The sequence below is a fragment of the Musca autumnalis genome, unplaced genomic scaffold, assembly GCF_047663935.1.
Source record: "Musca autumnalis isolate F117 unplaced genomic scaffold, ASM4766393v1 scaffold_1, whole genome shotgun sequence".
Classification (NCBI taxonomy): domain Eukaryota; kingdom Metazoa; phylum Arthropoda; class Insecta; order Diptera; family Muscidae; genus Musca; species Musca autumnalis.
The window spans coordinates 292,770,734-292,914,912 of NW_027411644.1; the positions used below are offsets into that span (position 1 = coordinate 292,770,734).

The 144,179-nt window shown below is 35.0% G+C and overlaps 1 protein-coding gene across 1 annotated transcript; it reads left to right on the forward strand.

The window, feature by feature from the left end:
• Window positions 1–30,229: 30,229 nt before the first annotated feature.
• Window positions 30,230–119,806, forward strand: Scp2 (Sarcoplasmic calcium-binding protein 2). The gene is made up of 5 exons (XM_073961636.1): window positions 30,230–30,391; window positions 72,880–72,989; window positions 88,796–88,848; window positions 90,715–90,834; window positions 119,302–119,806. The coding sequence occupies exons 2-5, from the start codon at window positions 72,932–72,934 to the stop codon at window positions 119,623–119,625; spliced, it is 555 nt and encodes a 184-aa protein (XP_073817737.1). The 5' UTR covers window positions 30,230–30,391; window positions 72,880–72,931; the 3' UTR covers window positions 119,626–119,806.
• Window positions 119,807–144,179: the final 24,373 nt, after the last annotated feature.

A 144,179-nucleotide genomic window follows, 5' to 3' on the forward strand; every position in this document is an offset into this window, starting at 1 on the left:
ATTTCGAAGAATTTTTCTCTCAAAAACACCAAGCAATGCCACGTCTGCTTGCTCAAGTACCCAGGCTTCGGAGCCATACATCAGCACGGGTAGTACCAGTGTTTTGTAGAGCGTTATTTTTGTTTGACGAGATGTGGCTTTGTTTATGAAGTGCTTACTTAAGCCAAAGTAGCATCTGTTGGCCAATAGAATTCTTCTTTTTATTTCACAACTGATGTCGTTTGTTGTGTTTACGGAGGTGCCGAGGTAGACCAAGTCTTTTACTACCTCAAAATTATAGGAACCAACTTCCACAGTTGGTCCGATCTCAATGGACGCATGGCGCGTCGACACCATTAACTTGGTCTTCACACCGTTTACCGCCAGACCCACTTTAGCAGATTCTCCTTCGACCTTCATAAAGGAATCGGTTACTTCTTTTACTGATCGTCCCATGATGTCTATATCATCAGCATAAGCAAGTAACATGTGGATATTGGTGTAGATTGTGTCACTTTTTTTGACGTTTGCCTCTCGTATAACCTTTTCCAGCAGGATGTTGAAGAGATCACACGAGAGGCTGTCTCCTTGTCGGAAACCTCTTTTGGTACAAAAATCTTCGGAGAGGTTCTTTCCTATTTTAACTGAGGACCTCGTGTCAGTTAAAGTCATTTTACAAAGCCGGATGAGCTTTGCGGGGATACCAAATTCAGACATGGCTTGGAATACCTTTGATCGGAGGGGACTGTCGAATGCTGCTTTATAATCGACAAAAAGGTGATATGTGTCGTTCTGGCCAATACAATTCTTCTTTTTATTTCACAACTGATGTCGTTTGTTGTGTTTACGGAGGTGCCGAGGTAGACGAAGTATTTTACTACCACAAACTTATAGGAACCAACTTCCACAGTTGGTCCGAGCTCATGGACGCATTTAGCAGATTCTCCTTCGACCTTCATAAGGGTATCAGTTACTTCTTTTACTGATCGTCCCATGATGTCTATATCATCAGCATAGGCAAGTAACGTGTGGCTATTGGTGTAGATTGTGCCACTTCTATTGACGTTTGCCTCTCGTATAACCTTTTCCAGTAGGATGTTGAAGAGATCACACGAAAGGCTGTATCCTTGTCTGAAACCTCTTTTGGTACAAAACTCTTCGGCTCTTTGGAGAGGTTCTTTCCTATTTTAGCTGAGGACCTCGTGTCAGTTAAAGTCATTTTACAAAGCCGGATGAGCTTTGCGGGGATACCAAATTCAGGCATGGGCTGTCGAAAGGTTGCTTTATAATCGACAAAAAGGTGATAGGTGTCGATCAGCATCTCTTGGGTCTTCTCCAGGATTTGCCGCAGGGTAAATATCTGGTCAATGGTGGATTTTCCAGGTCTAAAGTCGCAATTATTTAGTTGACCATAGACTTTAGTCGTTCGCACAATATCCCTGACACGATCTTGTAGGCAATAGGGAGTATACAATTGTCCCCATAGTTAGAGCATAGTCGTATCTCCCTTCTTGTGGACGGGGCACAGGATACTCAGGTTCCAATCGTCGGGTACTCGTTCTTCCTGCCAGATGGTGCTAACTAGCTGGTTAATACACCTTATCAGCGTGTCGCCTCCGGTTTTGAACAGCTCGGCTGGTTAGTCATCTCCAGCTGCCTTATTATTCTTCAGCCGATTTATTGATGTCTTTACCTCATCCTGGCTGGGCGGTATACATTCAATAATATCTTCTGGGATTGGATCTTCGTCGTCTTCGCTGCTATTGGATACCAACAGTTTTCAAAAATGTTATTTCCATATCCTGAGCACACTATCTGTATCAGTTACCGAATTACCTTGCTGGTCTCTACAGAAGGATGTGCCTGTACCAAGGCCAGCAGTTTGATGCTTGACTCTTTGGTAGAATTTTCGGACTTTATTCTGGTTCCTGTACATCTCGATTTTTTCACACTCCCGCTTTTCCATCTCCCTCTTTTTCCTGCGAAAAGACGTTTCTCCTCACTCCTTTTCTCCCGATATCTCTGTCGTGCGCTACGCGTTGCTACGGATTGTAAAGTAGCCCTATATGCCGCCTTTTTTCTCTTCGGTAGCAGCACGACACTCCTGATCATACCTTGGATTCCATGGTGGAGGTCTCTGGTATCCAAGTATGGATTTTGCGGCAGTTTGCATGGAGTGGCCAATACTTTGCCATTGCGCTGATATTTTATCGGGGTGAGGAGTGCTTTGATTAAGCAGTTGGGCCAGTTGAGTGGAATATGCTGTGGCTATCTGTTGTGATTGCAGCTTACCGATGTCTAACTTTCGTGTTGTGTATGTTCGTACTTTGTTTGCTACGTTTAACCGGGTGCGTACCTTTGTGCAACAAGGTAGTGGTCCGAATCTATGTTTGCTCCTCGAAACGAACGCACATCCAACACGCTCAATGAATGTCTTCCATCTATCACAACGTGATCAATTTGATTTCTTGTTTTCTGATCTGGAGACAGCCAGATGCCCTCATGGATGTCGAGATGTTGAAATCTGGCGCTGCTAACTACCATGTTTTTGCCGCTGCGAACTCTATCAGCCTCATAACATTGTCAGATGTTTTACTGTGGAGACTGAATTTCCCGACCGTTGCGCCAAAGATATTCTCCTTTCAAATTTTTGCATTAAAGTCGCCTAGAATATTTTTAATGTCATGGGCAGGAAAACGGTCATATGTTTCTTCTAAGCGCTCATAAAATATATCTTTGATCAGTTCGTCCTTGTCTTCAGTGGGAGCATGAGCGCAAAAAAAGCTGATGTTGAAGAATTTTGCTTTTTTCGATTTGTAGCAAGTCTTTCATTCACTGGTGTGAAGCTGGAGACCAGGTGTTTTAACCTCCGACCAACTACAAATCCGCAACCAAACTCATGTTTTATGTCATGGCAGCTATAATACAGGGCGTCACCTGTAGGTGTTGTTGTGACGCCTTTCCCATTCCATCGTATTTCCTGTATGTCAGTAATGTCGGCTTAGTACTTTTTAAGTACATCTGCCAATGCGTAAACAGGACCTTCTTATTATTTGTTTGCTGACAAGTACATGCTTCCTGACATAACGACCCGGAAGCTCTAAAAAGTCCTGCGGTGACTAACTAAAATGACTGATGGACACGATAACTATCGAAAGTAGTGATAAGTTTCTCTCAGACATCAGCAACTCATTCGGTTATCTCTCCCACAAATGTTCAACGTTTTCGAGCAGTTTCAGGGTTTTTAAATTGTTTACCGCAAGTAGTCCTTGCGGTTCTGTTTACAACTATATACCGTTTAGTCCACGCTTCCTCACATAGTGGCCCGAAAGCTTAAAAAATCAGAAGGTGATCAACTGTCTAGTGGACACGATAAGAGTGAAAGAGGGACTACCTAAACCAAACCTGTTTTAGGTCCACTACCCTGTTATTTTGTTTTTGTACAGTCATAGGCTAAGGATATTTAGCCGGAGACCTTCTATGACACTATGGGCCATTATTACATGTGTTCTCTTACTATCTGATGGATTTGAAAAGGCAAAATAATCGAATTTTGAGGCATTAAAAATGTAATTTTTATATTGAAATTTAATTCTAAGAAGCTCCTCCTTGAAAATCAATCATCACTTTTAACTTTAAGTTAACCGGAACGTTATAAATCTGTTCGGTAAATCCAAACATAAAAAAAGAATACTTATAATAATGGGGGTATGTATTACAAGTTAATATAATTCTCCAACGTTGTCAAATTTTCCATATTTTTATTTTTTACCTTTCACTTAATCCGCCCTCAAAACAATATTCAATTTTCAGCATAATTTTCCTTTTACCCTCCAAATGAAATTTATGAAATTATCTGCAGCACTATAACACTATGTCATCATCATGTGACATTTACACTACTTTCATAAGCCGGTCACATGGACGTAAACATAACCCGACACACATCTCCCACCCCCAATACAATGCAGGAGAAATCATAGCCATTCATATCATTATTATCTTTGTTGACTACCCCCAACAAAAGCTGCAAATAACTGAAACATAACAACGTTGCCGCTCTAACTTCATCAGCTGTAACAAAGTAAACTTCGTAATGGCGTTTATGTTGCCAACATTGCTTCTCTAAATCGTTTGCAGTTAATGGAAGCAAAATGGAATGAAACGAATTGTCATCTAAACAAAGTCGACAGCAGCAACAGACAGTGGTAGTGGCAGCATCAATGCCATCAACAATTGCAATTTGCAGCAGCATTGACCACCATCACAACAATGCACCGAAGAGGGAACATTACTCACACCACAGAAGTAGATGCAGAAGAAGTAGAAGACACATGTGATGCTGCCGGACAATTAATGACTTTTTAGCCAAAACAACAAAGGACAAATAAATCGGAGTAAAAATGTAAGTGGTTGGTGGTCATTTCTTTTTACATTTTTATGGTTAGTTTTTCCGTATTTTTTATCGTTTTCTTTTTCTCTCTTGCAATTTTGGTGAAAAGTAATATTTTTAATTAAAAGAAGAAGATAGTGGACACTGGTAGGGGTTGACTTCTGAAACCATTCGAATGAAGTGTAAAAACACAATGAATGAGTTTGCAAAGATATAGTATTGTAGATGTTTAAAGAACATCATTAAATTAAGCTTCATAATCTGTAATTTGCAATCTTTTTAAAGAATATCTGTTCCTTGGAGATTTAAAGTCCTTCAGTCCTTCATACTTCGAAATTTAAAGATATTTTCATAGATCTCGATTATAGCTTAATCGTGGTTTGTTTAGGCATATTTGCATGAAACTTCAAGCCTACATGTCGCTCATTTACTCAAAGAGTGACTTAACTCAAAATATGATCTTCTGAGTTTTTCTACGACTTCTACTTTGTCTTGTGTCAAATTTTCATGATGATATCTCGAAAACTCAACGAGTTACAGCTCATTTACTACGAGCTTCGCATAATTAAACACAACAGTTTTTTGAGTTTATAAAGCACTTAAACACTTCAAATCATGCTTGATCATGCACAGAAATTTAGTAGTTATTTTAGTTTTAGTGTAATAATCTTTTTAAGTTGGGAAGTCAAATTTCAATCGCAAACTTAAAACGCGTTTTTCTCGAAACTTGATTTTTCGAGATGTGTCACTCTTTGAGTAAATGAGCGTTGTATGGACGTTTTGTAAATATGTTCAAGGATATTTAGAGGTATTTGCAAGGATTTTTACATGTTGTTGAATCAAATTCAGAGTTATATTTGTAGAGTTAACTCTTGTTCAAAGCCATTCAGAGTTATAGTCGAGGATTTGTCGATATTCAAAAACTTTCAGAATATTGAATTTCTTGGTATTTTCATGGGTTTCTAAATATACATATCGCTTATTCTCAGAGCCTCAAAATACGCAAAATCGGAAGGTAACGTTATATAAGGGCTATACCAAAGCATCGTCATAGGGGAGAAGTTTTGTTATCACTGCACAGTGCCCCAGTTTATGAAAAATCTGGCCAAAACTCTAAAAATAAATGGATTTTGACCTAACCTTGGGTTCTTATGTTGTTCGTGTCCCTGGTTTCATTATACCCTCAGCCTTTAGGCTAGAAAGGGTATATACACTTTCAAACGTGCAAAATGTGCCTCATCGAAATAATGGTTTTAGACCCCAAGTATGTTTGGACGAAATGTGTTTCAGACAATTTGGAGTCGATTGAGCAATGTCCATCCGTCTGTCTGTCTGTGTGTCTGGCTGGCTGGCTGGCGCGCACGATAAATCTCGAACGGATGAACCGATTCGATTAAAATTTTGGCTTTCGTAATATTTTGTCCAAACTTAGTTTAAGTTCGAAGATGAGCTATATCAGCCCACTCCTTCCGGTACCTCCCCCACAAGAGTTCCAAATGTTCGGAAATTTTGTGGGCATGATAACTCTTGAAGGGAGCAACCGATTTGGTCCATACTTTGCACATCGTGAAATTTCTACCAGACTTAGATGAGGTTCCAATATGGACTCAATCGGCCCACTCCTTCAGGTACCTCCCACACAAAATTTCGGATAAGTTCAGATTAGGACCTGCTCTCGAATCGCTTTGATTTTTGTTGCAACAACTTGTATTCACTTCCCCCCATACGACGGTACAAGTTTCATCAGGGGCAAGTCCATACTTCCTGAGAAAATGACCGGAAAGGTGCAAAAGCCCCTATGACACCTTGTGTAGTGGTTGGAGCGCAAGATAACTCTCGAACGGATATGTCGATTTGGTCCAAAATTTAGCCTTCGTTATATTTGATCAAAACATAGTTTAAATTCGAAGATGGGTTACATCGGTCCACTCCTTCAGGTACCTCCCACACAAAACTTCAAAAATGTTCGGAAAAATTTTGCGCACGATAACTCTTGAAGGGAGTGACCGATGTAATCTATACTTTGCACATCCTAATATATCTACCAGATATAGATCAAGTTCGAATATGGACTATATTTGTCTACTCCTTCTGGTACCTCTCACACAAAATTTCAGATAAGTTCACTTTAAGACCTGCTCTCGAATCACTTTGATTTTTGTTGAAGCGATTTGCATTCGCTACCTCCATTACGACGGTAAAAGTTTTTTCAGGGGCAAGTCCATATTTCTTGGGAAAACAGCCTAAAAGGTGTCACCATATGTGGCGGTCGGAGAGCACGATAACTCTCGAACTGTTCAACCGATTTGGTCAAACATTTGGTCTTGGTCATATTATATCCAAACTTAGTTTCATGGGCAATACCGGTCCACAACTTTCGGTACTTCTCCCCAATATTTAAAAAATTTCACTAAAATGGGGCAACCAATTTGGTCCAAACTTTAGATCTCCTAATATTTTATCAAAATTTAGTTTAACTTCTAAAATGGCCCATATCGGTCCTCCCTAAGGGTACCTGCCCCACAAAATTTCAAAATTTGTGTCTTAGTGCAGTTAACTCCTAATCCACATTTTTGTCGGTAAGTTCAAATGTCCAAAAAGGGCCACAAAATTCTGAAGAGAACTTAAATACATTCGATCTGTCCGGAGGTAAAAGTTTCGTTTCACATTGGCTGAGGGTATATATCTGTCGGCAAAGCCGACTGACACTTTTTTACTTGTTTTTTATATTATTTAACCCTCAAACGATCAATAAAGGGGTCTCCTATAAAATGTGATCGTGTCAGATCAAAATATTCTACAAATTTTGTTTGCCATAAATTTTTACTAGAATACACCAAAACTAAGCTCCAGAAATATGCAAAAAAAACAAAACTCCTTGGTTGCAGTCTGGAAACTTTTCCCAAGATGACCTTTTAGCATCCAGCCAGGAGCTGGTAGTGTTGTCATTTCTGACACACTTCATCAGACAACCATAAAAACAGCAACTCTGACCTGAGGATGGTAAAACTACACAATCCAGCAAGAAAAAGAAAAGTCCGGTCGACGTGCGAAAGTGCCTATACCAGAAGGAAAAATTCATTCTCGGCAAGATCGCCAAGAATGCTTCAAATGGTACGGTCCATGAACGGGATGAGTTCGACAAGATTAAGTACAGAAAAATCGTCGAGGAATACGAGGAAGTTAAAACCTTTAAAAGAGACGATCGCCCAACTTGAGCGCTCCCGAACTGAGGACAATAAGCTCGCCAAGAGGAAAAAACATAACACTTCTGCCTCTTCAACAATAAAACGCCCCTTTAATGAAGTAGTTAAGGACGACCTGATGGTTGCCGTGGCTAACGAGAAGAAGGGAAAGCTGTCCCCTATCACCCTTGCGGAATGGGACATGGTAGAAACTAAATTGTCAGAACAAGTTTTGGAACATGTTTTCACAAATGAAGATTCTCCTGTGCCTCATTTCGACTCAAGCGAGGTTCATCGTGGCTACAGGGTAATCAAATGTATGGACGAGTTCTCAAAGGGATTCTTGGAAAAATGCATGGCTAAGATCAGCGATGCAGGGGAAGACATCAGCGTGCGGTTGATCCCAGCCCAAGACCTCGTTCAGGGTTTGCCTGCCCAAGATAAATTATGACGGCCCGAAACTGCTGGCGAAGATGAACAAGCATGTTCTAATGGACGATTGGTCCGTAATCGCCACTGAGCTCCCGAACAATAACAGCATGAGTTTGGTTCTCTCTATAACAGAGGCCGGAGTGGAGGCACTAGAGAGACTCGGCAACAAACTGTTCTTTGGCGTAAGGGAAGCCAAAGTAAAGATACGAAGATGGCATGTCCCAAACGGAGAAGACGATGCAGATGACATCGACGATGCCGAAAAGCTGATAGATAACATGCAGCTAGAGGGGCCATCAACATCATCCCCACAAGCCTAAGATCAATCTTAGGCACTCTAGAGTCTCCTAAGATAACCTGTGGATCCTTCTAGTAGAGGAGGATCTTGATATAGGCATCCTCCAAGAACCCTAAGTTTACGAAAACGAAGTAAAGCGTCTAAATAGCAGAGGATATAAAACATTATACATGAAGGATAACGTTAAGCCTAGATCATGTCTAATTGTTAAAAATAAAATAAACACATTTCTATGTCCAGAGTATAGTACAGCGGACTTCAACGTGGCAAGAGTAGAACTTGACAATGGGAAGCAGTTCTTTATTGCCTCTTGGCCCACTTAAGGGAAGCTCCACCAAGCGAGGTCTGGAGCACCATGGAGGCCATAGACCCACTCAACACTTAATATTAACAATATTACCATATGTAATAGAGGTACTAACCCAACTTTTGTATTTCCAAGCTCGGATAACTTTAGTAGGTGGGAGGAGGTCATTGACCTTTTGACCATCGACCTCATTGGTATCCGATAAACGTTATCTCGAAATAGCTAACTGGATAGTATCCGATAAAAATTCGTTCTCAGATCACAATTGGATACTATTCAATATATCTAAAAAAGCAATGCCAATTAAATGCTTTCGCAACCGTAAAAGAACGAACTGGGAGAAGTTCAATAGGGCTTTGGAAGACAAACTACCCACCATTCCACACAAAGGCGATACCACGGCGTGTATAGCTAAAGCTGTATCCATTTTGGAGAAATCTCTAGATACAGCTTTTAAAGTATCATGTCCAATGACGCGCTCGAAAAAACACTATCCACCATGGTGGACATCCGAGCTCTCTAAACTGCGTAAACAGTCACGGAAAGCTTTCAACGACAGCTACCAAAGCGGATCCTGGCAGCCATACAAGGATAAGCTAAAGGAGTACAGAAAGGCCATAGCCAGAGCAAAAAAGCAATCATGGATTGAATTTTTCGGATCGCTAGACAGCACCAAAGATACAGCAAAGTTATGGCAAACGGGCACTCGAATCCCACATATATAAAGAGAAACAACGGAACATGATCTGATAACTCAGCCGAATGTCTTGAAATTCTTCTTACGACGCACTTCCCTGGCTACTCTGATAGAACCAGCGAAGAGCAATCCAATACTAATACAGATATAAACAATACTGAAGTCGATAAGATAATAAGTCCGAGTAAAGTCACATGGGTTATAAACAGCTTCTTTCCCTACATATCTCCGGGGCCAGATGGTATCATACCAAAAATGCTGCAAAGTACGGAGACCCTATTGAATCCTTGGCTAGTGTACATTTATAGTAGATGCATATCCCTTAACTACGTTGCAGCGAGGTGGAGACAAGTCAGAGTTGTCTTCATACGGGAAAGCGTAGTCATGGAAATGCTAAAGACTTCGGACACATAAGCCTTTCAGACCCATAATGGAGCACCACTGACAGGTCATGACATCAAGGTATACACAGATGGCTCGAAGATGAAATGTGGTGTCGGCTCTGGTGTCTTCTCAGATGATAAAAACATATCTACTAGAATTGGGCAATCTCGTTCAATTGAACGATCCGGATCACTAACTCGTTCAATGGCCACCGGTAATTTCTTTGACAAACTGCGTATACTTAATTTCACACGTTGGTTTTTATGATGTTACTCATTCGTCTTTGAACGAGGACAGTGATCCGGATCGTTCATTTGAACTAGCTTGCCCAAATCTAATATCTACATCCGTAAAGCTACCTGACGACTGCAGTGTTTTTCAGGCGGAGATACTGGCCATAGAGAAAGCTTGTGTTATTCTCTTACAAATCCACACAAAAAACTCAACAGGAATTTTTGTCGACAGTCAAGCGGCTCTCCTTGCACTAAAATCAAACTCTGCCACATCGAAGCTGGTGAAAGATTGTAAAGAAGAACTTGCTTAACTAGGGCGTCTGTCAAGAGTAAATCTCACCTGGATCCCAGGCCATAAGCGACTTGATGGGAACGAAAAAGCGGACGAACTAGCCAGAGCAGGACCCGCCACTAACGAACTCCCAAAGCCGTCAGTCGCAACACCAATGGGAGTAGTTAAAGGGGATATCTTCAAATACTATCTATCATTGGCCGCGAGTAGATGGGACAAAACGGAAACATGCCGAATATCAAAATCTACATGGCTTCAATACAACGCACAAAGGTCCTAATCAGCCAAAATCGACGGAACCTGGCAAGACTTATTGCAGTGTTAACCGGTCAAAGCCGTCAGTCGCAACACCAATGGGAGTAGTTAAAGGGGATATCTTCAAATACTATCTATCATTGGCCGCGAGTAGATGGGACAAAACGGAAACATGCCGAATATCAAAATCTACATGGCTTCAATACAACGCACAAAGGTCCTAATCAGCCAAAATCGACGGAACCTGGCAAGACTTATTGCAGTGTTAACCGGTCACTGGGTTATTGTTAACCATGCAAAGCGCTTAACACACAACGACCACTGTCGCAGCTGCGGAGATGAAAAAGTGAAGGAAACTGTGGAGCACCTCCTCTGTTCCTGCCCTGCACTAATGCAACGACGACTTAAAGCTATAGGACGACAGTTCCTTCATAATATCGCCGAGATAGCCGAAGTAGGTCCGGGAGACCTTCTGCGACTTCTCAACCCATCAGGTTGGATTTAACTGCCAATTTAATACTACGAAATAACAAACCTGGAACGAGTGGTGTGGTTTTCAAAACGGTATTCCTTACATACTAATTGAGGCTATAAAGTATAGCCACCACGTGAACCAACCAACCATCAAATTCTTCTTTACCAGAGCAGTTTCCTTAGAAAGCCTTGTGAATTCCTGACTGACATGGTACTGGAATATCAATGCCCTCAGCGGAAAGCTATCGTGCTTTGTGGGACGACAGCTTTGAGCTTATAGCAAAACATCATGCAATGCCTGTATGGTAAGCTTCTTTTCGCTCGTAGATGCTGCGTTGTCAACCCCCCAAAAACTAGCTGTACTGCTGTCGCGTGAGTGCGTGCTACTTTCGAAACAATCAGATATCACTGAGCTGCCAAGTATGGATACATTCGCTTCATTGTCCTCTTTCGTGGGTGGATGGTATTGGCACCAGTAGGTTTGCCGATGGAGTAACCAATGCGGCCTTTGCTCTCAATTTGCAGTTTCTAGTGGTTCTGTTCCTCTATGCACTTTTTCAAAAGTTTTGTTATTTTTGCACAAATTGGTTAATCAGATATATTCGGCAAGTTCAATGTTTTGCTCCATAGGACTTATAACAATGACATTTATAAATGTGGTTTATTTAAAAATCATCCCTAATGGCAGCCAACGCAAAGCACACATAACCCCCCCTCAAATTGTTGCAGAATGCTCAACACTCACCAAGTTTCCAGAAAAGGCGTCATCCTAAACTTGATGCTAATCAATGAACAAGTTTCCCAACGTCTCTTCCGAACGTAGCTGCAACGTCGCTTCGAATCTCTATCAGCCGCGATTCCGAACTACATCAAATCGTCGTTGTTGATTATCAACCCACAATACGATCAACAATCAACACAGCTCCCGATCAACTTGAAGTTGTCAGCCTGCAGTTAGATCATTCAGCAAGTTCTGTTAGCCAACTCATCTACGGTACAATCATTATCTTTGGACGAGAATATACTAGTATTCATATCAATAAACATACGATTTATTCTCTAAAGGGAGAAAACTAGTCTTTCATTGAGAACCTGGAGGTGACTGGAGAAAACTACGTTTTCCCTTACCCTTATGAAATACCATTCGTATGTCGAAGCGTTAAAAACTGTTTAAGTTAAAGCACTTTATAAACAACACCGCATACATATTATGCGATTTGCTAAATCTCCTCGACCACAGTGTTGTGAACTGGAGTTTGAAATAGCTTGTATTATTGTTGAATGAATGTTTTATTTCCTTAGTGTTGTATTTGTTATTGTTCTTCTCTCGAAAAAGTGTTTTAACTTTAGAAATCCTTAGTTTCCTTTTTTGTCTCCTAGTGTACGTACGCAAATTCAATGCCTTTAACCGTTATTTCTCTTTGTTGTTGTTGCTGTCGTTGTTGTTGTTCGTGCTGCTCTTTTGGCTTAATGCTTTCACACAGGCTTTTGTACTTTATAATGTTGTCACTTGTTTTTGGTTGGTTGTTTGTTTACAAAAATGTTAAAGCTTTAACATTGAAAATTGAGTTCTGTGCTGTGCTACATAAATATTTAGACAAGGTCAATGAGCACGCACACACTCACACGTATTGCTAATACTTAACCGCGAATTCGTACATAAACACGCATACACATTCGCTCAAATGCGTTGTTTTAACCACATATAAATGTTTACACTTACACTGTAACGCCACACTACACGTTTTATAGCGACTTAGTTTTAACATCTGTCAATGATTTATTGTCATATGCAATGCCATGTAAGTGTGCAGGAAGAAGTTTGTGCACTGTGGCAAACTATATAAGTGTGCATATCCTGTGAACATTGTTGCAACGCCATAAAAAGGAAGTGTATTTTATTTAAGGAAATTTACATTTTGCTATCAAACCTGAATTTTTATTAAAGAAATGACAACCTTAAGAAGGTGAAATTTTTTTACTTGTCGGGAGTTCTCTCACATCGTGTTTCTGAGTATAAAACAGTATTATTAACGAAGTAAAGCCCTCTCTTTTATTGTCAGTTTATTTTGAACGCTTTATTTATGACAATTTGTGTAACTTATGACCCTATTATTTAAAAGTATTTTAGATGAAATCAATGAACGGGCTAATAGTGGAGTATTAAGCAAAACTCAAAGAGGATAATTATTGTGGTTCCTTAAAGATCTTAAAAAAGTTGACAACCGAGGATAACCTACTAAGGTGCCAATAACACAGCATTATTCTTGCAACGAAACTCAAAATAGACTTCCCATTAAGTAGGGTTGCCATGCAACTCGGACATGTCCTTGATATGAAGAAAGCTTCCCCAGGTGCCTCTGTAGTTCACAGTTCACAACTTATACTGCCTGCCTGAGTGTACTGGACCATGTTTATGTTCCTGTCCGGACACTTTACATAGTAGGTGCAGTTTGAGCACTGGAAGATGCACTTGGTGTCCCGTCCGAAGAGAACGATAAACAGACCAAGTATGTATTCTACGAGCGCCTAGAGGAAGCATATAACCGCTGCCTTGGCCACGACTTTAAGAATGTTCTGGGAGATTTTTATACTAAAATTACAATTTTATACAAAGTACACAAGGCCACGTGGATTTCTCCAGATGGGAAAACCAGAAACCAGATCGATCAAGTTGTGATAGACGGATGCCACTCTTCCAGTGTGTTAGATTTCGGGTCGATTCGAGGAGTGAACATCGATTCGCACCTTGTAGCAGCCATATTAATGTTGCGGAAAAAGTGCGATCCAACATATGGCGGAACTGAATTCCGGTAAACCGATCCACATGCTGAAAGACGGCACTCCTTCTCCCGATAATGTAGGAAGAGCAATGGCAAGAAATAACCCACTCTTTTTAAACTGGCGCAAAATCTATACTTGGATACCGAAAACCACCTCCTAAAAACCCATGGCACGATGAAAGAAAACAATCTGTAGATGAGGAGAAGCGTATTTTGAGGAAAAAGAAGAAAGAGCAAGAAAAACGAGCGAAGAAACTCGATATGTTTAGGAATCAGGATGAAGTCCGAAAATCTTAACAGAGTGTAAAACACCAGACGGAGGGTTATGGTGCATGTACATTTTCCTGCAAAAATGATGAAGGGAACCTGCACGGAAGAAAAAAAGCCTCTCTAACATATGTCCCAAACATTTTTTGCAGCAAACATATATATGTTTGCAACAGTCCCAAACATAATATATGTTTGGGTACTGAAAACAAACAAATATTTGTTTGGGTGCAAACAGTCCTTATCCAGGAGTATGCATGAGTTGATTAGGAAAATAGGGTTTGGAACCTCAGTTTTCTGTGCCCCGTGCACAAGACAGGAGACAAGACGGCAAAGGTGCTGTCTACTACTTTTTGCATATAAATCGCTGCCGAGCATATTATGTGAAAGGTTAAGACCCATGGTCAATGGGACAATCAGGACATACCAATGCGGTTTTAGACCTGTGAAATCTACAGTAGACCAAATCGTCACTCTACGATTTGTCATAGAGAAGACCCATGAATAACAGATCGATTGGTCGACAGCCTAATAAGGCAAAAGATGTTCCAATCGATTTCTGAGTTTGGTATTCCTGCAAAATTAAAAAGATTACGCAGAATAACATTAAGAAAATAGGAAAGAACCTTTCAATACCAAACGAGGTTTCAGACAAGGTGATAGTGTATCGAGTGACATATTTAACATCTTGCTGGAAAAGGTCATGCGAGATGTTAATGTACATATACACCATACATGATAAAAATACAATTATATTTTTTTCCTGTTACTCCTATTGGGAGCATAGGACTTCCACAAAGCATTGTTCGTCGCCGGGTGTTTCTTGGACGACCTCGCTTTCGTGATCCTTGGGGATTCCATTCAAGTGCCATCCTGGTTATGCTATGAACATTTTTTCTTAAGGTGTGGCCAATCCACCTCCATTTCCTACGTCTAATCAGCTTTTGTATGGGTTCCTGGTTTGTTAAGTTCTATGTTACTTATGGTGTTGGGTCAGAATATCCTGCATATGATCCTGAGGCATTTGTTTATGAATACCTGTAGCTTTTTCGTGATGGTGTTAGATACAAGCAAGGTTTCACTGCCGTATAGTAGAATCGTTTTTATACAAGCTTCGAAGCTTCCTGGATATAAATGCTGCACCGTTTCTGCATCGCCATTCGTTGTTACAGTGTTTCCTAGATAGCAGAAACTATCGACATATTCAATTGCTTGGCCTTGTAACATGATGTGTTCTGTACTGGTGTTGTTTACTCTCATGGCCTTTGTTTTCTTGATGTTAATCTCAAGTCCAACATTACGAGCAAGTCTCTACAGGTCCTCTAATTTGGATATCTTGTGAGAGAGAATGCATTTATCATCCGCATAGTCTAAGTCTTAGAGTTGTCGTGAGAGACTCCATGTTATGCCCCTTCTCTGAGAGCAGACTTCATCCAGTATTATTGTGAATAGTAGCGGTGACAGAGGGCATCCTTGCTTTACTCCCGGGTTTGTGAGGAATGGTTGGGTTATGTTTCCGTTGTGAAGAACTGAGAGTTTTGCATTCTCGTACATCGCTTTTATTATTCGGAATATTTTCTGGGATACTACCTTTTTGCTCAATGTTTCCCATATGACAGTTCGTCTGATGGTTTCGAAGGCTTTCTTGAAATCAATGAAAAGTAGAAACAGGCGCACCTCATTCTATTGATTAGTCTATTATGACTAGTAGGGTGCTGGCCTGGTCTACACAGTTTCTATTTGGTCTGAAGCCAGCTTGTTCATCTCTCAGAATGTTTTCTACTGGCCTTTGAATTCTTTAATGTGCTATAACTGCCAGATACTGTATTTGGTGTTGAGCAGGGTTATTCCTCTCCAGTTGTTACAGTCATTCAAGTCTCCATTTTTGGGTAACATTACAATGGTAACTTTACTCTATTACTTCCTGCTGATTTGTTACTTTTTAGTTGTTCTATTGCCTCTTTTATTTCATTTAAGCTGGGAGGGCTTCAGGTTATACAGGAAAGACCAAGATTATAGTATCAACAGGCAACGATTTTAATAGACTTGGACCAACTTTTAATGTGTTAATGGTTTTATTTACATCGGCACCGCCATAAATAAAACAAAAATTATCACTTTTGAAATAAAGCAAATACTAATATTGGCCAACTGACTCTAATTTGGTTTAAAGCAGAACCACCTCTTGTCAGACAAAAAATACACTCTAACAGACACTGATGTTACCCGTACTTATGTATTGATCCGAAGCATGGGACTTGCGAAAGCAGATGAGGCAGAACTTGGTGTGTTTGAGAGAAGTTGTTTTCGAATGTACAAATATGTGCTGAAGGTGAATACCGACGCCGCATGAACCGAGAATTGTACCAGCCGACCGATATCGATAAATTAAAATGTATCGAGCTAAAAGGATTGCGTTGGCTGCGTCATGCCAGTAGGATGGATAAATATGCCCCCGCCATAAATGCATTAATAAAACAAGTGAGCAAAGGCTATAGTCGGGACGGGGCCGACCATGTGATACCCTACACCACTACCCCTGTGCATAAGCTTTTCACTGGTAAACATTTCTTTTAGGGAATATAAACCGACTACCATCAAAAATAATATGCCTCTTTGTCCCTGGGACCCCCATAAGCAACCAAAAAATTTCGTGACCATCCGATCAAAATTACGACCTGTAGATTGCAAAAAAATGGAAGAATTGGATGCATTACCGACTATTGTGGTATCTCCCTTGTTTGACCACCTTCGCCAACCTGCTTTACACCAATGTAAAGGTAATATTTTCTTCTTCCATTGACAGGCTTTGTCGTTGGAATACCCCTACTAGAAGCCAATATATACACAAAGAATAAAACGTTGAATTTGTCTCCAAATGAGTTTTTCCCCATTCCGACCCCTAAATATTATCCGGCTATCACCAAAATCAATAGGCTTCTTCCTATGTGGGACCCGCATCAACTCCCAAAAAATTCGTGACGATCCGATTAAAATTGCGACCTGTAGCGTGATTACAAACAAATCGGAAAATGGGATGCATTACCGACTATTGCGATCTCTCTGTTGTTTGAGCAGCTACGACAACCTACTTTGCATCGTTGTAAAGGTGATATTTTCTACTTTCGTTGCCACGTTGCTTTTAATATACCTCTTAAAGAAACAGAGATATTGGCTTTGAAATAAAACGTAGACCTTTTCTCCAAATAAATTTTTGCCCATTCTGACCCTTGAATATTATCCGACCATCATTAAAATCAGTAGGCTTCTTCCTCTGTGGGACCCCCATTAACCCCTAAACTTTCGTGACGATCCGATCAAAATTGCGACCTGTAGCGTGATTACAAAAAAATCGGAAATGGGATGCATGATCGACTATTGCCATATCTCTGCTATTTGACCACCTTTGACAACCTAATTTACATCGTTGTAAAGGTGATATTTTCTACTTTCCTTGCCAGATTTTGCTTCTGATATACCTCTTAAAGAAACAGAGATATTGGCTTTGAAATAAAACGTTGACCTTTCTCCAAATAAGTGTTTGCCCATTCCTACCCCTGAATATTATCCGACCATCATCAAAATCAATAGGCTTCTTGCTTTTTGGGACCCCCATTAACCCCCAAAATTTCGTGACCATCCGATCAAAATTGCGACCTGTAGCGTGATTACAAAAAAATCGGAAAATGGGATGCATTATCGGCTATTGCCATATCTTTGCTATTTGACCACCTACGACAACCCGCTTTACACCGTTGTAAAGGAGATATTTTCTACTTTCCTTGATATACCTCTTGATATACCTCTTAAAGAAACAGAGATATTGGCTTTGAAATAAAATGTTGACTTTTCTCCAAATAAGTGTTTGCCCATTCCGACCCCTAAATATTATCCGACCATCACCAAAATTAATATGCTTCTTAATCTGTGAGACCCCCATTAACCCTGAAATTTTCGTGACGATCCGGTCAATATTGCGACCTGTAGCGTGATTTCCAAAAAAATAGAAAAATGGAATGTATTACCGACTATTGCTATATCTCCGTTATTTGGTTACCTACGCCGACCTAGTTTGCATCATTGTAAAGACGGGATCTTCTACTTTCATAGTCAGGCTTTGCTTTTGGAAAATTTTCAACCAAAGCTGTGATATTTGTCAATATAATTAAAATCGCAAAAATGAAAATTGGGGTTTTATTTGCTACTATTTCGATATCTTCGTTGTTTGATCACCTACGGGCACCTACTTTACATCATTAAAAAGGTGATACTTTCTGCTTTCATTGTCAGGTTTTGCTTTTGGTATATTTCATATAGAAGCTGAGATATTGGCTTTGGAAAAAAACGTTGTCTTTTTATCCACCTAAGTTTTTTGCCCTTTCCGACCCCTAAATATTATCCGACCATCACCAAAATCAATAGGCTTCTTCCCCTCCTGAACCCCCATCAACATCCAAAATTTCGTGACGATCCGATCAAAATTGCGGCCTGTAGCGTGATTACAAGGTTTAGATGGACAGACGGACAGACGGACGGACGGACGGACTGACGGACGGACACACATAGCCAGATCGACTCAGCTCGTCGAGACATTAATTTTGATATATATAAGTATGGGTCTACGACCATTATTTCGATGCGTTACAAACTTTTTGGCCAAAACCAACTTATAATACCCTCCCCACATAGTGGTGTAGGGTATAACGAGCCTCATGAAAGTATACGTTGTAAGGTAAATCCAAAACTCCAATAGAAAGAAGATGAATTCACAGAACATGGCATCCAAAATTGGTAAAGTAAAATATCGGTGCGTTTGGAAATCTATTCTTAGCACGTTCTGTTTGCAATAATGTCCATATATGTAAGTAGTACGTACGTAAGCAATAAACATTTGCTTTCCTCAGGCAAGTATTGGGAACAAATTTCTCACAATTCAAAATTTTTTGACGATTTCACTCCATCGAACATATTGCACCATATCAGCTTCTCCGTTAAGTTTTTCTCAATAAGTTCCTTAGAAAAAAAAAAAAAAAACATTCGTTTGACTAAAGTATACAACAAAAGATGAAAAAAGCTTAGGTTCTCGGGTATATTGTTACTACAATCAATGCACCGCGAGCGATTTTTAGAAAAACCTAATGGGTGTTAAATACTTTTGATAATAGTCCACTGTGCAATGTTATGAAAAAACAAGTAAGAAAGTATCAGTCAGCTGTGTTGACGGACAGCCACTGATCAAAAAAACAACAACAAAACCAAACACAATAATTATGCCGTATATAAAATTATTGATTTTGTATCACGAGTTCGCTTTAAAATCTGTATATACCAATCATTTTTAGTAACCAAACTTCTTCATAAAGAGGTTTGGAAGAAATTGTTGAAAAAGTTTTAGAGTTACCTTACACAATAGCCATTTCAGTATGTGCCGGCTAGGTTACTGAAAAAAGAGTCAAAACTATGCGAGAGGAGCTCTTAAAATTCACTTTTTCCGAATTTTGTGTGGGAGGTACCCGAAGGAGTGGACCGATATAGCCCATATTCCAACCTGATACATGACTGGATGAAATAATACGATGTGCAAAGTCTGCCCCAATCGGAAACTCCCTGCGAGAATTATCTTACGTATTTGCCATTTTGGTTGGTGATGTCAGGGTTTCTTGGAGCTTGAAGGCCAATATCTCAGAAAGTATGGACTTGCGCAAGAAAAAAATGTACCGTCGTAAAGAGTGGCGCAAGAACAACCTACTGAAAAAATTTCAAAACGATCCGAGAGGAGTTCTTAAACTTCACTTAATCCGAATGTTGTGTGCCAGGTACCCGAAGGAGTGGACCGATATAGTCCATATTCGAATCCCATCTATATCTAGAAGGAATAATTCGATGTGCATCGTTTGGACTAAATCGATTGCTATCGTTTACACCATTTTACAGAAAATGTTTGAACTTTTGTGGGGGAGGTACCCGTAGGAGTGGACCGATATGGCCTATCTTCGAACTTGAACTAAGTTTGGACAAAATATTACGATACCCAAAATTTGGTTGGAATCCGTTCGAGAGTTATCGTGCGCACCAGCCAGACAGACGAACATGGCTAAATCGACTCAAAATTGTCTGAAAAAAAAAACCGTTATTTCGTTGAGGCACATTTTTGGCACCCTTTCTAGCCTAAAGTCTGAGGGTATAAAAAATGTTCAGTTATTTTGTATGATAGCAGATCAAAGTTAATTTCGTTACAAATTTACTCGCCACCATTCGCAATCTCAAATTTTAGTCGTTTATAAAACAATTATAATATCCAAAAAACCAAACCAGTTTTTAAATATTCGTTTTTGATATTTGTAATGAAAGGTAATTGAAACGTGTTTATTAAGTTCATTGTCGCTAATCAAGTGTGCTTTGTTTAATCATTGATTTCAAATATAGCTGTACAAGATGATTTTTTTCGTATTCCATTTTTGCAAGGGCTCAAGTATAAATGTGACTGGTGAATTAATTTAAATGGAAATTCAACAGAAAACATTTAACACTATTTTGATGGTTTGCCGAAATACCAACAACAACCAATCATCGACAGTCCATAATTTCTTCTTGGTTCGGATCGTCATAAAACTGGAGAAGAGTTTTTTGTTTCAATACAAAGAACTGATGAGGTCAAGTGGCGTTGACCAAAAATAGAATCTTCTCTGCCTTTCGAGAAAGCATTTCAATTTTAACAACATCCCACTGATATATAGAGCTACACCACAACGTGGACCTAGATCCACAATTTTTGGAAAAGAAATGTTTAACCACTGGGAACCACAGGAACAATGCCAAAGGACATCCAAACTTGCCCGAAAATGTAGATAAAACTAAAAAAAATTAAATCCTTGGTATGTTTTATGGGTTCATAACAATGTGGACGTATGTTCACAATTTTTGGTGAGCCTCAAATGTCAAATTACTGGTAGTTCGGTAAAAAATGTTACTAACATCATCAATATACCTAAAATCGGGAGGTACCGTTATATGGGGGCTTCCCAAATTGTTTTTTTACCTCCAAAATATAGCTAATTCGGTCTGAAAATCGAACGTACCGTTATATGGGGTTATAACAAAACGTGGACGTATAAAACCCATCTTCGAACTTGATCTGCCTATGGAAAAAACATAAATATAGCATTTTAGCTTATATATTGCGGATGCTAAAGCGATTACAACATAAAAGAACAAATATCATGGTGGAGGGTTTAAAACAAACAATGTGAAATTAAGCTGATTAACTGTTCAAATAAAATTCCACAAATTGGGATAGTTAAGCATTTTTATACACTCAGCATTTATGCTAACGAGGTATATACACTTTCATACGGCCAAAATGTGCCTCATCGAAATAATTGTTTTAGACTCCAAGTATGTTTGGACGAAATGTGTTTCAGACAATTTGGAGTCGATTTAGCAATGTCCGTCCGTCTGGCTGGCTGGTGCGCACGATAACTCTCGAACGGATACGCCGATTTGGTCCAAATTTGGCTTTCGTAATATTTTGTCCAAACTTAGTTTATATCGATTATATCGATCCACTACTTCCGTTACCTCCTCCACAAAACTTCGGAAATGTTCGGAAAATTTGTGCGCACGATAACTCTTGAAGGAGGTAACAGATTTGGTCTATACTTTGCACATCGCGAAATTTCTACCAGACTTAGAAGAGGTTCCAATATGGACTCAATCGGTCCACTCCTTCGGGTACCTCCCACACAAAATTTCGGATAAGTTCAGTTTAGGAGCTGCTCTGCACTTCCTGAGAAAATAGCATGAAATTTGCAAGAAACTCCTATGACACCGTGTGTAGTGGTTGGAGCGCGAGATAACTCTGTAACGGATCAGCCGATTCGGTCCAAAATGTGGCCTTCGTAATATTTTGTACAAACTTAGTTTAAGTTCGAAGATGGGTTATATCGATCCACTACTTCCGGTACCTCCACCAGAAAAGTTCGAAATTGTTCGGAAAATTTATGCGCACGATAACTCTTGAAGGGAGTAACAGATTTGGTCCATACTTTGCACATCGCGAAATTTCTACCAGACTTAGATGAGGTTCCAATATGGACTCAATCTGTCCGCTCCTTCATGTACCTCCCTAAAAAAGTTCACAAATGTTCGGAAAATGGGAGAGACCGAAATGATGGGAGACCGAATTGATGGGAGAGACCCATTTGGTCCATACTTTACACATCCTAATATATCTACCAGATATAGATCAGGTTCGAATATAGGCTATATTTGTTCACTCCTTCGGGTACTTCCCACACAAAATTTTGGATAAATCCACTTTAAGACCTGCCTTCCGAATCACTTGGTATTTTGCAACTTGTATTCGCTGCATCAATTAATTACGTCAGTTAAAGGTCCATACTTCTTGAGAAAATAGCCCGAAAGTTGTAAAAAGCCATTATGGTACCATATGTAGTGACTGGAGAGGTCGAACCGAATACTGCGTTTGTCCACACTTTGGATATCGTAATAGTTTTTCGAATATTAGATGAAATTCGAAGGAGGTGCTAAGGTGGATCTCTAAATATTGTCAAAACTTAGTGTATGTTCAAATTTGAGCCCTATTTGTCCAATCGTTGGGGTACCACCCACACAAATGTTCAACATTTTTGTGTGGTTAAGGGTATGTTCGAGGATCCTTTGGACATTATTATCGAATGTTTCCTAGTGGCCCTGTTTACAGGTAAAAAACCCTATCTATATATATCCCGGAAAATCCTAAACATATTTTTGTTGGTTCATACGCCTAAAATTTTGAAAACCCCCCTAAATATATAAGTTTTTTTTTTTGGAAAAAAGTATTTCAATCCACACAGGCTGAGGGTATATCTCAGTCGGCCGACTGATATTTTTACTTGTTTTTCTATATCTTAAAAATTTCACCACTTTCTGTAATACAATTGGTACAAATTCAAAGCTCAGAAGGTCAATCGGTCACTTTTGCCGAACAGCTGCGATATTCATCATTACAATATAAATCCAAAAATAATGAAAATGGGATGTATCAGCTACTATTTCGACATCACATTTGTTTTTTGAACACCAACTACCTTGCGTCATTGTACATGTAAAGATCTTCTACCTACATTGGCAGGCTTTGCTTTTGGAATGACCCTACTAGAAGTGGAGATATCTGCATGAGAATAAATCGTTAAATTTTTTACATAAGTTGTTTGCCCATTTCGACCACTAATTATAATCTGGGACCACTATCTCGACCAAAAATTTCATGATGAACCGATTAAACTTGAGACCTGTTGAGTAATTACACTATTTATACGAACAGAGGAAAGATGGACGGACGGGCGAAGGTGTATGAAGCGGTAGCTCTAATTAGTGAGTAACCTCGTTGCCCTTATATCGGGAAATAATATATAATAATAATTTCAACACGATCCGAGTAGTGGCTTTAAACTAAATTTAAGAGCAAAAGTGTTGTTGTTCCCTCTTTGATTAATTTTGGAAGTCACACTTTTCGTTAGCTATCGTGACTTCCAGCAATTTAGGTTGGTTAAGGTAGGATTTTTTAGATATTTCGGGTCGTTATGTCAGGAAGCATGGACTGGACACCACAAAAATTTATATCCTGGTAATTAGGATCACAAGGACTATATTCATCCTCGAACGGCTTTTAAACTTACATACATACTAGGGTTATGACTTTTTACAAACTCATGTCCATGTATTATAGCGTGATGAGTTTCTACATAAGATTACATAAAATCTTAATTATAAAGTGATTCGATAAAAAAAGCTTCCGCACAAAACGCTTTTAAAATTTTTGTTTTTCAGAACTTTTGACCATTTTTTGAAGTCACTAAAAGCAGATATTTGACTGAAAACAAGGTATAGAGGGGTACACGACATAACCGAAATGACATAACCGTTGGTTTCTCACTATTTTATCGTCGTATTATTGCATATACATATATAATTTTATATTATATATAACATTATTTCATATATCATAAAAATTAAAAGTGGTTTGTGCGGGACCTTTTTCATCATTTATGTAAAATAAAAGTTATTTTAGTCATTAATAGGCATAAGGTCATTCATTCGTGAAACAGAAAATAATTTTTTTGAGAAAACAATTTTTCTCAAAGTGGTTTGTGCGGAACCTTTTTTAAAAAAATTTAATGAATGTTATTTTAGGCATTAGTAGTTAGTAGTTCATTCATTCTCTACAGGGAATCATTTTTGAGAAAATGTTTCAAAAAGTCATAATCCTATTACATACACTCCACGTCAGTAGAATAGAACACCTAAATTTCTCTTAATGTTAGCTTATTTATAACGAAGCGAATGAATCAGCGATTTTAATCTTGTAGGGATTTAAAGTCTATGTTGTTCCGTATCAAACACAGAAAAAATTATGCTTCTAGCTCTTCGCGAAATGATTTTCTGATCAATTTTCCGATAGTACTATGAAAAATAGGCATTTATTTTTGGTCATCAGGATAGAACAGTCACTTTATTTTCGCAAATTTTTTCGCGGAAAAACCATTTTATTGAACAAAACATCAAGGTTTTTATAAGAAATTTTGTCGTTTTTCATAATTATTTTGAAAATGTTCCATCTTATCAGCATCCGAAGCACTCGATTGCATCCGTCGAGGTTGTCTGTGTCATATTGTATCTTATTGTGAAGAAATATGACATAAATGCGCGACTCCTATTGATATTCCGAGATGTTTCAAATATCTGTCAATTTAAACCCTTTAACGCTGTTATTTCAGTGTCCGCGGAATAATTTATAGGTTTTCTTTAGTGAAAAATGATTAGAAAGCCTTGCTTTATCATCTGAAAGAAAATTCGGCGTTAATATCTCAAAAATTCGCGATAAGAAAATGACTGTTATATCCTGATGACCAAAAATAAATGCCTATTTTTCATTGTACTATCGGAAAATTGATCAGAAAATCATTTCGCGAAAAGCTGGAAACATATTTTTTTCTGTGTTGGATACGAAACATCATAGACTTTAAATCCCCACAAGATTAAAAACGCAGATTCATTCGTTTTGGGATAAATAAGCTAACATTAACAAAAATTTAGGTGTTCTATTCTACTGACGTGGAGTGTATGTGGCTTATATTCTGAACAGAACTTTTTGCTTCATAAACCAAACTAAGAATAAATTTCCAAAAGCACTCGAATCGATCGGACTTCTAACACACTACAAGAGTGTGTTCCGTCTATCACAACGGGATCTATTTGGTATGTGGTTTTTCCATCTGGGGACATCCATGGGACGTTGTGTATGTGCAATGACAGCACCAAGATCCAAGGTCCTGTTCACTACCATGTGAACATGTATAAGGAAAAGAGATAGACCCATGGCTCCTTTTGGGGATGTACATAGAATCACTTTCTGAGTCGCGCCGTCCGTTCGAAGGTTGCATTTATTGTCCGACTCAGCTGACAATTGGGAAATATCATTTTTTTAGACATAGGAAAAACGCTATTGCTTTTAATGAAAATCGGTTCAGATTTGGATATAGCTACCGATTTCATTTATATGCTGCACCAAACACGCTGTATATGTCTGATTTCGATGAAACGTGGAATGTGTGACTGAATTCGGTCTTGGAATAAAAGTGAAAAATTATATGGAATTCGCTCCAGATTTGGAAAGAGCTTCCATATATATTTTCGACCGATTTCATGCATTTGCTAGACGATTATTATGAAATTTGGAATGAAAGACTGAATTTGGTCTAGAAATAAATGTGCCAAATTATATCGAATTTGGTCAAGAGTTAGATATAGCTCCTATATATTTGCGGGTGATTTCAGGTTTTTGCTACACCAAACACGCTATATATAACCGATTTCGATGAAATTTGGAATGTATGAGTGAATTCGGTCAAGAAATAAATGTGCCAAATTGTATCGAAATCGGTTATGATTTGGATTTCTTTTCTTTGGTTGTTGCACAACTTTAAATGTAATCCGACTTTTTCTGAAAACATAGGTACATTTATCACTCAAAATTACAAAAAAAAAAAAAAAATAGTTCTAAATAAAAACTTCACGGGGAATCAAATAAGACCAAAATTATAATCATCAGGATAATAGTTTGGTTGTTATAGGCAAAATAAGCACACATTTGGATAACAAAAAATAAATTTTGCTTTGGAAACAAAATAGTTTTCACTTGCATTCTAGAGTTGAAAGTATAGGAAAAAATCTATAGGAGTACTTATTTTATTTTCTTGCAACTCTTAAGAAAATGAGCGGATTTTGCTTAATCTACATTCACATAGAAGGTTTCTTATTGAAGAAAATTATTGGGTTGTTGAGACAACTCATTAGGCTTCTTAAACGGAAATAGAGTTCAATTGAACTATTTTAATTTATATGCATTTTTAAAATATGTGTAAAATATCAAATTATCGTAATTATCAAAATCATTTTGTCCGCATGAGATTTTCATGTACAGCAAGACCATATCTTTTAATGTGTATATATTTTTCGAAATATAATTTGGACGCTAAGGTGTAGCATCGTCTGCATCTTAGCATTAAAGAACATATAAAACATCGCTAATTTGCGCAAAGTGCATACAATTTTGTTCCGCATCCAATTTCAGTGTCATTATCAAAACCTACATCGATATATATCTATTTCAAGGTATTTAATCAAGAACAGTGGATGTAGCGTCACACACTATTTTTTCGGATAAAATGAATATAGCTCCCTTAGCAGTAAGGTTTTTAAATCTCTGTTTCCGCAAAAACGAAGATGCTACACTAGTATTTTCATTGCAGTGGAAACGAAACAATTTTAGGTGATTTTCCTACCTTGGAATTTCTCGTATCTCGAATTTTAGTAGATGGATTTTCACTAGTAATGATTTATTAGATCCGCAACGTAAAAATTTGCAACCAAATACGAGGAAATCGAATGACAACTGTAAAAATTATTCCCGAAAGATATGATATTTAGAAAAATGTTCGCACAAAATGTTCGTATTTGGATTCAAAATCAAATAACTCAGAATCGCGAGTTCTACAATCATATACATGATTTTTTGAAAAATTAGTGTGCGGAACAAAATTAGAAGAAATTTTCAAAAAACTCTTAAAATCTGGCTTCACAATGTCAGCATCATTTAATGGTAGACGCAGATCAAATTTTGAAAAGTTATTCATTGGTGAGATGATCCTTATTAAATTGGCTTCTATTTTTAACTTGACAGGAAAAACATGAAGAGTGTGGTTTAATCACAAATCGAGAGAAAACCAAAAAATACACGTTGGCTTCAACCCATTTGTACCCATTTTTATACCCTCAGCCTTTAGGCTAATGAGGGTATATACACTTTGATACGATGAAAATGTACCTCATCGAAATAATGGTTTTAGACCCCAGGATAACGCACGATAACTCTTGAAGGGAGTGACCGATTTGGTCCATACTTTGTATAGCGTAAACTTTCTACCAGAGTAATATGAGGTTCAAATATGGATTCCATCGGTCCACCCCTTCGGGTACCTTCCACACAAAATTTCGGAAAAGTTCAGTTTAGGACCTGCTGTCGAATCGCTTTGTTTTTTGTTGTAGCAACTTGTATTCACTGCCCCCCATACGACGCTACAAGTTTCATCAGGGGCAAGTCCACACTTCCTGAGAAAACAGCCCGAAAGTTGTAAAAAAAAAATATTAGATGAAATTCGATTGTAGTGCTTATAGGTCCACTGCTTCCGATACCCTTCCCACAAATGTTTAAAAATATTTGCTAAAATGATAAGCGCAATATCTCACAAACGTAGCAACCGATTTGGTCCAAATTTTCGATCTCGAGTTATAAACGGGTAAACCTTGGCTTCAACTATGTTAAATTTTCAAAAATAATGCCCATATATGTCCGGCCGATTTGAGGTATTTGATGCACAAAACACCCTATATCTGTCAGATTTTGATGAAATTTGCAATGTGTGACGGAATTTGGTCTAGAAATAAGTGTGCCATATTATATTGAAATCAGTTCAGATATAGATATAGCTCCCATGTATATTTTAGATATCCACAGTGGTGTATGGTATCATAAAGTCAGCCTCAAACGACTTTGGTATACTTCTTACTCGTTTTCCACTGCAAAATCTAGAAGCCTAATTTCGTTGTCGGATGTTACATCATGAAGACTGAACTTGCCGATAGTGGGGCCAATTCTAGCATTAAAATCTCCTAGAACAATCTTAAAGTCATGGCCATAGCAGTGGTCATATGCTTTCTCTCTAGACGCTCTTAGAATATATCCTGGTCTGATCATTCTTCTCTTCGGTAGGGGCATAGGCGCAGATGAGAACTTTGTTTTTTTACGGATTGTGGCAATTCTCTCATCAACCGGAGTGAATCTGGAGACTGTGGGCCAACGTGGTGCAATAGTTAGCACATTGCGGTAAAAATACCCTAGACTGTTGACGACATTTCCCGAGTTATTCAGTCATGTAAAACATCTTTACATTTGGTGTCGTAAAACGCGACAGTCGGATAAATTAGGCACCATATCATTGAGCTGAATGAGGGTGCACTCATTGGGAGAAGTCTACCTTGTCCCTATTCGGGCATGTTTGTGGAAACATATTTGTGTCGTTGAAGGCGTTTAAGAAAAATAATGAAAATTCGATTTCAGTATTTCATAAAATTTGGTAACATGTCCTCCTTATTTGTATCGTGATGTCCTCTTTGTGTTATTGTGTTTTGGGTCGCCATAACGACCACAATTCATGTTAATTTTTTATGATGACAGATCTCTTAGTTCAATATAAAAGCAGGGAATATGAAAAGCGCTCTATTTTCCCAGTCTGAGAGATTGCTCTCTATATCTATCTTCAGAACCACTATTCACTACTACGGTATTGCAATTCTGTACATTTTTTTAAGCCTCCTCCTGCACTGAACTTTCCCAATCCAAAATTGAGCGCAAAAAAGTATGGGAATTTCAAGCCTTTAAACAGTCTCTGAATAAATACAAGACACAGCGCATTTTCGCACTATTAATCGGTTTAATCAATAAAACTGTTCAAGATGTCTTTTTACTGTTAAACACAGACGGATTATTGTTAGTCTTTGTTTTGTTTTCGGATCGAAATTCCCTGAGTGTAATAAAACCGAAAATGAAAAAAAATGGCACAATAACAGAGACACACATACAAAGAGCAAGAACAACAACCAGCAACAACGACTATATTCAATACAAGCACTAAGGAAAAGCCAAAACAGTGTTAAATGCCGCAAAGCTGAAAATGCACGTGGTTTTTTCACCAGCTATGGTTGGCCAGAAGAGAGGTGGTCGGTTGGTCGGTCGATATTGCACAGGCATAAACACTTATCAATGCAAAGAGAAGCACATTTACAAAAGAGATAACAACTACATTAATGTATGAACGACTAAACTAACGAATGGACGAACTAACTGACAGATATACAAACAAACATTCCAACAGAACAACGATGGGTGACATGTGTAAAAGGAAAGGGAATGAAATGACAATAAAGGTAAAGAACCATGTATGCCACCATCACACACACACAGAAACATACATCTGCACACCCCCAATGCAATGCATTGGAGCACGTGAACATAATATTGGGGACTGATTACTCAGACATAACATTTACCCGTGTCCATTGAGATGACTGTAAAGTCCAGCCAGACAGTAGAACATTTCTGCATTACAGATAACAGAGAGATAAACCGAGTAAAGCAATGCAGAGCAATACAATTGCAGGGGGTGGGTGCTAGGATGGAATAGGTGGGTAGCGAAAATGTATTGGCTCTTGTCGTAGTTATGTTTGATAATCAGAATTAAAGAACAAACACACGCCATCGAAACTACTAACATCTTGTCTCACTCGGCAACACGAGTTATGATAACTACATCAGCTGTTGTTGCTGCTGTTGCAGCGTATGTTAAAGTTGACGCAGACGCAAACCTTAACAGAGTCTGCCGGCTTCGCTGTTCGCTTCTACACGATGTGTGAAAACCAGATGATAAGAACACTTTCGTTTACAGCGTTTGTTCTAAAAGGTTGGTTGCAGCATCGCTGTCAACTGCTCCAGGTCTCAAAGTGTTTCAGGCGCAGCAGCAGAGCAGAGACGAGACGAGACAATTTCGTTTGTTTCGTTTTGTTACCAAAAACCATCTGACTGAGGCCAAATGATACCAAAAGTATAAAAGGCCTGTGCTGGACGACAAAGAACATCACTGTTATTTCAAACGTGTGCTCAAACCAAACGGCTCGTCGTTAGACATCTCTCCAAGCTAACTAACAAAATATTCAAAAAAACCAACACAACTACACCAAGTTTGTTGTTTTTCCGTTACTTTTTCTGAATTTAAACGAAAAGTAAAAGCCAAGCGGTAAGTGTTTTTTTCTAGACAGACAAATAAATTAAAGGAAAATAAAGAAAAAAAGTGAAAACAATCTGTAACAAAATTAAATTAACAATTTATAACAAAAAGTATTGAAAGGAAGTGTTCAAAAATTTATAAATTGAGTTCATTAAAAAAAAACTTGAAGAAATCTTCAGGAAACAAAAAGTAACAACATAATATTTAATGGCATCGAAATTACAATCACCATTATCATAATTTATGACGAAAATTTGAAAATGTTTTGCGAACATCCTGTGGCCAAATAAAGTGGTTTTCCAATTAACTTTTCTCTCGCTTAAGGCAAAATAATGTTGTGCAAAGTCGTGCATCTTCCCATTAACACAAAAATAACAAACAGAACAATAACGAAATAAACTTTCATTTTCTGGATGAACTTGAGGAGCAACATTTCAATGAAAAATATTAAATAAGAAATTTTAAATCAGAAAATTTCTGTGAGAGAATAAAAACGGAAACATGGATTTTTATGGTTCGATGCGAATTTTAATTATATTCGAACGGAGGGGAAATGTGAATAATATAAAAAAATTGGACAGTTTAAAAGGATTTTAAAACTAATAAAACATTTTTCAAATTTTGATGAAAGTGAAAAATATATAAGGACCATAGAAGTGGATGTATAAAATTATAAAGAAAAAAATTATAATGGTTAATATTCCTTCAAAGACTGTGGAAAAAATACAAGAAATATTGAAATTAGAAAATGTGGATTAAATATTTTTATTAGAACTTCAATCTTAGGAATTAGTCGCAAATCGAATACACATACTTTGTATTTTGATGTTAAAAAATATTAAAAAAATAATCTAGAAATCATTAAAAATTCATAATGATGAAAACCAATTTGAAAAAAATTTTCTAGAAAATTCACACACTTTTTATTTTGATGATATAAAAGTATTCTAGAATTTATTAAAAATTCATCAATTGAAAAACATATTCTAGAAAATTCCAGTACGGTACTAAGGATTCTAATGGGAAACTCGTAGTGTCCTTCAAAATCATATTTTTTTCTGTTATTCGACCTACTCCTACTAAATTAACAAAAACTATTTCCCTCGAACATACCAGAAGGGGGAAGGTGTTGGTAGAGTGCTGTGTTAATTTTCGGTTACGATTGGTTATGATCCCCATTATTTGTGATCAAAATTCTGGAACCGTGATGCTGTGGTAAGCAAGTTATCATTGCAGTCAAAAGATCTACGGTTCAAACCCTGACCAAACCATCCAAATTTTCGGCAGTGGCAAATCCCCTCAGTGTAGGCGACATTTCCTGAGTATTTCAGCCATGAAAAACTTTTCTACAAATGGTGCCGTAAGACACTCCGTTCGGACTCGGCGATTAAAAGTAGGTCCAAAATCATTGAGCCAATATGAATCAGGGCGCACTTTTTGATATGAGAGAAGTCTCCCTTGTTCCTTCGGGGATGTTGTGGAACATATATACATTAAGGCGGCCCAAAAAATGCGAAAGTTTTTTTTTTTGAAACGCCTACCCCCTATTTTTTCTATTTATTAAAAAACCTTAAATATGAACTTTTATTGCGATCGGTTAACGATAACCCGTACCACCATGGGGATCTTTGTTTCCATAGTAATTTGTATGGGGCCAACGATACATTTTCACGAAAATTCTGTAAACTGCGCATCTATAGTCCAGTCGATGAAAATTCCCTACAAAAACGAATCCTACGAAAATCGGATCGGATCTTGGTATAGCTCCAATATACCGATTTTAGTTATTTTATTAGTTATTCATTACCTTCTGAGGTCCCCGAAAATCTTCTGCTTCTGAAAATGACACAATAAAAGTAGCTGGAAGAGAAGATCTATGAATATATTTCATGGATAGGTTAAATACCGCTTCATAAATTAGGGAGATATTTTGAAAATTTGTACGTATAAGGCAGTATGAAAGAAATACGTTATGGCGTCTTAAATAGAAAAAAACGATCAAAAACTTCGCCATTAAATACATAGAAGCATAAAACCGAATCCCAATTACCTGAAGCAGAGGTGGTCCGTTGACCCATAAGTTGTTTTTTTTTTTTTTTTGCCCAAGATATGCAAACATTTTATATCGACGCTAAATTCGGTTGTGCGATCTATGCATTTGGATTTTGTGATCTCTCAATAATGGGACAATTCTACCAATGAAAACAATTTCTATATGTGCCCATACACTAACTATTCCCAACGCCACAAAAGTGTTAAAATATCGACATTTGTTACATAATTTCGCTCAATCGCTGCCAAACGATTGGGTATTGAGTAATAGTATGTTTTAGAAAAATATTCCTAAACATGTGTCTAAGATGCTTTTTTCCTCTACACTGTATTATTTTGTATTAGAACTTATTAGGATGTCAGCTTCTCCATTGTCCTTCCATTGCAGTTTCGTCTTTCACCTTCTGCGTGCATCATAATTGCTCCAGCTAGCGTAGCCAACATCAATGTGGCTTTATATCAAGGGCATGAGAATTTAAAACTTCTTCACATCAAGCATGTATTTGATGAAGTATCCATGCCTCAGTTCGGCACGGGTACTCATACCCTTAGCATTTAGGCTATGATGACAATAGGCTTCATCAAAATAAATAGTTTTAAATTAAATCCATTTCAGGCAATTCGGAGTCGATTAAGTCATGTCCGTTCGTGAATGTGGCTGGTTGGAGTTCACCACAATAACTGTTGGACGGATTTACCGATTTAGTTCAAAATTTGGCCTATATCGATCCACTGGTTCCGTTACTCGCCCCGCATAAGCTCAAAATGTTTCGATAAAATGGTGTGCACGATAACTCTCGAACGGATTAACCGATTTAGTCCAATCTTTGCACATCGTTAGATTTCTTCCAGACATAGACCAAGTTCGTTACCTCCGCACAAAATTTCAAAACTTCTTGGATCGTCATGAAACAGGACGATACATTTTGTCGGGGATAAGAGTGGGCTTCCTGTGTCCCAAAATCTCTAAATTACCCTGCCCGATATCTTGTAAATTGAGTGTTCACTTAGTCGAAATTTTGTAGTAATATTTATGCTAATATTGGATAGAGTTCGAAGATGGCATCGGTCCACATGTTCGAGTACCTCTCCCTTAAAAGTTCAAAGCATTTCGCCATTAATGCCTTTTTACTGATCTTTCTGATATTTGCGCAGGAAATATCCATTCTTGGGGAAGGACATACTTCCCGATATAGTGGTTTAAAAATCAAATTATAGAATTGTTTTTGCAATTGTTCAGACGCCTCGTCAGAAGAAAACAAATTAAATTTTTTCGACAATCAATACAATAACCGAACCTTTGTTTGTCATGTGTAATCGCAGGCTTAGCAAGAAATATTTGTTGAACAAAAGTCTTTATTTTCAATAACCAGTTTTTCAAGAAAAAATAAATCGCAAATGTAAATATATTGTTTTTTAATTTGCATATTTAATTGAAAAAAAGTATTATCATCCGTTTTTGTTGCCCTCCTCACAAATTTAAACAGATATAACAACTCCCCTCAAACGTTCAGTAATTCTGAACATTAATCCAGTTTAAAGTCGTTTTTCTGATCATCTTGTGGGCCAGATTTTAATTATTCCCTTACGAAAAAGTATACTATGCCGGAGGCTCTCAGACACCGACAAAATTTGCGTTTTTTTTAACAATGGAAATTAAATTTTATTTGCTTTACTCCTTCTAAAACCTCCTGCGTTAAAGTTCAACATTTTTGGACTTATGAGCAGTTTAACACAAACAATCAAGATAGCTTGCCTAGATAATCATCCGAAAGATATAAGATACCAACTCAGGTGGTGTTTATGATTGAGGAGTTTATTCGTGGTGAAGGTGAAAAATTAGCTCCACTTTTTCTGATACCTCCCAAAGACTCGTCTAAAAAATTATACTTAAGCGCTGCTTAAGTCATGGCCATGGGTTGCTTTAAAATTTAACATTTGTAAGGAAAGGCTACAAAACACCTATTATAAAATAATGGGTTTATGTAGTGTTTTTGGTGGCCATAACTACTTACAAATAAACCTACTAACCTATTATTTAAACAATTATATATCGCACTAAATAAGTAACTATTATAGGGCCATTAAAATACATATGTTATTATAGAACTGCTGAGGTGAATTTATTTTGTCACGTTTCACATTTTCATTTTGGCTGTTGCTAGGATTGAACATGTGGACTTCAGATAACTTCTTCATCAACAACTTTTAATTGTTTGTTAACAAAAAAGTTTGTTCGGGTTTTGTGGTCGGATGCACACACACATACCCTGCGTCATCGCTACTCATTACTTAGTAATGGGTAAAATAATTGGTTGTAGCTTATAGAATTTTAAAGAAATCAGCCATAATTTTTATTCCCTCAGCCTTTAGGCTAGAAAGGGTATATACACTTTGATATGACCAAAAATGTGCTTCATCGAAATGACGGTTTTAGACCCCAAGTATGTTTTAACGAAATTCATTTCAGACAATTTGGAGTCGATTTAGCAATGTCCGTCTGTCTGTCTGGCTGGTGCGCACGATAACTGTCGAATGGATTAACCGATTCGAACCAAATTTTGGGTATCGAAATATTTTGTCCAAACTTAGTTTAACTTTGCACATCGTATTATCCCTTCCAGATATAGATCGGGTTCGAATATGGACTATATCGGTCCACTCCTTCGGGTACCTCCCACACAAAATTGGGATAAAGAAAAGTTTAGGAGCTCCCTCGCATCGTTTCGAAATTTTCAGTAGGTTGTCCTTGCGGCTCCTTTTACGACGGTAATTTTTTTCTTGCGCAAGTCCATACTTCCTGAGATATTGGCCTAAAAGCTCCAAGAAACCCTGACTCTTTTTTTCAGTAGGTTGTTCTAGCGGCCTCATTTACAACGGTACAATTTTTTCCGGAGCAAGTCAATACCTCCTGAGATAATGGCCCAAAAGCTCCAAAACCCTGCCGACACATACTAAAATGGCTTTTGTGCAATATAACTGTTAAACTTTTTCAAAAATTTCTTCCAAACTTAGTTTAACGTAATTTAATATTTCGAGTCCTGTATGAAGAAGTTCGGTTACTGAAAATGTTTGGTATATGTTATTGATTTTGTATAGACCAACATTATGGTACGTACAGATTTTAAAGCAAACTTATGATACAAAATCAACATTGGAATTGTTTTTTTGTCTGTTTTTTTTTTATGTCTCCGTGAGCACAGCTGACTGATACTTTCTTACTTGTTCATCCTACTGTTAATACAGAAAATGTCTTCTCCTATTACTTTCTAATGGATTAATCGACCTTCAAAGTTTGCATAAATTTGAAATAACATAAACAATTTACGCTTTATTTTCCCCACATTTGTCAGAATGGACCTAATTTTTGCTAACCTGGTTTTTCCCAATTTTGGGCTTTAATTCCATTCACTAAGGGGTGACCCCCACTTGTAAAGCCCAGTTAAAGCCATTTTTCATAATTTATTTTTCCAAAACAAAAAAAAACTATTTAGTAGCTGTTTTTTCATCTTAATCTACTTTTTGTTTTTTTTTTTTCTTGTTGAAAACTATTATGTAGTTTTGTGGCAATGGGCCGTCTACCAAACCCTTTTTTTATTAAAGCGTATTGTCGTGCCAAATCTACCTCGACAACTAATGAACCGATCGTCATATATTTTTGTATGCTTATTTAGAACATAAACATCCAGCTCTTCATCGATCGATTCAAAATTTCAAAATTTGGCCTAAAAACTGACGGGCAAAAAATGTTTAAAAATAAAATCGATCTATGAAGGAGTAGTATTTGATGTCACAAAGTTATATGACAATCGGTTTATTATTATTTATTTATTACAAATCACAATGAAATTTTCCCTTCCAACACTCATATCTCAGTCAATTTTTTTCCGGTCGACTTGAAAGTTTTGCAACATATTCTATGCTATTTATACTTTAAAATAGGTCAATAAATTATTTTCGCCCCTTAAATATTCTTAAATATTTAAATTGGCACACATCAAATTCCGCCAAAAGCCGTTCATTCAAAACAGATTTTACAGTATTTCATTCATAAGTAGCATAGCATTCATCATAAAAGCAACATTGAAACACAATTTCCCTGCAAGCTTCTAGTGAAGGGTTCCATATTGTACGCAATGTATGTATGTAAATATGTATGTGTTGCTACACTTCAACTCTCATTTTTCAAATTTTCAATGGTTTTTGTGGCCTTTTTGATGTTTAATGGATTGTTGGTGATTTATAACAATGTCAAAAAGTTACGAGTAGGCTAGTGGAAAACCGCTAGAATAACAAAACAAATAACCCAAAAAAAGGAAAAAATAAACAACAACAGTTAACTAGCAATAAAATATTTTTGTGTTAAAATTTGTAATGCAACAATCATAAATATAAAGAACAAACATTCTCACCCATACAGATGTAGTATATTGAAATATTTTTGGAATAAATGATACATGGGCAAGTGTTTTAATTGGCCATATTCATCAGCATCAATGACTGGTGGTAGTTAGAGTTGGGTAATCTAGTTCCTTGTTCCTTGTACTAGTTCCAAAACGTATGATTAACATCATGAAATATAACGTGAGATATTAAGTATACGCAGTTTGTTCAAAGAAAAAATGTGGGCCATTGGAACTGCGAAGTGAACTAGATAGTTCCATATAGTTCCTTTGGCACAACTCTAGTGGTAGTAGTAGTATTTATGGTTGTATTGATTTCAGTTATTCCTATTTTTGGGCATCTTTGTGTGCGTGCGTGTTTGGAATTTATTGCAATAATTTTCAAAATCCTAGTATCCATGTTAGAATGTTCGTTCTATTCGGTGTTTTAGGTGTTGGTTTTTTTTTTTTGTTTTGTTTTAGGTTTCTATGGACAGTATTCAATACTGAATAGATTAGTGGTCACCGTAATGGCTACTTAACTTTGATTTATGCGCTTAGAAGTTACCTCAAAATATTGGTTTTATTGTCAAATATTGATTTATGGCAAATTGTTTAGATGCTATACACATAATGATTTAGGGAGAGATAGAGAGAGAGTGAAACTTTGGCAATGTATTAGATAAACAAGTGTTAACAACAGGTATGAGAGAATCGAAAAGTTGAGTAAATAAATAAAATAAATTGTTGTTACGGATGGTCGTTATGATGATGTTATGGGTGGGAAAATATACAGGATGAAATAGAATGTGAGGTTTTATTTGGGTTTGTATAAATTCTAACTTGATTTTATGATTGTTTTAATGTTTAAATATTTCCTCTTGGTTTAAAGTATGCAAATTGAATTGAAATAGCTATTTTATGCCTTTAAAAAAAAAATATAATGTAAAAAGCTTCTTCAAAAGCAGGTTTGAGAAATTCCAACTTGTCATCACTTTTTTTTTTTGTTTTGCTAAAATGATGTGCTAATCATTTTAAAATGACTTCTATTCAGTTAGCATTTAATCTCTTGTGACATAAGTGTTGACAAGTTTAATACCTAACATCTCACAAAAAAACAACATTTCGCATCCCTCTCTGCAGAGAGATTATACAATTTAATCTTAGTGCATTTGTAAAATGTGGTTGATTGAATATAAATCACATTTTGTGTCACATATGTCATACATATACTTTAAAATTTCAAATAAATTATTTACAAAATACAAAAAAAACATAAAATAAAATGCAAGAACATGCCAGACAATTATTATATAAATCTCATACATAAATACTGTTTTTGTTAAGAATAATAATAATAATTTGCTAAAATAAAAGACAATAGGATTTGTTTGTTGTAATTCTCTTGTGTTGTTTCCTTCCCACCAGACATCTTTTTTGTAGCATAAACAAACAAGAAAATCATTTAAAACATCCTGTCCACAGACAGACAAATGTAATTGCTTGAAAATATTTTAAATTATTCTTTGTTTTGTATTTTTTTGTTTTAATGAATATTGGACAATATTGTCTTTGTTTAGACCTTTCAAATTTAAATTTAAATTTTGTTGTTGAATATAGATTGCCTTTTTCTTGGACAGTAAAGGAAATGCATGAAATATTAACATAAAGTTTTTAAACATTTATTAAAAGGGGATCTTTTATAAATCAACAGAAATCTAAATTTTTATAATTTTGATTTTGTTGCTTACTAAAAATATGGAAATATTTGAAGCAAAAAAGAAAAGATATTTTAAATTGGTTTATTAAACGTCTGTGGAGGAGGTTGTAGGTGAAGAAAATCGAAGTTCATAACAACTTGCGAAAATTCATAGACTATAATCTGTTTATTAAATATTTGTGTGCCTTTAGGGCAGAGTTCGATTGGTCTCCGATCTACATGGAGCACTAGGAGAAAGAAATCTTGAACCAAAGTCATCCAAAGTTTCCAAGCTGCTGAGGCAAAAAATATCACTACAAACAAATCGCGGAAAATTTGCCAAAATGAGGTATATTTTGATAAATAAAAAAAATAATAATTTGTCATTAAGTTCGACACTAACAAGAAATTAATTAAAATTAATATTGAAAGTGATCTTCGCCCTAATAGGCAAAATTTTCAAATAAAAATAAATTCAGCTTGAGGAAAGCTAGGTTTTGAACCCACGTACTTGAAAACACATGAAAAAAAAATGTTGTCACGGCGTGTTAGCGTCCAGAGCCAAACTCAGAAAGAGTACGCTAAGCGTTTGTCATGAAAGCCGCTCCACATCCGATATGTCTGATGAGCCTCTACCAAAGGCGAAACATGTCACACAGTGTTGGTTGTGTGGGTCGTTGATCGTTAAGCTAGAATCTAACAAGAAATTAATTTAAAAAAAAAACTTCTAAGATTCTCCCAGCAATCAATATTTATTTAAAGTGCATGGAAGCGTATAATTGTTGTCACACTTCATACGCCTTGGTGTACCTTTATTTATAAAATCTATAAAAAATTTAATGGAATAGAACTTCCGAAAATTCATAGACTATAATCTGTTTATTAAATGTTTGTACACCTTTAGGGCGCGATCGATTGGTCTCCGATCGACATGAGAACTTGGAGAAAGAAACCTTGAATCAAAGTCATCAAAATTTTCCAAACTTCTGACACAAAAATATCACTACAAATAAATAGAGCAAAATTTGCCAAAATGTGGTATATTTTCATAAATAAAAAATAATAATCGGTCTTTACGACTACTTTTTATTGGTCGCTAACTTAACGAATAATATTGTTAATTACCGAAATTATAAGCATTTTAATTTTACCGATTTTTGTCGGTAACTTAAAAAATGAGTTGGAGAATCGCACTACAGGTGTCACTACCAAAGAGGTGTACGCATTCTTCACACTACCCCAAAATGTGAAAATTTTTCAATAACCTCTGTTAAATAAAACTATGGAAAGAAATTTGAACAGATTCACAAAGTGCCGAATTGCTATTATTAATTTTCAAACATTCAACTTCGGCTGAATAATTAATATTCAATTGGAATCTCTCAATATTGAAAATTGCCGGGAGCGTATGCTTGGTGTCAGACTTCATACGCCCTGGTGTATCTTTACTTATAAAAGCAATAACTCGAATTTATTTATTAATAAAACGGCATGTGACTAAGTGCAACCCTGGCAAGTGCCCCCCAGTTTCGCACACTGAAAGCCTGAGCTCGATTCGAAGACCAGTTAACGTTTAACGGTTTCAAACATAACCCGTATGTATAATGTGGGCAACCTCTCCTGGGTATTTAAGCCGTGTAAAACTTCTATTCAAGTGGTGCCTCAAGACACACCGCTCGGACTCGGTGATAAACAGTAGGTCCCATATCACTCAGCTAATATGACTCGGGGGACGCCACAGTGGTGTATGCACAACCGCCTTGCACTCAGAAGGTCTGCGGTTCGACTCCGAGGACGGGCAAAGACATAACATTTTCAACGGTGGCAAAATACAACTCAGTAATGTTAACGACAATTCCTGAGTATTTCAGCCATGTAAAACTTCTCTACAAAGTGGTGTCTTAAGACATGCCGTTCGGACTCGTCCATAAACAGTATGACCCATATCATTGAGCTAATGTGACTCGGGGTGCACTCATTGATATGAGAGAAGATTCCCCTGACCCGTATGGGATGTTTTTGTGGAACAATTATATTATTAACCGAAGTATTTGTTATTAAAACGGTCTATGACTATTAGGTGCCACACTGGCGAGCACCCCCTGGTTTCTCACACTGAAATCTGGGTTCGAGACGAAGGCCCGACAACATTCAACGGTTTCAACAATTACCCCCTTGGGCTTAATGTAGGCGAAATTTCCTCAGTATTTAAACCATGTAAACCTTATATTCAAGTGGCTATACACAGTGGGTCCCATATCATTTAGCTAAAACGAATCAGGGTGCAAGTATTGATATGTGAAATGTCTTCATTATCACTTTCGTTTCGGTCAAACAAGATATTTAGTTCGTAAGTAGTCTAAAATTTACACAAATTTGAGATTTCTTCCAGAATATACCAGGTTCGATCATGGACAATAAATTCACTACGTCGCTAAAGTGCCACTTAAGACCAGTACTCGGATCGTTTCGACGTTTTAACAGAAACTGGTCCTAACCGATGGGCGGGATCAGTCATTTTAATAAGGTGCTGGAAGGGTTTTTATAGCTTTTAGGTTAATTTTGTGTAGAAATATGGACTTGGTCTCGAAAAAAAAACATACCGTCAGGGAAGAATATTTTCTGTAAAGAAAACCTCAAAATGATCCGAGTGCTGGTCTTAAATTTGACTTTAGAGAAGTAGTGAATACATATAGTCAATGATCGAACCTGGTCTATTCTGGAAGAAATCTCACGGTACGAGAAGTAAAATTTAAACAAATTCGGTTGATCCGTTCGAGACTCAAAGTTGCTTGAAATGGATATCGACTTACAGTTGTCTGAAATAGATTTCGTCTAAACATACTTCGGATCCAAAACCATTATTTCATTGAGACACATATTTGATCGTAGCAAAGCGTCTTTACTTTCGCCGGCCTTTTATGAACATTTATGAACGAAGGTGTAGAAACTTCTTTAAAATAACCAAAGACGCATTAAGATGCAGGGTGCGTATGACTGGTGTCACACTTCATACGCCCTAGTGCACCTTTATTTAAAAAATGCATAAATATTTTAATGGAACGAAAAGAACTATTTAATTTTTGTTGAAAATTTTAAATAGTGTTGAATATTTTAAAGTCTGAAATTTTTAAACCATCAATTCTCAAACTGAGGTATACACAACATTAACACCGCTGTTTTTGTAAACAATTTTATTGTTCTCACACGAATTGTAAAATTTTGTAGATCGATTTACTCGCCTTAGCGCGAATGTGTAACGCTGATTTTTGAATGAGGAATTCTTAACTATATATAGAACGTGTCTACGAAGAAATAGGTCTGTATGTCACCTAGGGGCTGAGCCCAAATTATTACGAATATATGCGAATGGACAAAAAATAGTTACAAAAGCAGGGGGTAAGAATTATTACATGAAATTTATTCCCTACGGCCTTCAAATAAAATCAATTTTTTGTCACGAAAATAAAATAGTTTTTTGGATTTGTTTAGTGGGACTGAATATCTCTGTTAATTTAATTGAATATCTCTGTTTCAAATCATGTTTTGGGACTTTATAAATAATGGTTCATCATGTCGTATGCAGTATGACACAAGTCATACGCCACCACAAACTCGAAATTTTTAGAGGAAAATTATTGATTTAATTTTGCTCGAAGTAATTATTTTTTTAATCTATTGCGGATAAAAATATTGAAATCTTGTTTGTCTTTTTGGAAATTCTCAAACTTTGACCTATGTTGTTTTCTATGAAAACCAAATTTTTAAAGCTTGAATTTACATCAAAAGTCAGTATTAGGTATTTTCAAAATGATGAATTAATTAAGGGCAGCCTAACCTATGAAATTATTTTGTGTGTCCTTTCATAAAAGTATTTATCCTCAAATTTTCTCACCCACCTCTTAAGGTGTGTAAACATTAATACAAACTATAAATAAAATTTCCAACGATTAACACACACAAAAATTATTAATTGACAAACATTAGAATGGTTTTCATTGGCACTACCTTACTCCTGTGTGTGCGGTAGCGCTAAGCCATTATGAAGGCGTTTGTCGTTGTCAATATAAAGATGTTAGCCTTGGTGTAACACTTTCGTTAAACCTTGAATTGATAAAAGGCAACAAATTCTCTACCCCCCACCCAACTACTCATTATTATTCGCATCAACTGTGCAACAGCACAGATAGTAAGAAGACAAATGTTACTAATTTATATAAACACTTTGTCGGGAATGGTTTTTCGTATTGTTTGTCGAGGGGGAGGGAGGTGAGAGGGTGGGAACACAATCCATACTTTGGGATCTCCTCTCTTGGTGAAGAAATTGTTTTTGGGTTGCTGTTTTCTTTTTGGGTTTTCGATGTCAACTTCCATATGCCCTTGTGTAAACATGGCAAAGATGTAAGGTAAGATTTGCTTGATTGGCCAAAAAGTTAGGTTAGTTTGGGTGTTTGTTTTCTTTTGGGTAGAAAAGACGCACTCACACATACCCCACACAATTTGATAAAAACTTGCAAATAAATATTAAAATCCATTTTGGTTGTCCTTATTGAAAGGAGAGGGAGCATTCTTAGAAATGTTATGAGGGAGCGGGTGGTAATATGTTTAAGGAAATTGCCAAATATCATCTTATCTTGAACAATTCTGTAAGAGGAAATTGCTTAATTCCATTACAAGGATACTTATATCAATGTATTTGAAAGAAAACAAAAGAGTGGGGAAGTGTTTATCGATTTGTCTTTCGGCCTATTAGCAATTGGCAATTGCCGATAGGTTGGGAGTATTGAGATGTGGAAAGAATTTTTTGTTTTTACAAAGTTTTGAAGAGAAAGGGTTAAAATAGAATTCCACAAAGGCATCTTATAAGGAATATCCTTGAAATCAAATCAATAGTACAGCATGGCGTATTAAGTATGACAACAGTCATACGCTCCCGTGTATGAGACAAATTTTAAGATTGAATGGGGACTTTGTTTTAAGCGTCTTATAGGGAATTTCCTTGAAATCAAATCATTAGTACAGCATGGCGTATAAAGTATGACAACAGTCATACGCTCCCATGTATGAGACAACATTTCAAATTGAATGTTTAAAGGAATTATATTGTGGATCATCATAATTCAATTACAGATTAACTAGCTTGAAGAATCGGTCATCGAAGGGACGTATGATTATCTGTCTTTTTCAACATGTCGCATAAAACTACAAAGACGATGTCTTCCTTATTAAATCATGCAATTTTAGTTATCTTAGGTTATTCTAAAGTTCGGAATATATTACAATTGGTGATGATCATCATTTTGTCCTTGACTCTATTTTAAATTTTACCCTTCATTCCTTAAGAATCTTCTCTCATAAAATCCTAACTAAATCAATAAAATAACATTACACGTTCACGTTTTCTTACGAAGTTTGTGCAAAATATCTCATAAAAATCCTAAGTGAATCAATACACACGTACACGAAAACTGCGTGTTTGCATCACTCGGATACCTGTGTAGCTTCACATAAACAATTCTTCAATTTGAAACCAATAAAACACGAACAAAAACTGAAGTTTATTTTAGCACCTGGAAGAAACATGTTCAGTGAAAAGGTTGCAAGAAGAGAAAAAACATGTGTTGATACTTCCAAGAGTTTACATTGGCATTGTTTAAATTTCAAATTCAAATGTTTTGCAAACAAAAAGCCAAAGAAAATTGGAAGTCGAAAGGAAACAAACACACAAACTGTTGTGGCCTTAAGAACATCTTTAATTCCTCCAGGCCAATTGGCCACAAACAAAGAAGACGAAGTGGAAAAAGAAGAATGTGAGACAAAGTAGTAGTACAAGAGAAAGGTGACGGCAAAATAATACCTTGACGAAGTACATTTAACACCTTCCGTATCTGCATACATTAATCAAATCAAATTCGTAAGGAGTTTCTTTGCAGGACCTTTTAAAGAGACAGACTTTATCAGAGATTTTTCTTTCCTTTATTTTAATTATTAAAATGATTGCAGTGATTTAGCAAAGGGAAGTCCATTTCTTCCCTTTTCTACCTTCTTCCTTTCTAAGGTGGTGGTAATAAATTGTGTCAATCTGTGAGGTTTTACATCATGACAGTCTGCAAGATAAACAGGTAGCAGACAAAAACTTAATTGTGAAAATGTCCAGTGTTAGGGCATGATAAGGAATGTTTTATTATTATTATTTTGTTTTCTGTATTTTTTGTTTTACTTATACCTTAAAGGTCTTTGTTTTGTGTGTGTGTCTGACTGGCCATAACTTTGTTCATCATTGTTTCCTCTTTCAATTAAGATTTTTCTTCAAGGAATTTTATTCAAATAAAAATGTTTGGGGTTTGGAATGCTAAAGACATGCCATTTGAATTTAAAATAATTAGTTGGGAGAGGATCATTAGGTAAGGGAAGGGTGAATTTTAGCATATCTTTAAATCTGTGAAAAATGAGGGGTCATTATTTTTACTTTGATAGTCGTAACATAGATAAGGATAACAAATCTGTAAGTGGTGCTGTGAGTGGAGGTAACATAGGAGACACAAATTACGAGGTCATTTGTAATTATGGCGTGAGGTTTTCGTTTTCATCTTCAGTGTAGAAAACACAGCATATCTCCAGATATCTGATTGTTTTCTTTTTACTTTAATTCAACACCACAATTCCTTCCAAACGGAGTTATTTAAATTCTTACACAAATATAAGTACACCGGGATGTGTGAGTTGTGGCAACACTCATACGCTCCCCGTAACAGCGTTGAATTAAATATTAAATTTTAAAAGATAAATGAGAAGTAAAATTATAGCATTTATAGATAAAACAAATTGACATTTTTTGGTCGAATTCTTAAAAGAAATACACATAAAGGTCATATTTATATATGTAGATTTACATATCTTATAGACGTTAAGACTAAATTATGAAGGTTTGCTTCTTTTCGTTGTGTCACAGTATAAAATAAAAGAAAATATATTTTTTTTTAATTAATTTCTCGTTAGAATCGAGCTTAATGACCAATGATGCAAGTGAAAAAGGAAAGCCGAAGATTCGAAGCCACACAACCACAACTATGTGACATGTTTCGCCTTTGGTAGAGGCTCTTCAGACATATCGGCTGTGGAGCGGCTTCGCTATCTTTTAACAACGCTGAATATTAGCTCAATCATTGTATGGCTTTCATGAAAAACGCTTAGTGTAGTTATGAGTTTGGCTCTGAACACTAACATGCCGTGACAACACTTTTGTCATGTGTTTTTCAAGGACGTGGGTTCAAACCCCAGCCTGGCTCAAGCTGATTTTAATTTTGATTTGAAAATTTTGCCTATTAGGGCCAAGATAATTTTTAATATTAATTTTTAATTAATTTCTCGTTAGAATCGAGCTTAATGACCAATGATGCAAGTGAATAGTTTGGAAATATTTTCACGTTAAATATGAGAATAGAATTAGAAATGTCCAATTGAGTGTAAAGAAATTTTGAATGGTGCCTTAGGTTGTATAAGTGGTGACAACAATCATACGCTCCCACACTTACACACCTTTTAAATGGAAATTTTAAAAGGTAAAAGTACAATTTTAAACAAAATGCGAACTTGCAGCAAAAATATTCAATCGACTTAAATAATAGATTTATAGTCGAAACATTTTATAGACCTCAGGACTGAAAGATTTAGGTTTACTTATTTTCTTTGTGTCAGAGCCTGGGTGGTAGACTTCTGTTGACAATGCCGCAAATTCATCTATTCAAATCAAATAATATTGCTTGGAGCGTATGACTGTTGTAAGACTACATACGCCCTGATGTACCACATAAAAAATTAGATTTAAAATATTTTATAGACATGAGGACTAAAAGAATAAGGTTTACTTATTTTCTTTGTGTCAGAGGCTGGGGGTTGACAAAGCTAACAATTCGTCTTTCAAATAAAATAAAGTTTCTTGGAGAGTCTGATTGTTGTAACACTACATACGCCCTGCAGTACCACCGAAAAAAATTAGATTCAAAATATTTTATAGACATCAGGACTAAAAGAATAAGCTTTACTTATTATCTTTGTGTCACAGGCTGAAGGTAGACTTCTGTAAACAAAGCCAACAATTCGTATTTCAAATAAAATAAAGCTGCTTGGAGCGTATGACAGTTGTCGCACTATATACGCCCTGTTGTACCACATCAACGTTCTAAATAACTCCATTTGGAAAATATGTGTTGTACCACATCAATGTTCTAAATAACTCCATTTGGAAAATAAGAAATGCTTGACTTCTTACAAAAAATCAAATTTTAGAAATTACGGACTGGTAATTTGTGATTGAATATTACAAGCCCGCATATAGTATTTATCCGCTTTTGAATTATGTAAGGAGATATTTAAAGAAATTTAAACAACTAAAAGAATAAGCTTTACTTATTATCTTTGTGTCACAGGCTGAAGGTAGACTTCTGTTAGCAAAGCCAACAATTCATCTTTCAAATAAAATAAAGCTGCTTGGAGCGTATGACAGTTGTCGCACTACATACGCCCTGCTGCACCACATAAATGTTCTAAATAACTCCATTTGGAAAATAAGAAATGCTTGACTTCTTACAAAAAATCAAATTTTAGAAATTACAGACTGGTAATTCGATTTTGAATATTACAAGTCCACATATAGTATTTATCCGCTTTTGAATTATGTTAGGAGACATTTAAAGAAATTTAAATTTATGGAGATACTATTAATTCCACACATATTCAATGTCAAAAGCTGCGATTTAAGACATTAAAAGCATTGTGTATATGCCAAATATAGCCTAATCTAAAATCAAGGATGAGATTCTCAGAAAAAATAGCATGGTAACCATTGGAACTTCATTATGCTCTTTGGCCTGGAACTCGAAACTCAATTCCATATACCAGCCAGAAAAGCGGTCACTGTAAACCTTGGACCTCCTCGGTGACATCCACAGACATTTCAGAACGTGATTTTATATATTTTTTTTATTTTATTCTCTACATAAAGGATTTCTTCACCCGTGGCTTATAAATGATGTCACAACGTATACGCTCCACAAACCTAATTAAGTAAATCTCATAAAAAATTTTAATTTTATCCATTTCATTTACAACTTAATAACTTGTGATATCAGAAGAGGAAGAAAAAATCTTATCTACCACAAGCCACTCATCCAATCCAACAGGTAAATATTTCATTTACCTTTGAAATAACACACAAATATTTGAAATGCTTTAAAAGTTGCCATGAATGTGCTCTAGAGCTTATGGGGTTTTCCAGGATATGTACACACACATATGTTTACTCAATGGATGTAAACCTGGATCAAAGATTTCATATAAATGTTGTAAAAAAACACACACACAAATATGCTCTGATATCTGAGAGGGAAAAATCAAGATTTTCAAATGAAAAGTATTACTGTTGCTTGACACACAACTCTATGTCAATGATGGTCAGGCATGAAATTTAATATCAACATGTTTTTACTTGATTTTCTCAAATGATCCATATCATCGGACAATGGGCAACAAAAAGGATTTTTCCAACTGCAAACATGACTACAGTCATGTTGCTCTCTTTCTTCTCAGAAATGAAACTTTTGCTACGCTTTAAAAAGAAACAAAATTAAAAAATAAAATATCAAAACCTTTAGACAAACATAGAAGGGACTCTCTACTTTATAGCAAATGTGTAACATTGCTTTTCTCTCCAACCCTAAACATGTTTTAGGGTGACAGCGATGTGTGTCTGTGATAAAAATTGGCCATAACAATGAAAATGACACTCCTATAACAACTTCCTGAGAGGAAGCTTAAACGTTTACAAAGCCAAAGACCGGGCAATCAAGCAACCAGTCAAATAATAAATTGTTATTATTAATAAAGGAAAGACGGGAAACGGGAGGAGGAGCGAACAAGGGAAATATTACTACTTCATAGCTTAAAATATAATAATATTTTTGTGATTTATAGGAAAGCATGAAGAAAGATGTTAAAATAATGGTGATACACAAATTGAGTGAAGTAAATCTGAAATGTGTAAAACAAGTTCTCAAGAGCATAAACATGTGGCTGGAATGAAGAAGTTAGTTTGGAAGTATTTTGAAATTAACTGGAAGAATAGAATTAGAATAGTCAAAATTGTGTTAAAAAATATAATGAGACCTTAGGTTGTATAAGTAGTGACAGCAATTATACGCCCCAATACCATACATTTTAAAGGCTAAATTAAAGAAAAGCAAAGTTGAAATAAAATTTAAACCGAAAATCAAATACTTAAAACACAGATTTATAGAAGTCCTTAAATTTTTTGTGGATAAATTCTTTACCTTCAATAAATCTACACTTTTTTGCATTTATCAGGCCTTTATCTCCGAAACTAACAGGAATTTGGCCTTGCTGTCTTTAGCAATATTGTAGCCCTAAACTAGTAGAACTTATCTTTTGAAAAAACTACATAAGAAAAACTCCATCTAGGGCATCGAAATCTATAAAATATAGAAAACTTTACATAACTGCTGAAATTCTGGTCAGTATCGTGTAAACTATTGGGAGTTCTCAATAATTCTTTAGAACATTCTGAAGCTCTAAAATGCTTACTTCATGTTGTTTCAGCGGTATTTTGCATCATATCTTTTACAACAAGTATTTCAAACACAGTTCACACCAAAAGTTTATTCCCGCATTTCGGATTTCACAGCATTATTGACATTTTTATTAAATCGTCGTAGAAAAATGTACTGAAAACAACGGCATATAGGCATTTTACAACAATGACCTGTTCTGAAGAGTTGTGTATTACATTCCAGGGAATATTTTTCCAAAAGAAAATATTCAGAAAAAACTAACGGTTTTGGAGATACGGTGCGAAATGTATAAAAATTGTGGAATTTTTGCATATATTTTGAAATTTGAGGCAATAAATTTAGTTTTTCGATTTCATTATTTCCCCAAATATTTTATTTTTGTCCTTATCAACAAATTTGCTTCAGAGGTGAGAAGAAGATTCGTATTGGTTTCAGAGATAAAGCCCCGAATTTCTTTTTCGATTTCATTATTTCCCCAAATATTTTATTTTTGTCCTTATCAACAAATTTGCTTCAGAGGTGAGAAGAAGATTCGTATTGGTTTCAGAGATAAAGCCCCGAATTTCTTTAAAAACTAAATTATTAACCATGTTTAGACGGGGCCATATAATCCGAGCTGGATCTGACACAACAAAACCCAACTAGGAACTCTTGTCGTTTGGGTCTGTACTTTCAAAAAATTCTCAGTTCGAATTGTTTGCACAAGATCACCTTAAAATGTTGCACAGTGTAATTAAAATGGTACCTCAGGTTTATAAGTTGTGACAGTAGTCATACGCTCCCACTTACTTGAATTCAAAAGGCGAAATGATGTGTTGAAGGGTTTATATAAGACAAATGGACGACTTAAAATTTCGAAATGATCGCGAAACCGGCCGAACAAAAAATCTTTCTATTTATTGTAGTCTTATTAGGACGAATACCATTATTTATGAAAGTTTTTTTTTAATTAATTGAATTAATTGAAAAAGTTAATTCTATTTTTACGAAAAAATATTTCATAATTCAAAAATTTAATATTTCTTAGACTTGTGGTGTGACTATGGGAAAAACTAGATACTTAAAATAATATTGGAGTAGTACAATTTGATTAACATAAATAGTATAGTGCCTCCAGTTGTATATGTTGTGACAGCAATCATACGCTCCTATGAATATGAATTCCGAAGGTGAAATTGAGGATTAAAATTGTACAAATAGTCTAATTGCAAGTTCGAATAATTTATCACTTCTAGGTGGTTAACTAGAAAGAAATACAGTCGAACCGCATGCCATTGATATTTTCTAAAAAATGTATTTCATTGACTCTGGTTGTATATATTGTACCAGCAATCATACGCTCCCTTGAATATGAATTCCGAAGGCAAAATTGAAGATTAAAATTTTACAAATAGTCTCATTGCAAGTTCGAACCGCATGCCATTAATATTTACTAAAAAATATTTCATTATTCAAATCAACTTGAAAGGCGTCAATTACTTCATTTACAACAATTAAAAACACCTAATATGAAATTGATTTCTTAGAATTGTGGTTTGGGTCATAGAAAACCACTAGAACTAGAAATTCAAAACGCCTTAGAGAAATATACCATTGTTTTGAAAAAGTCATTAAACATTTTTGGGATATACAATCCCAGAAGAGAACAGCGGAGACTTCTGAGGATAAAGCATGTTTTTTATCACCAGAAGAATGCAATATTGTGACTTTGAAGTGACAATGACTACAATATTTCAATAATATAAATTAAAAATGTTCCCATGAAACCAATATGTAAAGTTTTAAAATGATCGCTATCACGTATCCAGGGCGTATGATTAGTGATATCAGTTATTCGCTCCATGTGACATGTACTACTGTGATTTACGTAGATAACTACAATTTTAAACAAAATGCGAATATTCTGCAACAATATGAAATGAAAAATAAACGAAGTAACAGATTTATGCAAACGCTACAACAAACTTTCCTGCTAAAATTCTTTACAAGTAAATTGTCAAGTAATGAAAATAAAACATACAAATATTTTCTGATAAAGGATTGTTGCAACAGATTGCTAGCACCAAAGAAAATATATATATCCCCAATCAACGAAAGGAACGCATTCAAGCAAACATAAGAGCCTTACAAAAATATGTTTCTTCTAAAGAACAAAATAAAATAAACAGACGGGAAGAGGGATTAAAAACTTTATTTTGGAGAATTTGTTACTGTCACATCCTTTTGTTTTGTTTTTGACAATTTACATTGCCATTTAAAATGGAAACTTGGTTTCATTTTGTTATTCATAACTTATCAAAAAGTTGTGCAAAACAAGCATGACCAAAGCCTACGGCGAAAAAGATATTTTTTGGTCAAGGAGGAGGTATTGACAATAAATAAGTAACCAATACAACATAAGACACAAGAAATATGTTCCAAAGTAATTACTTGAGTATAGCCCAAAACTGTAATAATTCTTATTTCGCAATGATGGCAAAGTAACTTTCTTTCGTTATTTACCACGGACCCTCATCATTGTTTCTTTATTAACTTTCCTCTTTGAAATGGAGGCTAATGAATCTTAAGACAAGCATCGATGTGCTAATCGAAGCGAAACAACCATTTAACATTTATGTGAAAATTATGTTAAAATATGACATGAAACTCAATAGCAATAAATATTTATTAGGTGGGAAATTTTACATAAAAAAATATTTTCAAATTTTTTTATTGCATAATTATATGAGACATAACCATAAATTTCACATTTCCAAATACACTCATTGCAAATCGCAAATGTATAGAGGGCAAAAGTTATTATTTTGAAATAAAAAAATTATGGCAATACATTAAAATAATATGGGGTGCATATTAATTCATAAAAATCAAATGTATTTATGCATTTATTTCATATATGGTACTCCAGGGTGATGTATGATGATTGCCGTCAAGCATACGCAACCATTAACAAAGGAGGGTTTTAGTGCTATTAAATAGAATGGAAAATATGCGAATTTTAATTGTCGACGTTAAGTGGAAAATGCAGGAATAAGAACAAATCGATATTAGATGGTTGAAATGGGTTAGGTATTTCTATAGAGAAGTGTTTAAATATTTGCCATTACTTAATGCTACCGCCAAGTGAATTGCTATAAACTGAGAAATATTAAAAAAATCCTAAAGGAAAATCTCAATGGGGACAAAACAACCAACATTACAAGTTTCGTAGAGATCATTCACACATACATAAAATAAGAAGCATATAAATTTGTAAAGATTTTCAAAACGGGGGATTCAGGGACTTTGTCCCTTTATTTATTTTTATTTTATTCTTCTAATCATACAAGAGTTACTCATTCGAATGGGGTACCACAAGCGCATAATTGATGTCACAACGTATACGCTCCGCAAACATAATTACTTAAACTCATTCCTGATTTAATCCATTTAATTTACAACATAATCACTTCTGATATCAGAAAACGAAAAAAATCTTATCTACCACAAGCCACTCACACAACTGACAGGTAAATATATAATTTACCTCTGAAATAGCGCACAAAATATTACAAAAATTCTAAAGTATAGTTTTTTTCAAAATAGGAGATTCAGGGTTTTAGTCACTTAGGAATTAGGTATTGATACAATTAAATTTTAACCTATTATCATCTTCTTCGTTGTCACCGTGGTGCAATGGAGGCAAAATACCCCTCAGTAATGTTGGCGACATTTCCTAAGTATTTCAGACTTGTAAAACTTCTCTATATGTGGTAGAGAAATAAGAGAAATCCCCCTTGTCTCTTCTGGAATGTTTGTGGAACAATTATATTATCTTCATAGATTTCTATAAATTTTTAAAATAATGTGAAATATTAATTTAGTTATACCCTCCTTCGATAGACTAACGGCGAATGGTATAAGTATGTGGCGTATAATTATTGTCGCTAATCATACGCCCCTTATTATCCAATGAACTTACTGTAAGGTATTGTATCGTGCTGTCGATGCTTAAAGAGTTCATCATTTCAATAACTGAAAAGCCAATTGATAATTACCTTCGCCGCGATGAAATCATGATATTGGTAGCGACCAGTAAATTGTGCAGGCTGTCAGTGCATTTTGTAAACAGTACTCTCTATAATAGAGAGTAATGATGAAGTTAAGCCAATGGGAGAATACTGGGAGAATAAGCAATCATATGATTGAATCTTCAACAATAACAATACAAACATTGTAAAAATATTTAATATTTCAAAATATAATTTACATACAGAGTTATCATGAATAAAAACTCCGTGCCGATTTTTCCCTTTCCCCAATTTTACAATTGTTTATTTCCACATTTAAGTCCAAAAAGGGAATATTTATGTCTATTTGGTGAGAATATTGAATAATTAATTGATTCTAGTAGTTTTTGGCATTTTAAAAGATCTATTTTAAAAAAATTTCACTTTTCAAAATCGTGCAATTATTAGATTTTGAAGTATTAGGGCAAGGCTAGTTTTAACTGGAACTTTTTGGAAACCTGGAGAATTTCAAAATACAGTATATTCGACGTGGTGAAATAAACAAGATGACATAGGAAAACAAGCTATTTTATACCCTCAGTCTTTAGCTTTAGATTTGATTTGATTTATTTATTAGTACCCCACACAACAACACCGAAGTGTTATAATTGACAGTGTGGGTTAGTATTTTTATAAATGTGTTACAAGCAGAAAATATATTTCTTAAGATTATACTCTACAATATAAACTGTAAATGTAATAATAATTGGAACAAAAGTACATTGTTGAGATAACTGAAATAAATATTTGGAAATATTGCAATGAATAATTAAAGAAATCGTTCAGATAGATTAGGGTACGATAATTAGAATGAAATGAAGATGAAAACAGTGAACGATGAAGTTATGTCGGTCCAAACATTCGGTAAAGTGTTGATTTAAATATTGATGCATTGCCTTGGAGTTGGATGTTATCTGGTAGTTGGTTCCAAAGTTTAGCAGAGTATATGTAGAAATGCCAGTCAGAGACCTTGGATTGGTGCCGTGGTATAATCAGTTTTTTCCCTCTGGGTGACTGAGCGAATTGTAAGTAGTCGAAGAGATACCTTGGTTCCATTGTATATATGATCTTGTGAAGTAATGTTAGAACTTTAATTTTGAGAAGATTGTCGAAGGTAACTCCGTACAGTTTATGTGAGATTGGGGAGGTACTGTCGCGCCGCCGTAAGCAGTAAACGTATCTCAAAATAGCATTATATGCAACGTTTAGGCGGTCGTGGCTCTTTTTGTCGCATGATGCAAATAATTCGCATCCATACAGTAGTTGTGGCACAAGATATGTTTTGGCAAGAAGTGTCCTGATGTGTAGTGGTGTGAAACGTTGGCAGGCGTAGAGTGTTCTTAGCATTCCAAATACTTTCCCTGTGGTAAATTGTATGTGATTGTGCCATTTAAGACGATTGTTAAACATTACTCCCAGGTTTTTCACTTCATTTACGATGCTAATTGATTGGTTGTTTAATATAATATCGTGACAAACAAGGGACTGTGCAAGTTTAGATTTGCTTAGTATTAGGCATTTAGTCTTAGCAGGATTTAGGAATAAATCATTGTTTCTGGCCCACTCGTAAACATTAAGTAAATCCTCGTTCAACATGGCCGTTAGCGATTGAATTTCAGATTTGGGGCTACTTAGGTATAGCTGCACGTCATCAGCATAAACATGGAACTTTGAGTGTGAAATGTGGTCTTGAAGATCTTGTATATACATTGAAAAAAAGAGGGGTCCCAGAATCGATCCTTGAGGAACACCTCTCTTAATTATCAAAGCATTTGACACTTTATGATTGCAGTAGACAGATTGGGTTCTGTATTGCAGGTATGAACTAATGAGTCGAACAGAGGTATCAGAAAAACGAAACAGTGATTTCAGTTTTGAGCAAAGAATATTATGGTTTACACAATCAAATGCCTTCGAGTGATCCAACAGAACTAAGAACGTTATATTTCCAGAATCAATCTTATTCCTTATACATTCAGACACATCCATTAGTGCTGTTATGCAGCTGTGGTTGGGCCTGAAGCCAGATTGACGTTCAAACAATAAGTTATGAAGTTGAATGTGGTGCGTAATTTGCTCGTGTATAATTTTCTCGAACACTTTTGAAAGAAAGGGTAAAATAGCAATTGGCCTATATTCTTTGTTGGCTTTGAGGATTGGAATAACTTTGGCATGTTTCCACGTATTGGGGTATGTACTTGTCGTGATGATTGTATTGAAAATGTGTGTTATGTGGTTAAGAATATAAGGCAGGAGTAGTTTGACAAATTTTGGATGCAACATGTCAGTTCCCATAGCATTTGATTTAACTGATATGCATGAGGAGAGGACTTCAGGTGGAGAGACGCAGTTAAATTCAAGCACGTTAGTGAGTTCACTGTTCACATTCCAACTAGATTGTGATATTGTTTGAGCATCGTCCGATTGAGGAAAAGTGGGACTCGATATACCTGATGTCGGAATGAGGTCCACAAACTGCTGGTTCAATGTCTCAACATCAATTTCCGATCCAAGAGATTGGTTTTTCGATTTGCCTATGCCAATTTCCCGGATGATTTTCCATTTCTGCTGGGAATCTATAGCAGAGTTAAATTTTGTATGATAAAAAATAGATTTTGCTCGTTGAATTTGTTTCGTAGCTTGTTTCCTTGCAGCTTTATACTCATCGTGGAATGAGGATATCTTGTAACGCTTCCAACGCATATACAGTTTATCTCTTGTGTCAATAAGTTTTTTAATATTGTCATTGAACCATGATTCACGCTGCTTGGTTTTAACAGTTCGTAGCTGTACGTGTTTATCAAAAAGCAAGGATATTTTATTTTGTAGGCACGAGAGTTGATCGTCACAAGATCTTTTGCAATAGATCTCATCCCAGTCCGTATAAGCAACGTCAATTTCCAATTGTGGTATATTAATTCGTTTAAAATCATAGTATTTTTCGGTAACTTCTTCAAAAACCATATTAAATTCGTATGTCATGAAGATGAGGTCATGTCTTGAGAAACATGGGGCTGACAACTGGTCGTACAATAAAACCTTGTCTGTTCTGTCGACAATGAAGAGTATTGCAAGTTTGAGAAAAGTGCGTAGGTGTATTTGAGTTTACCACAAATAAGCCAATAGAATTCAAAGACGTTACGAAATTATTAGGCTTCAGTAAGTTACAGTTGAGATCTCCTGTGATTACAACATCTGAGTAATGTACTGTGAAATCCCCAAGTAGAGCAATTAAATCGTCATACTTAATGTTATGCTTGGGCCTATAGATACAAGCCAGGAACAGTTTATTGCCAATAATAGTAATTTCGGTAAAGAGATGTTCAATACGATCCTCACTTGTAGACTGACTTAATATCTTACATTGAATGTTTGTCTTCGCATAAATTGCTACACCTCCAGCATGAGTCGATCTATCAGTTCGAAACACTTTGTAACCATTAACTCGTACCAATATGTCAGGAGTAATTGAGTTGAACCAGGTTTCCGATACGCAGACAATATCCACAGCAGAATTTTCGAATATGTAACGAAATTCATCCATTTTATTGGACAGACTTTGGGCATTAATGTGGCAGATACGTAAACCCGATTTTTGTTTCCCTAGTATTTGAATGAGGCTTTTTGTGGAGTCTTTGGAACCGTTGATGAACATTTCATTTGATATAGACATCGTGGAATAAAATTAAGGCAATGGTTTGACAGACAAGTGGAAGTTTGGAAGTAGATGAATGAATGGGTAGGTTTGTAAAGGCGATTAACAAATTGTAGATCTCAAGGACAGTGCCACAGTAGGGCTCGGCTAACTTAGAGACGAAATTAATTTTGCTCAGTGGTATTATTATTATCGCATGGTCGAAAAAACTGATTTAATTTACACAGGTCATCAATATGTAGGGGATCATCAGTCTGAGTGGCTTTGATATAAACAAGACCACGCAATGAGAAAGCAGAAGAAATAGCATTTTGTTTTCGAAGCTTGATAGCGGCTTGCAGGATTTTGTAGTTATGACCAGTAAGATTTTCGTTTATAAATATGGGTTTACTCGATTCGAAGCCTAAGTGTGACAGTAGCAGGCTGCTGTTGTTACGTTTTCTAAACCGAGCATAGTATTTTAGGATGTTGTTCTTATCGTAGGCTGATGTTAATTTTGCAATAATTACATCGGATTTGTTGTTAGTACGCCAGCGGAAGATAGAGGTATATGAAGGTATATTTATATCGATAACGTTGCAAATTGCGTGGAAGCAGTCGTGGAGGTTTTCATTTTGTATCTATGGAACACCAGTTATTCGCAGGTCACACGACACGGCCAGGTTTTCTTGGCGTTGAAGTTGTTGTTTTAATTGAAAAATTTCGTTATTGGCAACGGAATCGTCTTTTGATTCTAGGCTGACTAGACGTGATTCAATGGCGCTTATGGTTTTTTCTATTGCGACGAATTGTTGGTCTACATTGGTCTGGAGCTTTGTTTCAACTTCAGAGATTCGAAGTTCCAACGAGGATATTTTTTCGTTTAAGACCGCTAAATACGATAAAAAATTTGCCACATCGAAACAATAGTTTTGGACTCCAAGTCCCCTGCTGAGGGGATAATATTTGACGATTTAAACATTTCTTCATATGTGCGTATAATTATTGACACCAATCATACGTCCCATATAACCAAATTTATTAAATGTAAATCGTTTGAAACACTTGAAATGTAGGCTTTCTGAGTCAAATTTATTCTCGAAATAATATTGCCTAAGGAAGCCTAAAACACAAAACTTTCAAACTAGTTAACTTTTATTTTATTGTTTGGAAAATATGGGGCGTATGATTGGCGTCACAAATTATACGACACATATAAAATTCTCAAAGTCGTGCAATTATTAGATTTTGAAGTATTAGGTCAAGGCTATTTTGAACTGGAACTTTTTGGAAACCTGGAGATTTCCTTTTCGTATCCTAGATCCAATACTCATACTATTCAAAATACAGTATATTCGACGTGGTGAAATAAACAAGATGACACAGTGAAATAAGCTATTTAATACCCTCAGTCTTTAGCCTAACGAGGACATATACACTTTTATACGATAAAAAATTTGCCACATCGAAACAATAGTTTTGGACTCCAAGTATGTTTGGACGAAATAAGCTTTAGACAATTTGGAGTAAGTTTAGTCCCGGTCGTCCGTCTTTATGGCTGGTTGACGAGCAGAACAACTCTCGATCAAGCGGATCTACTGAGGTTATAATTAACAAAATGTTCATGTGTGTCAGATAATCATTGTCGCTACTCATACTCCCCATATTACCCACTGAATTACATGTAAGATATTATACCCTCCCTCTTTATCCTAATGGTTGAGGGTATAACTATATTTTTAATATATGTTGTATATTTATAATTATTGCCGCTAATCATAATAATAATAATATTTGTTCTTCTTCTCTCATATCAATGAGTGCACCCCGATTCATATTAGCACAATGATATGGGGCCTACTGTTTATCGCCGAGTAGAGAAGTTATACATGGGTGAAATACTAAGGAAATGTCGCCAACATTACTGTGGGGGAATTTTGCCACCGTTGGAAATTGTTGATGTTGCCTGGCCGCGGAATAGCACCCACTACCTTTAGCGTGCAAGGCAGGTGTGCATACCATTGCACCACGGTGGCACCCCATAAGCCCTGGCCGCTCATCATAAACCCTGATTTTATCCAATTAATTAAATTCAAGCTAACTTGTTTTAAACACTTCGGTTTTACAGTTTCATAGAAAATTTTTCCTTCCTATTGCATGTTTATCGCTGAAAGAGGTCCGTTAAGGTCATATATCTAATAAATAAAAGTGTTTACTTTATCCATAGGTGTCGTATAACTAATGTCACCAATCATACGCCCCATATTACCTTACGATAAAAATTACTTCTACCCATTTGAGCACCTTGGTTTTTCAGCTTTATTAGCCAATTTTATTCACGACTATTGAGAGTTTACCATGTGGGTGTTGAGGGCTAAGGGGTGCTTATTCCCCTAATTTGTGCCTTGTTGGCGTATGTAAATCAGGCCCATTAATTAACATTCCTTATGTGGGAAATCTCTAATTACTCTATTACATAATACTTCTTCATGTAAACGTAAGTATTCTCACTAGGGCCCCCTCTCCCAGTAAATGATTTGAACTCTTTCACATTTCTTTTAAAAACAAGTCTATTATAGTTTATCATTTTTAAATTATTAAATAAAAGTTGCATAAAATGTCACCCCAAATCTTTAAATTAATGCACCCTAAATTTCCATTTCCCACAAGATCAAGCACTTTCCTTTGCGAAACAAATTAAACATTTCCCACAATTTGTTTTTAACCTCACAACATGGTAAAACATTTAGGTATTTGTGGCATTTGGTTGTAAATTTGCTTTAAGATTAGTTCCCCCATTATTTCTTAACATTAAGAAGACATCTACATATTTTTTTTTTCTTGCTCTTTTTGAAAACGTATCCTCTACACGGCTACTTACTTTGATTCGTTGTTAAGCAATCAAATGTTGATGTAGCTGTTCAGCTGTTGTTGTGTTTTTAGGTTTCTTTTCTTCCATTCTTATTTGATGTGGCTGCCAAGATTAAAAGGCCAACTACAGACGACAAGCTATAAGATGAACAGAAGAAAGCAAAAAAGAAAACAAAAAGACTGTTACAATATGCCACCATGAACCTCATTTAAGGCTAAAAATATTAGACTTAATTATGATTAGTTTTTTTCCTTTTTTCAAATTGTCACCGGCTCAATTATCTGTCTGTTAAAATTCAGAACAAATGTTATTAAATTCCATAGAATGCAAAAAATTCATTTTTGTATGAATTTTAAATGTTATTTGTTGCTGCAGGATATATTCAATGGCAAACACATTATATAGAGAATTTTTAAATAAGTTTTTTTTTTTTTTTGTTCATGTTGCTGTTATTTCAACTAATTTTGTAAAATTAGTTATTGTTGGTTAAAATAATTATGTGAGTTTGTGTGCTAGTATAAGTGTGGCAAAAGTTCCATGTACATTATATATGTACCGAGTTTATATAAAATTATTTTTATTGTAATAATAATGTCAATTGCAAAAAAAAATCACTTTAAATAATAATTATTTTTTTTTTTAATAAATATTTTTATTATTAACAGATTATGTACGATAACAAATATAATTAGGTCTCATTTAATGAGTTTGTATTACATGTTATAATATGTTGTAATTTTATTAACATGTAATATGTAATTTATTACAATGAATAGGGAACACAAAATATTGAATTTAATAATTAAATGTGACAGTGAGAGAAAAAATATTAAATCAATGTATTAGTGAGGGTTGTCCTGAAGCCTTGTTGATTATATCTACGGTAATAAAGCAATGAGAGGAGAATAGGAACCTCGATACAGTGGAGAATAAAATTGGCTAAGAAAGTCCAAAATAAAGGGTATTTTATTCATTTGTGAATATGGAACGTATCATTGACGACATTAATTATACGACACCTATGAACAAAATCTGAAAATATTACATATAGATTAGATAAAGGACCTCACCGGGTTTTCCTCAAAGTACGAAAGTACTTATCTTTAACTTTTTGGGCAATATGGGCGTATGATTGGCGAAATTATTTATACGACACATAGAAATAAAATATAAAATTCGATTAACTCAGAATAGCAAAATGAAATTGGCTACAAAACTTACAACCCCAAATATTTCAGACGAGTTAAGTTACAAGAGATGAGTAATATAGTTCCTAGTTCACTGTACTAGTTCCAAAACGTATGAGTAACGTTATAAAATGTAACGTGTGATATTACGTATGCGCAGTTTGTTCATACAAATGATGTGAGCCACTAGAACGTAGTGAAGTTGAAGTTCATTTGACACAACTCCATAAAGAACATTTAAATCATTGGGTAATGTGGACGTATGATTGACGACATTAATTATACGGCACATATGAACAAAGTAAAAAAACTGCTTAATTTATAAGACAAAGATAAACAAACTCTCCTAGGAAAGCCCAAAACGCAAGTGTTTGAAACGAGTTAGCTCACATTTAGTTCATTGTGTGATATGGGTCGTATAATTGGCGACAATAATTATACGACACATATGAACAAATATAAAAATTGCTTAACTTATTAGATAATATTGGCTGAGGAAGCCTAAAACTCATGACTCTTGGAAATTATGGGCCGTATGATTGACAACATTAATTATGCGGCACATATAAAATTATAAAAATCGTTCAATTTTACGATTTTGTAGTATTAGCTCAGGGCTATTTTTAACTCGAACTCATTGGAATTTTCTTCTTGTATCCTAAATACAATATACTATTCAAAATACAACCTTGCTGTCACAACCTATATTATACCCTTAGTCTTCAGTTTAATTAAGCCATATACGATTTGATACGACAAAAAATGTGCCGCATCGAAATAATGATTTCGGACCCCAAGTGTGTTTGGACGAAATACGTTTCAATCATTTTAATCCTGTTCGTCCTGGCTGGCTAATTCGCAAAATAACTCTCGAACAACTCAGGTTTGGATTATACTTTTGTACAAACTTAAACCGGTCCCCTCTTTCGGGGACCCTCCACACAAGAGTTCAAAATTGTCGATAAAATGGAGCGTACGATAACTCTCGAAGGAAGTAATTAATTTCACCCAATTTGTGCGCATCGTAATATTTCTTCCAGGCATACAAAGTTCAGACCTATGTCTGGAATATATACACTTCTTCGTGTACATCCCACAGAAAATTAGTTCAATGTAAGACCAGCTATCGAAACGTTTTGATATTTTTACAGCAAATAGGACTAGCAGCCCATATTGCGGCAGTAAATATTGTTTTGGAGGAAAGTCGTATGGTTTAAGGGCTGTTCTAGGATTGTTTAGACATTTTGCAGGTAACAACAATATCATTTTTTTACGACAAGTCATTGCTTCCTTACATATTGACCCTAAAGCTTTAATATATCCTACAAGCAGTCTAAGGATATAGCTGGTTGGCACGTTAACTAGCTGTGCCACTTCTTCAAGTGGCTTTTACACAAAAGTTTAATATTTTGCGCTTTAATTTAGATTTAGATTAACGCAATTCTCAGATCGTGTTGAAATTGTCGTCTTAAAATTGTTCCACAAACATCCCATACGGGACAAGGGAGACTTCTCTCATATCAATGAGTGCATCCCGATTCATATTAGCACAATGATATGGAACCTACTGTTTATTGCCGAGTCCTAACGGCGTGTCTTAAGACACCACTTTGTAGAGAAGTTTTACATGGCTGAAATACTCAGGAAATGTCACCAACATTACTGAGGGGTATTTTGCCACCGTTGAAAAATGTTTGGTGTTGCCTGGTCGGGGAATCGAACCCACGACTTTCAGAGTGCAAGGCGGGTGTGCATACCATTGCACCACGGTGGCATCTTAGCTATAACATAACAATTCTTTCGCTAGGGTTGGTAAATACATTCTGAAATATATGCCCCAATCCTTCATACACCTCTCGCACTAAACTTTTTCCTAGCCTTTGTTACAACGCTATAATTTTATTTTCCATACGTATCTCACTAATGGTCTGAGTCTTCCAAAAATCTTTTGGTGAAAACAGTATTGTATTCATTAGTCAGGGGAATAATTTGAGCGTCAGCTTATGATACCTACACCACAAACGCCATCCAAAATTTCTTTTGTCATCTACGAAAATGCTATTTACTTTTTAAATTAAATATCTGTTCATAGTACATTTAGGTCCACCATTTCTGTTATTGTTGTTTTGTACAGCCATAGGCTGAGGGTTTTCAGATGTCCATCTGAGTTTCTTAATGCTGAGAATTCCTTTGCATTCTCCAATTGCTTTATTATCTTTACTATTGCAAAATCCCTCTAAGAACTATACCTTATACCCAGAAAACGCCTGGATTTCCGTTATAGTGTACTATGGGTCGTATGGAGAGTGACACTACTAATACGACACATGGAAATAACACAAAAATGGTCATTTAATTTATTTTATTTTAGATCTATAAGAATGTAGATAATTTCTATTAGAGGTGCTTGGGTATGAAGCAAGAAAGCCAGCTTAATTTCAGGCACACTAAAATAGAAACTGGGGTTAAAGCACAATTAATTTATTTCAGATGTCGGCAAATTCAACTGAGTTTTTTAATGCTGAAAATGTCCTTGCAATCTCCAATTGTTTTATTTCCTTTGCTATAACAAAATCACTCTAAGAACTATCCGTTATACCCAGAAAAAGTGTGGATTTCAGTTATAGTGTACTATGGGTCGTATGGAGGGTGACACTACTAATACGACCCATGGAAATAACACAAAAATGGTCATTTATTTTATTTTAGAAATATATAAGAAAGTAGATAATTTCTATTAGAGGTGCTTGGATATGAAGCGAGAAAGCCAGCTTAATTTCATGCACACTGAAACAGAAACCTGGGGTTTAAGCACAATTAATTTATATATCTGCATTATAAAAATTAAATATTTGAGATTAAAATATTTAAGCAGACAGGTATTTTTCGTGTCATTTCTAACGTCAATTTCCTACAAACCCGCTGTTATTTGATGTTCTTTAAGAGATTTCCCTTCTTCTGAACATTTTATTTGATATTTATCAATTTCATAATTCAAAATGCAATCTTAAACCACTGTCAAGTGGCGTAGTAGTGCACTTACCTTTCATCCCTGCCTTCGTCTGCCGGCATTTTTCTGCTAACAACGCAAAACAAAACACAATTCCTGAAAAAGAGAATTTTAAATTGTTATGGATATGATGGTATTTAAATAGACATTGCTTTGTAATAAATGTATGTATGTATGTGTGTCGTCTATAGAATAGTTGATATGTATTAGAACACTAACTGTGAGTGGCTGGTGGTAGAGAGTACCCAGCCGAACTATTGTGAGATTTACTCTTGGTCTATGTTTTTTTCCTTTATTTCATGTTACAATGTGTGACTATATCAATTGTAATGTGAAAAAGAGTGTGTAAATATTTGTCTCACACCCATGTATCTCATGAGTGTGTGTGTGTATAAAAACAGACATTTATACATATGTACAGATGAATATTTATTCAAATGTATATGTTATCAAAGCGTGTGAGCAATTTAAAAATTATGATGTGTAATTAAGCAAATTGCACCAAAAAAAAAAAACACACTTTCAAGCATACACTCGTACAGTGATATGCAAACTAACATGTTTGTTATAGCTTTAAACAATTGCAAGGTTGTTTTTTGGTGCTTAGAATTTCCAAATATTAAATGAGTAGTTAGTGGGATAAGGGAGGTGAAAGTGGCAGAAGAGTAGGCATGCAAATGCAAGACGATAATGGATGAGTTGATTGTTGAAGAGTTAAAATATGATAATTCGTTGAAGAGAATTGGGGGAAGAGGTTTGAGGAAGAAGGTAATAAGATATGAGTCGATCCTTAAAATATATGAGCAGAGACTTGTAAATGTTGATAAAGCGGATAAATGAAAAATGTTATTCCAATGAAAATATATTTAAAATGGTATAGCATTGGTTTGAAAAAGGTAGTTCTACAAATTCCTTAAAATATCTACGCTTGCTTGGTAAAGGTGACTTGAAAAGTTTATGAAAAATATTGACGCCTGGTTGTGGAAAAGTTGGCATAAACAAATTTTAGGTAGTACGTTCAGCTATAGGTCTAAATTGTTCATCGTTTAATTAATTTACTTTCAACAATCAATTTTTTTCTTCCTTGTTCTCATTCTTTTCTTTTTGAAATGTCTCATATAAACTAATAATCTAAATAAACATTTAGTTTGGTAAATAATTTAATAGCTGCAGAGTGGTGTGCATAAAAACCTCACTTATACAAATACACACAGAAAACAAAACATAAAATTTCACTATTAAAAACTTATGTTATCACGGGGATTAAGCGAATGAGAAAGTGGACAATAGAAAAATAAACAACCATAGAGAGTAAGAGGGAGCGACGGTATGAAAGGTCACCACTGGAGGATGAGAACAAATTAAAACTAAAATGGTTTAGCATTAATTTTTTTGCACAAATACAATTAAAATTAATGTAAACACTAAAACATACACACACAAAATATACGCATAGAAAATATGCACACAATTACCAAAAATACTTAACTTAATTTCATATGCAAAAACCAAAAAAATATAAACATACATACATACTTAATTGAATTGTGTTGTAGTGTGGCATGTGAGAGCTCGGTTTTGCTTTTTTTAATTTACTAAACAAACAATTAGTTGAGAGCCAGAAGTGTCATTGAAGTCGAAGAGGCCAAAACCTTGAAGTGTGTATTTATAAATATTTAAATAGTAAATTTTGAATATCTCGAAATCTTTAATAATAATAAAAAAAAAAAAACAAAAACGGTATGAGGGTTAATAATAAGGAGGAAAATAAGCTACAGAAAAGGTGGATTAAAATATTCTATAAAATATCCTCGCCTTTGATGGGAAAAGTTGAATAGAAAAATTCTTTAAAATATCCGCGCCTTGTTGGGGAAAAGGTGGTTTGAAAAATTCTTTAAAATATACACGCCTTGTTGGGGAAAAGGTGGTTTGAAAAATTCATTAAAATATACACTCCTTGTTGGGGAAAAGGTGATTTAACAAATTCTTGAAAATATCCACGCCTTTGAAAAATTCTTTAAACTGCCCAGGCCTTGTTGGGAAAAAGGTGTTTTGAAAAATTCTTGAAAATATCCACGCCTTTCAAAAATTCTTTAAAATATCCACGCCTTGTTGGGGAAAAGGTTGTTTGAAAAATTCTTTAAAAATTCTTGTTTGAAAATTCTTTAAAATATCCACGTCTTTTTGGGGAAAATGTTGTTTGAAAAATTCTTTAAAATATCCACGTCTTTTTGGGGAAAATGTTGTTTGAAAAATTCTTTAAAATATCCACGCTTTTTTGGGGAAAAGGTTTTTTGAAGAATTCTTTAAAATATCCACGTCTTTTTGAGGAAAAAATTTGTTTGAAAAATTCTTTAAAATATCCACGTCTTTTTGAGGAAAAAATTTGTTTGAAAAATTCTTTAAAATATCCACGCCGTGTTGGAAAAAATTTGTTTGAACAATTCTTTAAAATATCCACGCCTTGTTTGAAAAATTCTTTAAAATATCCACGCCTTGTTGGGGAAAAGGTTGTTTGAAAAATTCTTTAAAATATCCACGCCTTGTTGGGGAAAAGGTGCTTTGAAAAATTTTTGAAAATATCCACGCCTATGATAGGAAAAAGGTGCTTTGAAAAATTCTTGAAAATATCCACGCCTACGATAGGAAAAGGTGCTTTGAAAAATTCTTTAAAATATCCACGCCTACGATAGGAAAAGATGCTTTGAAAAATTCTTTAAAATATCTACGCCTTGTTGGGGAAAAGGTGCTTTGAAAAATTCTTTAAAATATCCATGCCTTGTTGGGAAAAGGTGCTTTGAAAAATTCTTTAAAATATCTACGCCTTGTTGGGGAAAAGGTGCTTTGAAAAATTCTTTAAAATATCCACGCCTTGTTGGGGAAAAGGTGCTTTGAAAAATTCTTTAAAATATCCACGCCTTTTTGGGGAAAAGGTGCTTTGAAAAATTCCTTAAAATATCCACGCCTTGTTGGGGAAAATGTGCTTTGAAAAATTCTTTAAAATATCCAGGACTTGTTGGGGAAAAGGTGCTTTGAAAAATTCTTTAAAATATCCACGCCTTGTTGGGGAAAAGGTGCTTTGAAAAATTCCTTAAAATGTCCACGCCTTGTTGGGGAAAAAGTGCTTTGAAAAATTCTTTAAAATATCCAGGACTTGTTGGGGAAAAGGTGCTTTGAAAAATTCTTTAAAATATCCACGCCTTGTTGGGGAAATGGTGCTTTGAAAAGTCCTTTAAAATACCTAGGCCTTGTTGTGGAAAAGGTTTTTTGAAAAATTCCTTAAAATATCCACACCTTTGTGGGGAAAAAGTTGTTTGAAAAATTCTTTAAAATACCTAGGCCTTGTTGTGGAAAAGGTTTTTTGAAAAATTCCTTAAAATATCCACACCTTTGTGGGGAAAAAGTTGTTTGAAAAATTCTTTAAAATACCTAGGCCTTGTTGTGGAAAAGGTTTTTTGAAAAATTCCTTAAAATATCCACACCTTTGTGGGGAAAAAGTTGTTTGAAAAATTCTTTAAAATATCCACGCCTTGTTGTGGAAAAGGTTGTTTGAAAAATTCCTTAAAATATCCACACCTTGTTGGGGAAAATGTGCTTTGAAAAATTCTTTAAAATATCCACGCCTTGTTGGAGAAAAGGTTGTTTAAAAAATTATTTAAAATATCCACGCCTTGTTGGGGAAAAAATTCTTTAAAATATCCACGCCTTATTGGGGAAAAAGTTGTTTGCAAATTTCCTTAAAATATCCTCGCCAGGTTGTGGAAAAGGTGCTTCGAAAAATTCTTTAAATATCCACGCCTTGTTGTGGAAAAGGTTTGAAAAATTCTTTAAAATATCTACGCTTCCTGGTAAGGAAAATGTGTCAAGAAAAATTCTTTAAAATATCAAAATAATATTAAATTTTTCTTAACATTCCTTTGTTTACTTCAATTTTTCTCTTGCTTCAATTCCCCTTTATTTTGTAATGTTGTTTTTGAATGCCAGAAAACAAACCCCATGGACCTTGATTTTTCATTGAAACTAATTTCCGAGACAACCTTAAAGTGAGCAACTTTTTGTGAAGATTGCCATTTTTAACATGTTTTTCAAACGAAAAACAAATCTCGGTAAATTTCTATGCTCAAGAAAATCAACACAAGCATACATACACACACACACACACAAACAGGGTGCATGTTTATTTTCTAGGTCTCTGCCAATGCCTCAATATGTACAAACATATGTACATATTTTTGTATGTGTGAGTGGTAGCATTTTGTTTGAGTGCATTTTCCACGAAAGGTGTAAATATGTCCTTTTGTTTGCTCTTAGACAACATACAAAGAACTAGAATCTGAAAAAAACCTGCCACACTGCCGTCGTTGTGCGTCGCACTTGATGGTATTCACTCCTCCATTTGAGCTTTTGTTAATGTCTATGAAAGCCACCAGGGATATGTTACAAATCCCTTAGGTATTGGCAGACTAAAGGAGAATAGTTGTCAGGTTTAAGGGGAGAAAAACGTGGGGCTTTATATTGCCTTTTTTTAAATTGATTTTTTTTTTTTTTTGAAATCTATTAAATTGTTTCAACTAGTTAAGATTTTCAGATTTATGGGGATAGTTCTATGATACAATTTTTATAAAAATTAAAACTTGGCAGAACAAGAACGTTTGAGACCATTCCGGTAGGGACAAAGAGATCAATAATTAACTAGCAAATTTATATTGCCATGCCTGGCTGGGATGTTGACCATAGTACGACTTGAACATGGTACCAAATTTTAAAGAGATGTTGCATTACTGAAGCTATCAACCTTACTTGGTGAATGGTCCCCACCAAATCGTCCTTCACTTAACAAGCATTATGCTGCATATTAATGCATCATAAATCTAAACAATGCACCATCACCCACAATTTCCAATGCCATTATTGCAGTTTATTGCATATTTTTCAACTTTATGACTTGTGACTTGATTACCAAAAGCATCATTTGATATTAACGTATGCCATTTAAAAGCTAAATTTCTTCTAGCTCAACATCATGCAAAACGCATAAGCATAAACTATTTTCTGTTTTATGATCACATATATAAATTTAATAACCATTTTCTATTCACTTTTGCCCATAATTCTGAAGCCTTTTGCTCATCATATCCTTTTGGGCATCAAAGTTCAGTTGATGCCATTAAACAAAAGAGCAGCACATTATGAGCAATAAAATCATGGGCATCAAGTTGCATTAAGAAGCTGCAAATAAATGAAAACAATTTAATGTTCACAGAAAACAAATCATCAACGTCAGCGTCGTAATGACATTGGTAATGATGATGACGACGATGGTAGTTTTGTAGCTGTTAATGACAAAATACTGAGAATGACTATTCCTCAGAGCGCATAAACGAATGTATGCCAACAACATTGCCCCGATACAAAGTAAATGCAGGCGAAACAATGCCTCAAAGGAAAAAATGTGCAAAAAGACGAGCAACCATCACAAATAAGATAATGATTTGGTTTCCAAAGTCAAAGTCAAAGGAACAAGCCAAGCCAATATTTGAAACTTGAACTTGTCTGAAGGTGGTATGGCACTATTAAGCAGAATTAATGTGGGTGAAAATGGTGACATTTTTATGGAAATTAAAAATTGGAAAAATGGAAAACTCTTTAAAATATCCACGCCTTGGTTGGCTAAAGAGAACTTTAAAATATCCACTAAAGAGGGCTTTAAAAATTCTTTAAAATATCCACGCCTTGGTTGGCTAAACAGGACTTTAAAATATCCACTAAAGAGGGCTTTAAAAATTCTTTAAAATATCCACGCCTTGGTTGGCTAAACAGGACTTTAAAATATCCACTAAAGAGGGCTTTAAAAAATTCTTTAAAATATCCACGCCTTGGTTGGCTAAAGAGGACTTTAAAATATCCACTAAAGAGGGCTTTAAAAAATTCTTTAAAATATCCACGCCTTGGTTGGCTAAAGAGGACTTTAAAATATCCACTAAAGAGGGCTTTAAAAAATTCTTTAAAATATCCACGCCTTGGTTGGCTAAAGAGGACTTTAAAATATCCACTAAAGAGGGCTTTAAAAAATTCTTTAAAATATCCACGCCTTGGTTGGCTAAAGAGGACTTTAAAATATCCACTAAAGAGAGCTTTAAAAAATTCTTTAAAATATCCACGCCTTGGTTGGCTAAAGAGGACTTTAAAATATCCAGTAAATAGGGCTTTAAAAAATTCTTTAAAATATCCACCCCTTGGTTGGCTAAAGAGGACTTTAAAATATCCACTAAAGAGGGCTTTAAAAATTTACTTAAAATATCCACGCCTTGGTTGGTTAAAGAGGACTTAAAAAATTCTTTAAAATATCCACGCCTTGGTTGGCTGAAGAGGACTTAAAAAATTCTTTAAAATATCCACGCCTTGGTTGGCTAAAGAGGACTTCAAAAATTCTTTAAAATATCCACGCCTTGGTTGGCTAAAGAGGACTTAAAAAATTCTTTAAAATATACACGCCTTGGTGGGTTAAATGTGGCCTACAAAATTCTTTAAAATACCCACGCCTTGGTTGATTAAAGGAGGCTTGAACATTTCTTTAAAATATCCACGCCTTGGTTGATTAAAGGAGGCTTGAACATTTCTTTAAAATATCCACGCCTTGCTTGGTTAAGGGTGACTTGAATTTTTTTTAATATCCACGCCTTGCTTGGTTAATGGTGACTTGAATTTTTTTAATATCCACGCCTTGGTTGGTTATGTAGCTTGAAAATTTCTTTAAAATATCCTCGCCTTGCTTGGTTAAGGGTGACTTGAATTTTTTTAATATCCACGCCTTGGTTGGTTATGTAGCTTGAAAATTTATTTAAAATATCCACGCCTTGCTTGGTTAAGGGTGACTTGAATTTTTTTTTAAATATCCACGCCTTGGTTGGTTAGGTAGCTTGAAAATTTCTTTAAAATATCCACACCTAGGTGAGTTAAAGTTGGCCTGTAAATTTCTTTAAAATATCCACGCCTTTGTGGGTTAAAGTTGGCCTGTAAATTTCTTTAAAATATCCACGCCTTGGTGGGTAAAAGGTGGCCTGAAAAATTCTTTACAATATCCACACCTTGGTTGGTTAAAGGAGGCTTAAACATTTCTTTAAAATATCCACGCCTTTGTGGGTTAAAGTTGGCCTGTAAATTTCTTTAAAATATCCACGCCTTGGTGGGTAAAAGGTGGCCTGAAAAATTCTTTACAATATCCACACCTTGGTTGGTTAAAGGAGGCTTGAACATTTCTTTAAAATATCCACGCCTTGCTTGCTTAAGGGTGACTTGAAATTTGTTTTTTAAAATATCCACGCATTAATTGGTTAGGTGGCTTGAAAACTTCTTTAAAATATTCACACCTTGGTGGGTCTTTAAAATATTCACTCCTTGTTTGATTAAAAGTGGCTTGAGCAATTCCTTAAAATATCCAAGCTTTGGTTGGTTTAAAGTGACTTGAAAAATTCTTTAAAACATCCACTCCTGAATTGTGAATATCATGCTCTGAAAAATCACCTATGCCTGGAGGTTATATTTGATTCTTTGCCTTCATTAACTGCGTAAAGCCTTAAAAAGCTAGGACTTATATTTTTACTTATAATCAAGGTTCCATATTTTACAACTCTAATTCCATTTCAATTAAAAAAATCTATAATTACAAAACCAACATCTTTCAAATACATCCCAATATTATTAAAACATGACATCCCCAAAAATATGTTAACTCTCTAAGATTCAAGGAAACATTTGTAGTTCAAATATTCCTGAGAGCATTGGGAGCTTATTTAATTCCAAGTAATAAAACTCTAGATAACAATGAACAACTAATTCCAGGGCGACAACAGACATACAACCAAGAACAATTGTCTGTGTGTATGTGAGCTTAAAATACAAACGTACACATTTTCCTTCCTCGCAAATTGGTAAAATGCTGCTTTTCATGAAGCTTTACGAGTCACAAGGAAAAAACTAAAATTTCATGGAAATAGTTTTGCGATGTATTTGGCGTTTTTGTTGTTTTTCTTAGAGGAAAGCACCTAGCGCAGATAACTTAAAAACGCTTGTTCTTATTCCGTTGAAATTGTTTAGAAGGTATTAAATTTATAGTTTTTTATGGTTGTAAAAGCGGTAGCATTTTATTTATACACTTTTCGCATGGCTGCATGTGTTAACGTTTTACTACATTAGTTATTATGGAGTTTCGACGAAAGCTTTTGTTTTATTTACTGAAAATAAATTAAAATCGTAGAAATAGAGGTATAATCAAATCAATGGGAATTGCAATAATAATTAAAAGTTATAGCCATCAGAAGTTAGAAAATGAAATAGCAAAAATAAAAATATTTAAATAAGAGAAGTGATCTATCTCAATATACCAGTGAGGACATACTATTAAATATCATAAGAATAAAAATTATAAATAAAAACACCACCACAAGTTCCTATAAAGAAATTTTATATGGCTGAAACAATTAGGAAATATTAAGTGTCGTTGCGATCATATCGCCTTGAATTTGATTACCTTATAAAAACTTGATTTCTTTAAACGTCAATTTCATACCATCGACCTTTAATCATGCCAACCCTTACAACAAAATAATGTCTCATTTGATTTGCGGATTATTTTCGAAAAGCTATTTTTATATTTGAACACTTCCTTTACCATACTTTTAAACCAAAATAATATTTAATATTAAATTATTTTAATATTCAAATAAATATGAAATAAATTGAAATTTAATATTTATTTTACTAAATTTATAATTATTTTATTTTAATATATATTTTGATAAATGTATACATATTTTATTTAATTAAAAATAATTAAAATGGTACATCTTACTCAAAATTTAGACAGATCTACTATTTTTGAAAATTTTTAAAATTTTTATAAATTTGTCAAAAAAATCTTTTTTAAGTATCCTTTCATGTTTATGCCTTATCCTTATGTATAAATGCCAACTTTTTTAGTAATTGGATTTCATTGTGTTTCCCTTCTGTTTTTTCTCTCTTTACAGCTTTTTTCCAATTTCCTTTCTTTGAAAGCCACAAATAAAAAACTATATCAACATGTCCATCTCTGATTTCCGCAAGAAGAAGTTGTTGTTCTTGTTCAACGTTTTCTTTGGTGAGTAATGGATTTTTTATCTATCTTGTGTATTGCCGTTATTACTGTTACTTGAATTGAGAAAAAGAAAATAAGGTGAACTGATGTACATTAGAGGGTTATCAAAGTTCATTAATTATAAGTTATGTTATTTAGAAGTGAGGCTGGACGGAATTTAATTAGTCTCAATTTACATAAAGCAATTTTAGTTGTGGTAATTCTCAGTGTGTTGAAAAGAGAGAGTTGAGGCTAATGAGTGCACTTCCCCTCTCAACAACCCTTTCTCACCGACAAAATGACAAGTGCGGCACACAAAATTGCTGCAAGTAATTTGGGACTAAAATCGAAAGCCAAATTATTATTGAAATCAAGTAGAATTATCCATATTTTGTACACCAACCGTCATAGGAAACGGAGTATATAAAATGTATCACTCCGTCTATAACACCCCGACATATTCATCTGAGACCATATAAACCAGGGAAGTAAGCTCACGCCCAAGGAGATCAATGGAGAAGTGAACTGATACTTTATCTTTATCGTATGCTCACAAAAAGACTTTCTTCTCTGTGCATTGAGTCTTTTAATGACCGAATGCCTATTCTGCCATTGTTGCCCTGCTGACATTTCGTTTAGATAGCAACCAACGTGGTCCAGTGATATGCATTCAGGAGCTCTGTGATTCAATTTTCAGAATGTTATTTCCTTTATTATACCCTACACCACTATGTGGGGAGGGTATTATAAGTTGGTTTTGGCCAAAAAGTTTGTAACGCATCGAAATAATGGTCCTAGACCCATACTTATATATACCAAAATTAATGTCTCTACGATCTGAGTCGATCTGGCTATGTGTGTCCGTCCGTCAGTCCGTCCGTCCGTCCGTCTGTCCGTCTGTCCATCTAAACCTTGTAATCACGCTACAGGTCGCAATTTTGATCGGATCATCACCAAATTTTGGTTGTTGATGAGGGTCCCGGATGGGAAGAATCCTATTTATTTTGGTGATGGTCGGATAATATTCAGGGGTCGGAATGGGCAAAAAACTTATTTGGGGAAAAAGTCAACGTTTTATTTCAAAGCTAATATCTCCGCATCTATAATGGGTATATCAAAAGCAAAACCTGCTGATGAAAGTAGAAAATCCCACCTTTACAACGATTCAAAGCGGGTTGGCGTAGGTGGCCAAATAACGGAGATATAGCAATAGTCGGTAATACATCCCATTTTTCAATTTTGTTCAAAATCGAGCTACAGGTCGCAATTTTGATCGGATCGTCACGAAATTTTGGGAGTTAATGGGGGTCCCACAGAAGAAGAAGCCTATTGATTTTGATGATGGTCGGTTAATATTCAGGGGTAAAAATGGGCAAAAACTTATTTGGAGAAAAGGTCAACGTTTTATTTCAAAGCCAATAGCTCTGTTTTTTTTAAGAGGTATATCAAAAGCAAAACCTGGCAAGGAAAGTAAAAAATATCACCTTTACAACGTAGGCTGTCGTAGGTGGTCAAACAACAGAGATATCGCAATAGTCGGTAATGCATCCCATTTTCCGATTTTTTTGTAATCACGCTACAGGTCGCAATTTTGATCGGATGGTCACGAATTTTTTTGGGAGTTGATGCGAGTCCCACAGAGGAAGAAGCCTATTAAGTTTGGTGATGGTAGGATAATATTTAGGAGTCGGAATAAGCAAAAAGCTTATGTGGAGAAAAGTCAAAGTTTTTTTCTTATGCGAATATCTCCGCTTCTGGTAGGAGCATTCCAAAAAGAAAACCCGCCAATGGTAGAAGAAAAGATCTCCTTTATATTGATTCAATGTATGTTGGCGTAAGTGGGCAAATAACCGAGATATCGCAAAAGTCAGTAATATGTCAATTTTTTCATTTTTTGTAATCACGCTACCGGTTGGAATTTTGATCGGATAGTCACGAGATTTTGGGGGTAGATGCGGGCCCCACAGAGGAAGAAGCTTATTGATTGTGGTGATAGTCGGATAATATTTAGGGGTCGGAATGGGGAAAAACTCATATGGAGACAAATTCAAAGTTTTATTCTTTGTGAATATATCAGCTTCTAGTAGGGGTATTCCAACGGCAAAGCCTGTCAATAGAAGAAGAATATATTACCTTTAAATTGGTGTAAATTAGGTTGGCGAAGGTGGCCAAACAAGGTGGCCAATTCTTCCATTTTTTGCAATCACGCTACAGGTCGCAATTTTGATCGGATGGTCAGGAAATTTCGGTTGCTTATGGGGGTCCCGAGAGAAAGAGGCATATTATGTTGGGTATTCGGATTATATTCCCTAAAAGAAAGGTTTACCAGTGAAAAACTAATGCACAGGGGTAGTGGTGTAGGGTAACACATGGTCGGCCCCGTCCCGACTATAGCCTTTGCTCACTTGTTGAAGTTAGGGATCTGTGTATAGGACGTTTACGTTCACCACTTCCGTTATTGCTTTTTGTACTGCCATTGGCCGAGGGTACTCAGCAGTCGTCAAAGTCAACTCTTTCTTTTTTTACTTGCTATATTCTAGAACCACTCTCAGTCTAGATATGCACATTCTTTTTTAAATCGCACACATATGCATTTGATGGTTAAATAACTGCTTTACTATTTGCTCGAGTTTTATATATGTAATTTGTGCTTCATTTAATATTCTGTTTGAATAGTTTACAGCAAAAGCATAAAGCTATAAGTGGAAATAATAGGAAATTTGGGTAATATTTCATAGTGAAATATTTAGTCCATATGTTCACACACACGGACATACAATAAAATTTATTACTCCAAATAAAAAAATATTTGGCAATTTAAAGGGAAATTCTTTAAAAAGTGTTTAATTTTGAAATCCAGTCTACTGTTTCCAGAACAAAAAAAAATGTAACCTACTTGTAGGTTGAATAAAGCTATATTAAAAGAATTTTATTTCAAAGAGGTAAAGATAACGAATTGCTTGCAATTGTTCAGTTTTTTAATTCATTTTTATTTAATCTGAAAGTGAAGTATAGTTAAAGTGGAATTAGTTTAAACCAGTGCCGAACAGCCATTTGCCGCTGGTTACGAAGATTTTCGGCAATTCACACACATACGATCGGAACGCAAAGAAAGAGCGTGCAAGAGAGAGCAAATGTTTTGTTTTGTAGCTTGCGTGCATACAATCTTACTAACACACTGTCATAAATTGTCAATGTTTTGAATACATTCACATTTGTGGCTTTGCTCTTCTTGGTCGGCATTGATTTAAACTCGTCGTATGAGTGTTGACAACTAACCTATAAATTACTTATACGCAACAATTAACAAACTTAAGGATTTTCCTGTCTAAAGCTGAAGAGCTGAAACTACATTTTTCATTTAAATGATCTTTATAAACAGAAAATTATAAGGGAGTTAAATCCAATTTAATTTATTTATTTCAAACTTTAAAATTCAACTTTTAAATGTATGTTTTCATTGCTGAGTATTCTTGGAATAATTCAAAAAATTTAATTACACAGATAATATTTGCGGAAATTAACACCACAATGATAGTCTGTAATTATATAATGAAGTTTCCCAAAGTGCACACAATGAATACCAAAAACAACCAATCAACCAACCCACCCACCCATCGACAACTGCTCTAATTAATGCAATAATGATGGAGATAATCCATTGGCTAAATCGACTGGCTTGTAAACACACAACAATGTCGTGTCATTACATGTTACAAATTTATGAACATGCACGTACATTTACAAACGGTCCATCAACGTTACACACGAGAACGATGCCACTAATGGCGCCACGGTCAACAATTCTGAACTATGAAATGCAAATGTGAAATGCAACAGCAGCAGCAGCACTCCCAAGATAATGAAATTCATAGCCACATATGTGAAATTAATAATTTATTGATACGTTAATTGGTGCGGAGATATGTATGTATGCATGTGAAGGTACGCTGCCACCTATTACGATGTATGTGTGTGTGCGGTTAGTGAAAGTTAATTTCATTTCATTTTTCCAATTGACAATATTTGTGGTTTTCCAGTATTTCCTGCAAGTGACAGACAATTGAAAAATTCTTGCCCAAGAATTGTGGCGATGGGCTGAGATGTCCATAAATTTGGCAATAAAATAATTGCAGGATTTTCTATGTCTTTTATAATTGAGAAGAACATAAATTAAATTGGCTTTTTTGTGAAAATCTAAGACTTTGTAATATTGATTTCTTTGGTATACTTTATTCCTGTGACTACTGTCTGCCCTTTCAACTGCATTCCAAGTAATTTTTTAAGGCAATATGCCATAAATCTATTAACAAACAAATGGCCAACTACTTGTTTGGAAGCCAGCCAGCCTATGACCAGACTATTTGCTAAAAAGAAAAATGCAGTTAATAAATATTGGCAATGGGGCCAAACATTCAACTTAGTGTGTGTGTGTGCACAGGGGAGGGGTGAATAGGGTTGGCTTGTTACTTTGAAGATGTCTAAATACATTTATGTAAAATGTAAGGATGTGTGTGTTTTTCCTGTCGGGGTTTAAAGTGTTTTCAAGTACATTTGAGGCGTATAAGTACTGATATTACTAATACGCAGCATATGTCACCGGACAAATTGTCTCACAACGTCTGAAAGTGTGTGGAAAAATAGCATAATGTTTAATATAGTATATGTACTGTTACTGGAATCATCAGTTCAATGAAAACATTTTCTTAGTAGGGTAATTAATAATTATGAACATTGTTGGTAATAAATATTGCCAGTTTTTTAGAAGCTTATGTAGTACATTGACTTGAAATGTGGCCAATTATTCGTTGTTATTTTCATGTTACTATAATAAAATTTAATTGAGGGTTCTGGTAATGAAATACAAAATCAAATTTATGCAAATATGTAGCTCAAACAAACTGTGGTAGATTTACATCAAAATTCACCCAAAATTAAATCAAAAACATTGGTTGAGGTGTCGGGATAGCCTTCCACCTTCTTCACCTGAATTACATTGTTTGGCAATGGGAAGAGTATTCCACAACTACTAATACACTAATAATATCGTGAGCATATCTGTCGAAATCAACGGTAAAAAGCTAGGCGTTTGAATAAGCTGAAGACTAAAACATAGCGACACGAGGCTATCATAGTCATCGAAGCATTAGTCGAGTATGTTGGGCATTAAATTAGTTTGAAGGCTCGGCTCGCCTACTTGCACCACTGGTTCGCAAATGTTGAACTTAGCGAATAAAGTACGAACTTATACAACAGACAGTTGCACATTCTCCACTCAATTTATCCAATTGCTTCAGGAAAGCACCCTACTTTTCAATGACAAAAAAATCTAAAAAAATCCTTATTTTGGTATCAAAAACCTCGGATCAGATATATATCATTTTGGTAGGTGAAAAAAAAGTTTTGGAAGTTTCTAGTTTAAATTTGTCTGTAGGATAAGTAACATCACCAGACCGACCAGATGGACCCAATAAACTGGATCCAGTTTTTAAAATAATTTCCTTCTACAGAAATCATGCCAACCAATCAATTTTATCCTACTCCCTAGGATTTTTAGGGCTTTTATCACAAAGCATGGACGTGGTCACGAACTTATATCGGTGTAATCAGAATTACAAGGACTACCTTCGACAAAAATATAAAAAAAAACAAGTAAGAACAGCGTTAAGTTCGGCCGGGTCGAACTTGTTATACCCTCCACCAAGAGTTGTAATACAAAATTTCAGCAATTTCGGTAAAACAATGTGAAGCACCGTTCTATCGGGGGTATTTCAAAACGTCGATCTATACCGACAAATATCTGACGGAAAGTTTTTAGACTCAAAGACTCAATACCAAATTTCAGCCATTTTGGAGGAATATTGAGGCAACAACCTTCAAAATACCGAAAATCGGGAGGTACCTTTCCATGGGGGCTATATGAAGGTGTGGACCTATACGACAAATTTAAAGAGGAAAGTTTAAAACCCCCAAACGATGTCTAAATACCAAATTTCAGCCATTTTGGAGGAAAGTTGAGGCCACCACGTTCAAAATACCGAAAATCGGGAGGTACCGTTCTATGGGGGCTATATGAAGGCATGGACCGATACCGACAAAATTCTGGAGGAAAGTTTTACACCCCCAACGTAGACTAAGTACCAAATTTCAGCCTTATCGGTGTGATAATGAAGCTAAAACCTTCAAAATACCGAGAATCGGGAGGTACCGTTCTATGGAGGCTATATGAAGGCATGGCCCGATATCGACAAAATTTTGGCAGAAAGTTAAATACCCCCAACGAAGACTAAGTACCAAATTTCAGCCATTTCGGTGTGATAATGAATCTAAAACCTTCAAAATACCGAGAATCGGGAGGTACCGTTCTATGGAGGCTATATGAAGGCATGGCCCGATATCGACAAAATTTTGGCAGAAAGTTAAATACCCCCAACGAAGACTAAGTACCAAATTTCAGCCATTTCGGTGTGATAATGAATCTAAAACCTTCAAAATACCGAAAATCGGGAGGTACCGTTCTATGGGGGCTATATGAAGGCGTGGACCGATACCGACAAAATTCTGGAGGAAAGTTTTGTACCCTTAACGAAGACTAAGTACCAATTTTCAGCCATTTCGGTGTGATAATGAATCTAAAACCTTCAAAATACCGAAAATCGGGAGGTACCGTTCTATGGGGGCTATATCAAAACGTGGACCGATATAGCCCATTTTCAATACCAACTATCCTGCAAGTAGTACAAACTTCTGTACCAAATATTGGATCTCTATCTTTAAAATTGCGACCTCTATCTTGATTTCAACAGACAGACGGACGGACGGACAGACGGACATGGTTAAATCGACATAGAATTTTATGCTGATCAATAATATATACTTTATAGGGTCTCCGACGAATATGTCGATGTGTTACAAACGGAATGACAAATTTAATTATACCCTCCATATAGTGGAGGGTATAAAAATCCTCTCAAAGTCCTCAAAGTCAACAACACGTCTCGGTAGTTATCCTGCCCACCAGCCATTGTAGTTAGTCACCACAGAACATTTACGTCACTTTGTCCGGAACCATGGACTTGTAAAAAACAAATATTACTTAGCTCTAAACCCGGCATTAAGGAGTAAATTTGATATGGAATTTCGAAATGCGCTTTAGGGCAACATTTTGGACTTTTGTGAAGGAGGTAACCGAAAAAGTGTTCCAATATAGACCTTTTGAAACCTGAAGGCAATTTTTCGATTTCGTCATTTGATTTCATATATATCTGGAAGTATGGAATTGCCCCCAAAAAAATTGTACGATCGTAAAAGAGGCCACAAGCACAGCCGGTTGCAAAAAAACTTAAAACTGCACATTCTTCGAAAAACTTTGAAATTTTTTATTTGAGTGGGCGGATACAGTTCATATTCGAACCTGTTCTTGAGTTATGGGGTGCCCTATTTTGAACTTTTGTAAGGAGGTATCCAAGGGAGTCGATCGATAAGGTCCATTTGCGAACTTGTTCTAAGCAGAGATAATCAATGAGCCACTTATCTCCATAATCCACTTAAAACACGCAAGTGTTTGTGAGTCTTGTGCTTTTTAATATAAGTGTTTTTCTTGCACTCAAGTATTTTTTTCCACCACCACAAAACACTAAGGATACATCAAGACCGTTGCTTGTGCGTAAATAGTAAAATAAGTGTTCATCGTATCTTGCACTATAGAGCTATATAATCGTAGATAGTTTGCCAAATGGCCCAACAAGTGGAAGCACATACAACACTACAAACATCTCCCTTACAAGATTTTTTTTTTACCTTTGCTCTCAGTCTCTCGGAGAACATGAGACAATCGGTTGAGTTACAAGGGTTAAAAATAACACTCAATGTTCGATGAGTGCACAAAACTACTTGGCACAGCATACCAAGTAACTAAAAATATCCATTTTTGAAATAACTTATTTTTTGAGTGGCAAGCCACACTTTTTTTGTCAAGTGGCTCATGAGTACGAAATCAGCTTCTTGTGCATTTCTTTGATTCGAAGTTGTGACAAAATATAACAAGGTGCAAATCATCAGTTGATTCGTTCGAAAGTTATGGTGAGCTCCAGCAACAAACATACTTTGGGGTCTAAAGCCATTATTTTGTCGACTCACATATTTGATCATCACCTGAGGGTATAAAAATAAAATTCAAATTCATTCTTTCTGAGAAAGAAACATCCTGTCAATCCTCGATGAATTGCAATACTGAAATCCATTGCATATCAATGATGATCAGAAGAGGATTTGTTGATCGCTGTTGCCATCGCGGTAATAATTCTAAAACTTTCACCGTAGGTGGGATGGCTGCAAGGCGCAGATCACAAAGACATATTACTGTAAAGAATAGTCAAACTGATAAACTCCATCAGAAGTACATATATCCAAAGGAGGGTCGATATATTCCATTTTCTAAACGAAACATGCTAGGAAAGATGTGTGTATATAATTTATATCTGCGATGCTCGCCGGGAATCTCGATAACCACTACTAATGCACGAGTGCAAGGCGGACATGCTTACCGCTGCACCGCGGTGGATCCTGTTGATATGGCTTAAAAATACTCGAAAAATATAATCCAACATTACTCTCAGGTATTTCTGCTTCCGTTTGCTTCCTGGGCATTTAGCAAGCGGTCATGCTAACCATTGCACCAGGGTGACACCCGGAAATTCAGTTGAATACAATCAATGTTTAGGTTAGTGCCAGTAGAGGTGTTTTCTGAACTATCGGGCACTTATGCGAGTTCTTCCCCACACAAATTACACCGTTATGGTGCCGCAAGAATAAAAAATAGGTGCAGTAAAAATTTTACTTTCAAGACATACAATATTTTTGGGAAATTTTCGAATCCTGAAGTAATATCTTTCCTTTCGAATTTTGGACCTAAAATCGCATAGATCAATTTAAATGTTGTGGTCATGTCATCGGTCATATGCTGCCTGGCGGTTTGACTTAATATGACAGGTATATGGGGGCCTTGTGATTTCCAAGTTACTGAGATGCAGTAGTAAGCATGCCCGCCTTGCACACAGAACATCTCATTTTCGGCCGCTGACAAATTCTCTAAGCAAACGCAAGCGATTTTCCATCACACTCGGTGTAGTATGTATTTGTATCTAATTTGATCGGAGGCAGAGATGGAGATGAGAAAGTTTTCGAGAGGTATCTAAGATAATATAAATCATATAATGAATACGAAGGAGCAAAGAATTCCCACATCACTGCTTACCCCGACCCTAATGATCAACAAAATTCAACAATTTATACCGTTATATGTAGATTTCGACGTTTAGAACTTCATGACAATCGGAAACCTAAAAATACGTCCTACGGATCATCTCTGATCCCAGGTTACATCTATAGATCTTCTACATATTTTTCTAGATGTTACAACCTTTTCTCCATTCTGAACAAACGAATTTCAACGCAATGCTTGCGCAAAATATGCAAAATCTACTGTCATTTACACTTCCGTATTTCAGAACACACATACCAAGGATCAATTCCATATTATGTGATGTTAAGTGTGTGATATTTTCCTGGGCTGCTTCAAATCGATTTAATCGATAAAATTTCCACACTGTGTATTTAATGGCAAAACATTCGTCTTCCCTCAATGAATTGTTCAGGCCCAAAAGATATCTTCAACATTCTGAACTCAATTTATTGTATATGCACACCATATCCAGTTTATGTTTTCCCTTTCCCAAATGGACATGTCCTTGACCATTGTTTTAATGGGATTCAAACCAAAAGATTATATATTCCCATATTTCTTATGAAATGATTTATCTTCCATTTCACCATGATTATAAAATGGCATTCAAAAATGCTAGCCAGTATTTAAAAGCGAATTTACCGCAACATTTATCATAAACACTTGACATTCCGAGCATTGCGATTAGCATTGGTGGTGGTGCCGACCAGTGGAAAGTATGAGCAATTGTTAAACAAAACATAAACGATTTAAACTCTCATAGCACAAATACTCCTGGGTGCCGATAGTCATCATCATCAGCTGTAACTATGTCCTTTGCTTGACTTCACGTAATGATTATAAAAAAAGACGAGCAAATAAACCACTTGCAGGCAAATAACCACAAAGTATATAAAAATGTTTAGCTATTTTGTAACTGATTTAGACGACACAGAAAGAAGGAGGGGAAGGGAGAAATCAAAGTAGGATAACAACAAAGAAAACATTTTTATTAGGGGGGAGAGAGTTTCCAAGGAAAGAAAGTTAAAGGGAGGGAAAACATTTATTAAAATAAAGAAAATAAAATTTTACAAGATAAATTAGAGCAGAGCATAAAAATAACAACAACAAGACCTTCCATGTCGTCAAGGGGTCACAGTAAAATTTGTTGCAGTGCATTTAACATTCAAAACCATAAAATAGGGATTAAAAGCGAAACACTTGGGCGTAACGAAAATATAAATTTATTGTTACGATCTGTAAGGGAATTAATTCTGACGATAGGTCAAGGGGAGAGATAGAGGCAAGTATTTAACACTGAAGAACAGTTACAGTGAAAATTCAAATTTTTGGTCTATAAGACAAATTATGGAAAATTATTCGTTATATGGACGTTCGTAATAAACAAGTGCGATTGTATTTCGAATGTTAAAGTTATGGTTAAATACTTTTTAAATTAAACAGAATTATGATGGACTCTACCAATAGTATATTTAATAGAGATGTTAATTTAAAGGAACGCTTTCTTTAATTGGGATGTTTATTGAAGTACAAAATTAGCATTTGAGAGTAAATTAAGGAAAAATAAAATATATAGTCCAGGGACATCCTATGGGACTCAAGGCAGCCCCTAACAAACCTCCATCTGCCTCCCCAAAACAATGTTCCTCCATGTCATTTGTCGCAACACAGCAACATCTGTTGCAATCGGCAACAAAACGACAAATATTTTTTCCCCACCAACAAACAATAAGCCTTTAATTTTCGTTGTTGTTGTTGTCCTTTCAATTGAACAATAGACGACTAAATTATTCATTTTCCAACAAATGGTGACCTTGTGTCATGGTGATAACAATTGGCCGAAATTCACGATGGCAAATAACACAATTTACAATGTTTAACAGAGGCTAAACGTAAAAAATTGAAACGAAAACGACGACGACGCAACAAAAAAACGTTTTCAACAACGAAACTTTATTAGGGCACTTTAACGTTTAGCCTAAACGAGGAGACAAACAACGAACATAGGCAAAAACACTAAACTAACAAACCCAATCGCTAGCAAACACACACACACATATTTATACACTCATACTCATGGTACTCACCAACATAGGGATAGTTATAAACAAACTGGTACTTGAAACAAGTCACTTCCGGCTGTTTGAAAAACATAACGGATACAGAATGACAGCTGCAACAACCATGGCGACAGCGAGGTAATAAAGCCTGGTGTTTGGAGAATGAAACAAAAAAAAAACCGTGGAAATGATAGAAAATTTTCTGCCAAACATTATTACACTACAGAATAAGCGGGCAATTTAAAAATGCGAACAATAAAGAACGGCATCAATACGAAAAAATTGTGTGCACGCTTTCGCCTTTAATGGCTTCAGCAACAGCAATAAAAACATTAGCACATAATTTTCAAAGAGGAGGTGGAAAAATCCAGTTGGAGATTAGAAATGAAGATATATGGATAGCTATTAGACGGTTGCCAAACAAGCTAGGGAAAAGAACCTTCTGTTTAGCCAGGTCGAAATTTAAAACTTTCAAATAGACGTACACGAACAGCTAGTTCCTGGATGTGTTGAACCCTCGGCTTGATCCCCTGTTGTTGTTGTGGCAGTATAGAAACCTACGTACAATCATAGGTTTGATGCTGGGTTGGCAGGCACAAGCCGAAACACTGCGAGTGGAATTCCTTTGTTTTTATTGTATAAGCATATAATATGTTTGTAGGTTCGTGTTTATACCCTCAGCATTTATGCTATCGAGGGTACATACAATTTTATACGGGCAAAATGTGCCTCATCGAAATAATGGTTTTAGACCCCAAGTATGTTTGGACGAAATCTGTTTCAGACAATTTGGAGTCGATTTAGCCAAGTCCGTCCGTCTGTTGGTCTGGCTGATGCGCACGATAACTCTCGATTAACTGATTTGGTCCAAAATTTGGCTTTCGTAATATTTTGTCCAAACTTGGGTAAGTTCGAAGATGGGCCATATCGGCCCACTCCCTTGGGTACCTCCCACACAAAAGTTAAATTTTTTCGTAAAAATTATACGCACAATAACTCTCGAAGGGACTTAACGAGTTCGTCCATACTTTCTACAAAATATATATAAAGTTCGAATATGGACTATATCGGTTCACTCCTTCGGGTACCTCCACACAAAATTTCGGAAAAGTGCAGTTTAGGATCTCCTCTGAAATCCTTTTGGTTTTTGTTGTCGGAACTTGTATTCGCTGCCCCGATTACGACGGTGAAAGTTTATTTCAGGACCAAGTCCATACCTGCTGAGAAAATGGCCTGAAAGCTGTAAAAACCAGCTATGGCACCATGTGTTGTGGATGGAGTGCGTGATAACTCTCGAACGGATAAACCGATTCTAAGATGGGGCTTATCGGTCCACTCGTTCCGGTACCTCCCCCACAAAAGTTCAAAAATATCCGCTAAAATGGTAAGCGCAATATTTCATAAACGGAGCAACCAATTTGGTCCAAACATGGGATCTCGAAATATTTTGTCCAAACTTAGATTATGTTTAAAAGTGGGCCCTATCGGTCCATTCGTTAGGGTACCACCCACACAAATAAGCAACATTTTTGTTTAAGTGCGGTTAAGGGTTTGTGAGAGAATCCTCTGGAAATTTTTACCGAAAGTACTCCTAGTAGCCCTGTTTACAGCGATATGATGTTTTTCCTCGGCAAGTCTATATTTCCTGATTAATGGTCCTTTCGAGAAGAATGAATCTTAAAATAAGACACACTTCCAAAATGAACTATGTCGGTTCATTCCTTTAGGTACCTTCCCCGCAAAACTTTTGAGATTTTAACCTAATCCATATCTATGTCGGCAAGGTCATACGCCCAAAATTCTGAAGAACCCCTAAATACATACGTTTTTTTGGGAAATAGGTGTTCCAATGCACATAGCCAGAGGGTATACCCCTGTCGACAAAGCCGACTGATAGTTGTTTACTTATTATGCTTAATTTGGCTATGGGTCTATATCCAGTTCTATGAATGTGGCTGCTTCTATGGGTTGTAACCACAAAGATACTGGAGTTAGTTGAGTAGTGTTGACAGGGCAATTTAAATTGGGCTTAATATCATGCGGGCCAATGCCGCATGCTGGGCAAATGTTTTGCACGCTGTCATCAATCCTTGCCCTATAGGTATTTAGTAACCTACACCATCACGAACGTAGTTGAGCCAAAACTACCCTGATGCGAAAACTACTGAGATGGCTTGAGATTTACTCCGAGGACTGCATTCACACCTTTGTTGTTTATGGCATCTGCGACTGCCTCTGTGTGAATGCTGTTCAAATATGCTTGATCTAGAGGTTCTCTTTTGTAACATTGGACCACTCTTCCTAGATCATGAGGACCCGACCTGACGTGCCTGTGGGGGGTCCTATCCACTGTATGGTGATTGGATGGCTTTCACGGTAACACCCGAGCAAGTACTGCAACGTGAGTTTGCCATTGTGTAGATGATCCACTGACGACATGTTGCTGTCAACAGGGCAGCATTCTGCCAGATTTGAATATTTTTTTCATCGCCTCGCACTTATATTAGCGTACCATACTGGCACCACGTAGCTTACCACAGACCGACCTATAGCGTTATATGTGGTCAACAAGGTTTCTTTATCTGCTTGAGGACCTTGTTCCTACATCTCAGCTTGAGGCAGATAGCTGTGGTATGCGCAGATGACGTGAAAATGCTGCCGGATGTGACCCTGAGAATCTCGTGGTAGTTTGTGGTCGGAATTCTGCTATCATCGACCATGATTTCAACTCAGTGTTCACCTCTGTAGGCCATGTAGTGAAAGAGTACATATTTGACGCATAGATTGTACAATCATCCGCACACGTTACTTTCACTATGGCATCTAGAGGGGGTGGAATACAGGAGAGGTAGAAGTTACAACAGTGGGAGTCACAGTAGTGCAGTGATAAGCACGTTCGGCATTCTGCATTCTGCCAGATTTGAATATTTTTTTTATCGCGTCGCACTTATATTAGCGTACCATACTGGCACCACATAGCTTACCACTGGCCGACCTATCGCATTATATGTGGTCAACAAGGTTTCCTTATCTGCTTGAGGACTTTATTTCTACATCTCAGCTTGAGGCAGATACCTGTGGTATGCGCAGATGACGTGAAAATGTTGTTGGATGTGACCCCAAGAATATTGTGGTTGTTTGTGGTCGGAATTCTGCTATCATCGACCATGATTTCAACTCAGTGTTCACCTCTGTAGGCAATGTGGTGAACAGAATAACCGTAGATTTAGTTACGGATAGTTGCATAGGTATTTGACGCCTAAATCGTACAATCATCCGCACACGTTACTATCACTATGGCATATAGAGGGGGTGGAATACAGGAAAGGTAGAATTTACAACAGTGGGAGCCACAGTAGTGCAGTGATAAGCACGTTCGCATTGCACTCAGAAGGTTTTTGTTCAATCCCTGATCAGAACATCAACATTTTTGACGGCGGCCAGTGTAAGGCTGGCATACATTTCTTCAAAATGTAAAAAAATGAAAAACTTCTCTCCAAGTGATGTTGTAGACATGCTGGTCGAACTCGGCGATAAAAACTGGGTACCATATCATTGAGCCAATATAAATCGGCGTACACTCATTAATATGAGAGATGTCACCCTTGTCCCTTTGGAGAACTCATAGGACTTCTTGTTCCTAAAAGCCATGTACGACTGACTGATTATACAAAGTTTCTAATTTGACCTTAGTGTTTTCTGCTCAATGTCCTCAAACAGCGTGATGGGCTTGTTTTACTAATTTTTTTATTATAAAATTGTTAAAAAAAAAAATTAATACAAATTTAATTACGAAAACTCATGAATTTTGTTTCCCTCTTTTTTTCTCCTTTCATGTAAATTTTTGCTGATCCCGTGGAACCTGTTTTGGCTGTTGTGTTCCCTACAACTCGTGATTATTACGATTCTAATTGAATTGCAAATAACAACAACAAAACCTCTAAACCTACAACAAATCACAAACAAATAACAAAATGATTTACGAACAAATTCCTGTCTGTTGCTGATGGGTTTCCGACACACTTCTTCTACATCACTTTCCCATACCCCGTAAAATACCAATACAAAATCATTGCCAAAAAAAAACTAACACACAAAATAAATATTCAACGATCTGTCTATTGCTGGTGTCCTCTCGGTCCTGTGACATTGTCGCCTTCGTTGTTCTCATCTTTTTTTGTGGATTGTTGTGGAATGTTGGATATTTCGTGTGATGCTGTTGGATGCTTTATATTATAATGTCAAAACGAAACGAAAACGAAATATGGAAAATATGCAAAATATTGCTTTGAAAATGTATTCATCTTTACACATGTTTTTGTGCTCAACCATATTGGCACTGGTATTGGCATTTTGTGTATTTGCTCGCTCACTCATGCCATTTTTTTCTCTACAATGTCCTTTGGCATGGTTGGTAATTTGATTTTATGTCCACTTGAAAATGTTGAAAAAATATGCAAAAACAAAAAAAAAACAACAAATATGAATTGATGAAAAAAAAAAACAAATCACAAAAACTATAACAGATGTGAACCAAAGCGGTGAAATTGACATTAAGGATTTCGAATTGGCCATTGAGGTAAGTGTATTTTGTCAGTTTATTTTATTCATTTTTTTTGCATTTCTCACTCAATCATGTGAATGTCAATTTTCATGTGTACTTATTGCGTATTTAATTGTGTTGGAAAGGAATAGCAGATGAGAATGGAGTATTTAAAGAAATGCAAATATAAAGAAAAATATGTAAAAATAATAATCAGATTTGGCGGCAGCTAAATAAACTCAGCTTATGACTTTACAAAAAATACAATAAAATAAAAATAAAATAAAATAAAATAAAATAAAATAAAATAAAATAAAATAAAATAAAATAAAATAAAATAAAATAAAATAAAATAAAATAAAATAAAATAAAATAAAATAAAATAAAATAAAATAAAATAAAATAAAATAAAATAAAATAAAATAAAATAAAATAAAATAAAATAAAATAAAATAAAATAAAATAAAATAAAATAAAATAAAATAAAATAAAATAAAATAAAATAAAATAAAATAAAATAAAATAAAATAAAATAAAATAAAATAAAATAAAATAAAATAAAATAAAATAAAATAAAATAAAATAAAATAAAATAAAATAAAATAAAATAAAATAAAATAAAATAAAATAAAATAAAATAAAATAAAATAAAATAAAATAAAATAAAATAAAATAAAATAAAATAAAATAAAATAAAATAAAATAAAATAAAATAAAATAAAATAAAATAAAATAAAATAAAATAAAATAAAATAAAATAAAATAAAATAAAATAAAATAAAATAAAATAAAATAAAATAAAATAAAATAAAATAAAATAAAATAAAATAAAATAAAATAAAATAAAATAAAATAAAATAAAATAAAATAAAATAAAATAAAATAAAATAAAATAAAATAAAATAAAATAAAATAAAATAAAATAAAATAAAATAAAATAAAATAAAATAAAATAAAATAAAATAAAATAAAATAAAATAAAATAAAATAAAATAAAATAAAATAAAATAAAATAAAATAAAATAAAATAAAATAAAATAAAATAAAATAAAATAAAATAAAATAAAATAAAATAAAATAAAATAAAATAAAATAAAATAAAATAAAATAAAATAAAATAAAATAAAATAAAATAAAATAAAATAAAATAAAATAAAATAAAATAAAATAAAATAAAATAAAATAAAATAAAATAAAATAAAATAAAATAAAATAAAATAAAATAAAATAAAATAAAATAAAATAAAATAAAATAAAATAAAATAAAATAAAATAAAATAAAATAAAATAAAATAAAACAAATTAAAATAAAATAAAATAAAATAAAATAAAATAAAATAAAATAAAATAAATTAAAAAATAAAATACAATACAATAAAATAAAATAAATTAAAAAAATAAAATAAAAAAGAAATAAATAAAATGAAAATAAAATAAAATACAATTAAATAAAAACAGTAAGACGAGTAATGAGCCTAAATATCCTGCGATAAAATCCCTTATTTTAAAGGGAATTACGATTTCCATAATCCATTTAAAGTAATCCAATTAAAGTAATCCAACGGCTCAATAAAAAAGTGACATAAATAGCTAACCCCTCTACCAAACAATAGAAGAAATATATATTTTTGCCGAGGTTCCATCACAAAAAAAACATTCAAAGCTTTATATGTATGCATTTGTCATGTGCAAATTTCATGTATCCTTAACTAATATTTTATAAAGATGCGATTTTTAACCACGTTTTTTACCATTCCAACTCATCCCCCTTTATTCCTTGTACTTACATTTATGCATATTTTCCTAACCATCTTCCTTTTTTTCTTTTTCATCTCAATGCAATGCTGCTCTGCTGCTGTTTCCTGTGTATTAATCAAACCTATCACCTGCCATGGCATATAGCGTGTTTGCCAACTACGTGGCTGGGCTAAGGACACACCAAAGAATAAGGAAATCCACACTGTCATGTTGGAAATTTGGGAAGGTCTACGTTCAAAGGCTGACAAGGACAATGATGGTCAGGTAGGTACTCGTTTCTATTTTTTTATTTTTTTGCGATGATAACCAAGCACCAACACCTGGTAAATCCAGATGCTTGTAAAAAAGAAAACAAAATAAACAACAACTAGACCAGCCACCTAATATCTCCAATGACAGGAGATGAAGAAATCCAATGCAGTTTTAGACAGAAATATAAACTTGCTGCGTTTTTTGTGTTCTCAACAGGAAGTTGGATAACCATCAACTCACTCATTCAATGTCAACTGTGGAATAACAACAACAGCAAAGCTATAACAAGCTTATGGCTATTTTAGCTAGCTTAGTAGCAAAGGGCGTTGCGAAAAGTTAGGAAAACACACACACAAAAGTAGAAAAAATGCAAAAATATCAAACCTACAAAACCAATAATTTCCGTAGAGCTTGACATCCTGTTTCTGCATAGCAGAGAGACATACATACATAGATAGTTTTTTGAGGAATTGAAATACCTTCAATTGTCAAGTGCAATATCTTCTTCAGAAAGAAAAAAAAACTCTGAATGAAAGACATTTTCAACCGACACATGTAAGCCTTATCTATTGCTTTATTGCCATGGACACACGCTCTGGAAAATCACTGACTATAGTAATATGTATTTTGCTTTGCCTTTATTTTATTATGCAAAATACCACATTTTTCAAACACACACCCATGTCCACAGAGACTAAAAGAGACAAATGTTTTCTTTCCATCATGACCGCCATGGCTGGGCATTTCATTGAGGCTTTTGTGTGTGTGTTTGTTTCTGTTTGTATATAACTGGCCGGCATTTTGAACAATAGCTCAATTGTCCAATTCGGTTTAGTTTGTTCAGTTGTTATTTGGGATTTTTTTCTCTTTACACATTTTTGAACAATGTAGAAGAAAGACATCACACCATAAACTGTAATAGTTTATTTTCTTCATGCGTCCGCTTCATATAAATTTTTATTCTGGCATGCAAAATTTATTATTTTAGAACTTTTACAGTGGTACATGGAATGAAAAGGGAGATCGTACAAAACGTACAAATGGTAGTTTGTTATATAGAAGCCTCTTACGGAGGTCTTCTATTGCATAGGTGTAGTATTCTACAGAAGTCTCCTAGGTCTTCTATTCTTTAGAAGGCTCCTACGGAGGTCTTCTATTCTATAGAAGCCTCCTACGGAGGTCTTCTATTCTATAGAAGACTTCTACGGATGTTTTCTATTGCATAGAAGACTTCTACGGAGGCCTTCTATTCTATATAAGCTTCCTACGGAGGCCTTCTATTCTATATAAGCTTCCTACGGAGGCCTTCTATTCTATATAAGCTTCCTACGGTGGTCTTCTATTCTATAGAAGCCCCCTACGGAGGTCTTCTATTCTATAGAAGCCCCCTACGGAGGTCTTCTATTCTATAGAAGCCCCCTACGGAGGTCTTCTATTCTATAGAAGCCCCCTACGGAGGTCTTCTATTCTATAGAAGCCCCCTACGGAGGTCTTCTATTCTATAGAAGCCCCCTACGGAGGTCTTCTATTCTATAGAAGCCCCCTACGGAGGTCTTCTATTCTATAGAAGCCCCCTACGGAGGTCTTCTATTCTATAGAAGCCCCCTACGGAGGTCTTCTATTCTATAGAAGCCCCCTACGGAGGTCTTCTATTCTATAGAAGCCCCCTACGGAGGTCTTCTATTCTATAGAAGCCCCCTACGGAGGTCTTCTATTCTATAGAAGCCCCCTACGGAGGTCTTCTATTCTATAGAAGCCCCCTACGGAGGTCTTCTATTCTATAGAAGCCCCCTACGGAGGTCTTCTATTCTATAGAAGCCCCCTACGGAGGTCTTCTATTCTATAGAAGCCCCCTACGGAGGTCTTCTATTCTATAGAAGCCCCCTACGGAGGTCTTCTATTCTATAGAAGCCCCCTACGGAGGTCTTCTATTCTATAGAAGCCTCCTACGGAGGTCTTCTATTCTATAGAAACCTCCTACGGAGGTCTTCTATTCTATAGAAACCTCCTACGGAGGTCTTCTATTCTATAGAAACCTCCTACGGAGGTCTTCTATTCTATAGAAACCTCCTACGGAGGTCTTCTATTCTATAGAAACCTCCTACGGAGGTCTTCTATTCTATAGAAACCTCCTACGGAGGTCTTCTATTCTATAGAAACCTCCTACGGAGGTCTTCTATTCTATAGAAACCTCCTACGGAGGTCTTCTATTCTATAGAAACCTCCTACGGAGGTCTTCTATTCTATAGAAACCTCCTACGGAGGTCTTCTATTCTATAGAAACCTCCTACGGAGGTCTTCTATTCTATAGAAACCTCCTACGGAGGTCTTCTATTCTATAGAAACCTCCTACGGAGGTCTTCTATTCTATAGAAACCTCCTACGGAGGTCTTCTATTCTATAGAAACCTCCTACGGAGGTCTTCTATTCTATAGAAACCTCCTACGGAGGTCTTCTATTCTATAGAAACCTCCTACGGAGGTCTTCTATTCTATAGAAACCTCCTACGGAGGTCTTCTATTCTATAGAAACCTCCTACGGAGGTCTTCTATTCTATAGAAACTATTCTATAGAAACCTTCAATTCTATAGAAACCTCCTACGGAGGTCTTCTATTCTATAGAAACCTCCTACGAAGGTCTTCTATTCTATAGAAACCTCCTACGGAGGTCTTCTATTCTATAGAAACCTCCTACGGAGGTCTTCTATTCTATAGAAACCTCCTACGGAGGTCTTCTATTCTATAGAAACCTCCTACGGAGGTCTTCTATTCTATAGAAACCTCCTACGTAGGTCTTCTATTCCATAGAAGCCTCCTACGGAGGTCTTCTATTCTATAGAAGCCTCCTACGAAGGTCTTCTATTCTATAGAAGCCTCCTACGAAGGTCTTCTATTCTATAGAAACCTCCTACGAAGGTCTTCTATTCTATAGAAACCTCCTACGGAGGTCTTCTATTCTATAGAAACCTCCTACGGAGGTCTTCTATTCTATAGAAACCTCCAACGGAGGTCTTCTATTCTATAGAAACCTCCTACGGAGGTCTTCTATTCTATAGAAACCTCCAACGGAGGTCTTCTATTCTATAGAAACCTCCTACGGAGGTCTTCTATTTTATAGAAACCTCCTACGGAGGTCTTCTATTCTATAGAAACCTCCTACGGAGGTCTTCTATTTTATAGAAACCTCCTACGGAGGTCTTCTATTCTATAGAAACCTCCTACGGAGGTCTTCTATTCTATAGAAGCCTCCTACGGAAAGCACATTATTTTCTCGACGTACGGGAGAGTATTTTGTCTTCCCATGTAAATATTTCACTCGGCTTTTAAAAATTTTGTTGAGATTGCTGACTTATGGATATTTCCCCATCACCATCCCTTTTTTCACCCTAAATAAAAATGAAATTATATTTTCGAATTATGCTGTACTTGCGCTACTTATTCCCTCTATCCGATTACTCTAACTACGCCAATGTATTGCCTCAATTGCAATTGAATAAAGAACCACCATTGTAAAAAATTTCAAAAGTTTAAATTCTATAATATTTGTACATGTACAAACGAATGCAAGTCAACCGCATACTTACACATCGTAGATTGTGTTCTATTGAGAAAAATAATCGAGTGTAAAATTTCAAAAATTCTCACACACATTCAAAGGGATGCACATGCACAAAGACACACACACACACAGTAAAACATTAAATGACACAACAATGCATATTTTCATTTGATTTGTATTGTTGTGGAAAGTTTTTTATGTAGCTTTTCTATATATTTTGTTTTTGCCGGTTACTTCTTGTTCTTCCGTTTGCTTTTGCACAAAATTTAGTTTATTATTGTAAAATCTATAGAACAATTTTTTCTGGTGACAACAATGTATTGTGATCAGCTTGCCGGGTTTTGTGTGTCTGTGTCTCTGCTGCTCCTATTGAATGGGAATAATAGGAATAGATTTTCAAGCATTACAAATTATAACAAAAAGAATTTGAATGTATTTGATTGTGTGCAGGCCGACCGGCAGCAGCAGCGACAAATTATTGCAACTGAGATTGGAATGCAAATGAGCTGAGAAGAGACACAACAATAAATTAAATTATTCATAAAAAATAGATTTTTTGTTCTGCCTTTTCTATTACCCTAGAGATTTTTAAATAAGTTCCTAGGTTTTGAAATTGTAATTGTTCAATTGTGTGGTTAGGGGTCATGTGCTGTTACTTAAAATTTCAATTAAATAACAATTGTTCGGCCAAACAATTAGGATACAGTTTTTCATTGGATATTAGAATATTATTTTATTATGTATTAGATATTTGCTTATTGCAAAATTAACAATTGCAAAAATATATTGCGGATTTAATCAAAATCATTTAAGGAACTGCTAAACACCTATCTTTAAATAATGATATTTCTTCATATTTTTTCATTTTGAAGTGAATAAAGTTGTTTTTTGTAATAAATTTTGAATATTCTTGGCATTCCATGCTATTTAATTTAATGCAACGAGAAACAGCCTATTAGTTTTAATACCCCACCACAAGCACAGCAGCCTAATAGTATGCTCCAAAAATTGTCAACTTACTATGAAAATTACCATTACACCAAAGACCCATAATTTTCCGCCCGTGTAGCAACAGTCAATGAATCATAACATTGGACTAAGCTAAATTTGATAACCCTTAAAAAGCAACTAAACCAAAATTTAGCGACATAAATGCTTTGAGACTCATTAACTGCAACTAATCCTTCTGTGAAATGGGAAAAAAGTTGTTCTTTTCGTTCTGTGGTTTATGAACGAATTTTTCTCTCGCTCTTTTTTCCCTACATACATATGTTGCTTTTTCACCCTTTGATTATAATTACCTGTGAAATTTTCCACATAATCCATTATATCGCAAACGAAAGTATTTGCGGTTCCCTACTTTTCTCCCCAACATGCATGCAATTGACTGTAACGGAATGTTGCATTTTTACAATGAATTTCTGTGTCAGCGATGTATGTGGTTTTTGGGGTAAGGAAACAGAGGCAACCAAAAAATATACGAGGACAAATAATGCACAAATAGTTAGTCACCATGACACTAATTAACTCGAGATTTTTGTTACTTTTTTGTTAGGAGTCGGTGTGTTAAGTTTGGAAATAAAAAAAAAACATTTAATATAATATTTAATGAATGTACAGAATTGAAAGTAATGGAATATTTTTATCATTTCCACAAACCTAATTAAAAACATACCAAACAATATTCATTTATTATTTTCATTTCAATATCCTGTGTTCTGTTAATTAGGTCTACAGTTTATTTAACTTGTAAAATACTTAATTAACCGATATATTTTGTACTTGATTTAAGTACCCTCATGTGGAGGAGTATGCTGCTGGTATTTGAAATATGCCTTTGTTAATGTAATGACCATACACACAAACAAAAGTATGAACATAATGGCCCACCTATAAATGTATGATTTTGACATATTCACTTATCGTTACAAACATACATTGGAGTTGTAGATAAGTTGGCATAACACAGGACAACAGAAACATGAAAAATAATAACAAATGTAATTAGAATAATTAAACAGGCGGATGTACTAAATGAACTAGGAACTGATCCCTTACTTAAAAATTTGCAAAAATTTAACTTGGGCGGATTTTTTGGAATAGTTAGGCCACTATCGAGAAAAGTGTGGAGAATAAGAATATTGAGTTTTAACAGTGGCCCTAAATATTGCGACATTTTGTGCTCATATCTCGGGAAGCATTGACTTTTCCTAGACAAAAAGTCATGATCACAATGACTACCCGCTATTAAAATTTCAACACCGATTTGCGAAGTTGCCTTAAACTGACCTAAATATATGAACTTTTGCGGAGGATGTTCAGTTACCATCCGACCGTTCGACATCTTGGAATTGGATCCAATTTATGGGTGTCATTCCTTTTTAGAGTAATAGTTTCCATCAACGATTTTCGTTGGTTCCCATACGATTTTTTAGAACTTCTTGACCACTACGTCAGGAAGCAATGGCTACCTTCTATGAAAACTTCAAAACAATACTCGAATAGCCCTTAACATGAGTTGGCCGATAAGATCATCTATGAACTGGAACAAATGTTGGATCTGCCCACAAGCTATTTTAGTTAGAGGGGATAGCTTTTGGACCATTATGTCAGGAGCATGGACTTACCCATGAATATGAATATATCGCTGTAAACAGGCCCACAAGGGCTTCCTTCTGTAATGATTTCAAAAGGATTCTCGAACAGCACCTAAACTGTACTCTATTACCGAGTTCGAACGGTGTGTCTTATGACACCACTGGCAAAGAAGTTTCTCGAACAGCACCTAAACTGTCCTTCTTACCGAGTTCGAAAGGTGTGTCTTATGAAAAGTTTGAGCTGAAATGAAAAGTTTGAGCTCTTGACGGGGAGGTACTGGAATGAGTTGACCGATAAGATAATTTATGAACTGGAACAAATGTTGGATCTGCCCACAAGCTATTTTAGTTAGACGGGATAGCTTTTGGACCATTATGTCAGGAGCATGGACTTACCCATGAAAACGAATATATCGCCGTAAACAGGCCCACAAAAGCTTCCTTCTGTAATGATTTCAAAAGGATTCTCGAATAGCACCTAAACTGTACTTTTTTTTAGTTCGAACTGTGTGTCTTATGACACAACTTGCAAAGAAGTTTTTCATGGCTGAAATACTCAGAAAAATATTACACCATCATTACACTGAGGATATTTGCTACCCCCGAATATTTTGATGTTCTGGTCATGGATTGAACAGCAGACCTTTTGAGTGTAAGGAGGACTGCACCAAGGTGGCTTTTGGGCCATCATATCAGGAATTATGGGCTTGTCAGGTGGCCTGCCTGATAAGAAAAATTTCAAAACGATCCGAAGCAAGTGCTTAAACTGTACTTGTTTATCAAATTTTGTAATTTTGTGTGGAGGTTACCCGAAGTAGTGAACCTCTATAGTCCATATTCGTTCCTGATTTTCGTCCCAAGGAAGATTACGATGTACAATGTTTGAACCAAATAGGTTACTCCCTGCGAGAGCTATCGGCTGCATCCTCTAGCGAAAAAATATTGAATTTCTGGGCGAGGTACCCTAAAGAGTGGACCATGGCGATGTCGTTATATGGGAGCTATACTACAATGTGTTCCTACATACATATGTCCACAAATTACAGCTAATAATAATGTTCCACAAACATCCCAGGAGGGACAGTGAGACTTCTCTCATATCAATGAGTGCACCCCGATTCATATTAGGTCAATGATATAGGACCTCCTGTTTATCGCCGAGTCCGAACGGCGTGTCTTACGACACCACTTGTAGAGAAGTTTTGCATGGCTGAAATACTCAGGAAATGTCGCCAACATTACTGAAGCGTATTTTGCCACCGTTGGAAATTTGATGTTGCCTGGCCTGGGAATCGAATCGCAGACCTTCTGAGTGCAAGGCGGGTATGCATGCATGCACTTCAGAGCCGGACCTGTATTGGCTCCAATATCAAATTACAGGTTGTTCGAACGAAAAATTCCTAAAAAAATACCAAAATTGGGAGGTGTGGTAATAAGGGGACTATCCCAAAATATGGACATATGTTGAAATTTTTTTTTTTTTTGCAGAAGTTTTGCGACCACTGGGAACAAATGTCAGATTATAGCTAGTTTAGACAAAAAATGCTGCTAAAATCCTTAAAATGCCTAAAAACCGAAGGTACCGTTATATGGGGACTATACAAAAATATTTACCTATTTTGACACTTTTTTGTGGAGAAGTTTTGTGACCGCTGGGAATGTAATATGTCATGTTACAGCTAGTTTGAACAAAAAGTGCCATATAAAATCCGTGAGGCATCGTTATATGGTGAATATACCGAAATATGGATGGATAATAGCTAAGATCCGGAGGTATCGTTATATGTAGGTTATACCAAAACATGGACCGATATGGCCCAATAATCAACGTTTCTTGGTCTGGTAGTCTATGAAAAAATATTGTTTGGTGGGCCATGAAAAAAATATTCCTTAAAAAACCACATTTCTTGGTCTGGTGGTCTATGAAAAAATATTCATTAAAAAATTAACGTTTCTTGGTCTGGTGGTCCATGAAAAAATATTCTTTAAAAATCCACGTTTGTTGGTCTGGTGGTCTATGAAAAAATATTCTTTAAAAAATCCACGTTTGTTGGTCTGGTGGTCTATGAAAAAATATTCTTTAAAAAATCCACGTTTGTTGGTCTGGTGGTCTATGAAAAAATATTCTTTAAAAAATCCACGTTTGTTGGTCTGGTGGTCTATGAAAAAATATTCGTTAAAAATCCACGTTTGTTGCTGTGGTGGTCCATGAAAAAATATTCTTTAAAAAATCCAGGTTTGTTGCTGTGGTGGTCCCTGAAAAAATATTCTTTAAAAAAATCCAGGTTTGTTGCTGTGGTGGTCCATGAAAAAATATTCTTTAAAAAATCCACGTTTGTTGCTGCGGTGGTCCATGAAAAAATATTCTTTAAAAAATCCAGGTTTGTTGCTGTGGTGGTCCATGAAAAAATATTCTTTAAAAAGTCCACGTTTCTTGGTCTGGTGGGCCATTAAAATATTCCTTAAAAATCAACGTTTTTTGGTTTGGTGGTCCATAAAAAAATATTCGTTAAAAATCCACCTTTCTTGGTCTGGTGGGCAATAAAAAGATATTCCTTAAAAAATTGAACTTTCATTGTCTGGCAGTCCTTGAAAAAATATTCTCTAAACAAATTCACTTCTTTTTCGGACTTCGTTCTGACGATTTTTGTACGGGTTCAATGGCCTATGTCATTAAGCTAAGCATATTAACAGTCTACAACCTTGTTCCCTGAAGTGCGTTTCTTATTGCTTGATTACTTTAAAATCTCTATGCTCAAAATATTCTCCACTGTGTACCACTATTCACAGTTAAGCCATTCGAACATAGATGATATTAGTTGCAGGAATTTTTTGCCAATGTTATGGTTATTGGTATTGAACTTCAATAGCAAATAGCATAATGAATACTCTCTTTCACCATACACATTCCTTTCACAGATGTGAACAGCAATTCGCAATTCATTTACACGAATATTTCCCGATATAACTCTTAAACAGACCATAGTTTTTTGCACTCGGACACTCAACACATTTAATATAGCCCTTTAGGGGAAAAAGAACAAGGCAAAATGAAAACAATACACACACATGCTCACCATAAAAGCCCCTCTAGAGTAATATTTTGTGAATGCTCTTTGAAATTGACCGCAATGCCACCACCACCACCACCACATTACATATCGAGGCAATACAATGAAGAATGGGCAGATGGACATTAGTGAATTGCAATTTATGTTACACATGTGTGTTGTTGTTGCTTTTGATCTATAATGTAACCCGCAGATGGCCTCTATATTGTGTTAGTCGATATAACCCTAACACTAAAGAAAATCTTATAAACAATTACAATACACCAATGGATAGTTTGTTGGCTAATAAATCCAAAACATTAATATACCCTCTTATTTCAATGAAATGAAATTCCTTGGCTGAGGATTTTTTCTTTCATTTGTGCGGAGAAGAACAAGAAGGGAGTTAAACACAGTGGGATATTTTGGTGTTAAATATAAAAAAATAAATAAATTTATCAGTCTGTCTGCCGGAATGTGTTTGTTGAGGTTTTTGTTTTTTGGGTAGCAGCCAATAAATCTTTTTTTATTTATATAGCATAGTTTTAGGTAACAATCAATATTCTTCCACTCTATTTATCCTTTGATAATTTTAATGGCCCAAAAGCGTCATTGATTTCTTTGTTGTTGTCTGTATTTCATGTTTCCCACAGAAAAAAGCTCTGTGTTCACTATAAACCAGGCCAATCGTTCAAATTAGCCAGTCATGGCAATAAAACACGCACAATGAACAAGAATTATTGCCTACTTTAAGGGGTTACACGGAAAAACACATGCTGAGAGGAAGGCAATTATGTTTACATACTTCTACATATAGAACACACAAATGTACATATCTACATGTAGAGAAGAATGATTTAATATGTGTTAAGCTTATACTGAGTGAAGGCGAAGTGTTAGCCCATCAGCAGCATAAGTATGGAAAATTAATTTACAGTTTGCAGAAAAAAATAAGTGGAATTCCAGTTTTATTTTGTTTTCCCTTTTTTTATTTGGCCAAAAGTCAACAAAATATTGGTCGATATTATGTTGCTTGTTTGCTTTTAACTGACTGTTGTTATTTGTTAAAACTGTTTATGGACTTGTAAATGCACCCTATATTCATCACCTCCAAAAGGTCTCTACTTCGTATGGTTAAACTTAGATCTTACATGAAAAACCAATAGAAAAATGTGACCTTGTTCCACTTCAGGGATTCCACCAAACCCATCCAATCTTTTAAAATCACACCACATTGTAGCCTGTCTAATTGCAAAATTTCAATTGAAAAATTAATCAAAAATATTGCACTTTTAATTGTCATGTCATAGTTTTGTTTTTTCGTTTTGTTCTTCTTTTGGTTCACTGCTTCAAATGGCAATTAAAAGTGATAACAATAAAAATTTCCAACATAAATCAATAAATGAAAATCTAAAACACACCGTTGCAATAATAAAAATGTGTTGGTGCGTAATAAAAACTCATTTGATTATGGATAATAAAATTAAAAATTCAGCATATTTAATTAGCGTTTCACTGATTTTATTATAAAATATGCCAATAATGTGGCATATTTATGGGCGTGTGTAAAAAGAATATTTTTATGAAACATATTTCGTGAATAACATTTTAATTTTGCAAAATATTCTTTTTATTGGGGATTATTGTTTTTTATTGTCGGTATGACATGATTTTGTAACCGCTACATGCTTTTAGGCGCTTTGGCTTTTTTGCTAAACAGCTGTTGTCTGTTCAGGGAAATGGTAAAACCATAAAATGTTTGCAATCAAATATTTTATTTCATTTGATATATGTGGAGTGGAAAATTCTTCGAATAATATATTTAGGATAAAAGTCTTTAACAATTTTGCACCACTTGGAAATCAACTCCATTACATTTTTTATAGCCCAATAATTTAAATCAAATGTTATATTTTGAATATTACTGGGCAAATAACATATGTTCTTTTGTGTATAGTATGCTATGAATATGAGCAAAATATTTCATTTCTAATCAAAGAGGAATCACGGTTCTGGAAAACAAGTAAAAAATAACCAGTCGGCTTTACTTACCATTTAATTATGTGGGCCTCTACTGAAGATTTGTCCTATAGGCCGAACTAAGAAAAGTTTCCCACTTGCTATCTCCATCGAAGCCTTGGTCTTCCAGTTCTACGTGTAAGTTCTGTGTATGATGCGTATAAGTACCGGCCCGCACGACCTTTTAGCCCTTCTGATTCTTATGACATGGTCTAGCCAACGCAATCGTTGTATCTCGATACGTTTAACTATACTGACGCCATTGTATAGTCTATACAGCTCGTGGTTCTTACGACGTCGTTATTCACCGTCAAAGTAAACATTTCGAAGAATTTTTCTCTCAAACACTGCCTTATCTGATTGCGCAATTAGCCAAGCCTCGAAACCATGGTGCAAGAAGGTGATACAATAATACCAACTGATGTCTTCATCTGCTGTCAAAACATATGTTTAATCAAAAATAAATAACAAAATGTCAACAAATTTTGACACCGAATGAAGCCTGAATTTGCTTTTTGGATCACCATCTTAAATTCACCTTTCTCGAAACCAAACATTAGCATGGGTAATTTCAGTGTTTTATAGAGTGTTATTTTTGTTTGACGAGATGTGGATTTGTTTTTGAATTTCCAAAGTAGCATCTGCAGGCTTTAACGACAGCTAGTTGCGCTCAGCCTGTGGCTGTACAAAAAACAAGTCCGTAGTGGTGGATCTAAAGCATTTGCGTAGGTGGCAATAGAAGTCTTGATAGGTTCCAGTAGTGCGATTCTCTAACTCATTTTTTGAGCTACCGACAGTTCAAATAAAAGTTGACATCACTCTTGCTATCGGTAGAACTTCACGACTACTTTTTATTCTTCGCTAACTTACCGAAAAACATCGTTAATTACCGAAATCATAAGCATATTAATTTTACCGATATTTTTCGGTAACTCAAAAAATGTCTCAGAGAATCGCAGCACAGAGTACATTTTAAGGCTTTTATGTGGTAGGTATCATAAACAGTGGGTCTAATTATTCCACTGAAAGGCCCTGCAAGACAGCCTACATAAAAAATATAATTCTTCTTACACTACAAGAACAGAACATGGACGGGTTTTTTTTTTTTGACATTCCGGTCAATAGGGTTGAAAAAAGAGGCCAGAAACCTTACTGCGGTTCTAGTGAGGAAGAGTAAAAATTCGGCAGCGACGCTTGGCAATGGTGCACTTTTATTTCCACCACACACAATGCTGCATAAGTTCTCTACTGTTACTGAGGGATGAAGAACCAACGCCACCGCATCCCAAAGAACAGCTCCTTCTCACAGTTCGTTATGTAGATCGCGCCCTCTAGCTATCCACTGAGAACTTCATTAATCAGGAGGCGGCACCTATGTTGCACCTGCAACTTTGCATTGGATCTCTGCAGTTGAAATCGGAGCAAGTTTGCAGACATCCAAAAGTACGTTGGATGAAAAAATCTTTAGATTCCCCATCCTGACATTTTAGTACCTTGACGGCATTGTAGATCGCTGCCCTACCGAAGACTGTCTTACAGTCGTACACATCGATAGAGTTCATGATCTTTCTCTGACAACCTTTTACCATCAGCCAATAATCCTCAGGATCAGATTTATCAATGACTGTCACCTGAAGGTCGTCAGAGGCGATCAATGGCGAATGTTTAGATCCACATCATCAGAGTCAACAATGATCCTTAGGATTAAACTTATCATTGACTGCAACCAGAAGATCATCTGAGGTAATCATACACATAGTTATGGATGGTTCGTGACAGGTCATTCCAGTCATTCCTTGTCTCTGTTTGACATGAGGTCACTTTCATATATGAAGTCAAGTAATTGCCCGACTGATGGACCTTTAACCTCTAGGCACCTGGCTGTGGATCCCAGAAATATCGAAACCTCTTTATACACGACGGTGTAGCTTAACCAAATATAAATGGAAGGTGATTACACCTGGGAAGTTTTTGCAGATTCTGAAACTACTATGCTCATATATCTCAAAAATGGTAAAACCTACGAAAAAAACCTTAAGGTCAGTCTTAGTGAGAATTTTCACAGCTTCAACATTTTCTTTAGACTCATTTCGATACGACTTGCGGTTTCCAAGCAAAATCGTGAAAACCTAAAAAAAAACCTAAAATTGTGAATTTTGATCGTGATTTATTTAAAAATCCCTCCGGCGATTTTTTATGTTTTTTTTTACTTTTCTTATCTATGAACATTGCTGTTTCAGAATCCGAGAAATCTTCCCATGTGTAAGCGGTTTTCATCAAAAGTTAGTTAAGGCGCACTGAGCATGATATTGTCTCAATTTGAACTTCTATATCTCAAAAACGGTAAAACCTACGAAAATATCATAAAGGTCAATCTTATCGAAAATTTTCACAGCTACAACATTTTCTTTAGGCCCATTTAAATAGGACTTGCGGTTTCCAAGCAAAATCATGAAAACCTAAAGAACCCCTAAAAATGTAAACTTAAATCGCGATTTATTTGAAAATCCCTCCGGCGATTTTTTTTTTTTGTTTCTTGATATTTCTCATCCATGAGCATTGTAGTTTCAGAATCTGCAAAAATTTCCCAGGTGTAAGCACCTTCCATTTAAATTTAATTAAGGCACACTGTGACACTCCTGCCGTTAAGTGGTCGTCTTCAGGCACTAGCCTGCTTAGAAGTTGATGGTCGGTCTGTCATTTTAGACAATTGAAATTCTTCTTCTCTCTAGTTCTGTTCGTGGCGAACCTTACAGGTCACCACAGGTTGGGCATGAGTCCACTTCCGCGTATGAAGTCGATTATTTGCCCTACTGAAGGTCCCACATCCTGATAGCACCTGGCTGTGGATCTTCGGAAGATCGTAACCTCTTCACGCACGTCTGCGGTCGTATTCGAGCTACTAACACGCTTAGAAATCCATGGTCCGTTTATTGTTGTAGCAAGATAAATTTATGATTCGTTTGTTGTAGTTGTAGCAACGAATCAGGATACAGGTGAGTGGGGTTATCTGGGCAGCTAAACAAATGTAGCGTGTCGTGTGGCCCCAATCCACAAGACGGGCATGTGTTGGATAACGTGGCATTAATTCGTAGTTCAATACGAATTGAGGCGACTGCATCGTTCGGATCATAACTGAGCTAAAACCACCCGTGTTTGCAGCTGGCGTTCTTCTGCTACGATGGTCTATTTATCATTTCAGCCACTTGGATACTCGTAGCACCATCTCCTCTACTTCAAAATACAGTTCTTCTAGAAGGTCCAAAACCATTCCCTCACTTCTTTTCCCCCGGAAGCTTAAGAAATTTAAGTTTCAGAGAAATATTGAGATGTACAACAGTTGTACCAATGTCGGTCACTCATTTCGATAGGTATCGTGCCCACCAGCCTTTTTAGTTGGCCACCGTCTGATTTTGTATGCGTTTTTGGAGCATTATCTCAGTAACCATGGAATTTCTTACGAAAACCATTATCGCTGCAAAGCGGACCACAAGGAATACCTTTAAAATGCTCTTTAAATAGCCCTTAATAGCTACCCAAAACGGAATCTTACGATGCTTAAACTTTCGACCACATCGGATACTCAATTCATGAACATAAGTCATTTTAGTTGATGTCTGAAAGGTTTTTTGCAGTTTTTGGTCATTATATCAGGAAGTATAGATTTGTCTGTCATAATAGGGGACGTGGAAACAACCAACAGCAAAACATTTTAAAACATTCCATGATCTGCTCTTACGAAAAATGTTTAAATGTTGTGTGTTGGAGGTATCCTAAAGTGTGCGCCGATCAAAAATCCTAAATATTTCATGCAACATTTAGACCAAATCGAAACATTTGATCTGCGGGAGGGGAAGGTATTCGAAATTGTAGCCCGAAATGGCCCATCTTCGAATTTAATCAATTTTGGACAAAACATTACTTATCGTCAATAAGATGCATCTTTGATCTGTCATAGCGCATATATCAACTCTGAGGACTTAATAACACGCTGAATTATCATTGATTTAGTTTTTAATATTCCCCTATGGTATGACATGCGATATTTGTTTAAATTATTTCAAGGGGTCGAAAAATATTTGTGGCTTACCTTGGCATAAAGTGTCCCCTTCAAAAGTGCCTTCCAATTAAAAACAATTTGGCAACTTTTTACGGTTGTCTATTAAATGTTGTTGAAAAGTAGATCAACATTTAGTTAAACAAATACATAAATCATCATCAACCAAAATATGTATCCAAAAACATTTATAATAATATCAGCCAACGCCACAAAATATGCTATATAAATAAATAAATCATATTTTATAGTTTATTTGGTAATGAGAAATGTATACTTACCCAGCAAAATGTTCGATGCCAAAGATGACATTCAATCATGGGTGCAAGTGATCTAGCATGTCATCTTTTTAGCATCTTCATCGATGAATTTTATATGAGCGTGGACCCCAAAAGATGACGTTCTTTTCTGGATCCTAAGCATGTCATTTTAACCAATGCGTTGACATGTCATTTCCACCAATGCTTTGGCATGTCATTTCCACCAATGATTTGACATGTCATTTTCACCAATGCTTTGACACGTCATTTTCACCCATGCTTTGACATGTCATTTTCACCAACCCCATGGCATGACATTTTCATGTCTTGTTTGGAAAATGGAAATGCTGTATTGAAATATGGTTTTCATGAAAAACAAAACTCTTTATTAATTCAAAAGAATTCATGAAATAGCTATAATTAATTTATCAGTTTAGTTTTTCAAAAGTTTACATCCAAAATTGCAATGTAATCACCACCGCTGCAACGCAAAAGATGACTTCCTCCGTTCTCCGCAACTGATATTCTTTCATCTTACAAAAGGTTTTTTCAATTATCTTCCCATCACCAGTTCAGATTTCAACATGGACTCCAAATGCACTCCTTTAAGTATTTTTATTTCGTAAATTACTTTTATTTTATAATTTTGTTATGTTATAACAACATTTTGGTAAATTATACTCTTTTGTTTAGTGACGGAAATATGTAGGGATCTATAACCCGGCTTGCTTTAGGGATCTCTAAGAACAAAATGTAACGAACGGGGAGGAGAGACTTTTTATGGAAAATACCATTTATACTTAATTAATTTATTTTTAATTGTTTCTTTCCAAAAGTAGTTTCTTCTTTATTTTCAGATTCTTGTTCCTTTCGTTTCGGACTTTTTTTTCAAATTCCAAGAAGCGAGATTTGATTGATTTCATTCTATGTCAGATTTAGAACAGACAAGGGAACTTTTAAAATAGCAATGTGTGCAGTCCGATTCTATTTTTAGCTCGATGGTTGGGACTTCATATAATACCAATTGTTTAGAAGTTTTAGTTGTTTGATATACAGGAAATGTAAGACAAAATCACGACGACATTTCTAACAACTTTGGTCTGTTCCAGAAACTGCAAGAATCTACTTATTTTTACTACGATAACAATTTTTCCTTTATGTTATCGGAAAAAATAGTAAAAATTAGTAGATTTTTGCAGTACTGGAACATACCAAAATGAAAATAAACAGGTGTGTAAATAAAAACACAAACATCATCTCTATTGGATCGATGGAATGGGTACAAATGCTGATGAAAAGATCGGATCTTTCACGACTTCCTTGGCATTGGTTCAAATCCTAATGAAAAGATCGGATCTTTCACGACTTCCTTTGAACCAATGCAAAAGATGCCATGAAATCACGTCATCGCAAAGAACCCCTTCCGTCAAATTTTGCTGGGTAGTTGTTGTTTTTTTATTACGAGTTTGCTAATTAAAAATTCAAATTTTTAACATCATCATAAAAATAAAATAATAACATTATCATAAAAAATATTTACATATTTATTAAACAAACAAACATTGTTCCACAACATCCCATACGGGACAAGGGAGACTTCTCTCATATCAATGAGTGCACCCCGATTCATATTAGCTCAATGATATGGGACCTACTGTTTATCGCCGAGTCCGAACGGCGTGCCTTAAGACACCACTTGTAGAGAAGTTTTTCATGGCTGATATACTCAGGAAATGTCGCCAACATTACTGAGGGGTATTTTGCCACCGTTGAAAAATGTTTGATGTTGCCTGGCCGGGGAATCGAACCACTGACCTTCTGCGTGCAAGGCGGGTGTGCATACCATTGCACCACGGTGGCACCCATATTTATTATTGCAATAAAAACTCGTTGTTATTTCTCGTTTTCATAATTTATTATTTTTATGGAAAAAATTTGTTTTTATTGCAAATGTTAGCTGCTATGTTTTTGTTATTCATGTTAATACATTTATAGTTGGCAATTTGCTTAGAGCTATTGCTGTGAAAAAAACACACAAAAAAATATTTAATAACATATCTTTTCAATTTGTATTGCCTGAAAATATACAATATACAAAAAATTGAATTGAATTGCATACCGTTAAATCCACATGAGATCAATTCACAAAAAAATGGAAACAAACAAAAGCAAAAAATTGGACAACGGAACACAAACAACCGTAGCAATTCACTACTACTGCTCCGTATGTCCATTAATCCCAAACATATGCAAACAGATTTGTGTCCGTTGGCACATTAAGCTTCATATGTTTTGCTGAATTAATTCATATTCCATTTTTCTCTCTCAATTTGTTTAAATATGATAATGCCTTTGTTTTTAAATAAATTTTGAGTGTAGATGGATATTAAAGAGACAATAATTGTTGAGCTATTACACAAACATTTGTTGAAATTTTTAAATTTAGAGAAAAGGAAAATGTTGAAAGGTTTGGCCTGTTCGAGGGAAATCTTCACCCAAGGTAATTCTTGCAATCCTGAGTACAACATCGTGACATAATTTTCTAAAAGCCAAAGTCAACAAATATTTTTTAGTTATTAACAAGTAGGAAGGCGTTAAGTTCGGTCGGGCCGAACTTATACCCTGCGCCACGAATTGTATTGAAGTAAAATGGAACAATTAGTTTCCTTTCGTTTATGAAAAAGACGGAATACCAAATTTCAGCAATTTCGGTAAAATAAAGTGGCTAACCTTCAAACAACGGAAATTCGGGACGTACCGTTTAATGGGGGTTATGTCAAAACCTCGCTCTATCCCGACAAATTTTTGGCGTACAATTTTTAGACTCAAAGAAGACTAAATACCAAATTTCAGATATTTCAGTAAGATAATGTGGTTAAAACCTAAAAATACCGTAAATTAAGAGGTACGCTTCTATGGGGGATGTAGGAAGACGTGGACCTATACTGATAATTCTTTTCTGGAACATTTTATAACCCCATGAAAGACTAAATAACAAATTTCAGTCATTCCGGTGGAATATTGACGCTCAGAATTACGAAACTGGGAAGGTACCCTTCTATGGGACCTATATGAAGGCGTGGACCTATACCGACAAATTTTATATGGAAAGTTTTATAGCCCAAATGAAGACTAAATACCAAATTTCATCCATTTCTATGGATTATTATGGCCATAAGATTAAAAATACCGAAAATCGGGAGGTACCGTTCTATGGAGGCTCTATTAAGGCCTGGACCTGTACCGACCAATTTCTGGGGAAATATTTTATACCCCAAACGAAGACTAAATTTCAATTTTCAGCCATATCGATGACTTATTGTGGCCATAACCTTCAAAATACCGAAAATCGTTAGGTACCCTTCTATGGGGGCTCTATTAAGGCCTGGACCTGTACCGAAAAATTTCTGGGAAAATGTTTTATACCCAAAACGAAGGCTAAATACCAAATTTCAGCCATTTCGGTTGAATGTTGAGCCTACAACCCTCAAAATACCGAAAATAGGGATGTACCGTTCTATGGGGCTCTATTAAGGCCTGGACCTGTACCGACAAATTTCTGGGGAAATCTTTTATACCCCAAATGAAGACTAAATACCAAATTTAAGCCATTTCGATTGATTATTGTGGTCATAACCTTCAAAATACCGACAATCGGGAAGTACCGTTCTATGGGGGCTCTATTAAGGCCTGAACCTGTACCGACAAATTTCTGGGGAAATGTTTTATACCCCCAACGAAGACCAAATACCAAATTTCAGCCATTTAGGTTGAATATTAAGGCCACAACCTTCAAAATACCAAAAATCGGGAGGTACCCTTCTATGGGAGCTATATTAAGGCCTGGACCTGTACCGACAAATTTCTGGGAAAATGTTTTATACCTCAAAATGAAGACTAACTACCAAATTTCAGCCATTTCGGTTGAATATTGAGGACACAATCCTCAAAATACAGAAAATCGGGAGGTACCGTTCTATGGAGGCTCTATTAAGGTGTGAACCTATTCCGAAAAAATTCTGGGGGAAAGGTGTCTACCCCCAACGAAGACTAAATACCAAATTTCAACCATTTCGGTTGAATATTGAGACCGCAACCCTCAAAATACCGACAATCGGGAGGTACCGTTCTATGGGGGCTCTGTGAAGGCGTAGACCTATGCCGACAAATTTTATATGGAAAGTTTTATAGCCCAAATGAAGACTAAATACCAAATTTCAGCCATTTCGATGGACTATTGTGGCCATAACCTTCAAAATACCGAAAATCGGGAGGTACCGTTCTATGGGGTCTATATTAAGGCTTGGACCTGTAGCGACAAATTTCTGGGGAAATGTTTTATGCCCCCAACGAAGGCTAAATACCAAATTTCAGACATTTCGGTTGAATATTGAGGCCACAACCCTCAAACTACCGAAAATTGGGAGGTACCGTTCTATGGGGGCTATATAAAGGCGTGGACCTATACCGACAAAATTTTGGGGGAAAGCTTTACACCCCCAATGAAGACTAAGTACCCAATTTTAGCGATTTCGATGGATTATGGTGGTCATAACTTTCAAAATACCGAAAATCGGGAGGTACCGTTCTATAAAGGCGTGGACCTATACCGAAAAAATTCTGGTGGAAGGTATTCTACCCCCAACGAAGACTAAGTAGCCAATTTCAGCCATTTCGGTGGTATAATAAAGCTAGAACCTTCAAACTACCGAAAATCGGGTAGTACCGTTCTATGGGGGCTATATCAAACCGTGGACCGATATAGCCCATTTGCAATACCAAACATCCTAGGGGAACGGACATGGTTATATCGACTTTATAGGGTCTCCGATGAAAATTTCAATGTGTTACAAACGAAATGACAATTTTAATTATACCCTCCATATTATGGTGGAGGGTATAAAAAACCTGCTAAGATGTCATGTTACATGTTGCGTATGAATGATGCCGTCAAGTATACGCATCATGTTTGATAAGGTAATATTAGAAATAATTATTAGTAACTAATACACACTGGAATAATTTCAAAATGCCTTAAAACAGTTCCCAAGTGATGGTTAATGTTACGTATAAGTAACGAACATTAAGTATACGTTACATATTTGATCGACTGACTTCTTAGAAATAATCATTTTGCGAGATTGAGGGCAAAACCAATGTTTTTCAATATTCTAAAAAATGAAATGAAAATCCCAATTTACTAATACGAAATAGACTTGGTTTTTTTTGAAACATCTTCTTGTCCTTAAACCTTAAAGTGTCTAATGTTTTCAAAGTACCACACTTTTGACGAATAACATACTTCCTTTAACAATTAAAAAACTACCTTGCTCTCGCTGAAGTGCCTGCATTTAGGAAATTTCTAATGAAATGTAGGATATCCGCAAGTCACCAAAGATTGTTAATGAAACTCAGGTGTGTGTGTGTTTTTATTTTTATACCTGTCTTGATAGTGGGTAGGTAGAGTAGACTATTCCAGGTATGTGTGATTATTTCCATTTCCATCCAATGTAGCCACACGTGTGTAAATGTATGAGCATGCGAATGGAAAAAAACCACATAACATATATAGCAAACTAAAATGCTTTATTGTATTGAATGACTTTGTTTGTTGTATATGTTTTGTGTACTAAGTGTATGTGTATTGAGTTGGCTGTTGTTGTTTTTTACAATGTATTGAAGGTGATGTGTTTTTTTGTGGTTCCCTTGCTTTCTTCTCTTTTTTTTTGACACATTTTTGGCCTTTTGCCAGTAGGTGTTGACACAATGTTATGTACGATTGTATTTGTGAATAGGAAGGTTGGTTATTTGTTGGTATACCGCTTTTATGTTTGTTTATAAATTGTATGTTGGAAAGCAATAAAACCATATACATATACAAACAACAACAACATGTTGTAATTGAAAACCTATATCCCGGCAAAAAAAATATTTTTTCTGGGCTACAAAAATTTTTGCAATGTGAGATAAAAATGCCATTGTTTCGACCAGCTATATGTAATTTTTAATGTTGAACACGGTATTGGCACCATCAGCCAGCCTGCAATGATAATACAACATCATTACCAGACCACAAAACACTTACAACTACAAAGAATTTTCGTTTTATTTCTCTCACTCAGGCCACAACATTTTAATTTAAAAAAAGGACATCAAACAGAAACAACGAGATTTCGTTTTAAGGTTTTCTTTTTTTCTTGTTTCTTTGTCGGCTGACATTACATTCATTTGTACATTGTTGTGTTTTCGTTAAATGATATATAGGCTACATATTATATTTAAAGAGCAAAAGACCTGCTCAGCTGTACATATCAAAAGGCGAAGATATCCTTAGTTTTATAGTATGCAGACAAAATATTACAAAAGGACAAAGGGATAATTCACCTCTTCTTATCACCGAGTTCAAATGGCGTGTAGGAAAGAAATATATATTCAAACTACTCCATAACGAAAATTACTGTAACGAATGTGTCTCCATAAGGAATTGTTCTATAAAATATAAATACCTTTTTTCCATTGCAAATATTATCATTTTAATGAATTTCCTCTTCGTGCCAAGTAGCTACGACTTAGCCGACAAAACTTTTGAACAACTCCTCCTCACACCGCCAAAATATGCATTTCTCACTTCAACTATTACTCGATTGGTTTGCGCCTTTAAACTTCCTTTATGGCCACTTAACATACACATGTTTGGACATGTGACTTACACACATAAACACATGTCTTTTTTTATTTTACGCTTGCACTGTCCGTCCATGTGTAAATTATGTATGTTTAAATTATTGTCAACATAAAGCAGAGATAAAATAACACAGTTCACAATTTGTTCTACCTATCACTTCAGAGAGAGTCGTGTGTGTGTGTGTGTGCGTTTGTTATGCATACATGATTTCACTTTTTGTGACAGGACGTATATTTAATTTATTAAATTGCCATGAACACACACATACACATGCATATTCACAACAGAAAAACATAATTGATTTATAATTTATCTGTGATGAAAACCAATAATTATTTATTATTTATTAACCAAATAAACTTTTGTGGATATGGATAGTTGTAATTGAAAGATATCATCACCTTGTGCTGGATTTTTTTTATAATTTGTTGTTATGCTTTTCAATTATGGGGCAAAAGTTCCAGTGTAAGCAATTATAAGAGAGAGAAAGAGAAAAAAATGAAGTGGCTTAGGAAATTTTGGGATGAATATTTAATATGTAATAGTTTTTTTAATATTAAAAGAATAGTTCCGGGATAACGGTTCGGTTTGCGTATGAGTGACGTCGATCAAGTATTCGTAACTCTAACACACTTGTTTGTTGGGATTTAAAAAAATTGGTATTTTGTGTAATTAGGGCTAAGGCCATATTGCGTATAAATGACGACGTCAAGTATACGCATAATGTTTGATTAGGTAATATTAGAAATAATGAATAGATAGTATTTTCAGACTATTTAAAAATAATTCACAGGTAATGGCTTATATGAGGTATGAGTCGATCAAGTATACGTATCTTATTTTTCAAACACAAAAAGATTGGATTCTTAGAAATAATCCTTTTGAAATATTTGCAATATTTTTTCATTTTTATACCCTCTACCATAAATTTGCTATTTCGTTTGTAACACATAGAAATATTCATTGGAGACCTTACAAAGTATATACATATATACGGGGATTTCTGAGTGAAATCGGACACTTTTTCAAGATGAGGTTTTTGATTTCCTTTATTTTTTGCTGCGGTGATGCTGCTCATTAGCAAAACATTTTAGTATATTTTCAGATTTTTTTGGACTATCGGTTGCAGAGATATCGCGCCTTGAAAAAGTCACATTCTGTAAAAACTACATGCAAAGAAATACTCATAACTTCTTTAATATTGGTCCAATTTGAAAAAATCTTGTTTTTTATGTTTTGTTGTTTTATCAGATGTTAAATAAAAAATAGCAAAAAAATTTGCACAGTGGGCTTGGATGCTATTTTCGCGATTTAATATTTAAAATCAATTTTTAAAGATGTTCGACCCCTTCGATTTTCTTTAAATTTTTTTGTATTAAACTACGTTCAATTACAACAATTTTAAGTCCTATGTGGTAATGGCATTCGGACGATTACTATTTTTTCTGAATTTTTTAAAATTTTTCAATTCAATTTTTCCTTTATAACTTTGTGCAAAATTGATTAATTTATTAAAAAAATTAAAAGTTTCATTTTTAAACATTTGTTTTGATTTATATTTATGAATTTATCTCAGACATCTTAAAAACAGCGTCATTTTTCGATTTTGAAAATGCATCAGCGAAAATTCCATTAAAGCCCACTGTGCATTTTTTTTCTATTTTTATGATAAATATATAATATATAATGATAAATAAGTACTCTTAGCTTCAAAAATACAGGAAATACAAATTTTGGACAAAGGTATAAAGGAAAATTTGTACTGACAAATTTTAAAAAATTCAGAAAAAATAGTAATCGTCCGAATCCCATTACCACATATGACTTAAAATTTTTATAATTGAACGTAGTGTAATACAAAAAAATTTAAAGAAAATTGAAGGGGTCGAACATCTTTAAAAATTTATTTTAAATATTAAATCGCGAAAATAGCATCCAAGCCCACTGTGCAAATTTTTTTGCTATTTTTTATTTAACAGCTGATAAAACAACAAAACATACAAAACAAGATTTTTTCAAATTGGACCAATATTAAAGAAGTTATGAGTATTTCTTTGCATGTAGTTTTTACAGAATTTGACTTTTTCAAGGCGCGATATCTCTGCAACCGATAGTCCAAAAAAATCTGAAAATATACTAAAATGTTTTGCTAATGAGCAGCATCACCGCAGCAAAAAATAAAGGAAATCAAAAACCTCATCTTGAAAAAGTTTCCGATTTCACTCAGAAATCCCCATACATATATTCTTGGTAATATTCTAACCATGTACGATATAACCATGTCCGTCTGTCCGTCCGTCAGACTGTTGAAATCAAGATAGAGCTCGCAATTTTAAAGATAGAGCTTTGTTATTTGGATCCAACGTTTCGTCGTCCTCTCCGCACAACCAATTTTGTGCAGGTGTGCTTGTAGCCCTAGGTGTCCTGTAAGGATGCCTGTCAGTCTACTAATGTCCTTCTTACTCATTAAAAGTAGTTCCTCTGTATTATCCTCGTATGGGTTTCCCCCAGAGGATTTTTATCTTTTTCCCTTTCTCTTCAGTGTTCCAGAGGGATGTATGGGCGTTTTCTGTCCATGCCTTTAACTCTAGACGCGCCGCTTTTAAAGACTTAGCATTATCTAGGCTTACCGTAGTTTGCTCCCTGTCTTGCCTTGCCAAGAAGTTAGCTAGCTCGTTACCCCTAATCCCTTTATGTCCTGGTACCCATATAATGTTAACCGAACCATGGTGGGAGTAATCGTTGATTGACTTTTTACACTGCAAGACAGTTTTTGATTTCATCGTCTTGCTTGATATTGCTTTAATTGCTGCTTTACTGTCCGTTAGGATGTTTACAGAGGATTGACCTTGTGTTAGCTTTAAACCAGTTCAGACACTCTGTGATCGCTCGGATTTCGGCCTGTAGGATTATATTATGATCCGGCCGTCGAAGGGAGATCCTCGTTTCCTGGTCTTCGATATATAGACCCAGACCCGTTCTCCCCCCTAGAACGGCCCCATCTGTAAACCCACAGCTTCCAGTTGGCATCCGTTTCAGGGTTCCATCGATCCACATGTCTCTGTCCGGTTATAAAATTTCAAACAAGGCTGCTTCAATTGTTTCAGATATACGGTCTGATACAATATGATCTATTGACTCACCCGTTGTAGCCCGTAATATGCTTTGGTGGTATGTTTGGTGGTCTCTTACCATCCACTCGCTCATCGACTTAAGTCTTACAGCTGCGATGGCTGTCTCATACCTTACCTGAATTTCTATTGCGTGGAGAAACAAAATTGTCTCTGTTATTTAGTAGAGAAGTTTCTATTACTCCTAGGATGTTTGGTATTGTAAATAGGCTATATCGGTCCACGTTTTGATGTAGCCCCCATAGAACGGTACCACGCGATTTTCGATATTTTGAAGGTTTTAACTTCTCTATCACACCGAAATGACTGAAATTTGGTACATAGTTTTCGTTGAGGGTATAAAACTTTTCATATGAAATTTGTCGGTATACGTCCATGCCTTCATATAGCCCCATAGAACGGTAACCCCCGATTTTCGGTATTTTGAAGGTTGTGGCCTCAATATTCCTCCTAAATTTCTGAAATTTGGTATTTAGTCTTCATTTGAGGTATAAAACTTTCCATAGGAAATTTGTCGGTATAGGTCCACGCCTTCATATAGCCCCCATAGAACGGTACCTCCCGATTTTCGATACTTTGATGGTTGTGGCCTCAATATTCCACCGAAATGGCTGAAATTTGGTATTTGGTCTTCATTTGGGGTACAAAAACTTTCCATATGAAATTTGTCGGTATAGGTCCACGCCTTCATATAGCCCCCATAGAACGGTACCTCCCGATTATCGGTACTTTGAAGGTTGTGGCCTCAATATTCCATTGACATTTTTTTATTTAGTCTTCGTTCGTAGTATAAAACGTTCGCCCCGAAATTTGTCCGTACAGGTCCACACCTTAATAATGATTTAACCCCGTTCATATGTTTGTCGGTATGTCTGGCAGGTGCGAACCATAACTCTCGAAACATTTTGTCCATACTCAGATCCAGTCCGGTCCACTCCCTCAGGTAACTCCATCTATGGGAACAACAGATTTGGTAGTAATAATGCATATATAATATAATTGTTCCACAAACATCCCAGAAGGGACAAGGGAGACTTCTCTCATATCAATGAGTGCACCCCGATTAATATTAGCCGATTCATATGGGACCTTCTGTTTATCGCCGAGTCTGAACGGTATGTCTTAAGACACCACTTGTAGAGAAGTTTAACATGGCTGAAATACTCAGAAAATGTCGCCAACATTACTGAGGGGTATTTTGCCACCGTTGAAAAGTTTTGATTTTGCCTGGCAGGGGAATCGACACCACGACCTTCAGCGTGCAGGGAGGTATTTTTCAAAAAAGATACGATTCGAACATGGGCTACAACCGTCCACTCCATCGGGTATCATCGTCACAAAATTTTTGCAAAAGTCGAAGGGAGTACTCGAGTATTGGTTCAAACTTTGCACAACATAATATATTTTCCAGACATAGATCAGGTTCGAATATGGAATACATCGATCCGAAACTTCGGGTACCTGCGACATAAAACAATAATTATTTTCGCTAAAGTGCAGTTTAAGGACATGTCTCAAATGGATATGTGATTTTTTTCAGCAGGTTGTCCTTGCGTAATGGGGGCCTTACAACGGTACAATTTATTTTAGAGGCAATTGCATACATCCTAAGATAATGCCCCTAAGCTCTATAAAAACCCCTGCCGACACCAACTAAAATGACTGATGATCACTATAACTTACGAGTTGAGTATACGATTTGGCCAAAAATTTACGCATCATAAATTTCTTCTAAACGCACATCCAGTTTCCAGACTACCTTTACATCTAAAATATGTTACGGTGTCCAACCAAAGTGGATGGTAAATGCATCGACAGAAATGGTCGCAAACAATTACATTAAATTTTAAGATGATGTATGTTTGTCCATTCGTTTAGATACCCCATCCGCAAAGTTCAACACTTTTTTCTAGGGGAAGCCAAAACTTCCTGAGGTATGAGTCACGAAATGGTCCATTATACACCTTTTGTGGTTTAATATAAGAAGGATTGTGGGGCAGACTATGTTGACCTGGGGCTCTATTCTTGTTCTATGAAAATTTGGAATGAAAAGTTTTATAAAGGAAATAAATGTCAAATGAAAAATTGTATAAGGAAAATATTTTTCATTTCAAATTTTCATAGAACGAGAATCCAGCATCTGGTTTTTCAGTGTAAGAATTTAAACCCACTATTTATGAAACCTATCCCACAAGCACCTAAAAAATAATATTGACAACTTCCAATACTTATTTTGTCGCCTAAGAAAATTCCATTAACAACATTAAGGATCTGTTCATAGGACATTTAGATCCGCCTCTTCTGATTTTTGTACAGTCATAGGCTGAGTAAATTTAGCTGCCCATAATCCAACAGATTCTCTATAACATGCTTTAACTTAAACAAAATTTAACATTTTATTTTCCACTGGAATTAAAAATGTCACCGCCAATAAAATATCAACCACACACATACATACCTTGAATAAATTTAATTGAAAAATTAATTACAGAATATTTAAATTATTTCACCTTCATTTAATAATTGTCATCGGTGTGCATTTCAGATAAATTTTTAAATAAAAGAAAGAAAAAAATAAAAATAATTATAATGGTGTGATATATTATCTGCAGGCATTGTCAATGTTAATCGAGTGTAGATGATAGGTGTGATATGAATAATAATAATAATAATGACAATTGAAAGGAAATAAAATATGTTGAGGACAACTCATTACCGTTTATTAAAATTGATATCTGAAAAATATCTTTAAGGAAATTACAGCTTCAAGGCACTTAAAAATAATTACCAGTTGCCAGATACAGGGATATTGCGATAAGCTTTGAGGCAAATTGAGGTTTGAAGTGGTGTTGACGATAAGCAAAAAACAGCATGAAATGGCAATGAGATATGGAAAACTATTTGGGACATTAAATGAAAAATACACTTAGGATAAAGATAAGCAAATTACATTTAAATAAATATCGCTCTTTTTTGTTCAAGGAATATCCCAAGTTAAAAAATCAGCCTTTATATATAGCCAATACATCTTTAAAAAAATTGTTTATTTCTTTATATAACCTTTTCGTATTAAACTCCAACTAATATCCTCAATTTCCCCCCATCTCTTATCTCCTTGCAGGTCTCTGTCGATGAATGGTGCAACATGTGGGACGCCTATGCCAAGGACCCCAGCTCCGTTATGGATTGGCAAAACAAGTACATGAACTTCATGTTCGATTTGGAAGATGCTTCCAACGATGGCAGCATTGATGTCAATGAATTTGCCTTGGTCTGCTCCAGCTATGGTTTGGAAAAGAAAGAATGCGAAGAGGCCTTCGCCAAAATGGCTGGCGGCCAAGCTGAGGTGACACGTGATCAATTTGCTGCCTTGTGGAAGGAATACTTTGCCGCTGAAGATGTCAATGCCCCTGGAAATTTCATTTTTGGCAAAACCTCATTTTAACAAAATTAAATCCTAAATGCCTAGGCTTCTATTAACCCAAACACCAAAATCAAATTAAATCAATTAAATAATGAAATTATTAAATGGGAAAATGGGAAAATAACTATATAAAAAAATTTACAAAAAAAAAAGAAATTATAATAATGTTATATTTGCAAATAAAATCTTAATTAAAAAAATATATCTCTTTGTTTTTTTGTTTTTCTTTTTTCAATTATTTTTCTTTTTTATCTTTAAATTTTACTAAAAACAAAGTAACTGTTAAATGAAAAATAACTAATGAATATTTATAAAAAAGTGAAAAAAAACAAATTAATTTGTCAATTGATTGAAATCGTAATCAATAATAACACAATGCAACAAACGGTTAAGCTATAGCAGCTAAGGAAGTTATTTGAATACATATTTACTACTTGAAATATTATTAAAAAATATTGAAATGTCCACATAAGAAAAATACCCTTTTTGACAGATTTTAGTTTATGAATCTGAAGAAGATCAATATTTCTTGAAATATTTCTAAAAATTCAAATTAATAAAACAAATTTGCTAAATTTTCTCCTAAATAAGAATTATAATGTTTGTTATTTTATTTTATAACTTTAAACATTTTTATATATAAGATCGAAAAAAAACGTAATCATTAAACTGAAGGTATACTGTATTTTGAGTCATTATAATTTCTAATAGACAAAGCTAAACTTCTCCAAACAAGTACTTTTTCTGTCGTCGGTTGTTGATTCCTGGAACTCAGGTAGAATTGTTCGTTGATATTATTTCCATATCCGTGACTGCAATATTTAACATGTATTCAATGAATATAATTTATTTATTGGGTTCCTGTGAATAATCCTTTGCATTTTTATGAAAGAGTTTAGAAATCATGCCTCAGGTTACGTTTATATATGCGTACCATTTCAAAATAAACACCCAAAACAGGGAGTTTTTCATGGTGCACAGTGATTTAAAATCGTGCTTTAATGCTATAATCTTTGAACGGACAGATATGTTTTAATAATATTTTCCTTTTTCACGCTTTGCTCATAATCAAATTCCGTAAAAATAGGTCCACGTATTGTTCAGTCTATGGCAAATTTACAATCCAAACACACTTGCTTATATTATTAGGAATTTTATCCAAGCCCTATTTTTTATACCCTCCACCATAGGATGGGGGTATATTAAGTTTGTCACTACGTTTGTAACTACTCGAAATAATCATTGTAGACCCCACAAAGTATATATATTCTTGATCAGCGTGCAATTCTACATCGATATAGCCATGTCCGTCCGTCTGTCCGTCTGTCTGTCTGTCCGTCTGTCCGTCTGTGGAAATCACTCTAGCGTCCGAACGGATTGACGTAGGTTGATGAAATTTTGGGAAAATATGTTATATTTACGTAGGACTTTTGGTATTGAAAGCGGGCTATGTAGGTCCACGCTTTCGTATAGCCCCCATACAAAATGACGCGTGACGCGTCGTCGTTTTAAGGAATTTTTAAGATATTTGGCCCATTTTACCACCGAATTGGTTGTAATTTGGTACTTTGTGTCTCCAGAGGCCAAACAATATTCCTACCAAAGTTGGGTTATATAGGTCCACGTTTTGATATAGCCCCCATATAAGGCCCCATATAAAGTACGCGTCGTTTTAAGGAATTTTTAAGATATTTGGCCCATTTTACCACCGAATTGGTTGTAATTTGGTACTTTGTGTCTCCAGAGGCCAAAAAATATTTCTACCAAAGTTGGGTTATATAGGTCCACGTTTTGGTATAGCCCCTATATAAGGCCCCATATAAAGTACGCGTCATTTTAACATATTTTGAATGTATTAGACCCATTTGACCACAGAATTGGTTGTAATTTGGTATTTTGTGTCTTCAGAGGCCAGAAAACATTCTTACCAAAGTTGGGTTATATAGGTCCACGTTTTGGTATAGTCCCCACATAAGACCCCTTATAAAGTACGCGTCATTTTAATATATTTTGAATGTATTAGACCCATTTGACCAAAGAATCGGTTGCAACTTTGTATTTTGTGTTTCCAGAGGCTAAGAAACATTTCTACCATAAAATGTTTATATAGGTCCACGTGTTGATATAGCCCCCATAATACAAATCTCCCGATTTTCGATATTTTGAACGTTTTAGTCTCATTATCACACCGATATGGCTGAAATTTGGTATTTAGTCTTCTTTAGGCGTATAAAACTTTACCCCAGAAATTTGTAGGTATAGGTCCACGCCATCATATAGCCCCCATAGAACGGTACCTTCCGAATTTCGGTATTTTGAAGGTAGTGGCCACATTAATCCACCGAAACGGCTGAAATTTGTGGTGGAGGGTATAAAAAGTTCGGCCCGACCGAACTTAACGCTTTTCTTACTTGTTCAGTCCTATTTATGTCAAATGTTGTGACTGTACCTATTTTTGGCTTCTGATTACACAGAAAAAAAATTAGCCATTTGATAAAAAAATCAAAGATTCAATCAAAAAATTATCGGTTTTCCGGCGATAAAAAAATTGTCATATTGACAAAATTCCATACAATTATTTGATCACAAAGTAAAAATACAACTGATAAAATATTTCACATATTGACAAAAATATTTATCAAAATATTCCACATTGTGCTTAATAAAAACAAAATATGTTCTTGATGAAAAAATTTTTGAATTCATTTTTTCAATCGATGAAAAAAAATGTTCATATTTACAATTATTTTGTTGTTTTTTGTTAAATACAAACCCAAAAGCCAAATTTGTGGAGAATGGACCGATATTGATTTTAAATTAGATTAAAACTATTAATAAGTTATTAAGGAAAATTCTTCTAATAATGAAGCTCAAGATAAAACTATCTGCCGTTCCCAAGAAAAATACTCGGAAAAGGCTAAATACAGAACTACTAGGAGATCCCAGAATTAAAGCGAGTGTAAAAGAGAAGATAAACGAGGAACTATCTAATGTTGATAGAAATGATGTGGAACACATATGGGAAAAAGCAAAAAATACAATGAAATCAATCTCTGAAAAAAGCCTTGGCAAAAGCAAGAAGTCCAATAAAAATGATTGGATGACAAACGAAATACTGAAATTAATGGATGAGCGACGCAAACACAAAAATCAAAATTACGAATTGTATTACAACATCAATAAGAAAATAAAAGCGGAAATCAGAATTGCCAAAAACAAACAACTGAATTTGCAATGCCAAGAAATCGAAAAGCTCCAAAGTTTACACGACGATTTTAATCTTCATAAAAAATTAAAAGAAGCAGCGGGAGTATTTAAAAAAAGAAACCCAACTGTCTTATACAATAATGACAACAAACCAATGATATCAATAGAGGATAAAAAGAAAGTATGGAAAGAATATATTCAACAACTGTTCACAGATAATAGTCGATCAGACAACAGTGAACAAATACAATTGCCACTTTCAGGAACCCGTATAACAAGAGATGAAATAGAGTCCGCTATAACATCACTTAAGGACAATAAATCGCCGGGTCCTGATGAGATTCCATCAGAAATATTAAAACTTATAGATTCCAACAATGTCGACTTACTAACAATACTTTTTAACGAGATTTATGAGACAGGAATATATCCACAAGATTGGTTAAAATCAACTTTCGTAACCATACCCAAGAAAAGCTACGCCAAATCATGTAATGATTACAGGCTAATAAGTCTTATGAGCCACGCTTTAAAAATATTCCTCAGGATAATCCACAAGAGAATTTATGAAAAATGCGAAAAATATATGGGCATATCTCAATTTGGTTTTAGAGAAGGTATGGGTACTCGTGAGGCTTTACTCTCCCTACAAATTATTATTCAAAAATGCCGAGAAGTGCAGAAAGATGTTTTCTTATGTTTTGTCGACTATGAAAAAGCGTTCTACCTTGTCGAACACGACAACAACACGACAAACTAATTGATATCCTGAAATCAATTGGTATTGACAGCAAAGAAATCAGATGTATCAAAAATCTATATTGGTACCAATCCGCACAAATTGAAATCGATGGAGATATAACGGAACCTATTCTTATATCAAGAGGCGTAAGACAAGGATGTATATTGTCTCCACTGTTATTCAATATCTACTCCGAAAAAATTTTTGAAGAATCCATCAACAAAACTTCCAAAGGCATATTCATTGGTGGTAGATACATTAATAACATACGATATGCTGATGATACTACAATATTAGCTGACAAAATCTCACAACTACAAGAATTAATGGACAAATTGGTAACATGCAGTAACAAATATGGCCTAAATATAAACACAAAGAAAACAAAATATATGATTGTGAGCAGGAGACATAGCCACAACAACATTTCCTTAAAAATACAAAACTTCTCAATTGAAAGAGTCCAAAACATTAAATATCTTGGAATAGACATAAATGACGAATGGGATTGCTCCAAAGAAATAAGAAGGCGTATTGAAATTGCACGAGACTCATTCTTTAAATACAAGAAAGTTCTGAACAGCCATGATATTAACCTGGAAACAAAATGTAGATTTGTAAAAGCATATATATGGTCAACATTATTATATGCTATGGAAACATGGACAATAAAAGCAGTAGATGTGAAGAAATTAGAATCCTTCGAAATGTGGGTATACCGCCGAATTTTAAAAATTCCATGGACGGCCTTAATTACAAACAATGAAGTGATGCGAAAAATGAATCGAAGTAGAGAGATCATGATAAGCATCAAGAGACGAAAAACAGCTTACCTTGGTCATATCATGAGAAATTCAAAATACAAAATACTGCAAGATATCTTAAAATCAAAAATAGAAGGTAAAAATCCTAAAGGCCGAAAAGAATTATGTTGGATTGCGAATATTCAAGAATGGACAGGATTTCGAGATGTTGGATACCTACTAAGTGCTGCCAGAAGTAGAGACATATTTGCCGATATTGTGAACAATTTATGAATTTATCTAATATTTTTATTTAAAATCGAATTTTTATTGTAATTGTATTGATCGCTAAAATTCGTATGACGAATAGGCAAATAAAGAAGAAGAAGAAGGAAAATCGTATATGTCATTTTATCAAATAAAATTAAATAATGCATTACTGAACATCAATGCATTTGGTGCGGAAACTTTTTTCGCGATAGAGAAAAAAATTTCACCGTATTAATAGTAGTTTTTCATGCTCTACGCGGCTGTGCGGTGGTAGTTTTAATATTTATAACCCTAATGATTATTGGTAGCTATTCTAACAACCACTGAATTCTGATACAAAATTTGGAATATTTCGATACATATTCTTGTCAATATGTGAAATATTTTATCAGTTCAATATAAGAAAATTAATAAATATTTTAGTCAATATGTGAAATATTTTATCAGTTGTATTTTTGCTTTGTGATCAAATAATTTTATCGAATTTCGTAAATATGACAATTTTTTTTATCGCCGAAAAATCGATAAATTTTTTTCAGTGTAAAATGCAATCGAAACATATGACATATGCAAATTTATGCATTTTACATATTTCCTTATGCAACAAATATTTCAATAATAGATACACAAATGTTTGTGTGTTTCTGTTTAAAATTCTCTTCAGACAAGTCAATAAAATAGAGAAATGTATAACCACAGCAATAACCTTCAAAATACCGAAAATCGGGAGGTATCGTTCTATGGGGGCTATATGAAGGCCTGAACCTAAACCGACAAATTTTAGGTGGAAAGTTGTTAACCCCCGAGGAAGCCAATTCGGCGGAATGTTGAGGCCATAATCTTCAAAATTCAGGAAATCTGGAGAAACCATTCTATATGGGCTATATGAAGACGTAGACCTATACCGAGAAATTTCAGGTGGAAAGTTTTGTACCCCAAGGGAGACTTAATACCAAATTTCAGCCATTTCGGAGGGACATTGAGGCCACAACCTATAAAATACAAGAAATCCGGAGGTTCCGTTCTATGGGGGCTATATGAAGACGTGGACCTATACCGACAAATAACCCGTTGAAAGTTTTATACCCCCAAGGAAGACTTAATACCAAATTTCAGCCATTTCGGCGGGATATTAGGGCCACAACATTCAAAATACCGGAAATCGGGAGGTATCGTTCTAAGGGGGCTATATGAAGACATGGACCTATACCGACAAATTTTAGGTGGAAAGTTTTATAGGGGTATAAAGGGGTACGAAGACTAAGTGCCCAATTTCAGTTATTTCGGTGGGATATTGAGGCTACAACTTTCAAAATGCCGAAGACGTGGATATATACTGACAAATTTCAGGTGGACAGTTTTATACTCCCAACGAAGACTTAATACAAAATGTAAGCCATTTCAGTGTGATGTTAAGGCCACTACCTTCAAAATATCGGAAATCGGGAGGTACCGTTCTATGGGGGCTATATGAAGACTTAATACCAATTTTCATCCATTTCGGTGGGATATTTAGATCACAAATCATTGTATAAATTTTGCATATGATTTTGCATATGCTCATTTTATGCAAATATGTAAAAATATGCACGATATGCAAACATTTCTGGGCCTAATTCGTTTTTGTGATAAAACGAGTTTCTGTCTAATCAGATTATCTACACGACCATCCTAACCATTTGCATAGGATTCCGCTGTCTAATTACACGGTGCTCAAATTTAAATGGAAGGTGCTTACACCTTGGAAGTTTTTGCGGATTCTGAAACTAAAATGTTCATAGATGAAAAAAATCAAAAAACTAAAAAAATCGCCGGAGCGATTTTGAAATTTTTTAAAGTTTTTAAATTTTCACGATTTTGCTTGGAAACCGCAAGTCCTTACGAATTGGGACTAAAGAAAATGTTGTAGCTATGAAAATTCTCTACAAGGTTGGTTTTTATGATATCTTCGTAGTTTTTACCGTTATTGAGATATAGAAGCTCAAATTAGGACAATGGATTGACTGTATCGGCTCCTTATAAATGTCATGACTGCAATTTCCCAACTTAAACTTATATATCTCAAAAACGGTACAATCTAGGAAAAAATTACGAAAGCCAATCTTGTAGAGAATTTTTACAGCAACAACATATTCTTTAGTCCCATTTCGAAGGGATTTGCAGTTTTCAAGCTAAATCCTGAAGACCTATGAAAAAAATCTGAAAGTTTGATCTGAACCTCTATATCTCAAAAATGGTAAAACCTAGGAAAATATCAATCAGCCAATCTTGTACAGAATTTTCGCTGCTAAAACATTTTCTTTAGTCCCATTTCAATAGGACTTGCGGTCTCCAAGAAAAATTGGGAAAAACTATAAAAAAAAAAACCTAAAAATGTCAACTTTGATCGTGATTTATTAAAAAATCCATCCAACGATGTTTTTCTTGTTTTTTGGATTTTTCTCATCTATAAACATAGCTGTTTCAAAATTTGCAAAAACTTCCCTGGTGTAACCGGTTTTCATTTAAAGTTAGTTAAGATGCACTGTGTATAACATTGTCTTATAAGGAGGCGATAAAGTCAATCCATTGTCCTATTTTGAACTTCTATATCTCAATAACGGTAAAAACTACGAATATATCATAAAAGTCAATCTTATAGAGAATTTTCATAGCTACAACATCTTCTTTAGTCCCATTTCAATTGCGGTTTCCAAGCAAAATCGTTAAAACCTAAAAACACTTAAAAATGTCAACTTAAATCGCGATTTATTTAAAAAGCGTCCCGGCGATTTTTTTTTTTTTTTTTTTTTGGTTTTTTGATTTTTCACATCTATGAACATTGAAGTTTCTGAATCAAGAGCACCGTGATTATTAGATAAATATTTAGACACCAAGTCCTAATTTTGAATATTACGTTACTAATCAAATGTTTTTTTTTTTAACTAATTTAGGAATGTTTACAAAACTCTGCAGATTTGGTAATATTTATTTTATAAAAACAATATTACAATATGCAAAAAAATATTTAATGTCGACTTCAAAGGGTTTTCTGATTGACTTTTAAATACAAGTTTACGACAAGTTACGGACAAATGTTCAGTTTACGCACGGCATCAATATTCTCTGCAATAACTGCCGTTTTTGGACTACCTTCACTTTTTGCGAGCTTCGGTCCCGATTGAGTTCATCAAACCCGTTTTTCACAGTGCTATAGGACCATATTGGTTCACTTCTTCAAGTATCTATCCCACACAATTTCAAGAAATTTCTCTAAGTTTCAGTTTAAGGCCACTTATCGAATTGCTTTGAAATTTTAGCAGGTAGTCCTTTTTTTTCAGGGCCAAGTCCATACTTCCCCAGACAATGGCCAGAAAGCTGTAAAAACGCATAAAGCCAACAAGTGCAGTGGCTGATGCACCCGAACTGAGTATCCGAGTTGGTTCAAAATTGTAATATATTTCTGACAATTGTTTATATTTATAATTGTTTTCTAAGGGAGGTCTATTCATCCAGAGATGATGATTGGAAATACCAAAAAACCTCGACCGCCAGTAACTAAAATGGGTACTATTCCCTCTGGTACCTCCCACAAAAAAGTGCAATATTTTTCACGTACCGCAGGTAGTTTTGGTGGTCCTGATCATGGCGATATATATTTTTCTCTTTCACAAACTAAGTGGGTGGTGAGCACGAAAACTCTTAAGTGGAGTAGTTAATGTAATTTAAACATTGCAAATAGTAATATCTCTATCAAATATATTAAGTGTAACGATGGACTATATCAGCTCACACCGGGTAACTTCGCTACTAAAATTATTTTTTTTTTATAAAACTGTTCTCTGACTGTTTTAACATTCGTACGGATCAAACGATTTTTGGAAACCTTGAACATCTTATACATCCTTAGATCAAAATCGAATATAGACCATATTGGTTCACTTCTTCAAGTATCTACCCCAAACAATTTCAAGAAATTTTCTAAGTTGCAGTTTAAAGCCACTTATCGGATTTCTTTGAAATTTTAGCAGGTAGTCCTCGTAATTCTTTTTTTTTTCATGGACAAGTCCATACTTTCCGAGACAATGGCCAGAAAGCTGTAAAAAACGCTTGCTGCCAGCAAGTGCAGTGGCTGATGCACCCGAACGGAATATCCGAGTTTGTACAAAATTTTAATATATTTCTGACAATCTTAGATAAAATTCGAAGATGGAATATATCGAGTTCTTTTCCTCCAGAGATGACGATTCGAAGTATCAAAAAACCTCGACCGCCAGTAAATGGGTACTACTAAAATGGGTACTATTCCCTCTGGTACCTCCCACAAAAAGTGCAATAGTTTTGGTGGTACTTATCATGGCGATATATATTTTTTCTCTTTCACAAACTAAGTGGGTGGTCAGCACGAAAACTCTTTAATGGAGTAGTTAATGTAATTTAAACATTGCAAATAGTAATATCTCTACCAAATATATATCATGTGTAACTATGTGGACTATGGACTATCCGGTACCACCCACACAAAATTTCGAATAAGTTCACTTTAAGACCCGATATCGAATCACTTCGATTTTTGTTGAAGCAAATTGCATTCGCTGCCTCAATAACGATGGTAAAAGTTTTTTTAGGGGCTAGTCCATACTTCTTGAGCAAACAGCCCGAAGAGTGTAAAAACGCCCTATGGCACCATATGTTGTGGCTGGAGATCCTCTTCCATAACGGTCAATGTCGATCCACTTCTTTTAGATCCTTAATCCTAATCACCATTTTTGTCGTTTCATACGCCCATTATTTTAAAACACTCTAAATACATACGTTTTTTTGGGAAAAATTGTTTTAATATACACAGGCTGAGGGTATATTTCTGTCGGCCAAGCCGACTGATACTTTTTTACTTGTTATTTATTTATTTATTTTTTTTTTATTTTTTTTTTTTTTTTTTTTTGAGGAAAGTAAAGGAATGGTTTATGTGTCGAAGTACAGCCGAACTTTTCTATAACAAACGTCCCCATAAAGAAAAGTTCGCCAAAATAATATTTTTTTATAACGAAGATTTTTATAACTATTTGTTTTTTTTTTTTTTTTTTTTGTTTCTAACAGCGCCAATAAGTGCAATGATTGATGATGCATTCTGAATATCTGGGTTACACAGTGGTCGCTGCAATTAGACAAAATTAAAAAAAAAATTAAAGTCTAATTTTTGGTACCAAATGTGTTCATATCTACTCCTAACATGTTAAATTTCTCTAAAATAAATTTGTTATGCATTACTGTACTCTTTGAAAATAGCAGGTGAAGTGAATTCAGTGCAAATGTTAGGTGAAAGTAAAATATTAATATCAAACTAAATGAACTCTATATTGACCAAACTTAATTCGAATATTGAAAAACAATGTATTAACTTATTTTTTTGTTAAGTTTTAGGATTCATTACTGAGTATGTGTGTTGATTGAAGGACTTTTGTAATGTCATCGCTTCAGTATAATTAATTTTTTTTTAAAGATCAGTAGTAGTCTAAAGATTCTATCAGCTGCATCTTTCTGAATCTTTGAAACTTGTTCCCAAAATACTAAGGGTACCTTTTAGGGTGTTTTTGTCATTTGTTCAAATATGCAGGTGATACATATCAGCTTTTTAAATATATAGAAGAGACACTGTGCAGTTCAGCTATATGAAGGACACGTCAAAATGTGGCCCTCAATGTAAATTTTGGAAAATGCAGCCATTTTGATTGAATATTACGGCTAGAACCCTAAAAAAATTGGGCGGTACAGATTTATGGGAACAACATTAAAGGGTGGACCTAGAGTAATCGACAATTTTCTGCGGTTAGCCAACCTCCAAGAATGATTAAGTGGCATTTCGGCCATATCGAATTAATAATTTGTATAAAACCTTCAATGTTTCCGAAAATCGGGCGGTACCATTATATGGGGACACTATCAAAACGTGGACCCAATTCAACAATTTTTTGCAAGAAGGTTTTCTAACACTATGGAATACCGATAGCCAAATTTTAGCAAATTTCATTGAAAGATGTGGTCTAGACCGCCAGAAGTCAGGGGGGTGCCGTTCTATGGGGGCTATACCTAAAGTTGGACCTAGGTTCAATTATTTGATTCTTTTATTTGTGTTGATAAACTAGCCTTTACTGAAATTTTCGTATTGATATCTGCACAGGCAGTATTTTTGGCCGCTCTTCCCATACAAGTTCGACCACAGTGGGTTGGATTTACAGGCAGGACAACATCAGAAAAATATTCGACACCGTCCAGTTCTGTAAATTTTTCCCACAAGTAGCGTCATTAGACACGCCGTTCGAACTTGGCAACAAAACGGGGTCCCATACTACCAGCATATTTTGCGTATTTGCCAAAAATTCACGTGGGAAAATTCTATTATTTTTGTATGATGTACATAATATAAGAAAATATGTAAAAAAAATATGTAAGAATATCAAATTGTTTTCGATTTGAATTTTTAAAAATATGCAAAATCCGATGATTATATATTTAAGTCGGACAGTACTCGTTGATATACGACAAGCCTCTTCTTGCCCTTTAAGTGAATGTCAAACTTTTCCGCAAAGTTTTTCAGTGATAGTTTTTTTCTGAGCCAAAACAGGGTAAAGTCAAAAATGACCATGAAAACGCGACAAAATCGATTAGTTGACAATGAGAGTCGTACCTTAAATTTTCTGAGCATTTATCAGGCCTTTATCTCAGAAACGAATAGGAATTTGACCATGCTGTCTTAAGCAATATTGTAGCCCTTAACTAGTAGAACTTATCTTAAGAAAAATTCCATCTAGGGCATCAAAATCTATAAAATATAGAAAATTTTACATAATTGCTAAAATTCTGGTCAGTATCGGCTAACTATTGGGAGTTGAACCAAGTAACCTTTTGCAAAAATCTTCCAAATAAAGTTCTCAACAATTCTTTAGAACATTCTGAAACTCTAAAATGCTTACTTCATGTTGTTTCAGCGGTATTTTGCATCATATCTTTTACAACACGTTTTCAAACACAGTTCACACCAACAGTTTATTCTCGCATTTCGAATTTCACTACATTATTGACATTTTTATTCAATCGTCGTTGAAAAATGTACTGAAACAGCGGCATAGAGGCATTTTACAATGACATGTTCTGAAGAGTTGTGTATTACATTCCAGGGAATACACTGTGCGACACGAAAAAAATTAACCACATTCTGACACCGCAGCGTGATAGAAGACGAAAAAAAAGAAGACACGTGTCTCGGCGTTTTTCCCTGTTACTTCGAATTTCGCGGTTATGGGCCCCCAAAGACCTGAGGCCTTGATGTCAAAAAGGACCATTTTGTCAGGCTCATATCTTCTAAACCGCTAAGAATTTTGTTTTACTCGTGGAGGCAAAGTTGTAGCTCTCATCTTAAAGAATAATAATTGTGAAGACATAAAATCCATTCAACCTTATTTTCAAGGTCAAAATCGTTAATGTCAAGTTTCCGTTATATTTTTTTCACAGATTTTGGCCTACAGATATCAAACCGATCAAAATTGAATCAAACATCCAACGACAAAAATGTACCTTAGATCTCAATAAACAACTTTCTAGAACATACGAACCCTGTAGAAATGGTTCTTAAAGGACAAAATAGCAAAACAAATGCAATTTTTATTTTCTTTTTCGGTTTCTGCTCCATAAAAATTAAACCATTCAGAATTCAAGAAAACATTCAACCACAATAATGTAGCGAATATATCGGTATACAACTTTGTGGAACATCAGAGCCCACTACGAACTCTTCTTAAAGGTCAAAATAGCAAAAAACTTTAGAAAATATTCGATTTTTATACTTTTTTCTCCGATTCTGGTCCATAGATACCGAACCGTTCAAAATTCAAGAATAAAAAGAACTACAAAAATTTACCTAAGATCTCAGTTAACAACTTCCTAAAACATATGTACTTTCAAAAAATTCTCAGTTCGAATTGTTTCCACAAGATCACCTTAAAAATGTTGCACAGTGTAGTCCTCATTCGATTTGACTGAAGACATGTCATCTCATAAATAAGCTAAAACAACAGTTAACAAGGATATAATAGTCACAAAGTGCATTCATACCAAAAATGAATTATTTTTGCCCCCAGATTTTCACCTCTATTCTGTTTCACAGTGTTTTTGGAGCCAAATACTTAAACTAGTACGTGAAGACTTATTTTCATTATTATCTTTGACCACTTCAAACTCATTGGGAATGAATACACTTTAAAAGCACCGCAATAATCGGATTTCACATCCCGTAAATCTCATTATGTTGATCGATTATGTATGACAATGTTGTTGACTTTATCCCTAGATTATCTCGAATATAGGTTATATGCCTGGGGAATATATATCTCCAGATGTAAGTTCATATTTTATTTAGCCTGCTTGTCTTTGCCGATAATAAACCCCAAACTTCATTAACTGTTCTAGCTAATCATAATCTTAAAATACTGTTGCATAGTGTTGCATGAACAATGTAACTGAAAACTAAATGTTGAATTTAATACAAACCAAATAAAGAAAAATATATATTTATATATAGAGAAACAAAAATCCATATATATTTATATGAAAATAATTACTTTATATATTAAAAATAACAAACTAAAATCTAAACACAATTTATTGGTAGTTTGTTTGCCAAACAAAAGAAAATATTGGAGCCAACAACCAGAGGGGAAATATTCGGGCCAATTGGTAAAACACAACAAATCAAAACCAAAATATAAAACTAATTTAGACAACTATTTCATAGATGTTTGTTTTAAAGTAAAAAAAATAAAACTCCTACAGCTATATATACAAAGAGGAAATAATATTTATGTATTAAAAAAGATAAAAAAACAACAAGAGGAAACAAACTGGAAAAAATCACTCTTTCAAATTTGTGTGCATTCAACAGAATGCTAAGCAAACAACAACAAAAATAACAACCGCAATAAGGCCAAACTTAACAAAAACAAAAAAGAAATGAAATGAATTGAAACAAAATAAAACCATATTAGTGTTCTCTTTTTATGAGTCAATTTCCAACTAAAAAAACTAATAAAGAAACAAAAATAAATGCTGAAGCAAATTATAAAAAAAGAACAAATTCAAAGAAAATCAAATATTTAGTCTCGTTTACTGACAATGAAACAACCCAGTTAAATCGAGCAGAATAACCAACAACCAAATAACAACAACAACAAAAACACTTAACAACTTTTAAATAGACATCATTTGGTGGTTTTTGTATTTATTAATTTTCCAAATGAATTCAAATCCAAAGAACAACAAAACTGGATTAACACACAACTCACAAATGAAATCTATTTAAGAAAACAACAACAACAACAATGGAATAAATTTAAATGTTTAATGTGTAGATATGTGATGTCAATTTTAAAATTTTAAATGTAACTCTGAACAACAACAGAAAAACCAAATAACTAAAGTCAATAAATATGAAATTGTTTTATCTAAAAATCAAAGAGAGAATATAAAATGAAATGGATTCTTTTTTTCTTGAAACATTTGTTTTGGGTGAACCTGAGGCATGGGTAACTTCTGCATGTTGTCACAAGCACCATAGGATGGTCTACATATCAACGGGTGCAGTATTGTTTAGAAACTTTTTTGGCGTATTTATGAATAATTATATATAAGCGTTATTACACAGGACGAACATTGTCCTTCAGAAGACAGCTTATACAAGAAATGGGGAGGTGCGACAACAAATGTTCATACAACATATTGATCGTTTTTTTTTTTTGGAAAGATTGTTAAGCACACACGTAGCCAAAACAAGTAAAATACAAAACTTCTTGCAACCTCCTATTTTTGTTCAACTAAAGCTAAGGTCACATTAGGCAAAAATTTGCTCCAGCGACCTGCAGTGTACGCCTACTGAGATCAAGTGAGAGTAAATAATGCATTGAATAATAATGCACTGCCGGTCCACTGTGGTCGCTTTTGCATGGGAAGAGCGGCCAAAAATACTTCCTGTGGAGAAAAAGTTCAGTAAAAGCTAGTTTAGCAACACAAATAAAAAGAAGCAAAAACAAATTCAACATAGGTCCAACTTTAGGTATAGCCTCGATAGAACGGTACCTCCTTATTTCTGTCATTTTGAGGGTCTTGACCACATCTTTCAGTGAAATTGGCTAAAATTTGGCTATAGGTGTTCCCTAGTGTTAGAAAACCTTCTTGCAAAAATGTTTTGAATTGGGTCCACGTTTGGATAGGGTCCCCATATAATGGTACAGTCCGATTTTCGGAATCTTGGCACTTAATATTTCCTGGAGGTAGACTACCCCCTGAAAATTGTCGATTAATGCAGGTCCACCCTTTGATGTTGTCTCCAAAAATCCGTACCGCCCAATATTCGGTATCAGTTTTACAAAACTGCATAAAAATTAAGTTAATATATTGTTTTTCATTATTCGAATTAGGTTTGGTCAATATAGAGTTAAATTAGTTTGATATTAATATTATACTTTCACCCAACTTTTGCACTGAATTCACCTTGAACTTCAACCTGTTTAAATTTCTCTTTTTTGATGATATTCTCAAAGAGTACAGTATGAAGTAATCTATATATATATAAAAGAGCTCAGTGAGTGACTGACATATCATCGCCCAGACGAAACCGCTGAAGCTAAAAAGCTGAAATTTTGACTGTAGGATGCTGTCGGTGTGTAGTGGTGAGATAAGGCTGGGTTTTTGGAAATTCGACTTAGAAGGGTACGAAAAGTACTAAAAGGTACTAAGTATGGTACCCTTTGTATTAGGCAAACGGGAAGAGCTAGAATTCTGAAATTTGGAATGACCTATAAGTGTACGAAAAGTTACTAAATTTGGTACCAATTGTATATTTTGAGCGGATATAGCTACAATCTTCATATTTGGTGTGTGAATTAAGGTTGGGAAGTGGTGTGAATATAAGGAAATGATTTTGGAAGTTCGTACATATGTGTACGACTAGTACTAAATGGTACTAAATTTGGTACAATTTGGATTTGGGTGAACGGATAGAGCTGAAAACCTGATATTTGGAATTTAGATTACCGTTGAAGTGTACGATTGAGATATGGGGGTAGTTTTGGAAATTCATACTTATGTGTACGAAAAGTACTAAATGGTACCAAATTTGGTACAATTTGGATTTAGATAGACATGGAAACCTGAAATTTGGAATTAATATTACTGATGGAGTGAAGGATTGAGGTTGTTTTGGAAATTCTTACTTATGGGTACGAAAAGTAGTAAACGGTACTAAATTTGGTACAAATTGGATTTGGGTGAACGGATAGAGCTGGAATCCTGAAAATTGGAATTTAATTACTTTTGGAGTGTAGGATTGAGTTAGTCTTGTAAATTCGTACTTATGGGTACTGAAAGTACTAAATGGTACTAAATTTGGTACAATTTAAATTTAGTTGAACGGATAGAGTTGGAATCCTGAAATTTCGAATTAAGGTTACTGATGGAGTGTAGGATTGAGGTAGTTTTGGAAATTCATACTTATGGGTACGGAAAGTACAAAATGTACTAAATTTGGTACAATTTATATTTGGGTGAACGGATAAAGTTGGAATCCTAAAATTTGGAATTAAGATTACTGATGGAGTGTATGATTGAGGCAGTTTTGGAAATTCATACTTATGGGTACGGAAAGTACTAAATGTACTAAATTTGGTACAATTTATATTTGGGTGAACGGATAGAGTTGTAATCCTGAAATTTCGAATTAAGGTTACTCTTTGAGTGTAGGATTGAGGAAGTTTTGGAAATTCGTACTTATGGGTACGGAAAGTACTAAATGTACTAAATTTGGTACAATTTGGATTTGGGTGAAATTTGGAATTTAATTACTTTTGGAGTGTAGGATTAAGTTAGTCTTGGAAATTCGTACTTATGGGTACGGAAAGTACTAAATTTGATACAATTTAAATTTAGTTGAACGGATAGAGTTGGAATCCTGAAATTTCGAATTAAGGTTACTGATGGAGTGTAGCATTGAGGTAGTTTTGGAAATTCATACTTATGGGTACGGAAAGTACAAAATGTACTAAATTTGGTACAATTTATATTTGGGTGAACGGATAGAGTTGGAATCCTGAAATTTCGAATTAAGGTTACTGTTAGAGTGTAGGATTGAGGAATTTGTTTAAAATTCGTACTTATGGGTACGAAAAGTACTAAATTTGGTACAAATTGGATTTGGGTGAACGAATAGAGCTGGAATCCTGAAATTTGGAATTTAATTACTTTTGGAGTGTAGGATTGACTTAGTCTTGGAAATTAAATTAAATTTAGGTGGACGGATAGAGCTGGAATCGTGAAATTTGGAATTAAGATTACTTATGGAGTGTAGGAATGAGGTAGTTTCGGAAATTCGTACTTATGGGTGCGGAAAGTACTAAATGGTACTAAGTTTGGTACATTTTGGATTTGGGTGTACAGATAAAGCTGGAATCCTGAAATTTATAATTAAGATTACTTATGGAGTGTAGCATTGAGGTAGCTTTGGAAATACGTACTTATGGGTACGAAAAATAATAAATGGTACTAAATTTGGTAAAATTTAGATTTGGGTGGACGGATAGATGTGGAATCCTGATATTCGCAATAACTGTTGGAGTTATTTATTGAAATTCGTACTTTCATACGAAAAGTATTAATGGTATTATGAATAGAAGTGGAATTCGGAAATTTGGTATTATAGCCGCTGTTGGTGTAAGGTTGAGATATGGATGTGGTTGTGGATATACCTACAATAAGTGTACGAAAATTACTAAATGGCACAGAATTTGGTCCACATTGTTATTGTGAAAAGGGGTAGAGCTGAAATTGTGAAATTCGGTATTAGTATAGCAGTTGACGTTTAGAGTGGAGATAGAGAGGAAGTTTTGGAAATTCGTACTAATGTATACGAAAAATACTAAATCGCGGTTTGGATATAGTCTTGGATAAAAGGAAGTAATTTTTGAAACTCATACATACTATAAGTACTAAATTTGGTACCAGTTTGGTGTTGCATGATGGGATATAGGTAGAATTTCGAATTGCATACAAATTCTAAAATTAGGCTGAGGGCTGTATGATTTATTGAGAAATACGAAATGTACCAAATGCTATTAAATTTGAAGTTGGGTGTAGCAATGAAGATGGAATTATATCATTAGTGCGTGAAAAGTACAAAATTGCAATAAATTTGGTATAGAAGTGAAATTCTGATATATTATTGATTTTTCAGGTTCATTGTTAGAGGTGGTCGTACAATAAGTGTACTAGAAGTATTAAATAATACTAAATATTGAAGCACTGGTACTGGGTGAATCGATAAATGAAATTTGTTATGAGGATAACTGTTGAGATTGGATCAGAATGCCTTTAAATGTATGAAAGGTTTCTACATGTAATACAATTGACATTGGGTGAACAAGAAGAGCTAAAACTGTAAAATTTGAGCTAAGGTCCTGGATTTTAAAAAAATTGTACTGAATAATGTACTATTGTTTCTAGGTTAACACGAATTCGGTTTCTAACTAATGTACTGAAATCAAAAAGTCAAACGTACCTTTTCAACAAAATTGTTTTTATCTTTGTTGTCTATATTAAACGTTATTATAAGTTCATTTGAAAAGGTAGATCTATGCGGCTAATTTTTTACAAGAAGGTTTTTACATCCAGAGGAAAAAGGCCTAAAATAAAATGTCTCAAAAATTTACTGTTATATAGGGTAAAATCTTCTGAATAATGGTTTTCTACATTTTGATATCACAAATTCCAAAATTCGGTCGTTCTAATAAAACATGGACTGGAAATTAATATGTAGGCCGCTGTTGAAGTGCAGAGGCCTTTTTTTTGAAATTCGAACAAAACGTATACGAGCAGTACTTGAAACAAATTAAATATCAATTCAAATAGGTATTAGTACATCTTTCAGTGTTCTCATTATTAAATATTGTTTATTTATATATTATTCCTTTTCCGCTTACGAAGGAGCGGGCATTTTGCTAGTTCATAATAAATTTATTTAGGAGAAATTTAACATGTTAGGAGTAGATATGAACACATTTGGTACCAAAAATTAGACTTTCATTTTTTTAATTTTGGCCAATTGCAGCGACCACTGTCGCTGGAGTAAACATTTGCCTAATGTGACCATACCTTTATTTTAAGGATTGTGGACGTTTTTAAAGGATTGCGGAGCTTTGCCAATTAATGTGAAAAGGGTATCTCCTGTCCAAAGAAGGCAAGATATGCAAAAATTATGCTAAAATATGGACCAATAACAACTATATTTTGAGGGAGATTCCATGTCCAGAGAGAACTCGAAAAGCTTAGAGGCTACACCAAAATATCATCTCCAGCCAGCCAGACGGGCCGTCGCGACGGCTCCAAATTAGACTACAAATAGTCTGAGTTATTAAGTGGATGATCGAAAAAGTGGATGAGACTTATTTTTGATCGTATAAAGAAACATTAGGTTTGTCCTTGTACTTTCCCAGTAAATATTACTCAGTAACTTCTTTTTAGAGAGTTAAGCATTTTATACTCTTTCAAAGGAAAAAAATAAAAAAGTAAAAAGACAACATTCAGTACAATTTTGCAATTTGTTTTATATTGACGATTATTATATTTGAATATTTTAAACTTTTGACAACTGCTAAAGCTACAAAATGTTACTGAACAAAATTCCTTCAGTAAAAATTTTAAGTTCTCAGTAATAAAAATTTCAAAACAAGTATCTCAATTCATTCACATTTACTGAACATTTGTGTAAAAAAAACAACATTCAGTAATAATTTGTAATAATTATTACAAATTATCGAGTACGCAGACACACTTATTAGCTTCGTTCCAGAACTTTTTTAATGGCAAAAATAGTAAAAGAGCGAACGATAAATTTTGCTCTCAGAACACATAATTTTTCAAAAAGTACAGGAACGGAAAATGTAGTAAGGTTAATAAAAAATATGTCAAGAATAAAAAATTACAAACATCATATACAAATATATGTATGTAGGGTTGTCTGTAATAACGAATTGTGATTTTAAATTTATCTTTTATAAATCAAATGTTACGTACCAAAAGAAGTGAGAGAAACAACATCTGATTGACGTCTCTTTTTGGACATTTAGACCGGGAGTGGACATAAAGGCGGATGTGAGTTCCAGGCAAATTATATCAAATTATATCAAATTATATCAAAATATACTGGTCTGTATTAATAATTGTATCCGCGCCTGCAATCAGTTCCTATAAGTCAACCAATCAATCAATTGCCCTTCACCATATAAATTATGGAGGTTTAAACAAAAATCTCAAAGAAAGTATGCGATTTTAATACTTAAATATAAATTTTGTATTCATAATATAAAAGCAACAATAAAAATCATCTTAATAAATCCCTTAGAGATTTATTCTAATCTCATTAGTTACTGGACCACCATAATTACGTTTTGGAATTGAGTTTATTTAAGGTTCTTCGGCTGTTTAAGAACTAATTTAACTTTCGTCGAACTATGCCCCATTCGAACGGACGTATGTACATGCTGACTGGGATAGACCTAACCTTTCCATTTTGAGATGTTAGTGGGAAACATAACATTTGGCATATGGGAAGCATTGGGCTTTTTTATGCCAATCATTTGTTCCACCCAGCATATGCATGAATCTACAAACGTTGAAGGACTTGAGCAATATAAACCACGTTAATGTACAAAAGATGTGGTTCTATTTGCAAGATCCCTGTAACAATGTGCGATGCCGGTGTAGAAGATAGCGTACTGGAGGATAATTGCTGATGGTTTTTCACATAAAAACGTTGGTCCCAATTGCCGCAGTTGAACTGTAAGATTGAAATTGTTTAATTACGGGCTTTCCTGACATGTTTTAGTTCATTACCACGAATTTTTATTAAACGATTTATGAATTATTTGCGAAATATCTCAATTTAATGTCGACTTTAAATTATTTTCTAATTTGTTTCAATGTTATTTATTTTCGGTTCTCTCAAAAACTGTCAAATATTCCTGTTGACAAATTTCCTACTTTTTACACAGCCAAATTTGTGTAGTAGAAAATAGTAGAAGAGAAAGCCATTTGGAGTCATTTTTGTTTAAAGAGAACAAAAAATGTTGCCAGTTTTTTAAGTACAGGAACGCATTTTATCAAAAAATTGTAAAACTAGTACTAAATAGTACTATTTTGCAGGTTCTGGAACACAGCTATTATTATGAGGCTGGATTCTTGTTCTATGAAAATTTGAAATGAAAAATATTTGCCTTATAAAATTGTTCATTTGTCATTTTTTTCCTTTATAAAACTTTTCATTTCAAATTTGCATAGAACATGAATTAAGCCCATGGTTTGTATCTGTATCTTCTTTGGATCTTTAGGACCATTATCTGGAGAAAATATGGACTTCCCTAAGAAAAAAGTTATACTGTTGTAATAAGATATGCGAGAACTATTTGAAATAAACTTTAAAATTTATCCGCTGCATTTAAACCGAAAAGTCTTAGCTTTTTTGGGGAGGTACTCGAAGGAGTGGTCCGACATGGCTAATCTTCGATAAGGGGTATTATGTGTGTAACATGCAAAATTAAGGGAAATAACCCCATAGTTCCTTTTGATTATCTGCAGAGATTCAAATTCTGAGTCGATTAACGCATGTTCGTCTGTCGTCTGGGGAAGTTACTTTTTTTGCCCAAAATACGAACCCATTTATTTTGGTAAGAATCGGTTCAGTAGTGCGATTCTGTAACTTTTTTTGATAACAAACCGACATCGGTATTTAACAAAAATATGCGGTTGCTATTCTATAACTTTATGTTACCGATTGTAGAAATCATTTACTTATACCGACGAATATCGATGTAAAGAAAAATGTCAATTATTATATTTTAATATTAACTGCAATTTATTTTGAAGCTGAATACAAAACATAAAGCGTTTAAGGATGAAAAATGTTCTGATTTGTTAAGTAATGTGGCTCAAATAAGTGTCTTCAAGTATTCCAGCATGCGTAACTCAAGGGTACCTTCAATTTCTAAAACGTCAAGTGTGTATGTATGTATGTATTTCTAGGAGTTAAATGACCAATACATTCATGCTATGAATAAACATGTCATTGTACCCTACACCACTATGTGGGGAGGGTATTATAAGTTGGTTTTGGTCGTAGACCCATACATATATACCAAAATGAATGTCTCGACGAGCTGAGTCGATCTGGCTATGTGCGTCCGTCCGTCTGTCCGTATGTCCATCTAAACTTAGTAATCGCGCTACAGGTAGCAATTTTAATCCGATCGTCACCAAATTTTGGGTGTTGATGACGGTCCCGGAGGGGAGGAAGCCTATTGATTTTGGTGATAGTCGGATAATATTCTGGGATCAGAATGGTCAAAAAACTTATTTGGAGAAAAAGTCAACATTTTATTTCAGAGTGAATATGAGGTATACCAAAAGCAAAACCTGGCAAGGGAAGTAGAAAATATCACCTTTACAACGATGTAAGGTAAGGGTAAGGTCAAACAACAGAGATATCGCAATAGTCGGTAATGCATCCCATTTTCCGATTTTTTTCAATATATCGGCTTCTAGTAGGGTTATTCCAACGGCAAAGCCTGTCAATGGAAGAAGAAAATATTACCTTTACATTGGTGTAAAGTAGGTTGGCGAAGGTGGTCAAACAAGGGAGATACCACAATAGTCGGTAATGCATCCAATTCCATATTTTTGCAATAAATTTGTTTGCAATCACGATACAGGTCGAAATTTTGATCGGATGGTCACGAAGTTTTGGTTGCTTATGGGACTCCCAGAGAGAAAGAGGCATTTATGTTTGATGGTAGTCGGATTATATTCCCTAAAAGAAATGTTTACTAGTGAAAAGCTTATGCACAGGGATAGTGGTGTAGGGTATCCCATGGTCGGTACCGTCCCGCAACTTTTTACATGTTGCGGAATTCTAGTTAGCTGTATGTTTTCTTAGTGTATTTTGTAATGCCAATTCGATCATATACTTAAATTTGACCTAAGGCCTTAGTCATTATGACCACCAGTGTCCATCTCGGGAATAATATTCCAATGTAGGCCCTTGGTTTAGGATTAATATGAGTATTAATATGAGCTGTCATCTAGAATTCTTATTCTATATATGACTTACGTGGGTGGTACGTGTCTTTCACGATGTACGCCAAAAAACCCCAAAAAAAGGGAAAATCGAAAAATTTTGTTGAGTAGATTTTTGGCATCAGTGGGTCCTAATTACCATAAAAAAGTATTTTTTCTTAAAAAAAATAAAAAAAAACTTTGTCTCGGGACGAAATGGGTTAAACTACAAAAGTGGTGACTCTTTCAGAAAATTCAGAAGCCATTTCATGCTAAATTTTGCCACATTAAAAGAAGTGAATTTTTGTATTTTAAGATGAGTGAAAGTTTGCATAAATACGTGTTATGAAATTGAACGATAATATATACATTTTTCAACCCATTTTCCTCAATATTCCTATTGAGATTGTAGAAAAGTCAGTTTTTTTCTTTTTTTGGAAAATTGTTCCGCCTTTTGTCATAGCTCACGACAGGGACGTACGCAGGATTTCATTTCGGGCGGGCCCAACTTGACCAAAAATCATGAAATTAAAAAATGTTGTGTAGCGTTACATAAAGCTATTTTAAATTGTTTTTATTTGCTTTTATATGAAATATTGACACAAAGTATATAATTTCAATCGAGAGAGTTTACAATATTATAGATATATGTTTGGAATAGAGTAAAATGCAGCATATCATAATACGTTCAGTATAGTCCCCATACAAAAGTTCCGCCTGGTATTTTGAAGTTTTTAACCAAATTCTCCAAAAGAATTGACGCAATAACTAAAAAATCTTTCAAATGAATATTACACATGTAGGTTTACGTTTTGGTTATCCCAGAATTTTTAAACACAGTAGCTCTTTTTTGGTATTTTCGATTCTATTTCAAAGATTTTCAGTAGATTTTCTTCTTTAAAGTACATATCCATATATCAAACATTAACTTCAGTCCCATTAAAAAAGTTTTGTGTTACTTTTGCCTTATTAAGTTATCAATTGGACACATTTTACCGCGAGGACTGATGCTGATAAAAAGATATATTTAAAAAACCTATTAATGTTATTTGTATACTATTAATTAATTGAAATAAATACCACCAAAAAAAAAAAGAATAACTCGAATAATCCCCGTGTGTAGATTAGACTTGTACCGAACATTTCCAATCAAACATTGCCAGCTATTGTAAGAAAATAATATTCTTTTATGTCATAAAAACACGAAAACTATACTATTTTACCAGAAGTTATAGAGTCCATGCAACTGAAAAAATCAGAATTTCGTTGTCTTTTTAGAACGTATACACTTTCCGACAAAAGTTTCGAAACATTTGGGAATAAAACTTCATGATTGTTGCGAATAAATGTTTATGTTGTGATCATAAATTTGACTTCGATAAGAGCGCAAAAGTTTGGAACTTTTGTGGAGAAGATACCTGCAAGAATGGTTCATTTTGGAAGTGTACCTAACTTTGGTAGTCATTCTTTTTGAAAGTTATGGTGTC

Bases quoted from the DNA above. Each gene is read 5' to 3' on its own strand.
- Scp2 (XM_073961636.1), top strand. From the start codon at position 72,932: ATGTCCATCTCTGATTTCCGCAAGAAGAAGTTGTTGTTCTTGTTCAAC. The intron at 72,990-88,795 runs GTGAGTAATGGA...AAACTATAACAG, and splicing joins CTTGTTCAACGTTTTCTTTG to ATGTGAACCAAAGCGGTGAA. The intron at 90,835-119,301 runs GTAGGTACTCGT...ATCTCCTTGCAG, and splicing joins ACAAGGACAATGATGGTCAG to GTCTCTGTCGATGAATGGTG.